This window comes from Lissotriton vulgaris, chromosome 1_2, assembly GCF_964263255.1.
Source record: "Lissotriton vulgaris chromosome 1_2, aLisVul1.2, whole genome shotgun sequence".
In the NCBI taxonomy this organism is placed as follows: Eukaryota; Metazoa; Chordata; class Amphibia; order Caudata; family Salamandridae; genus Lissotriton; species Lissotriton vulgaris.
In genome coordinates, this window is record NC_141686.1 from 199337870 (window position 1) to 199482048 (window position 144179).

The window sequence follows — 144179 nt, forward strand, 5'->3', positions numbered from 1 at the left end:
TAGTGGGAGTTTAAGGAACAAATTCTACGAGCACTATGGACTTCTATTACAGTCGACTATGACAGTACACCACTCTTATTCTTCTTCTTCTCTCTTGTTTAGGACAATTGGTACGTTATCTTATGCAAGCCGGCATAATGCCAGCGCAGTGAACTTGCACCCGAGAAAAACAGACGCACACCATGGTGAGTGAGACAGACTTGCGTTACTGTACCGGTCCAGTACATGCAGGTGGTGAAGCTCTTACTTTTCTATTACGGGTGGCACTGAGAATACTCTGTTAAAAGGGCTACTGCTTAATTAATTTAGCTTTCACCCTACAGTGCAAATGAGTATTAGAAAAGGAAAATGAAGAAGCTAAATTATCTGATTATCTATCACTTCACATGGGATGTATTTGATGACATATGGGATGACTTTAGGTGCTTTGCTTATTATTGAGTGAACAGTGATACCCCCACACATGAATGACGTACTACTACTAAACTAAAGTTATTAAGGGAGGTAGGGAGTGCCCACCGTAATAACTGGATATATGCTGTGCTTGCAGTTGCAATACAAACTACTGCTACTATTCATGGTAGTCTTTGGACAACGTTACAACTTCTTTTCCTTGCCTTTCCTACACTGGAACGGACGTGCGGGTGCGGTGTTACATGCTCTTCAAAGTAACACTTAGTTCATCCAGTGACCGTCTACTCTCTCTAGATTCACATATGCTATCTAAGAGTCAGATAGTACCATGAATGATCCAGGCATCCATCCATTCAAAGTATATTGCACACATACAGTTTCTGTCTCACCCACCCAGGCTGTTCTCCTTCCACCCATCCTTGCTTCATCATTCACCCAGCCATGCACCATACCATTTTCTTACCTTCCCAGCCACCTCGGGGACCAAGCAAACACATATCATTCTTCTTTGCCAGTCATCATTACATTTCTCGTGCTTCCACACTTACTTACACCCTTCTTTCGCTTTTCGTTCATCCCATCCATCAAGTTCACCTCAGATCTGATTGGGATTCTTCTCGCCAAAAACTTCACAGCTAAGTCGAAGTACATTTAGAGGAGGCTACTACCTGCTTTTTTTATAATACACCCGTGCAGAAAGCACACTCTGCAGTCTTCAATCTCAATGACTAAGGAATGTATAGCTTACCTCTGCCCGCCACCACCGTGTGAACCCTCACAGGCATGTCCTTTTCCGGCACTTGCACCGCCTCCTCCCCAGAGTTGTCCTCCTCGTCCAATGCCACCACCTCCGCGCTGGCCCCGTCTCCAGATGTTCCACCTACAAAGTACATTTAATAATGTTAGAATACACCACTCACTACTATATAATATTTGGTCTAGGAGGAAGAAAGAAATGTGAAAAAAGTGTACAATTTAATAATTTTTGACTGTCTACTCTAGAGTAAAAAGGTCCCTTTTTCCAGGGAAGGCTGTTGTCTTGCTGCACTTTTTGGCACAACTGATGAATGTTTGCTTTTTACTTTTTAACACGCACCACTTTTTCTCCTAACAGACAGAACCTTGACTTCTAAGAACACGAGCAGGATCAAGTTCAAACCAGGTGAGAGCTCGGCTCGACCACAAGAAATGTGTCCAATTAATCGTCAGCACTAAGCACTTTTCCATTTTCAGTTACACGTTCACTTTTATGACAAACTTGAATTTAATAAATGTGTTTACTTTTAATAAAGCTTTTAAACTTAAATAGAGTCTGTGGTTTTTGGTCATCCAGACTAGAGTGGATGAGCTAAAGGTTTTCGAATTTTTGCAAGCATGAGTCCGTGCCTCTGCCATCGGTGACTTTGGGAGCTAAATGACTCTGCCACACTATCTAGTCAGTAAGGAGATTGGGGCCGGGGTTCAACTACAAAGTCTGTTATCACTGAGGTATGTGGAAAGTCTAACAGTTACAGCACCTATTATAATTGATAAGCTAAGCGATGCATTATTTAGTGTCCATAGTTCTGTTTGTGCAGATTTGTCCCTGCAACAGTAGTAGAATGGATTGTCCTATCCAAACCAAAAGTAAAGTAGTATCTTATTATTTCTTGGTGGTGGTCATTCACCTTTTTATTGTTGGCAATGGTCAAAGCATAAACATTTAGAATACTTGAAAAGACAATATGGACAATCCCAGAGGACTACACTCAGTGCATAGAGCTATTGCTGACTAGAATGGGAGTCCAATGGAAATGCCAAATGTGCAATCTTAGTTAGCTACACAGACAGACTAATAAGAATAATCTAGTAATACCACACGGAGTCATAGGGATAAGAATTTAGATCCTGTCTACAAGAAGATCAAAGACGATTTAGAAAAAATCGAATGAGGAACGCTAGGAAAAAATAAGTACTCTATATTAAAATTAAAACTTACTGGGGCCAGCAAAGGAGCCCTCGACTGCCCGGTCCTGGCCTGCATCGACAACAGCACCCTCCTCCTCCTCCTCCTGTGTCCTCCTCTTGCCCCTGGGGGAAGCTGATGTACAACATGAAAGAAAGAAAAACAGAAAACATGGATGATATTTATTTCTCAACCAAATCAAACATTTAAAAAAGAACTAACAAAGTAACAAAATATTTTTGCGAAATAGCAAATAGGGAACGACTCCACGGGATATATTATTGACCAATCTCATGTGGTCGACTACGTCATTACTTTAGTATTGCTTGATTTGCGGACCGTCGAATTGGAAACTACCCTATGTAACTCACTAAACAAAGTACTAAAAAGGTTTGCCTAGGATTGGCAGGCAGCAGTCCGCAGCACGCAAAGTGACAGCCAAAGTCCATTGTGATTGAAGATCAGCGACAACACTAAAGTTTCCTACTACATTCACCAGTCATTAAAATACTCAAACTATTAATCCACCACCACTATTTCTTCTTATCGCCATGTGTACAAAGGAAGGACTGGACTTGAGTCTGTAGGGGCTGATTTATAAGGCCCTTGCGGCTCTTTTGCTCCATTGTTGCGTGACTTTTGTGACGCAGCGACAGCACATAAGAGGCGCAATGGTGCGGCGTATATTAACAACGTGACGCATCTGGGAGATGCATCACGTTGTAAAGCCCTGCGCCAATAGGGGTGTTCCGGCGCAAGGGAGGGCGTTCCTGCGCAGGAACGCATCCTAAAAGTGGCTGAGGGAAATCTACAAGATTTCAATCAGTCACTTTGAGGACAATGATGCGTGACTCAAACCCTGCGCCTGCTTGAAGCAGACGTACGGCTTGACGCAGCATTGGGGAGATAGGGCACCCCAGAGAATTGATGGAGCTGCACCATCGTTGCGACGCAACTCCAGCAATGCGCCACCTTTACGGCACAGATGCGTAACGCTTTGGTGACGTTTTGGGCCCATGGCGCGCCGCATTGTAATACGGCGCACCATGGGTGATGGTGGCGTGACGCACAATTACTGGCGCATCCCTGCAACTTTGCAGGGATGCGCCGGTAATTAAAAATCTGAACCTTAGTGTGTAGCATTGCGCAGTTCTTTCAACTACACTCATACATAATTTCACAGGCCAATGAAATGAACACAAAATCTAAAACAAATAAGCATAGTAGCAACACTACTGAGAAGGAGAGCAGTGTACCTGAAATGCACAGAAGATTTTGAAATAAAATGTACCTACAATGTAATGAGCAGCATTATTGCTCTTGTAAAAAAAACAAAAATTTGCAATATAATAACACAGCAGGAGAAAACATAGTAGTAAAGACATAGCTACTACTACTCACCAAGCCCGGGGATCTCAAGGCCAAGGAGGTCGAGCAGATCTCGCTCACGGGTCAGGACATCCGTCCAGCGGTGGGTGGCCTGGTTGTAGGTGCGCCAGACCCGAGAGTGGTGGTAAATGGCCTGGCACACCTTCTCCCACCGCTTCCGGCGCTCCCGGGCCCCGTACCCGGCACTGATCTTGCCGCCTCCCATGATGGTCCTGGGGAGGCGGCGCTGAACATAAAAAATGAGCTGGCCCACCTCCTCCGGGGTAAAGATCTCCCGTGGCATCACTAGCTCCCCCCTCAAACGCCCGCACGGGAGCCGGACACGGGGTGCGGGACCCTTCCCCTTCTCGGGATGCTTCCCGGCTCCCTTCACCATGGTCTGGGCGGAAAGGAATAAAGAAAATAGAATAGGGAAGAGAAGAAAAGAAAAGAGTTTACAAAAGTAGTTTAAAATTAACCAAAAGTAGCAGTAAACACAAAAATATAGGGCTAGAAAAATAGAGGGATAGATAATAAGTAAAATAGATAAAAAAAAACTTCAAACAAGCAAAGGATGGCAGAGATTGACAGAGGATACAAAGACCATGCCCAGAACCATAGCAATGAATGAGAAACAAGATGGCCGCGCCCGTTCACGACCGCGCGGGTAAGTTCGCGCGAGATTTTCCTTGCGAACACGCGCGAGACTGTACTGGCAAACCGCGGACTTTGCGAGATTACACTTCGCGCCCGGAAACGGAAATACGTCAGGCAAACAAGATGGCTGCGCCCTTGCACGACCGCGAGGGTAACTTCGCGTCTTGCGCTACGAGCGGCTCGCAAAAACGCACAAAACCTTGCCAACTAACACGCTGCAAAAAAAACAAATTGCATATTCGCACGAATTTGCGGCTTCCGAATCCGATCTTGCGCGTGTTCGCACCCCGCGAACCCCGCGAAATTGCAGAAAAACGAGTTTTTCAAAAGTGAAAGCACTCGGCAGGGGCAAGAGTTCAAACTCATCATTAGTAACAATTCCCGGTAGTGCTTCCTGACTGGGGCCCCTCCAGAATTCAGTTGCTAGTTGCAACAATTGTATGACCCTGCTCTGACCCTCACAGCAGGCTCATACAATAGCTACAAGTAGGCCACAAAGAAGGTCCTGGGGAAAAAAAATGCACTGCAACAGAAAGCAAAATTACAGATAAGGAAGCAGGTGCCAGACTGGAATTTTAAAACAGTGACACATTAATAAACTAACCCCAAATTAATTCATCTGAGTTGAAGCAGGGATGGTGTGCTTGCTTTTCCCCCCCATAATCTACAGTAATGATGAACCAGAGGGTGGCATTGATGTAACAGAGGGTTGCAGTGGTGAAACAGAGGGTGCTGGGAACCTGTGATGATGAACCAGACGTAGAAACAACATAATTCGCGACCGTTGCGCGACGAAATGTAAGTTCGCAATTGCGAACTGGTACGAAACCCTCGCGAACTGGCAGAAATCCTTGCGAACACAAAAAAAAAAAAAAATCCGCAAATTCGCAAGAATTCGCGGATTTTGCGGATTGCGAGTTCAAAAATCCGCAAATTCGCGAACGCGAGATCCGCAAAATTCGCTCATGCTTAATTCACCTGTGGACTGCCTCATTACTGCTAAGAACTCAAAGGCACTGTGTTCCACTATTATATTCCTATGTGGCATTCTTTAAGTGGTATACAACTGTTACAACGAAGTTTTTACCACGCACTACCATTACAACGCAGGCATTACCACGCATACCATTACAACGCATTGCGCTGGGGGGCGCTCTAGGATAGGGAATAAGTATAATTTTATATCCAACACCTTCCCTAGTGTCCACAGGGACTGGAGTTGGAATATAAAATTATACTTACCACTATCCAGCACCTCTAAGCGCTATGCGTTGTAACGGTATGCGTTGTAAATACCGCGTTGTAATGGTATGCGTGGTAAAAGTATGCGTTGTAACGTCATACATCCTCTTTAAGTGATTCCTAAGCAGGGCTCGCTTATTAAAAAATTACCATTACCTCTTTGTGAGCTATAGTGATCCAAATTTGTTTGCATCATGGGCAAAAGGAAGGCTATGAAGGGGTTGCTTGTAACTGGTGGCTTGCAGTCGGGGGTCGGATGTGGGAAGAAAGCAAAACAATCACATAAACGGGCTAAAAACAATTGCATAATGGACAGGATTGATTCTCTTGTACTTGAGTGTGAAGATATTCTAGCCACAGAGATCCCCACACCTACTAGTGATGCACAATCTTCACCTCCCAGCCCTGCCTTACGAGCTAAGTCCACCATTCCTTCGATGTTTTCCAATCATGATAAGGGCAAAGCACCCAAGCTTAGTAATGAAACACTGCATGCACCTAAGCAGGTACAGTTAACAGTACCCCAGCCCAATGATATACCATCCCCTCACACAAAATCTCCACCCATACTCAGCCCACCAGAAACCCTGGTGTATTGCACTCACAGGTTTGCAGACTTAGCACATTTTACCAACACCTTGGAAGTTGGTGACGCTGCAACCCTGGTTGGCTCTGCTGGTGCAGGTAATAAGGAGATGGATGCCTCATCCCAGGGACTGTACAAGCTAGTAGCTCTACTTAGGCAGGAAATAGGGGCTCTGAGAGCAAAGATTGATAAACTGTCTGCTGCAATCAAATTTTTGACTCCCAGTCAGACAGTTCATAATCAGCAGTTATGCTCTCTGATAGACAAGTGCATACGCTCGCAGCAACCTCCCTCTTATGCACAGGTTCAAAGTACCCAAACAAGTGGACTTCAAATTGCCCCCTTAGTCACAAAATACACATTGCGCAGAGTAGGTGCATAACTTTGCGTCCTCAGAATCCAGTGCCGCAGCAATCTCGAGCCCCCCCCGCATGGTAACCAACAATACATTTGGACCAATACGTGTAACAGTCCCCGAAAGCCCGGCTAGGAATTATCGCAAGCAAACACCACACATAGAAGGTAATAAAGTTTACATGATGAATGTTCCAAAACGAGGCATTGCAGCAGGGTATGAAAGTGACGAATCACTTATAAATAAGTCAATACACTGGATCACTTATTAGGGAGGACATTATCAGGGCAAGGTGGCACACAGCACGTTCACATTCACAAGATTATATCGAGCTGACTCTAATTAACGCCTTTTTGGCTGAGAATCTCGTCTCCCTTGAGTTTCGTACCTGCTCTCCCGATCCATCGCTGTTTCTGCTTAGGAGGCTTCCACTGACCTTCCCCGCAGGAAGAGCCAACGACCGATACCCGGTAGATTTGTCAAGTGCATCCTCGTCCCTGGATGCCAATGATTGACTACTGCTTGAGACTCTGCCGGGACAGCATCTACAGACACCGGTGCCACCAATGTCTTTAGCTCACCCAAACCATCCAGAAATGCAGCAGGCACCTACCACAGTCCAAACCCATGATATGCATACTAACTTCCAGCTAAAATTTATATCTCGGAAAATTGCCAGCCTTAGTAATAAGCTATCTTAACCTCATTGGAATGATCTGGTAGGGGGTTTTGATATTTGTGCCTTCCAAGAAACATGGAGTATGACTCCTTTGTACAAATCGGGTTATAGTTGTTTCTGCATTCCTGCTACTACCAAAGGGAGGGGTCGTCCTTCAGGAGGGTTGATTATTTGGGTTAGTATTGCCCTCAATTGCACCACACTTAAATGCAACCACTTGAGCCCCTACATTATGAAAATTACCATCAAGTGCAAGGAGGGGAGGGGTTGAGCTGGACCTTTTCAATGTCTATATAAGGGGTTGAGAGGGGGAAACACTTCAACAGCTCTTACGATACTGGAACAGGGCCTTTCAGATTCTTCACCGAATTCAAGACATTTAGTAGCTGGTGATTTTAACACTACATTTGAGCCCCTTAGTGATGAGGACGTTTTCGGGATGGAGGAGGAAGACAGAGCCTGGGGTGTACCGCCCTTGTCCATACCCCCTGTAAAACAATGGTCCCAGGTGGTCATTCAATTGTATGCACTGCCTATGGAACATGGGTTATGGACAGTAAATAGTAGGACTCGTTCTGACGCCTTAGGGGCACCTACTTTCAACAGGGCAACTAGCCCATCTAGAATTGACTACATACTACTGGATGATAGGCTTTGGTGCTGTGTCCTAGACATGATGATGGGCAATACAACCGACAGTGATCATAACCCTCTCTGTATGTCGCTGAAGTCCCCTTGGACACATCCTTTCATACTCCACTCAACCATACATATTCCTTAACTAAAGAGGTGATACCCTCTAATTCTAGAAGAGCGCTGAAATGGCCTAAGGTTGCCCTCGATGAAGCTAAGATGGTGGCCATAAAGCGAGCTCTTAGTGAAGGCACAAACAAGTTAAGAGAGGGATTAGTTCAAGGATTGGCTAACGCTTCTAGTATATATGCTCGCACTGGAGAGCACATTTCCAAGCCCCTAATAGGACTATTATACCTGCCACCCAAACTGTAAAAGGTAGAAAATGGTTCATAAAGGAGTGTAGACTCAAACGTACAGCTCTGATAAATGCGATTAGAGACAAGAAGAGCTCAGCAATCAAAGCTGCAAGGCAGAATTATAGAAAGGCGCAGCATCAAGCAAAGATAGATTGGGATAAAAACCGATGGGTTGAGCTTAAAAGTGCGAGTTTCGCAAAAGACACCACTCTCTTTTGGTCATTGGTTAGACAGGCAAATTTGGGGGACTCAGAACAAATACCCAATCATATAACATCACAGGCCTGGTTTGACCACTTCTTTAACTTATACTCCGAGCCTATTAACCCTGTCTTGGAGAACCGTCTTGTTCATCCCTTATTTCCTTCAGAAGATATCTGCAACCTATTTAAACTAACAGAAGTAGAGTGAGCCATTAGCAAGATATTACCTGCGAAAGCCCCAGGACCTGATGGTCTACCAGAGGACTTATTTCCTGCTGACCAGGCTAATTGGGCTGCGTATATTATTAATTCTATCGCTGGAGGCTGCCCGGCCCCAGACTCATGGAAGGGAGCTGAGGTAGTCCCAATTTTTAAAAAGTGGGCCAGAGACGACCCTTCCAATTATAGGCCAATCAGCCTTATAGATGCAATGCAGAAGCTAGTTGGCAGGGTAATATTGAAGAGAATTCAACTGTGGGCAGAAGAAGAAGATATTCTTTCACAATTTCAGGCAGGCTTTCGGTCCAAGATAAGGACGGTGGACCAGGTCTTTAGAATTACTGGAAAGTGGTGGTACTTGGTGGGGGCAGTCTTTATGTTGCTTTTATCGATCTGAAGATTGCCTTCGATCTGGTGCCTAGAGAGAAATTGTGGCTTGTATTGAAAGGCATGGGCATCCCTTCATTGATTCTCAATCTACTCATAAGGCTACATGAAGGAAATTCTGCTCAGATTAGGTGGGGCATGCAGGGACAGCTTCCCTGTAGTATTCCAGTACACAGGGGAGTTCGCCAGGGTTGTGTGATGGCACCCACCCTATTCTCATTATATGTGAATGGGGTGGTTAAATTCCTGCAAGAAACACCTGCAGATGCCCCGACCCTGGCAGGCAACAAGGTGCCTACTCTCCTGTTTGCTGACGACATGCTACTGATCTCAAAGACACCAGCAGGTCTTCGGAAGCTTTTGAACAGGTTCCACCTTTTTAGTAGTACTTGTTATAAATACTTCTAAAACCAAGTTCATGACCCTTAATCCTCACAAATCTTTTAAGAGTAACATCGCTCTCGATGGGATCTGTCTTGAGAGAGTCAAAACCTTTAACTATCTTGGGATGCGCCTCTCTGACAAAGCCCAATGGAAATTCCATCTGGCTAAAATTCTTCTGTCTCACAGGCATGCGGCTGGAGCGATAAGTAAAGAACATCACCTGTCATATAGCAGGCCCATTGCCCCAGCCCTCACTGTGTACCAAGCCAAGGCAGTCTCTTCGGCCGTCTATGGTGCCAAACTATGGGGCTTTAATAATCTTGACAACCTTGGTAGCCCGGAAAATAAGTTCTTTAGAGATCTCCCTAGGCTGTCCCAGGGGACACCTTTAACCCCCTTGTTATATGACTTGGGAAGGCGACACATCAAAGACCTGGCCAAACTTTGCCCTTTATTGTACTGGGCACGCCTTAGCTGCACTGAAGAACTTTCAAATTTTGTAAAGAATTTACTGAGGTAATGGCACTAGACACTAGCAAAAACATAAAATGGATTTCCAATGTCAAGGACTCGCTGGTAGCACTGGTGTTTAAAGAGTGATGAGACTCCCAAAACCCTCCGTCAAAAGCTGATCTCAAACGTGCTTATTGGGTTTGGGTAGATGCTAGAGATCACAGTAATCAAAACCTAGGTAGGCTCACAGAAGAGTTTTTTCATCATAAACCATCTAGAGCATTTGAACCATACCTAGATGTGATCCAGACCCCCAGAGACAGGACCTTATACATTCAATTCAGATTAGGCAAAATTCCAGTTGCCAAATTCACTATGAAGTGGCGCTCTGGTAATCAGACCACTAAAGAATGCCCGTCCTGTGGGAATACCAGTGAGAGCATTGCACACCTTATGTTTGCCTGCCCTGCTTACTCCCTTATCAGATCGAGTTGGCTAGTGCCGATTTACAAGCAGCTAGGCACTTCTAATCATTCTGATGCTCTCCGTATATTGAGAACAGATCCTAGAACCTTGTATGTCTGTGCTGTTGCTAAGTTTCTGGGACGAGCCTGGATAATTAGGCACAGGGCTACATGAAGGGCTCCCTAAAACTGACTTGGCGCCAAAATGCATGTACACTGTAAGATTAAGTTGATATGCTGCCTTTTGATTTAGATAATGAATTTCTTAATTTTATACTGACCCCTCCTGTTTTAAATTGTCTCTTTTAACCATATTTAGATAATCGTCACAAGCTTTAAATCTTGTTGATTCAGTGAGAATTGTGTTCCATGTTTTTATCTATTTGACATTTTTGTTTTAACATGCTCCAAATTTAACTGAGAAGAGAGATCCCTGTTATACCCTTTTATCTATTTATGTATCTCTGTGTCTACACTGAATCTGTTACTGCTTTTATGATATTTATATCGAAATAAAGCTTGATTGATTGATTGATTGATTTTGGGTGTTATTTACATGGCCCAGGATAGGTCTGGAAGACCTCCATTATTCTCAATCTCAATGGCGCAGGGCAGTCAGTATGGGAAATCTAGGAGTGGGAGCTTCCTTCACTTTTACCCAGCAACTCTTCCTAATAGGTGGAATTGGGCTGGAGGAGGAGTCCAGCAGCTTCCTTCAAGACTGAGCTATGTGTGGGTTCCCAGAGCGTGCCAGTTCAGTCACCAGGGAGAATTAATCTGTGAGTCTTATTGCAGTTCTTGGGTGTGTTTCCATTACGTATAGTTGGTGTTTCTAGAGTGTAGTTCCATATATTTATATATATCCCACAGAAGTGTGTCTTATCCTTGAGCGATGATTGGAATCATTCATACATAGATTACCAGCACATGAGGTGCACGCAACGCCTCTTCTGGCCTCTCAGTGCAACTAGACGCAGATTTATGAAGCCATTGTGCCACGCAAGGCTGCGCAAGGGCTTTAGTGAAATTTACTAAGCCATGCAAAGCTGCCTTGCGTGGCTCTGTGTGGCTTAGTAAATCTGGACTAATGCTAGGCAGTGCAGGTCGCTGGGTGTTCCCAGGCATCAACCCATGGAATTTGGCCCATTCCCGTATTTACTAAGACTAGTAAACTTTAGAATGAGTCAAAATGATGGAGAGATATATTTAGTTCTCATTCTGATCATCCTGCACGAAAACAATCCTGGCTAAAATGCAGGCACACTTGCATTTGTACAAGTGTGCCTATATTTGTGCTCGGCTGCGCTTCATACACCATCGCAGGAGGAGAGCTATAATGCACAATAAGTTAGTAGATATGGTGCATCCCTGCCCTCTCTTGTCACAAAAAAAGTTGTCTTGCTGATTGCACAGCATGACTTGTTGGTAAATATGCCCACTAGTATCTCCACTTTATTAAACTTTCCACCCACCCTACCTTCTGAACACTCACTGTCTCCCATTGTCTTCCTCCATATGCCACTTTATCTACTCTCTCGCTTGCCTATGCAAATGCTTTTTTGCAGTTTTGTTCCAATTGTAAATAGCGCGAACTTGACCCAAAGGTATTGTAGCACTTTATGTGAGAACGAGTTACATTTTCCTATTTCAGCGCTGGTGAGGCCAACTCCAGCACGTGCACTCACCGACAGAGCTTCAAACTAGTATTGCAGACTGAGCTTTTCCTGAGATTGGCCCCCATGCATGGCTCACTATGACTAGGCTCTCCCCCGCCTTGAAAGGGGGGCAGACGTGTCCACAACACAGAGAATATAAATCTTTATTATCTATACATTTCAGAGTAAATGCAAACTTTGATAGGTCTGCTTGTTTAACATTCTGCCAATGAACGCTGCGTCCTCAATATGGTGCCCTCTTTGCACCTTCAGCGTGAATCCTGGTGAGACAGTAGTGTGATGGACTCCCCAGATGGAGCCATTAAAGGATGCTGATATCCGGTTGATGGCAGGAAATGTATTCGGTCTGAAGCTTTGGGACACAGTGCCAGGTTCAGTGACTACAGTTTGCTACGGATACCTTTCACACAGTGATATTACAGAGTTTCTTATGTTCCCAGCCCATTATAAAGTCAGGATAATGCTGGTGTTAAATGCACCTGTTGGAGAGATATGAGTTGTGTGTATTGGCAGCTCTGGCTCATACTAAAGTGAGGGTTAATGTACTACATGCAAAGCACAACATGTGCCATACACATTGCTAAGTGGTATTTAATGTAGATAGCTCAGTCGGATACTGCTCCTGCCACAGCGATCCTTTTCATGCTTGCAGCTCATAAATTGTAATCCTAATATAGCACACTGAGCTATAAATTACCATCAACAAACTGCATGCAAACTGCAAGGCATAGGTTTAGAACATTATAGTTTTTTACGGCAACCTTTAGTTAGTCTGCGATTCCTAAAAAGAAGGGAGAGTTTTGGATAGTAATGAACTCCTGTTAGTAAAGACATTTTGAAAGGGCACTTTTGAAAGGCAATACAGCTTCTTAATCCTTTAGACAGGCAGTTAAAAGATGCAATTGAGAAATTCTGCCGAAGGGCCAGATTGGGCTTGAAGTCCTAAATGCCTAGTGTAACATTTGACTTTTTTAATGGAAACTGCACCTCTTCAGATAATGGAGTGTGGTTTAGCACCTTATGCGCATAAGGATGGACACTGGTTACAGCTTTGCGGTGGGTAAACCAGCTCCCACAACACTCTCGCACAGCTCTTGCTTTAAGCGTCACTGGTTAATATTTAGAGTACAACAAATACATATGTGCTCAATTATCTTTAGTTATCTGAAGTCACAAGATCATTCCCCTGCAAAGGCTTCCATTAATCAACAAAATGCCTGCACATCCCATTTCTACCAGACAGAAGGAACATTGGGCGGTTTATCTGGATCTTCATGGGTCTGCCTCACAGGCTTAAAACTGGAAGCTCATCAAAGAATTTTATATCCTACTTTCTTCAAAACGACTTTGTGGGAGCTCTTGCAAACAAAGAAAAATAAAGCTGAGTTAGAAACATTAAAAACTGTTGGCTTAAAGCAACATAAGGATTACAGAAGATATTCCATTAAGGCTTATGACAGATAATTCCAATATCATGGGATTAAGCCACTCAGTTGCCCCAGCAGTACCCTATACACAGCATCAGAAAACCTTTTAGCAGGAAAAACTATTAAAGGAACAGCCAGGAGACAAACCTCAGCAATTAAACACACGGAAGATACCAGAAGTCTGAATTAGTTGGAACCTATATAGTGTCCCAATCTGGATGATAAAACCAAAAAGGGTAATCCAAAAGACAAATATAATTATAGAAAAGGCCAGGAGAGAGGATACAGAATATAGAAATAGAAAATGTACCCATCAGCCCACTCATCAAACCTCAGCAGCCTTAGGAAAGCCCTCCAAACAGTATAGTGGGCAGTACACCACGGAATTATTGTCAGTAAAATTGCCCTCCTACCTACGCAGCTCAACCATCAAGTGAAGCCCTCCTGAGCCCATGCACTCTCGAGTGTTGGTGTTCGAGGCCCTCCTCCACCCGCAGGCTATACCTGCGCCTCATCCCGTGTTGTACAGTGGACCTCTCACTCTTTGTCTTGTTCCATTTTTCTGCTTGCTTTTTCCTTTCACCTTTGTTTTTCACCCTTTTACTCTCACTCTCTTCCTATCACTTTCCATCCTCCTTTTCACTTTTTTTCACTCTACTCTTTATTCTGTGCACTTCTCTCCTGTTTTGTTTTACTGCCGCTGCTGCCCCCGCGGCCCCTCCCACCAGTGCAACCAGTCCAAGCTAGTTTCCCCTCCCCGCCCCTGCCTCCCAGCTCTCCAGTCCTCCCCGACCCCTACTTAATGGGGGACCCTGCGCGAGCACCCCGTTGGTGCGCCAAATTAAAGGTCGTCTGTGGCCATCCGTGACCCAAACGAGACCAGCACTAGGAACCCTGGACTTCCGTACCACCAATGCTACAACCCAGCGGCACTCTACAGATTCAACCCATGTCTCAACAACAACTGCAAGCTAACATCATAAGCCGACACGCACGGATCCTTCAGGTCTCCCCACTGCTGCCACTCCTGCAGCACCACCAAGATCACTGATACAGCACACATTAGCACTAAACATCACAGCATGACATTTGCGTTGGCCATCACATTGGCATAAACCCATTAGGCAATCATCATATTAGGCCTTAACACATTATGCATAACCTCTTAGGCATATATCTTAACTTACTGATGCCCCTCGGCATAAAGCATTATGCAAATCATCCTAATTGGCAACCGGGCACCACAGGAATCATGACACATAGGGGTGCTCAGCACCATACATACGCCGTAGCAACAGGAACAGAGCACCACAGTAAACTCTGGTAAAAGGGGGCACACCTTCCTAGAGCCCCCTCAGGGTGCAAGCTGTTACACAGGGGTTGTCCAGGGCCCCATCCCAGGCTCTCCCCCAAAATGCTCCTTTCTCAACTAAGCCTTAAAACTGCCCCCCCTAGCTCCCTCTGTAAAGAAAACAACGTGAATAATGCACAGGAGCGGAGGGTGCATCTCACTCTTTTCACTTAACGGACCGGCAGTCCTGTAGGCAAGTGTGGGGGGAAAGGACTGTCCACAACAAAATGCAGCCCGTACCGACCCCTTAGGGTGGGATGCACGCACACTGTCCGCTCTGGCGGGGCGACCTCGCAGAGTCTCCCGCTTTTGACCCGGTAGGTTCTCTTGGTTAAGGCAGCTGCCCACTACCAGTTGGGGAGCTGATACTGCAGGGGAATGGGATCATAATACCATCCCCACTCTTGTGGTAGCCGGACTCACCATCACTCCGGTGGGTTGGATTTCTAAAATGCTGTTGTGTGGTTTCTCGCTGGCCAGGACACGGCGCTGGGCCTCACGTATCAGCTTCTGGGATGGCCCCGCCATCTGTCCGCACTCGGGGGCTACTCAGGGACCTTCCCTCCTTACAAGAGCCCCGCCTAACTAGGCAGCAGCCTCTTGGCTTCTGATGCCTGCAACATTCCCTTCCCACAGCCCCATCCACAATCAGGCTCAGGGTTGCCTGGCTTCTGGTGGCACCAGGCAACAATTGGCTTTCGTGTGAGGCCCGCCTCTGGTTTGGCAACACAGATGCCTGTCTTCTGATTCCTGTTGCCCTCTTCTCCGGGCACTCGAAAACTCAGGGTAGGCTACCGCTTTTGAATCAGCATCAATGCGGGGTGGGCTCCTGCTGGGCTCTTCCTCGGGGTCACAGGACTCTCTCCTCCACCTGGAGGCCCCGCCCGGATCGTTGGCAATTCAGGAGCGATGGCTACACGGCTCCTCTTCTCGGCCGATGCAGGGTGGGCACCCACAATTTAATGAACCTCAGATGCGGGGTGGGCACCCGCTTTTAAGATAAACACCAGTGCAGGGTGGGTACCTGCTCCTTTGGCAAAACACGGATTGGGCTCCCACTATCAATGGCAATGCGAGAGGGAATCCCCATGTCGGGATTCCCTCGGAGCACACGTTGCAGCGCTGCGGAGGATGCACACTCCTCCTCTACTGGCAAATGCGGGGTGGGCTCCTGCTCCTCCTCAGAGCATGGGGAAATCCTCCACATGTCTCTGCCTTGCACTGCAGGCCACCGGTACTCCTCTGGGAGTAACAAAATTGAGCGCTCCCAAGGCGCTTTGTCCAAAATCATCAGAGTCACAAGGTTGGGCCCAGCAGGCAGGCTCACAGGGCCCTCTAGCAGGGAGGCAGTCCCTTGTGGCGGTTCCTCCTGGGGCCCAGCAGCAGCAGTCCCCAGTCAAAACAAAGCAAATACTCATAGGGACACAGCCCCTATTTATATAGTACATTTTCCTTTGTCTGCAGTACAGGGCTTTGGGGGAACCTGATGCAACTGGTTCAGGGGGGAATTGGAGCATGTTGTTTACCAGGCTCCTCTTCCTCTTATTAGGTGGGGGCTCGGTGATCAAGCACACCACAGGGGGCAGGGCCAGCATTGTACAGGCTAGACACAGACCTACTCAGGGACCAGGGACTTCTCCTCCCACTACTCCAAATGCAGATGTCCCATTCAGCCTAGTGCTGACTCATCCTGTCCTTCCTGGAGCCACACACACCTCACCAGCCCCTGTCACTCAAAAGCCAGACTTGCAATTCACATCAGGCAGGCTGACACACAGCACACAGAAATGCCAACTTCTAAAAGTGGCATTTCTGAAATAGTTGTAATAAATCTGCGCACACCATTGCGTAGCATTTATTATCACTATTTCAAATATACCAAACTTGACCACGCTCCTCCTCTCATATCAGGAATTACCTTTGTAACACATATCAGGGAATCCCCAATGCATTCTGATTGGAGGGCAGCCACAAAGTAGTGAGAAATGAAAATGGCTGTTTGTCACTACTAGGACCAGTCACACACTTAAGGTACATGTCCTATCTTTTACCTACAATGCACCCTGCCCATAAAGCTATCTAGGGCCTACCTTAGGGGTGACTGACAAGTAGTAAAAGGGGGTCAAAGTGAAACTAACACTGCGCACACAGGCCCTGCAATGGCAGAGGCCTGGGATAGGTTTGAAAGGCTACTTTGGTGGGTGATGCAATCAGCGATGTAAACCCACTAGTAGCATTTAATTTACCAGCCCTGGGTATATGAGATACCACTTTACAAGGGACTGACAGGTAAATTAAATAGGCAAAACAAGTGTAGACCAATCTTACCATATGTAACACAGAGAGCACATGCACTTTACACTGAACAGCAGTGCTAAAGTGCCCAGAGTCCTAAAACCACCTACACCATGTCAGAAAAAATCTAAGAGAAAGGCAAAAAGTTTAACAACACCAAAGACACACTGAAGACAATGAAGTCAATCCACTCCAGAGCCCCCACAGACCCCTGCCCCCGCCACATCATCAACTAAACCGTCAACACCATTGTCCCCATGCTTCGCCACATCATCAACCGCTCCCTCGCATACACCTACTTCCACTATGATTGGAAGAATGCTGAGATCAACTCCTCCTGAAGAAACCCTCGACAGCCCCACTGACCTCAAAAACTACAGACCCATCTCCCTGCTCCCGTTCCTGTGAAAGTCATCAAAAAAGCCATCAACATCCAACTTGCCACCTTCATCGAAGAGCACAACATTCTTGACTCCTCCCAATGCAGCTTCAGAAAGAACCAGAGCAGGGAAACCGCCCTCCTCGCCGCAACAGACGACATCAGCTCCCTCCTGGATGGAGGAGAGACAGTAGCCTCATCCTCCTCGACCTTTCAGCAGCCTTCGTCATAGTCTCTCACCATGCCCTAACACACAGACTTCACAAATTAGGGATCCAGGATAAGGCTATGACAGGATATGCTCATTCCTGTCCGACAGAACATAGCGGGTCAGACTCCCTCCCTTCCTCTGGAACCCCACAATGACTACCTGCGAAGTCCCCCAAGGATCCTCTCTCAGCCCCATGTTGTTCAAAATCTACATGGCTCCTCTCACTCCCATCATCAGAACCCAGGGACTCAACATTGTTTCATACGCAGATGACACCCAACTCATCCTCGCCCTATCTAACGAATCCAATGCAGCCAAACACATCATCTTTCAAGAGGGCATGGAAGCAGTCGCCAGATGAATGAAGAGCAGCTGTCTACAACTCAACACGGACAAACCAGAAGCACTCATCATTGGCCCACACCCTGACGCCTGGAACGACAATTGGTGGTCCCCTGCCCTCGGATGTTCGCCCACCCCCACTGACCACACACACATCCTTAGAATCATCCTGGACTCCGAACTCAAAATGGACTGCCAGATCAACTCCATCTCATCCTCCTGCTTCCATACCCTCCACCTCCTACACAAGACCTTCAAATGGATCCCCTTCAAACACAGGTAGACGATCACACAGGCTCTTGTCACCAGCAGACTTGACTACGGCAATGCACTCTACACAGGAATCAACAAAAAAACCTCACCGGCAAACTTCAAAACATCCAGAATGCGCCAGACTAATTCTCAACAAGCCATGGCACTGCCACATCACCTAGCACCTGTGCATACTCCACTGGCTCCCCATCGAGGCAAGAATCACCTTCAAAATTCTCACCCATGCACACAAAGCCCTCCACAACACAAGCATACCTGAATAGCCAACTCACACTCCACGCACCCCATAGGACCCTACGATCAGCCCAGCTCTCCCACGCTGTGGTCCCTCGCACCAGAAAGTCCTGCTCGGGTGGCCACTCCTTCGCCTTCCTCGCGACAAGAGGCTGGAATGCCCTCCCGCTCCACCTCAGACAGACAACATCACTCCCCAACTTCACGAGGGACCTCAAAATATAGGTCTTCAATAGACCTCCTTCTTGGTGGACATGACCCTGTGCCTCCCCCCAACCCCTCAGCACCTTGAGACCCTTACGGATGAGTTATTTGTGAATAAACTGTACATGACAGCAGCCAACTTACCAGGAATGCACAATGTTCAAGCGGTTCCATAAGTAGGCTATTAAAAAGGAATCATGATAAGGCATTAAACAACAAAATCCTGCACAATATATTTTCTGGATGCGGTTGCCGATATTGCACAAATCAGGTGTTACCACCTGGGAACCATGGGGAATGCTCTTTTGAGCAATTGGTCAAAGAGGTTTAACACTTTTCCTTCAGTACTTTTGATCATCAAACTAGTGCAAGTCCACACACAGGAATGCCATGCAGGCTGGAATTCCAATTCAAGTTTGGTGGGCAAAGCATTCATTCCAATTTTACAACACTGAGCAGAGCAGCATGGCTCCTGAACTCTTGCAATATGCATTTCAAATCTGCAAGAAAATGTGATGAATATCTTGAAAGCTGCCAATCATCTTTCCAGTGGAACGTCATATTCATTCAAATGGAAAGGGTTTTGCAATTGGCCTCCATAAAAAAATCAGTCCTTCTGAATGCAAGAAAAAGGTGTACTCCCTTATCTTCTTCGGTTGACAAACTCAGGTTGCAGTGTTCATGCCCCCCTTTTGAACCTATTTAAATGTGTGTGTTCAGCATATCTCCTGCAAAACAGCTTTTCTGTTGGCGATAACGTCCACCCAGATAGTTAAAAAATCCATGTTTTAAGGAACTTTTCAATGTGTTTTAAAAAGACAAAGTGGTTGTTAGACCCACCTTAGTTTTCTTACTAAAGTTGTCTGTGAATTCCTTGTAATCATACAATCTCCCTTTCGACCATCTTTTAGAATCTTTCCTCTCTAACTGAAAGGGCTTTGCATTTCCTTGATTTAAAAAGTATTCTAAAGTTTTATCGTGATAAAATTAAATAGCCAATTTGGCCATCTATTTTTGATTGTTTCATGCGCTGCAGTAATGCCAACAAGACTTTGCCTGGAAGGCCCAAAGCTCATTCCTTTGTGGCTTTATTATGAAACATTACCATATTTGTCAAGAGACCACTTAGAGGTAACTACCTCCTTCCTCTAGAAACTGTTGTGTTGACACAGATTCCAGAGCAAATGCCCTGGGGGGTTACGTCTCGCATGAAAATAAGGTTGGATAATGCACTATGGCTTTTTTCTGTTTCCTCTTCTTTACCATCTTTGAAAAGGATGGCCTTCTTATTCTAGTTGGTAGTTGTGACTTATAATGAAGATTCGCTGAAGGAAAAGATATAGTTGCTTAACTATAAACCTAGGGGCATATTATCAAGAAACGGTGCTACAATTAAGGGTGGGCGTAAAATCCGTTTCGCGGGCGAATTTGCGGATTTTCCGCGATTTCGCGATCCGCGAATCTCGCGAAATTGCGGTAAAATCCGCGAATCAGCGGGGACGAATTTTCAGCCAAGCAAGGGTTACAGCTGCAGGTGCAAAAGTTGAACCTAATTTCTTTGTAACCTTTTTCCAAAGGGTTACAAACAAATTAACTTCAACTTGGACACCTGCTGCTAATTGCTTCCTGGCGCCTCGTTGCCTACTTGCAACTATTCTCTGACCCTGCTCTGACCCTTGAAGCAGGGTCAGAGAATAGTTACAAGTAGGCAATGAGGCACCTGTCCAAGGAATTAAACCTCATCAGGAAGCACTTACAGATATAAAAACAAGAAGAAGGGAGAGGATGGCAAATACACCCATTTTGAGTTGTCAGGAGGGGTTAAACTAAAAGAGACCTTTACAGCACAATTTTCATATGCATTTTGCTAAAAATAAAAAGCTGTATGTTCTGTAGGGGCAACTCAGGAATCTGGCCCTTCAGAGATCCGGCCTCTCTTTCTTTCTCTCATTCTCTCTCTCCCTCTCTCTTTCTCTCTATCTATCTATCTATCTATCTATCTAGCTATCTATCTATCTATCTCTCTCTCCCTCTCCCATAAACGACTGCATGGGTAACTTCGCTATGCAAGCGGCTCGCGAAGACGCAAAAATCCCCGCGAACACGCAAAAAACCCTGCAAACACGCAAAAAACCCTGCAAACACGCAAAAAACCAAAAATTCGCACAAATTCGCGAATTTTGCAGATCGCGAATTCGCAAATCTGCAAATTCGCGGATCGCAAATTCGCAAAATTCGCCCATGCTTAGTTACAATTATCGCCGCTTTAGCGGCAGAAAACTGTGCCTAAAGCGGTGATAATGGGCTTGATAATATGCTCTTGTGAATTCCCATACAACTCATGTTCTGGTGTGAACATGGGCTTCTATAGGACTTCTCAACAGCATATTATCAAGCTCATTATCGCCACTTTTAGGAAGCCACATCTTGATGCTACCATCTTAGCAAAAGCCAGACCATTCTCTCTACTGTCTTGTTCAAGGAATTGTTAGATAAATGAGCCACTTGAGCATCAAACTTTGTGGAAAGCAAAAATTCCCTTATCCCCTCCTAAATGGTTTCAGACAAGGCAGAAGCACAAAGCTCACAGATCTGTTTTCTTGTATGATCTCAGCAGAGGAGCTGAAAAGGGGGATGTAGGAATATGAATTCTCATGATCTCTCCTCTGCTTTTGATACCCTCAACCATTAGCTGTACTTGCACAGACTCGACAACATCGGCGACAGTAGCACAGGTCTAGATAGGTTGTCCCCCCTCCTGCAGATTATTCACAGAGATTTGTCCTGACACAATTCTCGTCCCCTGACTGCAAACTTAAATGAGGTGTCCTGATAGTAAATTCTCTCTACGCTTTGCTTTTCAACATATAGGGCCCGATTCACAGAACTAACTTAAGATATAATCCTAAATTTACTACTTTTGGTATTCACAGAAGGTAGGATTTTGTCTTAAGACAGACTTAAGACAGACTTAAGTTAGGACTCTGTCTTAAGTCTGTCTTAAGACAAAATCCTAACTTCTGTGAATAGCAAAAGTAGTAAGTTTAGGATTTTGTCTTAAGTTAGTTCTGTGAATCAGCCCCATACTCCTCACCCCTTGCCATCCTTAAGCACTCGTCCCCATTAAAACTGTTTGTAATTTTAGTTTTATCTTGGATAAGAAGTTAACATTAGAACTCCAGGACCATGCGGCAATTAACTCCCTTTGTTCATTTAAAAACTCTTCCACATGTGTTGCATTTGGTTTGTTGGAAGTAGAATGACTGCTTGGCTGTGAAAATAATTGTGATCTGATGTTCTATAACTGAATTAATGGGCACTAACTGTCATAATTAAAGGACACAGAAGCGATGCAATTTTAAAACCAGTTACACTCTGGGAAACGAAATTATATAAAGCCGTTTAGAAGTGACAATATAAAATGGAGTTTTTAATGATTTTTGTGTCATAAAATTATTTTGTACTTTTATATTATTAGAATCAAATACATGTATCGTTCGTGTACAATGTGGAATCCAGTAATTTTCACTCTCTGAAGTAAATCCCTTTCTTCTTGATTGAATCTTTAGAAGCATGTGAAATTTATTTCCGTGCATCTACAGTCATTACAATTAAGGTACAAGTGCCAGAAAATAAAGGAAAACATAACCTAAGAGACAGTGGTTCATAGAGCAATGATCAGTCCATGATAATTTTTTTTGCTATTTTAGTTGATCTACAGTGAAAAATCTGGTCATTTTTGGATTTGGCATTTAATCAGGGACACAGTTAAGTTGTGACAACAGTCAGCCACTCACATGTGACCCATGCTCTGTATGTCAACTATTGCTGAGCAACTGTGGACACACCAAAAGATGGAGCTTCGCCTTGGGGTCAGATTTACGAACCTGCCACACAATGCAGTTCAGCACTCAAAGTTGCTGCACTGCCTTGCGTGACAGAGAGAAATTGGTAAAGCACCTTATCTACAGAGATATAACACTCTCCTCCCATTTCCATAGTGCTGGTGCACAATCAGGCAGCCGAGCGCCACGCTATACCTTGTGCCATAGTGCAGCGTGTCTGTATGTGTCTAGCATAGGTTTTCTAATGAAAGGGTACCTTTCCAGTGGAAATACTACGCCTAGGCAAACTGTAAAACTTTTCCTACTTTGTATGTGTGTTGTACAGTGCAGCACACTTGCAAAGTCGGTAAAACAGTGAAAAATAAAAGTATTATTCCTTTTGACACCTACTTTAAAGTGGTGTTATTTTTTGGTGCAAAACCATGTCTACTATTGTTAGTAGAAGGGGCTTTGTATAAAAATGCATGGGTGTTTGCATGGGAACATCCATGTACTACCCATTTATTGCCCCTCAGATGTAGAGTAACACAAAGCAGTGCTTTGCACTGATTTGTGTTGATTCAAGGCAACTTTGCAGTGCAAAACCAGGTTTGTGCTGTAAAGTATTTTTTGAAAAGTCATTTTGAGCTGGGTTGCAGCGAACTCAGCACAAAATGTTTGTAAATTTAGGCGTTGGACTCAAAAGCATCAGCGAAACCTCAAACTCAGCAGAAACATAAGAGGATGCTTGACACGGTCTCTCCTTTGGTGATAGCCCACCCTATCAGGTTAGTGTTTTCTCCCAAGAGGCCGACAGATCCACTGAATGTATCCACAAGGTGCGTTCTGGAGACCCACTTTTCTTGCCACACTCTGGGCTTGCACATTGTGTTCACCAGTAATATAGTAAAATGGGAAATCATCCTGCTGTTGGCAGAGGGTGGCCATGAAAGACTTGAGGAGGCTGGTGGAAAAACCACGGCATCGATAATCTGGAACAGTATACGCCATTCTCATCTCTGCTTTCTGGTCCATGACATACCACGAGATGGGTTTTCCTTCCGAGTCCCTGTTGCAAATTGTTGGCAGTTCGGAGATGCATCGGCGGACAAATCTGAGACTGGCCTCATTTCCGCCATTGACCCACGCAGCATTCACCAGCTCAGCATCAGCAGTACTGACAGGGGAGCATTGAAACGCTGGCTGGTTATTCCTGCAGAAATTATACAAAGTCATATTTACACACTTCAACTCACAGTGTAATGAATAACAAATCACTTATATATATATATATATATATATATATACATATATGTATACTCCTACACTGGTTATTTTGCCTAAACGACAGACCCTAGCGACCTGCACATACATCTCTCGAACTGCCGTACGATTTATCTTAACGATCTAAATGGCACTTACCCGGGGTATTCGACAGGTTATACTCACACCACTGGCATCATCACTTTTTTGTATACACCAACCAGTTTGCAACATTCTTATAGACAGCAAGATTGTGAGCCTCCCCCTTTGCCCATAAAGCCTTTTTTTCAAAACTTTCATGCAGATTGCAGGCTGACGGGCGCTTGAATGTTTTCTTTATTTCTACACATGAGAGTCTGAAGATGCCACACATGGGCAGATACTAGCATCCAGTTGCTCACGTTGATTAACATTTATTTTATTTTTGTAAATGCTATGCCATCAATACGTTTACATTGTTCTTGTTATTTTACTATAATGTACCGACATTTCTGGCATCATATATACGTTTCTCTGTTATTTATGCACTGACATGCTCTTTATGTAACAGGAACCCTCTAGGTCTATGATGGTGCACGTGTGGTAACGTGCTTTGGGCTTCTCAAGTCGATCAGGAAGATTCTGCCTCTACTTCCTTCCACCTCTCAAAAACTGTTAATCCAAGGCCTTATCTTATCAAGGCTGGATTACAGCAACACCATCTACCTAGGCGCCCCTGAGGCAACCCTGAACAAACTACAAAGGATCCAGAATTCCGCAGCCCGGATCCTCACCAATACCCCTGCCAGAGCTTCGGCCAAACCAGCCTTGAAGATTCTCCACTGGCTCCCAGTGAGAGAGCGAGTGAAGTTCAAGGCCCTATGTCTGGCTCACAGACTTCTACAAAACAAAGGCCCCCCTATTATAAGAAAATTTATCAGACCATACAAAGCCCCAAGATCCTTACGATCCGATCAGGAATATCTTATCATCATCCCTAGAGCCAAGAAGGCACGCACGGGTGGAAGGCGCTTCTCTGTCCACACTGCACGCCTTTGGAACGCGTTACCCTGCGACCTTAGAACAGAACCAGACTATCTCCGATTCAGGAAGCGGTTGAAGACTCATCTCTTTCCCTAAATGCTGACTCCTCCCCCTTGTCCCCACTGACCCGCAGTTGTATGGATCTTAGCGCTGGGATACTCACGGGTGACTACGCGCTTTATAAAATTTAATAATAATAATAATGACAACCCTGACATGAGTGAAGTGTAAATATCTGTACAGTAGGGTGACCTAGACGTAGTGACCAAGGCAGAACGCCGCCGAAACGCGTCTAGCTTTTGTTGGATCATTAAAACCTTTGTGCCATTATTCACGGAGTCTGTGCCTGGCTGTTCGCTGCCACCAGGACTGGAAGTGAAGTGTGTTGGCCATATCCAATTTATTTCCATCGGTCTCCTCCAACCCCGCGTGTATGCCTATGACAAAGACATATCTTGTGCTGCTTAACGAACATTGACATTTGCGATACTTCCTGTTCTATCTTTCCGAGATCCGGGCTTACAGTCCTTTGTGTAACTTTCCTCCGGTTAATGACACTGCGAATTTCTGAATTACCTGCAATTTTGAGCTTTTGCAAAGGACATGTATTACTTCATTACGGACACGTAAAGCTGTTTTAAGGGGATTATGGGTCATGTAGTCCCGCTGGGAAGTGTAGCAACCACTCGGAGGCCGGCATTTTCGCCGTAATTATACACAGCATGTGATATTTGAGCCCCGTGGATCTGTTACATGCCCTGTATGCTTTTACCGTTTGTTTTTGTTTTTGTACACAGTTAATAATACAGCTCGATGCAATTCTGCTGTGATATCCTTTATTTAACCGGGTAATTTATACTCTGTTCAGTCACAAGGAAATGAGGGAAAAGCAAATAAGAATCGTTATTATTCGCAACACTTTCTGCATTCATAAGCAATTTTAATTCTTGCAGTTTTTTTCACTGTCAGGAAGGCAGCATGTTTTGAGAGCATTGATGCCATATTTTTAAATTATTAGAAGAGCACCTCGGCATGTCATTACGACTTGTTTAGATTTCAGGCTAATGAGACACATCTTTATATTCGCTGTGTATACATCAGGAATTGGATCAAGTTAAATAGTTGGCATTACTTGCACATTGCGCAGTATGCAGTTTCCATGTTCTTCAATCAATATTGCTTGCACTTTGCATATATGTATATGTTAAAACCTGTAAGTTTTTCCTGTGATATCTTCGAGCACACAGTCCACATTCTATGCCTATGTTATGCCTGATGGAGGGAGGAGGGCTATATATCCTAGAAACTCTATGGCACCAATTAGATTGACAAAGCCTGCTGGGCAGGCGAAACGCGTCTCTCTTTTTATGCGAGGTGTGGGAGACCTGAATAACAATAAAGAAGCCTTATCCATGCACACTTCGTGTACACACCTCTTCTTTCTGGGAGCAGGAGTGTTTTCTTTGATTTATATATATAAGCAAGTAAGTAAATTTTATTTTGTTGATTAATTCAAACGATTACAAACAGCAAAGAGCAAATTCAGTTTACAACCTGATTTGAGAAAAGCAATATAAACACAGAAACCAGATTAGCCAGCGCTCATATACATACTTAGTTCAGTTGTAGTAGGATGAACAATTTAGCAGCAAAAGTGAAATAAAGTGCAATGAGTTGACAATGAACGATTTAGCAGCAAAAGTTAAATAAAGTGCAACGTGCGCTCTAGTTCCAGATCAAATACTTTAGATGCTAATCAAATAATTCTGATAAAACCATTTTAAACTTAGATTAAAATTAATATACTATCTCCCCAACTGATTTGATGTATTTTAAGGCAACAAATTAGAAAATCGTATGCTAACAGCAAATATTATCTTTAAAATTAAGTAATACATTTATAACAATTTAATTTAAACATTTCTATAAAATTTCCTCGTGATCCCTAAAAGCATTTACTATTATAGTGTCATTGACATTTTGGATAGCATTCTTTACATGGATTTCATCGATTGCAGTGTCTTCCTTACTTAATTTTGTTTCCACTATAAGGATATACTTAACAAACTGATGAACTAATCTAGGTGTAATACCTCTTAGACATACAATGATTGCAGTTCTGCACGTTCTTACTCCCATTTCCTTAAAAAGCGGTTTTAGAAACATCTTTCTTTCAACAAGCAATTTTGGGCACAAAGTTACAATATGCTGTAGAGTTTCTTCGTTCTTACCACATAATCTACAGATATTAGAGAGCCAATTTTTTTTCCCATTTAGGGATTCCATCTTTGGTTGGGTATCTCCCAAAACGTAGCAGCATAAATTTATTTTAAATATAAGGTTTTAAATAAAATTTCAAGTAAGGCTGGGGATACAAATTGTAAAAAGAGTTTGCTATTGTCCAAAGATGTTTTTTCCCCTTAAATCGTCTTTATCCGTTTTACAAGACAAAAGTGCTGCTGATTGATTGATTGTTTTTTTAAAAACCTTTTCACACCTTGTTTCATCCTCTAAATTCGGGCAATCAAAGGGAAGCAAACATTTGTTTAAATAAGTTCGCCAGCTTCCCGAATAGACCCCTCTTTGAACCTCAAGCCAACAAAGGTTGGCCAGCGAGCCTTCCTCTGATCTGGATAATAACAATAAAGATTTTAAAAATGCAGATTGCCTAACGAGACACTGTTTCTTCAATCCAAATTCCAGTCTGACATTAGCTCGACTAATGTTTTTTGGGATTCTAAATTCCGATTTATATGATCTTATTTCAATATCATCTAAAAGTTTTGCATCTTTGCCCCGAAAAATAACAGAACAATAGTCCAATGAAGGAATTAACTTCACTTTCATGGCCTTCATCAAATGGTCATGATTTGGGCATAGTAACTTATCCCTCAATTGTCTAAAGGCAAATGTAAGAGATGAGCCTTTAGCTTCTAGGTTGTTAAAATGTTTCTTGAAAGATAAATTGTGATCAAATGTAATACCCAAATATTTATAGGTTTTTACACAGTCAACAACCATACCATTGATATTCTATTCTTTAACACCTTGTTTACCTTTTCCCATGGTCATTATATTTGTTTTTTTAATATTTATTTTTAGACCATTCCTTGCAACATAGACGTTAAACGAGTCTATTAATCTTTTAATGCCAATAACTGTCTGACTTAAGAAAATAGTGTTGTCAGCGTATTGTAAATATTTAATCTCTTGGCCCATCACAAAAGGGGAATGAGCATTAATATCTTTAAAATGGGCAGGAAGATCAGACATAAAAAGATTAAAAAGGCAAGGGGCCAAAACACAACCTTGTTTCAAGCCGATGTTTGTTTCCAGGCATCGGATTAAATGACTACCGTCGCTTACTTTAATCTGGACCCAAGTATCCGAATATAGCAGTTTAATCATTTTTTAAAGTGCGTCGGATATTCCCCAATCATCTAATTTTGACCATAATATGTCACGGGGCCCTGAGTCGAAGGCTGCTTTTAAATCAATAAAACATATTTAGATTTTGTTTCCTAATTTTAGCTCTTTCGCCTAATAGAGTTAATAAAACTAAATTTGAGTAGGTTGATTCTCCCTTTCTGAAGCCAGTTTGTAAAATTGGTATCAGTTTTTCTTTTGAGGCCCATAATTCCAATTCCTCTAACAAGCAGTTTGCGAATATTTTATCATCAACATCAGTTAGGGCTATTAATCTATATTTTGCTGGATTATCTTGGGGGCCGCTTTTGTAGATTGGTTGAACGATACTACCCTGCCAAGAGTCTGGAATTTTACTTGTTCTAAGGTATATATCCTAGAAACTCTATGGCACCAATTAGATTGACAAAGCCTGCTGCACAGGCGAAACGCGTCTCTCTTTTTATGCGAGGTGTGGGAGACCTGAATAACAATAAACAAGCCTTATCCATGCACACTTTGTGTACGCACCTCTTCTTTATGGGAGCAGGACTGTTTTCTTTGATTTATATATATAAGCGGACCCCACAGCTTCAGGCAAGGAAATGATTTTATTATTCCAACCTTTCTAGTTGACGCGTTTCGAGCTTTGTGTGTCACCTCCTTCTGTGAGTCAAATGACCCCACTCATGGACATAGAAAGAATACTGTTGGATTACCGCATTCTACTTTACAATGTTTAGCAGCCTTCAATATTGCTACTATAAACATAAAATTATATAAAGATATACGTTTGTGTGTGTATATATAAATATACATATCAACATATATATTTATATATATATATATATATATGTATATATATATAAAATCCAACCGGAAGGTTAGTGCAACGCCTTTTGCACCAAACCCAGTGCGCAGACACAGCTGAATAAATCCAAGCCAGACTTTCTTCTGATATTCTTCCTTTTATTTCATAAGGTGCAGAGGTGCAACACACTGCCAAACAGACGCGTTTCGGGCGTGAACGCCCTTGCTCACTGTCAGCGGGTTAACGGTACAACATCGTGTTAAATACATCACTTAATTACAGCAACGCGCCAAAAACGTTCCTCAAACAAGTCAGTGCAATCGAAATAGGACTATGATAGGGACCCATTCTCAAAACACACATATATTAGTTCCGCCATTTTGGAGTGGTGTGTAATTGAATTGAAACACGCCATGCTTTTGGATATTGACAACTATGCTATTTTCGTTGTCGAAAAATGGAATCAAGGGTTGATGACTATGACAATGGCACATTCTATGAAAGAATAGTAAAATGTAAAGTGCAAATGCATAAACCTCCTCAAAGTGCAAATCTTGGCATGTGCAAATACGCAAAGATTTATAACTGTGCAAATACGCAACATACTACCTGTACAAATACATTAATAGTCAAATGAAGATATTTCATATATATACACAAATTAAAATCTATTCTTTACACTTATTCTCTTGTGCCACAATTCGTAATTTGTCATATAAATAAAACCAAAATTCAATCAACAATTGTGCACAAAAATATAGATTCCATATCGTACTGTCTCATCCATGGTTGGCATATTGTAGGCTCTGTAAATGTTTTGCATTGACTGGGTTCCCACAAATTTAGACTTAGAGGATCAATGCATGTGCGCGATAGGTATAAGGCTGATTGATGTTAAAGTATTGCTGTACCGTAAAAAGTGCAAAAATAATGTGAAGGTGAGGGAGTGCTGTGATGTCCTGCTAAACTCAACAGAAAAGCATCAGGGTTATGTGAAACAAAACAATCAAAAAATCATTAGCTTCGCTGCTTCAGTTACATTTAAAATATGCTACTGCATAGAATTTCAACATTGCCCAATAGTTGCACAGGTGGATGTAAATGATAATGACCCATAATTAAAGCCTAAGGTCCCTGCCACAGACCCTAGCCATGCCTCTGATTAATTAGAATCATAGGATGAACAATGAAATGGCGTATACAGTGATAATTTCAGAAAGACAGCAAGAGAGCAACTATGTGTACATTCAAAAGAGGTAGCCGGACTGAAACTACACAATCGCCCAAAACATAATGACTGACCAAACCTAACAGAGATATTTACAGAAAGGTGCTAAGGTCTTCACCCATGTTCAAACCTCCTGGCATCTTAGTGTTGAGGCGAACTATGTACAGAGACTCCATCTGTCTTAATTTCTTTTCGTAGTCCCCACCTTTCTTGCTAGTTCTAACCGCATCAATAACAAAGTAGCTTAGATGGGATAGGTTTCTGTTGTGAAATTGGTCGAAATGGCGAGCCACAGGGTAGTTTTTGTCACAGTTCACTATTGCCCTCAGATGCTGTAGAATACGTTGGTGTACTGGCAATTTTGTACTTCCAGCGTACCTCAGATTACACGAGCAGGTGAGAACATATACAGCTAATTCAGTTTTACATGTGTAATGAGATCTTATATTGATTGGTTTATCACTGAATGGTGTCGTGTATGATTTGGTATTGGTGCCAAACTTGCACGCTCTACACGATATACATCGGAAGAAACCCTTCCGAGGGGACAACCAATCTTCTTTTTTAGCTGTTTCTGGTGAACTGGAGACTAGAGCATTTCTCATACTGTATGCTCGCCTGTAAGTCACTACTGGTTTGTTGGGCATCATTTCTTTAAGGATGGGGTCAGTAAGTATAACCGACCATTGGTTCCTAACTAACTTTGAAATTTGACTAGCCTGTCGACTGAAGCCAGTGATCAATCTTAGTGCATTTCGGCTGTCATCACGGTTGTCATGTGAGGGCATCACATCAGAAGGGGCCTGCAGGAGATTAGTTCTATCAATCTTGTTGGCCTTGCTTATTGCTATTTTCAGGGCACTACTTTTGTAACCCCTAGCTTCCAACCTCTTCATAGCTTCCATTTGATGGAAGTTCCTTTGTTCTAATGAACTACATGTTCTGTGTATCCTAAGGAACTCTCCATACGGGATAGATCGAATGGTGTGCCCCGGGTGAAAGCTGTGAGCGTGCAGAATGGTATTACCTGCTGTGCTCTTTCTATACAGGCTTGTTGTTATTGAATCATTCACTATGCTCACTTGAACATCCAAAAAGCTGACATCAGTCTTGCTAATGTCCGCACTAAAGATGAGGTTGGAGTTGTTAACATTGATAGCATTGACAAAACTCTCTGCCTCCTCCTTGCTCCCTCTCCAGATGACAAATATGTCATCAATATACCTCATATATTTAACTACATTTTCCTGCCAAATGGTGGAGAACTGTGCCATGAGGACATGCTCCTCCCACCAACCCACGTGGAGCCCCGCGTAGGTCGGGGAGAAACACGCCCCCATAGCTACACCTCGTAATTGTTTGTACATTTTATCATCAAACAGGAAAACATTATTGTTGAGGCACATTTCAACCATGGATAACAACATAGCACTGTGTTTGTATAATTCAACTGGTCTTTTGTCAAGATAAAATCTCAAAGCCTTCATATATATATATGTATGTATGTGTGTGCGTTTATATCTATATTTACAGATATAGATATATGTATTTTCACTAAAAGAAACAAAGGTAACAGGGAAGTTATAGTTAGGAAATGGAATTTGAAGAAACCTTAGAAATTCACTGAAAAAACAAAGGCTACAGAGATATTATAGTTAGGCTTACATTTCAGATTTGTACAAAATCTGAGAAATTCAGCAGTTATAGTTAGATGAGGTAACCATAACTTATGTCCCTGCAATATACTGCTTATTTCATCACACATTACATCACTCATGACATGGTCAGTGACATCATTGATGACATGACATCACTGATGACATAAGTGGACATCATCCAGTGATTGTGACTTATTTTTTTAAAGTTACTGATTGTTAAATATGTAAACTAAGGTAAGTGGCTGGGAGAGTGCCTGTATGGGTTAGTGAGTGGGTTTGTAAGTGGTATATAGAAGAGTGAGTAGGTATGTGACAGACTGTAAACATGAGTGAGCTGGTGTGTGAGATTTTCTATGGGAGAGCGAGTAGGTGTGTCAGTGCATGTATGAGTAAGTGAGTGGCTGTGGGACTATCTGTGTGGGTGAGTGAGTGGGTTTGTAATTGGCTGTGATGGTGAATGAGAGGGTGAATGAGTGGCTGTATGAGTGAGTGTGCAGAAATATAATTGTATGGGTGAGTGAGAGGGTACATGAGTGGCTGTATGTGTTCATGAATGGGTGTGTGAGTGGCTGTATGGGTGAGTACATGAGTGTGAGGGAGTTTGTATAAGAGATTATGTGCTTGTCTCAGTGACTGTATAGGTGAGTAAGTGCATGTGTTAGTATATGTTTGAGTAAGGGAGTAGGTATGTGAGTAACTGTTAAGGTGAGTGAGTGGCTGTGTGAGTGGCTGTGTAGGTATATAAGTGGGTGCATAGGTGATTGGATGTGTGAGTTGCTTTTTAGCTCAGTGAGTATGCATGAGAGGCGGTAAATGTGACTTAGTGGTTGCGTTAGTGGCTGAATGGGTGAGTTGATGTGTGAGTGGCTCTATGGATCAGTGAGGAGGTGTGTCAGTGTTTGTGTAGGGCTGTGAATGACATGTGCATGTGGAAGTGGGTGTATGAGAGGTATGGGGTATAAGTGGGTGTGTGAGTGCTTCTGGGGATGATGCCATTAGTGATGTCATTTGAGATGTCATCGGGGATGTCATTTGAGATGTCATCAGGGATGTCATTTGAGATGTCATCAGTGATGTCACTGACCATGTCATAAGTGATGTAATATGTGAGGTCATAAGCAGTGCATTGAAACTGGGACATTTTGAACAGCAAGACAAATTACCAAAACAACTGTATGCTTACAGAAAAAACAAGAACTTGAAAGATCTGGTAGTGAGGTCACGCATGCTCCCTAAAAAACAGCCAATACAGAGAAGTATTGTAGGACTCATACCAGTCATAGGAAACTTTAGGTGTGGCACATGCAAAGTTTGTCCTCTAGCACTTGAAATGGACACCATCGAACTAAATGGAAACATGATTAAAACCATAGGCATTTCCAACTGTAATACTTATATCTCTTAGTCGTTCCATGTGGGTTGGGCTATGTGGGTGAAACAGCACGCACCCTAAATACACGCCTAACTGAACATCGCTTGGCGATCCGTATGAAGAAACTAGCAGGCCCCTTGGTTGAACATTAAAGACATAAAATGGTTCATAATTGAATGAATGTCTCCTAAGCAAGGCTGCAGTAATGAAGCGATCAGAAAAAACGTGAGGTCTATTGGATTTTTACCCTAGATACTGTTAAGAGAGGGCTAAATCTAGAAATACCATGTGAAAAAGTAATACTGTTCAACCACTAGCAGACTAGTTACCCAAGCAACCTCGTGCCTATAATACCCAATGAAGATACCTCTGTAAACAAACATGCAACAGTACCATCAGAAGATCTCTAGGCAAAGGAATACTGAATTCTATAGGGTCATAACCATTAGTTTTACAGTCTTTCTAATAGGTATAACCTCGCCTATATCACACTAATCATAATGTCGATATTACACCATTTAATTTACCTTCGAATAACACACAAAGATATATGGAAGTTTTTTTTTATTTTGGGGTGCGTGTTAAAGCCACACTAGCCAGTAGGCCCAGGGGTAGTCAGTGGTGCATGGGCCAAGTCTTTCTGTGGGTTCTCTTGAATTTAAACATCATTGTAGAGAGGTGTGGCTCACTGGTTAGAGGCGGCAGACCCGGAGGCTGAGAACGGCCCGGGACCAGGGTTCGATTCCCGACGCGGCAGGGTCGAGGACCAGGGTCAGCGGACTGATAATTCTCGCCTCGGTGCCCACTTTGGGCAGTGATCACACTCGGTAACTCTGGGCATTAAGCTTGCCTCATCTCTACAACGGCCCCCCACAGACGCCGGGGATGCCTGGCTTCACCTTGGAGATACCCAGCAGGGGACCATCTCACAGGAAAAGCCAGGACGGGTTCCCCAGCGGTCATTCGCGACAGGATACTCCGGTAGTAATTGAGCGCGCTACAAAACACCTTACATTTACATTTACATTTACATTTAGGACATGGATGCCATTGGATTGGGGTGATTTTTTGCGTGTATTTCGATTTTTTGGGTGTTGTTGGGGCCTGGTCCAGGGCCTGGCCATGTGGGTGGGGGCCATTTTGAGGCCTGGTCCAGGGCTTGGCCATGTGGGTGGGGGTCTAGGGGCCATTTTGAAGCCAGGCAGTGTGCTTTGTGCTATAGGCCTGCACCCAGTCTGCCTTGCTTTCATCCATTATGCCCAGGGGTAGTCAGTGGTGCATGGGCCAAGTCTTTCTGCGTGTTCTCTTGATTTTAAACATAATTTAAGGCATGGATGCCATTGGTTTGGGGTGATTTGTTGTGTGTATTTTGATATTTTGGGTGTTGTTGGGGCCTGGTTCTGGGCCTGGCCATGTGGGTGGGGGCCATTTTAAGGCCTGGTCCAGGGTCTGGCCATTTTGAAGCCAGGCAGTGTAATTTGGGCCATAGGCCTGCACCCAGTCTGCCTTTCGTCCATTATGCCCAGGGGTACTCAGTGGTGCATGAAACAACTCTCTCTGTGTGGTCTCTCTTCTATTAATTTAAACATCCATTTGGGATTAGAATTGCAATTTTTATTTTGGGTCTTTCCGTTTTTGGGTGTGTTGTGTTAATAATAATAAATGCCTACTTGCAAATATTAATTGAAGCACAACATATGCAACACCTATTTAACTGATGTTCTTCTGGCTTCCTTTACTTTTAGGTGCACAAAGACTGAGAAGAACCAGGAATCATCCTCATTATCAGCACTTGTTGTAGTGCCAGGAAGAAGTCCTGCTGCGGTGTGTGCACAACGCCATGTCACATCTGGTCACAGACAATTCTGCAACTTGTGCAACTGCATACTGCTGTTCTTCTGACACCTGAAGAAGATGGCCCAAAGAAAGGTGGCCGTGGCTCCTCTACCAAGAAAGTTGACATAACATGGGGAAAACGCGTTGCGGGCTCCCCCATTTTTCTAGACAGATCACTCCGAAAGTTTCAACACAGCAGCTAAACAAAAAAAGGGGCGTTGTTTGCAACGTTTGTGAAGATTCGTTAAGCGGCGCCAAAGTTATTGTCAAAACAAAAAACGCTTTTTCTATGGAAGCTTTGGTTATAACTATCTACTGGCAGCGCCAGTAGGTTATATATATGTAAAAACACAATTTATTTAGAAACTTGGTAAGCATAGAGATCTTGCTGCATTCAAGTGAGGAATTATTAAATACCACTCTCAGTCAAGTGAGTCACTCTGTTCATATGCATTAGGTGGACTCATTTGCCTTTTCACTTAGATGGATCTACTACAGGTGACAGAGAAAGCGTGGGTTAGAATAATGCAAAATTAACCAGGTATACTTAATCTTGTTATAGATGAATTAGCCTGTTTAGGCTTCTCTTTGTCTTTTATTCTTTTATGCTGATCCATCAAGGAGGGCTCAAGAAAGGGGTAGGGTGACAGGATTCAAAAAAGTGTCCATTGGCTAATAAATATGTTTTCAGTGTTTATTTTTTGTGGCTTTCAGTAGTGGTTTTTAAGTGTTTTGCCAAGATTTTTATTCAGCTGCCTTACTCCAGAATTAGAAATAAAATGGTGTATTTGCAGTGTTTACAATTAAGCATTGGCATAGTCAGTAGGCCTCACAAATGCTATAGCTATTTGGCATAGCGCCCAAGCTATGACGCGGATCACTGAAATAATATCGACTACCAAAATATCGACTACCCAAAATATCGAGGAAAAAATATCTACAACCAAAATATCGAGTTTGTATGTACAAACAGGTAAGTACAAAAATATCGAGTACAAAATATCGTTGTAAAAAATATCGTTGTAAAAAATATCGACTTTACAAAAAACCATGTTTAATTACATTAATATAAAAAATTAATTACTAAAATATAATTAACAATACTTAAAATAACTTTTAATAATTAAATAATTAATGAAAGAAAAAAATAATATTTTTTTAATCATATTTCTTAAAACATATATATATATATAGTAACAAAATTTAATTAAATAATAGGCAATATTGTATATGTACTCCAAAAACCCAAAAATGACCCTGAACCCTAAAAATACCCCTTTACCCAAAAACTAAAAACTGACCCTGAACCCTAAAAATACCCCTTTACCCAAAAACTGAAAACTGACCCTGAACCCTAAAAATACCCCTTTACCCAAAAACTAAAAACTGACCCTGAACCCTAAAAATACCCCTTTACCCAAAAACTAAAAACTGACCCTGAACCCTAAAAATACCCCTTTACCCAAAAACTGAAAACTGACCCTGAACCCTAAAAATACCCCTTTACCCAAAAACTGAAAACTGACCCTGAACCCTAAAAATACCCCTTCACCCAAAAACTAAAAACTGACCCTGAACCCTAAAATTACCCCTTCACCCAAAAACTAAAAACTGACCCTGAACCCTAAAAATACCCCTTTAATTTAACATAATTAGCAATTAATCAATTAAATTAAATTAATTACCAATTACATTTTAATTAAATAACATATATTATTTAATTACCAATTAATTAATTATTACTACCAATTAATAAATTTACATATTTAATTAATTATAATTAAATTACTTCCCACCCTATTCCCCTATAAACCCACAACCCGCTACAGAAAATACATTATTTTAATCTACATAATTAGCAATCAATCAAAATAAAATAATTACCAATTAAATTTTAAATAATTAACATATATTATTTAATTACCAATTAATTAATTATTACTACCAATTAATAAATTTACATATTTAATTAATTATAATTAAATTACTTCCCACCCTATTCCCCTATAAACCCACAACCCGCTACAGAATAAAATTACACAATAATTAAAAAAATCATTAATTAAAAATAAAATGACACTTTTCACACATATTATAACATAAAAACACTATAAATAATTAAATAATATTTTAAAAACTATATTTTTTACTATCTAGATTATATACTTGGATATTTTCACTGTCTATATTATTTACAGTCGATATTACTTCACTTACCTTAAAAACGATATTTTGGCTGTCGATATTCTGTCTAGTCGATATTTTGTCCAAACGATATTTAAAACTCGATATTCTGTCCAAACGATATTTTGGAGTCGATATTATGTCTGTGCACCCTATGACGCACCATCAACGCCACCTTTGAATCCAGCATTTTCCCTGACTACTTGAAACACGCAGAAGTGAAGCCCCTCCTCAAGAAATCACCTGCAGACTCAATGGACCTGAAAAACTACTGACCCATCTCTCTCCTTCCCTTCGCAGTCAAGGTCAACGAAAAGATCATCAACGCCCAGCTGATCAACTTCATCGAAGAGAATACCATCCTCAACTCTTCCTCATCTGAATTCCGCATAACCACAGAACCGAGAACGCCCTCCTCACCACCACAGACGACATCGCACACTTCTCGACCAAGGCCTCACTGCGGCCCTCATACTGCTAGACCTCTATATAGCCTTCGACACCATCTCCCACCGCAATGTCGCAGCCAGACTCCACAATGCCGGCATACAGGGAACCGCTCTCCTCTGGTTCAGCTCCTTTCTCGTCGGCAGAACCCAAAGGATCAGACTCCCTCCTTTCCTCTCCGAACCCACTGAGATCAACTGCGGTGTACCCCAAGGATCATTGCTCAGCCCCACACTCTTCTACATCTACACGGCCCCCCTCGCCACCATTGTCAGACAGCATTGGCTCAGCATAGTATCCTCCGCCGACGACACCCAGCTCATTCTCTCCCTCACGAAGGACCCCGAAACCACCGGACTCGACTTCCAGGAGGGAATGAAAGACATTGCAGCCTGGATGAGCAGCAGCTGCCTAAAGCTCAACTCAGAGAAGACAGACGTCCTCATCCTTGGACCCACCCCCTCAGCTTGGGACAGCACCTGGTGGCCCACTGCCCTCGGCAACGCCCCCACGCCTAGAACCCCGGCTTCATACTCAACTCCTCCCTCACCATGACTCGCCAGGACACCCCATCACCTCCACCTGCTTTGACACCTTTCACATCCTCCGCAAGACCTTCAAGTGGATCCCCCCTGAAGCCAGAAATCCCATCACCCACACACTCATAACAAGCAGACAGGACTACAGAATCAACCTCTTTGCTGGAATCAACAAATCCCTGCTACGCAAACTCCAGACCATCCAAAGCATCACGGCCAGACTCGATATCGGCATATCACGACATGAGCACATCACTCAACACCTGAGAGACCTCCACTGGCTCCCAGTCAAGAAGAGAGTAAACTTCAATCAAGCTACTTAGCCATGCCTACACATCCCTCCACAACACAGGCCCAAAAACCTCAACTAAAGAGTCTCCTTCCATGTACCCAAAAAAAGCCTCTCCTCCGCCGACCTCACCCTAGCAGAAAACCTGTGCATCTGCAGAACCAGAGTGGGCGGGAGAGCCTTCTCCTACATCGTGGCCAAGGCCTGGAACAAGCTCCCAGTCAACATCAGACGTTCCCCTACTCTGTACACCTTGAGGAAGAGCCTCAAGACCTGGTTTATTTGGCTGACTCAGAGCTGCATCCCCTCTCCTCCCAGCGCCTTGAGACCCTCTCGGGTCAGTAGCGCACTTTAAAATTCCCTGTTTGATTGATGGAATGTATTTTAGCCATTATCTACACCACTGTGGGTGCTGTTCAGCATTGCTAAAGGTTAGTGACGTAGAGTGGGGTAGGGTAGATTGGAGTGGGGTAGATTGGAGTACAGTGGAGGGGGTAGACTGGTAATAAAATATAAAAAAAGATTAGGTAAATACTATTGCCTGACTTGGATACCATATCTCTTTTAAGGATTGGATGCTGGCCATCTACAGTGTGATGTGGAACAGGACAGCAAATTATTGAAAGCTGTCCCCTTAACATATGAGCTATGGTAAACATCTAAAACAAAACATGCACAAGAATTACAGAGAACATACAAGTTGATGTAATGTCACCTATAAGGAAATATAACCAGTATATGGGCCCAATTAAGAAACCATACATGCTATTGGCATTAATAATACTCTGCATATTGTCCCAGTATCAGCAGTTCCCTAAATAGGAAACATTTTCTCGTCTAACACACATTGAAAATCTGGACATTTAGCAGATAATACAAGGCCCAGAATTGTAACATGAGCTTCTAACTAACCTTTCCTCTAAAGGTGATGGGATCGTTTTCAAAATTGTTCTTATATACATGATAGCTAAACTAATAATTCACTCAATTTGCACATTACTGCATGAAGATCACTGATATGCCTGTAACAAGATATTTTTGATATGCTATGTGTCCCTTCTTTTGTACACCATTTGGGTGCAAGTTTCCCTTTGTGCAGATATACCACTAGGTGTGGTATTAAATCAGAGGATGTTATAAACTGACCATTTAGGAGTTTTTATATTACATTATAGAAACAAAGTCTTCCAGACACCCCCAGCTTTACCTGCCATTTCATGAGGTTATACATCTGGTGGTCCTAAAGCAGGTGTAGCTTCTACTCACTGTACCCCGAAAAGATCGTAGACCAAACTTTGTAAGATTCCGACCCACAACGCAACAACGGCAGAGAAAACAATCACTTCCCCGTAGCTGGAGAAAGTGCATAAACCTAGTGGTTGGAACAATCGTGAATGGCTAGGGGTGCACATATGTGTGTGTGAGTATGGGACATGAGTAGCTTTTCAAAACCAGTTTTATTAGAGGTTCAAGCAAGTGCAGGCACAGCCCTCCACAGTCAGGAGGGGACTGTCATCAATAATCATAACAAAAGCAAAAGTAGGGCATAGCATCAAACCTCTCCTATGAAGAATTTCATATCAAAAAAGAAAGGGAACATACAGCCACCCACCACCCCCCAGCACGACCCCCAACTCCCAGCTACAACCCACCCCTTATCCCTCCCTAGCCCTGTGCACGTGATCACTAAACATCCAGGTCAAAAGATGTACATAGATAGGGCCGGCCACCGGCCTAAGGCGTAGGGTCCCCGTCGTGAGGTAATGCATCATCCATGTCCACAGGGGGATCGAGGGGGAGGCCCCTGTAGTCCGCCCACCTTTTCCAAATTTTAAAATGTTTGCGGGGGCATCCCCGAGCCTCGAAAACAGGTTGCTCCAATCCCATGGCAAAGTCCAGGCCCGCCTTCCAGGCTCCCAGAGGAGGGGCGCGCTCACTTTTCCAGGCCTGCGCCAGGTCCCTCTTTGCCACTACCAGTCCCAGCAGCAGCAGGTGGCGCTTGTAGATGTTGCCCCCAATATTTTCAAGCACATGCAGCAGGCCCAGCCGAGGCGTACGAGGCAGGTCCCATCCCAGCACCTCAGACAAGCAATCCCACACTCCGGCCCAAAACCGAGTCAGCCGCCCACAGGACCACACAGTATGAAAAAGGGTGCCCCTCTCCGAACTACACCGCAGACATTCAGGGTTTGCAATAAGGCCCGCCCGCCACAGTCGCTCCCTCGTAAAGTACGCGCGATGCAGATATTTGAATTGAATAAAGCGGAGGCGTACGGCAATGGCAGTCCCCCTAGGGGATTCCAGGGCTTCGCGCCAATCATCTTCGTCCAAGGGGCCAACATCGGCCTCCCACTGGGCCTTCAGTGCCGAGAGCGAGGGGGAGCAGTGCGTGACTAGGGAGCGGTAGATCTGGGAGACTTTTTTGGCACCCAAGTCGCCCATAAACAACTTCGCTTCTATGGGACTGAAGTCCGGGAGCTGCTCCAGCCCCACCAGGCTAGGAGCAAGGGCATGGCGGAATTGGAGGTATCGGAAGAACTGGGACCTGGGCATGCTGAATTCGGTGCTAAGCTCCTGAAAGGATTTAAGAGTGGTGCCGGAGAGGACCTGCCCTAAGGATGAAACCCCGATGGCGTCCCACCCATCAAAGCCCTGTAGCGACGCCAGCGCCGGCAGCAGGCCATTGCGCCATAGCGGGGTCTCCGCCGTCAGTTTACCCCACCACCCCGTACGGTGAAGGGCCCTCCGCCAAACGGCGAACACTAGCTGGGTAACACGCGGGAGCGCCCGCCTCTTCCTGGCCGAGTAGAGCAGAGTGTGGACGGAGGCGTCACCCATCAAAAGGTGTTCCAGGGCGTAGGCCGGATCACCACGGTCCCCATACCACCACTCATTGAGCACCAGGAGATGGGAGGCCTGATAGTAGGATAGCAAGTCCGCGGTAGCCAGGCCGCCGCAGTAGGTAGAGAGGAAGCACGTCCGGAGCGCCACCCGAGAGGCACCTCCCGCCCACAGGAACCTTCCCAGCACCGAATCGACACTGCGGAACCACTGCGGGTCGATCGGATAGGGGTGATTCTGCAGCTGGTAGAGAAGACGGGGCAGAGCCACCATTTTGAAAATGGCCGATCGGCCATAGATGTTAAGGGGCATGCGAGTCCACGTTTTGACGTCCAACTGGACCCGGTCCCAGACCGGCTGGATATTCCGGCCCCATGCCTCCGTAGGTGAGGCGGAGAGGAAGACCCCCAAGTATTTCACACCTGTCACCGCCCTCCGAAGGGACGCTGCCCATGGAAGGTCCACTGCACCACCGCCCAACACCCAAAGAGTCGATTTGCGCGGGTTAAGATAGAGGCCCGACACCCGGCCGAAGCCCTGCATTAGCTCCAGGACCCGGGGGCCCGTGACCCGAAGGTCGGTCATAAAGAACAGCACGTCATCCGCGTATAGAGCAATGCGGTCAGTGTGGGTCGCACTCCAGATGAAGCCTTGATACAGCGCATCAGCGCGGACCCTGGCAGCCAGCGGTTCCATGGCCAGCGCAAACAAGTAGGGAGAAAGCGGACATCCCTGCCGCGTGCCCCGAGTAACCGGGAAGCGCGCCGAGATCGCCCCCGAGATCCGCACCGAGGCAGTGACCCCCGTGTATAACAGGCGGACGTAGGAGACAAAGACCGGGCCTAGGTTCAGCAGTGGTAGAAGCGTGAACAGGAAGGTCCAGCTGACTGAGTCGAAAGCGCTGTCAATGTCGGCCAGCAATAACGCAGCCTGGTCCTCCGACGCCCCGACAGTGTCAATCGCCGCCTGCGCCCGCCGTATGTTGTGCCGTGTCGCCCGGTGCGGCATAAAGCCGGCCTGATCAGGATGGACAAGGGCGGCGATGTGGGGAAGCAAGCGGTTAGCGAGTGCTTTGGCCAAGAGCTTGGCCTCAAAATTGATAAGAGAAATGGGGCGGTAGGAGTCGTGCCGGTCCGGAGGCCTCCCCGGCTTCTGGAACACAACGATCTCGGCATGTCGCCAATCCGGTGGGAGGCGGCCCTGCCCACGCGCCATCTCCAACGCACGCAAGTAATGTGGCCCGAGCTGTAGGTGGAACTTTCTATAGAACTCACTGGGGAAGCCGCTTGGTCCAGGGGCATGAGTAGCTTTTATAGTAGGTGTGGGGCTATAACACTGCATTGTAAGAATGTTTTTGTATAGAAAATGACTACATAAGAAGCCAGCTATTTGTGTCATAAAATTGAACATATACCTTTCTATATACCAAAAACAAATGAGTGGGCATTATAGCTGGATTTGTATTGTATAGTATTGTAAAGTATTGATTAGTACTGTACATATTGTCTGTTTATATTTCGTCTTTGACTAATTTTCTATTGACTCAATATATAAAAAAAATAAAAACATGCACAATAGATATATATAAGATTTATAAAAGAGATTACATGAAATTGATGAAAATAAACAATGAATACATTTCATGGTTTTTTGGCCAGTTGTAGGAGTCCATTTCGACCCCATAGGAAGTAATACACATCATGTGGGACAGTTGTTTGCATAGATTGGAGTGTAGTAGAGTAGATTAGGGTGGAGTGGGGTAGATTGGGTTGATGAGAGTAGGAATCAGCAGAGGTCGGTAGTAGGAGTTTCTGGAGGGCGGTGACGTGGGGTGGGGGAGGGGCAGAGTGGGGGGGTAGTAATGTACGGATTATGGAGTTTAACAGGTAAGTAAACATATAAATAAATAAAATGAATGTTGTTGTGCGCACTGCATCGCATTTGGTGATGCAGTGCACGCAACAAAATTTGTTTTATTTATTTATATGTTCACTTACCTGTTAAACTCCATAATCAGTACATTACTACCCCCCTCCCAGCCCCTCTCCCTCCCCACGTCACCGCTCTGCAGAAACTCCTACTACCGACCGCGGCTGGTAGGAATAATTGGATTTGATTGAGGTAGATTGAAGAGGGATGACTGGAGTGGGGTAGTTTGAGGTGGAGTGGGGTAGATGGAGTGAAGTGGACTGGGGCATAATTTGATAGCGTGGAGTGGGGTAGATTGGAGTGGGGTAGATTAGAGCATAGTGGAGTGGGGTAGATTGGATGGATTGGAGTTTGGTAGATTGGAGTGGAGTGGGGTAGATTGTTGTGGAGTAGATTGCTGTAGATTAGAATGGGGTAGATTGTGGTGAGTGGGGTAGATTGAAATGGAGTGGGGTAGATTAGAGTGAAGAGGAGTTGGATATATTGCAGTGGAGATTGGAGTGGGATAAATTGGAATGGAGTGGGGTAAAGTGGACTGGGGTGTATTGGAGTGGAGTAGAGTGGGATTGATTGGATTGGAGCGGAGTGGGTTGGGTTGAAAGAGATTATGGTAGATTGGAGTGGATTAGAGTGGAGGGGAGTGGTGTTGACTGAGGTAGATTGGAGCAGAGTTGGGTAGGTTTGAGTGGAGTGTGTTCGATTGGGATAGGGAACAGTGGGGTAGATTGGAGTGGAGTATCTTGGAGCAGAGTGGTGTGGAGTATATTTGGGTGGAGTAGATTGGATTGGAGTTGGGTAGATTGGATTGGAGTGGACTGGAGAAGGGTAGATTGGAGTGGATTGAGGTAGGTTGGAGTAGATTGGAGTAGAGTGGGGTTGGCTGGGTTGAAGTGGAATAGATTGGAGTGGAGCGACGTAGACTGGGCCAGTGAGTAAACTGGGGCGGGGTAGATTGGAGTTGGGTAGATTGGGAGATTGGGGTGGGGTAGATTGGAGTAGATTGTGGTGAGTGAGGTAGATTGCGGAAGAGTGGGGTAGATTAAAATGAAGTGGGTTAGATTGGGGTCGATTGGATTGGAGTGGAGTGGTGTAGATTGGGGTAGATTGGAGCAGAGGGGGTAGATTTGAGTAGACTGCAGTAGATTGGGGTAGAGTGCAGGGGAGTATATTACTGCAGAGTGAGGTGGGTAGATAGGGGTAGATTAGAGTGGAGTAGGGTAGATGGGATTGTAGTGGAGTGAATAAGGGTAGACTGAAATGGATTGGAGTAGAGAGGGGTAGACTGGGTTGAAGTGGAGCAAAGTAGATTGGGCCAAGTGAGTAAATGGAAGTACGGTTGATTTGAGTGTGGTAGATTGGGTGGATTTGGGGTAGATTGTAGTATATTGTGGTGAGTGAGGTAGATTTGAGTATTTGAGTAGAGTGAGGTAGATTAGAGTGGAGAGGAGTTAGATAGATTGCAGAGGAGTATGGAATGGGATACATTGACTGGGTTAGGTTAGAGTGAAGTGGAGTAGCGTGAAGTAGGGTAGATATGAGTAGAGTTGGGTAGATTGGAGTGGGTTGGATTGTGGTAAATAATTCCTATTTGTAAAGTACATTAGAGTAGAGTGCATTGGAGTAGATTATAGTGCAGTAGATTGAATTGAATTGGATTGGATTGGGATGGAGAGGGATAGATTAAAGCAGCATGAAGTTGATCTGAATGGAGTGCAGTTGATTATGATGGAGTAGGGTAGATTGGATGGAGTGGGGCAGATTTGAGTAGAATGAGGTTAGATTGGGTTAATGTTGAGTGGATTAAAATGGGGTGGGGTAGATTGAGGTGAGTAAATTGGGAGATTAAAGTGGGGTAGATTGGAGTGGATTGGGATAAATCGGAATGGAGTGGCTTAAACTGGAGTGGAGAAGATTGGGTAGATTAAGGCAAAGTGGAGTGAGGTGGGGTACATTGGTGTCTGATAAATTTGAGTGTAGTGTAGAGATTGCAGTGGGGTAGAGTGTAGTGGGGTAAGTGAGTGGTGGGACATGGAGTGGTGTGTTGTGTTGTGGCATGAGCGGCATAGATTGGAGCGGCATGGAGTCGAGTGGCATGTCGAAGAGTGTAGTGTCGTAAAATGGAGTGATGTGCCATGGATTGGAAGGGCATAGAGTGGTGTGGTGTGGAGTATACAGGGTGTGGCAGTGCTCTGCCATTACAGCCAACACATTTTCTACTAAAATGACCATTACATGTGCACCGAAATATACTATTACTGCACACAAATGGTGAGTCCAGGATATTCTGGGTATGTTACCGATGTTTCAACATAGATTCTGCTTTTCGGGGAGACTGACACTGAAGCAGTTGGGCCTCATAGCTTCCGGCATCCTGCTGGTAACATATGCCCATTGATATGTGCGGGCTCTGCAGTGGGACCTGAAGTCCCAGTGGAATATGACATGGTCCAGATATTGGAAGGACCTGCAGTGGTGGCAAACGAAACGCGATTGGGCAGAACTATCTCCCTTCCCCACGCAGAGATGACTGTAGTGATGCATGTATCACTCATGGGTTGTGGCGGCCATCTAGGAGAGATGAAAATGACAGCACTTTGACTGAGTCCTGCTCCACATCAACCTGCTGGAGCTGCGGGCAATCCAACTGCCATTATAAGCCTTTCCTGCTTCGATCAAGGGAAGGCTAGTTCAGGTGTTAACCGGCAGTACCACCGCCATGTGGTACTATAACAAATAGGGAGGGGTGTGGTTGTGGACCCTGTGTCAAGAGGCTCTGTGTCTCTGGACAGGGCTATACCAGTTTCCTGGAGGTTTAACATCTGGCGGGCTCTCTGAATGCCACAGCGGACAAACTCAGCCGTCGATGCCTAGCTGATCATGAATGGCATCCCCATCGGGAGGTGGTGCAAGGTCTTTTCTGAGACTGTGGAAGACCTTGGTTAGATCTATTCACTACTGCTGAGAAAGCACATTGTCAGCAGTTCAGGGAGCAAGAGTTTCCGAGGCGCCTCTCACTCGGACATACTTTTCATCTTGAGTGGAGCTCAGGCCTCCTGTACACCTTTCTGCAGATACCACTTCTACCCAGAGTTCTCTAGAAGATCGGGAACAACCAGCCCCAAGTCATTCTTGTGGCTCCAGATCAGGTAATGGAGAGTTTGGTATCCAGAACTCCTGAGCATCGGTCATCCAATCAGGATGGCCATTCGGGAGGAACGTTTATTTCAGCAGGGGGGCCTGGGTCTTGTACCTGAACCTATGCACTGTTTGCCTTATGTATGGAGCGTGAGCTGCAGCAGTTGACTACCTTTGACCTTCCTCCCAAAGTCTCCGATGTTATTCTGGCAGCCAGACGTCCCTCCATCAGTTAACGAAAATGCATGATAAAGAAGGAGATAGCAAAGGGGGGTCTAGGTCGAGGTGTGAAGTGGTAACCATATGAAAGCAGTAGGACATTTAATGGGGAAAGAGAATAAGTGGTGGTGGTGTATGTGAGACAGGGGGAGGATGTAAGGTGTCCACTTTCCAGAAAGGCTCTGCAAGGAGAATACTGCACAAAGAAGAGAGTTCAGAGAACTGAGCAGAGGTATACAAGAAGGAAATGTCTGCTATGGTGGATAAAGTATTTGGGCAGACCATAATAGCCAGTTCTTTTATGCAACATAGTGTATTAAGCATAATGAGACTAGTGATAGAGCGTCTTGATATCCTGAAAATTGTAGGGGTGCATTGTAATCCCTGATAGTCCGCACCCACATATATTCCTGTGTTGAACTAAGTATTAATCATTAAAAAATGTGGACGTAATAATGTATAATGTATGTGTAATGCTAGGAAATTAGTTTGTGTTAGTTAAAAGGGTAAAATGACATTCAAATGTAATATCTAATTGCAAATTCTTAACGAATTAGTTCATGTGTAATGTATTGCATTAGATTTAAACGTGCACCATAAATGTCTGTAGGTGTAGAGATGCCTAAAAAGTTTAAGATGTAGAAATGTAATGCTTATAAATGCAATGTTTAATACTTGTAATCCTTGCAGTGTAAAGGCCTAAATTGAATATTCATGTTTTTGCTATGAAAGGCCCATTTGTGATTTCTTATGTTAGCTGAATTGTGTAGGCCGAAATGTGCGTCCTTGGGAACGCTCTCAGTTGAAGGCAGTCAGTAGATTTTGTGCGTGCAAGGTTAATTCGTTCACATGCTTTCCATTGCAGGTGCAAGGACATCGTTCTTGTTAGTTAGACTGATGCTCTTTGTTTTAGGAGTTAGGTATGGAGGAGACTGAAACAGAGTATCGAGGAATGCTGATAATTAGAAAACCCATTGAAGAAGCCTGGGATCCAAGGACGCTCCAGCCGTTGCTGGACTGAGTGCAAGTTTCAGTGGAAAGATACCTTCAAGGGGTGCCCAGCCAGAAGAGGTGTTACAGGGGTGTGTTCTACTAAATGGACATTTTGTATTAGGGATAGTGCCCCGAGGCGGAGAAGAGCAGAGAGCCAATAGGAGGGCAAGAGAAGGGATCGATTCTTACAAGGAAGACTGAGCTTCAGCTACTGACCCTCTCGACATGAGTGCACTTCTTAGGAAGTCTTCACAAGCTCACACCTTTTCTTAATCTTGCCTGTGAGATGCTACGTAGGGATGTCACCTTAGTGCTAGTGTAGGGACAGAATTAACCAATAATTTTTTTCCTTATTTTTTCTGTAATTTATGAGGACTAATTTTGATATCGGAGCAGTTGTTGCTTGTTTTATCTTTTCAGAATTGCTTATTCTTTTCACCGAATTAGCTCGAATTAGCTCGATTCATAGGATGAACTTTATATTAGTGCCCATGCATTTGTCTGACCTCGTCGTGAGGTGTTTGTATGTTCAGTTATTTTTGGCTTTGTAATAAAACCACTAAACTGTAAGTCGGAGTCAGTGGTCCTTTCCGAGTCAGACTTGATTAGTATATACTAATGGCGGTGATGGCGGTGAATGTATTGGTTTTCTCCCCTTTACTCTTCTAAGCAGATAAAAAGATCCAGTCGACTAAGGAGTCTTATGAGTGGTAAGTTCAGATAAAATGAGATAAGTATCCGGCGCAATCACCAGTTAGAATATGTTGATGATGAACTTTTGTTGTCAAGAGCATTACTGACATTGTCTGATAAGTTGCAACCCTGCACACCTACAGTGTCGGTAACAGAGCAGAGGTTACAAAAAAGGGCCAAACATCATGCTTTATTTTATAAAGCTGCAGTGTGGTTGGCTTGTTTGGCTTTCTGCTGCTGATCTTTAGCCCCTTTGTGAGAGCAGCATAACTACAGACACATAATTACCCACAGCACAGTGCACCCAAACACCACCATCATGAATGTCCTTGCAAAAGTCTTTTGGACTGAGGCACCTCTTTTATTAATCTAAGTTCAAATCCCAGCAAAGCAATCTCAATATTTAATGCTTCGAAGACCAGTAAAAAGAGAAGACCGGTAAATTGGGAATCAATGAAAGTACCAAAATACTATGAAACTGTATTACCTTGTGCAATATAAACAAGAAAATTACTAATTGTGTATAGCCATAACAGCATTGTCGTAAGCTCTAAGGGCCCGATTCACAGAATGAACTTAAGACTCAATCCTAAATTTACTACTATTTTGGTATTCACAGAATGCACTTACTACTTTTGGCATTCACAGAATGAACTTACTACTTTTGGTATTCACAGACGTTAGGATTTTGTCTTAAGTTTGTCTTAAGGCAAACTTAAGACAGACTTAAGACAATCTTAAGGCAGACTTAAGACAGACTTAAGACAAAATCCTAACTTAGGTCTGTCTTAAGTCTGTCTTAAGTTTGTCTTAAGACAAACTTAAGACAAAATCCTAACTTCTGAGAATACTAAAAGTAGTAAGTTCATTCCGTGAATACCAAAAGTAGTAAGTCAATTCTGTGAATGCCAAAAGTAGTAAGTGAGTTCTGTGAATACCAAAATAGTAGTAAGTTTAGGATTGAATCTTAAGTTCATTATGTGAATCGGGCCCAAAGTTAAGAACCTGATATCATAGTCTGGCTCTTTATGAGTAGGTCCACCTATATCATGTAACTCAGAAGCAAGTCCCAGAAAAATAGATGTCACAACCTTAACGTGTCTGGTCTCAGCTCAATGCCAGCACTGGAGGTGATCTCTCAGAAGGATGAGACATTCTCTACCGAACATGTCTTGTCATGATACACTCACCTTGCTTTGGGTTGACTGCTGGTTTGGGCAGCTTCCTTTCCCATCGTGTTCATATTTGGGCTCTCCTGAACGACTCCCAGATGTATATCCCTGACAAACAGGAGTGCTTGCTCTCTTTCCACCTCCTGCCCTTTAGATTCAGCAATGCTTGTGATCACATTATCTATGTTCTTCTGCAGTCCTTGAGAGAAATAATAAGGATATTGAAACATAGTAATCATTCATAGCTATCAATAAAGTGCAAAATCGCCAAAAATTACACAAGGGCGCAATGCCAGAAATATATCCCACCAACATAAAATGACAGCATCGCCAGTACCGGAAGAATTTCTTAAAAGCAGCAAGCACAGCAAAAGTTGCCAGGTATCTGAACATTTGGAGCTACTTTCTTGTCCATACTGAAAAGTCAATTCAAGGACACCATTCTAAAACAGAATGTGCAAGAAAAACCTCCCAGGGTTGTCTCCTATTCCTATAGATATCACACATGAGCGCCTTGTTAGTGTTCAATCTGCATCAGCAATAAGTGAAGAAGTCCTTGTCCACCACCTGCATGTGAGCAAACCATCAATCTAGCTGGAAAGATGTTGAGTTTTTGTGTGAGTGGAAGGGCGGTCACAACATGGCCGCCTGTTCTGCCTACTTTAAACAGTACGTCGCATTACCTATTGAATCAATACTCAAGTACTGACTCTGCTGCAATCTTTCTTCCTTTGGGTGTTTCTTTATCATTTGGACCTGAGGATGACCTGTTGAATCATGTTAGGTCGAAACCACGTCAACTATACATGGGTTAAAAATATCTGGATTATTACAGATATAGATATTGAACCATTCTGAATTACTGAATATTTCATGAACATTGTTGAAACTGTCATTTCTTTTCACAAATTTTCAGATTTCTTTCTTTTTTCTTATGTAACATTTTGCACCACCTTCACTATTTTGAGCACGTTTATGCACTTTGACACTATTTTCAGTGCTGCTCGAAACTTAAACGCTATAAAATATGTAATATTGTTTTTTTACAACCCTGGGTCTTATTTTTCTTTTCTTTTTTTCAGTTTTTCTATTATATAATTTTTCTAATATCATATTAAGTATATTCTTGTTTGTTTGAATGATATCTTTAGGACATTGCTTTCTGTTGCTCAATTAGGTGGGCAGCAGCAGCAGGGACAGAGCACAAGCAAGGTGGTTACCCTGTAGCCACGGGGTGAAGGGCAGAGAGTCATAGGCAGTAGATTTTTGTTGGTCCCCATGGCCCTGCACCAATACTCCAAGAGTATACCCAGAGCATTTAAGACAACACAATAAAAAAAGGCTTACAAGTCCCAGTTCGGTGTAGAGGATATACACGACCATTACAAGGGTTCTGGGTGTCTATTTTGGCATACTTTTGGAGGTGTTGTACCATGACAGCACAACCCAAAATCCATCCATTTCAAAGAAAGTGTGAAAGAGAGAGACCGTCACAGGGCTTGGCTACTGATAGATGGCTTCAATTTAGTTGTTCTTGAGGTGAAGATCTGCGGCTGGAATTTCATAACATGGAGAGACAAAACTGTATTTTTCCCTTTGAAACCCTATACTCCATCTTAGTCAATTTGGCAGGTAAACAAATGGAGTCACTTTGAATTGTTCTAGGGTGGCAGAAGCTAGTATCAAGCCATCAACATATTGTACCAACGTCAGATTTCAGGGGAAGACCATGCTGTTCAAAGCTCTTTTCCATTTTAGAAAAATAAGTAGTATTTTCATATACATTTTGATACAAAGAACTTCGATAGCAATTAGGAAGTTAAAAAAATTAGATTTTAGCAGCTAGGTAACATGTTCACTTTAATGCGTCTTTACACACAATGCTTTCCTGTGGGGTTAAAGGCCTTTATAGCATACGGGTATTAGCATTCGGTTTCTGGGGGTGTCCTTCTAGACTTAGGGTTGTAGGAGGGGTATAGAGTCAAAATATCGAGTTTTTATTATCGACTAGACATAATATCGGGTAAAAAATATAGAATGGACATAATATCGACTAGACATAATATAGACCACCAAAATATCGACTAGAAAATTTTAATGTCGAATAGAATGGACATAATATCGAATCAAAAATATAGAATGGACATAATATCGAATCAAAAATATAGAATGGACATAATATCGACTAGACATAATATAGATGACAAAAATATCGAATTTAAGGTAAGTTAATATTAATTTTTACTTTTTGTTTAATATAATTCTATAGCGGGTTGTGGGTTTATAGGGGAATAGGGTGGGAAGTAATTTAATTATAATTAATTAAATATGTTATTTTATTTATTGGTATTTATTTCGAATTAATTGTTAATTAATTAATAATTGGTAATTAATTAAAATATAATTGGTAATTATTTTAATTGATTAATTGATAAATATGTTAATTTTAGTAACTTACTTTCTGTAGCGGGTCGTGGGTTTATAGAGGAATAGGGTGGGAAGTAAATTAATTATAATAATTAAATATGTTATTTTATTTAGTGGTGTTAATTTAGAATTAATTGGTAATTAATTAATTGGTAATTAATTAAAATATAATTGGTAATTATTTTAATTGATTAATTGGTAAATATGTAAATTTTAGTAATATATGTTCAGTAGCGGGTTGTGGGTTTATAGGGGAATAGGGTGGGAAGTAATTTAATTATAATTAATTAAATATGTTATGTTATTTATTGGTATTTATTTAGAATTGTTAATTAATTATTAATTGGTAATTAATTAAAATATAATTGGTAATTAATTTTAATTGAATAATTTAAAAATATGTTAATGTTAGTAATTTATTTTCTGTAATGGGTTGTGGGTTTATAGGGGAACAGGGTGGGAAGTAATTTAATTATAATTAATAAATATGTTATTTTATATATTGGTATTTATTTAGAATTAATTGTTAATTAATTATTAATTGGTAATTAATTAAAATATAATTTGTAATTTATTGTAATTGATTAATTGATAAATATGTTACTTTTATTACATTATTTTCTGTAGTGGGTTGTGTGTTTATAGGGGAATAGATTGGGAAGTAATTTAATTGTAAGTATTTATTTTTAAATAATTTTGTTGTGTCTAATTTTTATTTATTTTTATATTGTAAATTAATTTATTGGTAATTGGTAAATAATTAGTATTAGTAGGTAATTTTTATTATTAGTTAATTTTTATTTGTAATTTTACTTGATTAATAAATATATTTTATAAAATTGGAAAATATTTTAATTATTTTGTAATTGGTATTAATATTTATGTTATTTATATTTATATATGAAGTATTTACTTTCCCTACTATTGCACTCACTGAAGTAGGAATAGTAATTGTTACCCCTACGCTATCCAACGTTTTCCCTACTGTTGCACTCACTGGAGTGGGAATAGTAATTTTTACCCCTACGCTATCCAACGCTTTCCCTACTGTTGTACTCTCTGGAGTAGGAATAGTAATTTTTACCCCTACGCTATCCAACGCTTTCCCTACTGTTGCACTCTCTGGAGTAGGAATAGTAATTTTTATCTCTACGCTATTCAACGCCTTCCCTACTTTGCACTCACTGGAGTAGGAATAGTAGTTTTTATCCCTACGCTATCCAATGCTTTCCCTACTGTTGCACTCACTGGAGTGGGAATAGTCATTTTTACTCCTACGCTAGCCAACACTTTCCCTACTGTTGCACTCTCTGGAGTAGGAATAGTAATTTTTATTGCTACGCTATCCAACGCTTTCCCTACTGTTGCACTCACTGGAGTGGGAATAGTAATTTTTACTCCTACGCTATCCAACATTTTCCCTACTGTTGCACTCTCTGGAGTGGGAATACTTATTTTTACCTCTACGCTATCCAATGCTTTCCCTACTGTCGCGCTCTCTGGAGTGGGAATAGTAATTTTTACCATTACGCTATCCAACGCTTTCCCTACTGTTGCTCTCTCTGGAGTGGTAATAGTAATTTTTACCCTCCCACTATCCAATGCTTGCCCTACTGTTGCACTATTGCACTTGCACTGTTGCACTTTTCACCTAAACTGCATGCAGCGTCTGTAGGCATTGCACACAGGGGGTGTGCTATGTCATATCTTCACTTTTCTCTGCACCATGGGACACAGCCTGCAATAACAGTTTACATGTTGGTGCTGAGGGGTCTCTAAGGGTAGCACAATACATGCTGGAGCCCTTAGAAACCATCCTTAGTACTCAATGCTATTTCCTAGGGACTTACAGGTGTGCCAAATCGAGAATAAGTATACAGTGTTTAAGGGAAAAGATCTGGCACTGGCGACCTGATTAGCGTGAGCCCAGTGCACTTTCTGTCGAAATTGCATCAGATGCCAGGCAGAAAGAGAGGTGACCTTGTTCAAAAGGTGCACTTTCCTACTATGTTGGTTTTGGTGGTGGTTGTCTTGTCCATCAGAGAGAGGAGAAGTTGGATGTCTTTGACGTAGTAGATGATGGTAATGTCTGGGATCGGATGATGTTGGCGAGCAATATCATGTATATGTTGAAAAGGGTGGGGCTGAGGGGCAATCCCTGTGGGGCTATGTATATCAGTTTTTTGGTCTGTGATGTGAAGGGTGGCAGCTTGAGTGATGAAGGAACAGATCCATTTGTGAGCAGATTCTTGTATGCCAATCTTGTGGAGTCTTCTGATGAGAGAGTTGTAGAAGACAGTGTTGAAGACCACAAAGAGGTCAGGCAGGTTGAGGGCTGCCGCCTCTCACTGCTGTGGTTCTGTCTCAATTCTGATTGAGTGTCATCTAGAAGATGATGATGTTTGAGATGGGTTATGAGTTGCTTGTTGATCAGCTTCTATCAATCAATCAATCAATCAAGGGTTCGTAAAGTGCAACTACTCAGCCATGAGGGTCTGAAGGCACTTGGGAAGGAGGGTACAGTGCTGGTGTTATTTCAAGAGCCAGGTCTTGAGGTCTTTCCTGAACTGGCGTAGCATTGGAGATAGTCTGAGGTTGAGTAGGTAGGGTGTTTCAGGTCTTAGCAGTGAGGAAGGAGAAGAACTTTCCTCTGGTTCTGGTCTTGAGAAACCATGGGATGGTGGCCAGGACGAGCTGGGCCGAGCAGCGGCGTCTTTTGGGTGCGTGAAAGGCGAGGCGGTTGTTCAGGTATGCTGGTCCAGCGTTATGAAGGGCCTTGTAGGTGTTGGTGAGGAGTTTGAAGGTTATTATTCCATCTGTCTCAATCAGTTTGGCTTAATAGGGGAGAAGCAAGACAGGTCAGAAGTTGGTCGGTTGATTCGGGTCAGCTGTGGGCTTCTTGAGGATGACGTCGATTTCTGCAAGTAACCATTCATCCAGGAAAGTCCTAGACGTGATTGAGGTGTTACTGATATGGGTCCGGGTGGTGGTGATTGGTGAAGTGTCCAGCTGTTATTTCTAGTTAAATGTTTCCATTCAGTCAGGTGGCCATCTTAGTTGGTGGTGGGTAGGTTAGCGATGAGTTCTCTGGGGTTGGGTTGGTGTGCAAAATTACTGTAGATGTTTGCTATTTTGCTGTGGAAGACGTTGGATAGGTTGTTGCAGAGTGTTGGGAGGTAGCAATGTTGAAAGGTTCCTGAGGGCATGGTGAAATACTTGATTGGAACGATCTCTGTAGGAAAGTAGGATCTGCTTCTTATGGTTACCCCCACTTTTTGCTAAATGTGATACTGTTTTTGACTAGTCTCACTGGGATCCTGCTAATCAGGACCCTAGTATATCTGCCTTCTACCTATGCTCTTATAATATGTACTTAGGTGCGCTCCCAATTGGATACTGGGGCACCCTTAATGGTACCCATGGACCCAGAGCAATTTGGTTTCCATAATTGCCGCAGCATGGAGACTGCCCTTGTCTGGGCTACCGAGGAGATCAGGTAGGCACACAATCATGGAGATAGAGTGTTCACTATATCTCTCGGAGGACTTTGACACTGTCAGTCACTGGCTTTTCTTTCCAGCCGTGAGCAGTCGATTCAGATCAAGAGCTTGTCTCTCATTCTTATTCACTCCCCTGAGGGGTCCTTCAGGGGTTCTCGCTTAGTCTGACACGTTTCAACCTTTACATGAACCCTTTGGATGACCATATAAAATCTTTTGGCTCGTCCTTAGCCTCCTATGCAGATGACAATGATCAACTAGCCATGTGTATGATCAAAATTCGACAACTGCATGCACCACTTAACAGTTGGTTAGGCAAGACCTGCTCAAAACTGAATTCTGACAAAACAGAAGTGATTTTCTTTGGGGTTCAATCCTCCTTCTAGACCTCGTACTGCTGGCTAAAGAATATGGGCTCCTTACCTACACCTGTCAGAAAGGCATGCACTCTAGCATTCCTTTTTGATGAAAAACTGTGCTTCACCAACCAAGTCAATGTAGTGACATCCTCAGCCTTTCTCATGCTTAAAACGCTAAGAAAGATACTTCCATACATTTCAGTTCATCTCCAGAAAACTTAAATCTCTTTGTTAGTGATGGCAAAATGAGATCTCTAAAAGCCTTTTCTTTAATGTGCACCCACACATTCTAAATAGGTTGCAACTTTTGCAGAAGGCTGCAGCTAGGCTCCTCTTAAACATCCCAAAATACCACTCAATATCCAAGTCTATCAGGAAATTGGATTGGCTTCAAGTTAGCCAGAGGTTCACTTTCAAGTCACTTTGCATTGTTTATAAAGTTCTCAGGGCTCCAGCCCTGAATTTTTACAACACAGACTCAGATGGCACACCCCGCGCAGGACTTTACACTCTACGCATGCCAAACTCCTAGTTTTTCACAGATTCAAGCGGACAGGTTGATGTTCAGGTTGTGTGCCTTGAAATGCTGGAATACACTTCAGATGCACGTTAAAAATGCACCCAACAAACTGACCTTCCGGAAACTGCAGAAAGCCTGCTTTTTTCACTCTCCTTGTCCTTTTGGTTTCCTACCGTCTGTGTCATTCAATGCCTTGTTAGCTAGCACCAAGACACCTCATGGTATTTGTTGTGCTTTAGAATTCCAAATAACAGAACATATCCACATAAGCAGAAATGCCCAAGTCATGTCTAAGTCGATTTTCAGATATTACAAGTGAACAGGGAAGCCATTTTGAGTACACGTGCTGGACACTGGTGAATATGAGTTTCCCAGGTACATGATGGCTTCGCTGAAACCAGAGATGTTTGGTATCAAACATCTTGTATTAATAGACCCACATTGATTCCAGTGATGGATATATTAATATTAATACATGCATTAATACATGCACCCAGAGGGCACCTTAGTGGTACCCCATGAAAACCTACCAAATACTAGTGTACTGGCTGACTGGTGTAGCCAGCCTGCCACTGCTGATAGGTTTCTGACCCCCTGCAGGTGAAAGCCGCATTCTATGAGGGAATAAACAATGCCTGCTCCGGCAGGAGGTGTTGTAACCTCCTTCAAACAGAATGACTAAGAGATCAGCATTTCAAGGCAGTAGGCTTTAAAAGGCCTTTGCCACCTTTGATGTGCGACCCAAGCCTTCTTCAGACAGGGGAAATACTACCCCTGACCTTAGCCCCTCTGGCACCAGGACTGGTGGGTAAACTAGCTTGCTAAAGGTGTGCTACACTGCCAGCCTGGACACACTTCTAGTATGGGCAGCATAAAGTGAACACAAAGATAGTAATACCGCCATCTTGTGTGTGGTAAAATAAGGAACTCTTGGACAGGGTGATTCCAACTCCCCAAAGGAAGTGATCATCTAGGTGTGTAGTGAACCCATGAGGTGAGTAGCCCATTAGCTACTACCCCTCATGCCCATTAACGCCCACAAATTAAGTATTTAGGGGATCCCCAGATACCAGGGCTTCAGATTCAATGGACCAAAAGAAGAAGTAGACTGAGAAGTTTGCTGGCCCGAGGAACAGAGGGGCATGATTGACTTTGTGCCAGCACTGCCCGCCTGCTCGCTGCACCTGGCCATTGTGGAGAAACTGACTTATCCTGCCTCTGTGCAGACTCCAAGAAACCCAGAGGGATGCCAGCACTTTGCAAATTGTCAGAGAACTCCCTTAGAGTAGAGGAGCTTCTCCCCTGCAGCCGCTGGCACCAAAAGAAGCAAAGTTTTGTTTACCGCACTGCCACCTACCAAGACTACATACGCTGCAGCCTCCCACGAAGAGGTCACCATACTTACATATTTCAGATTCATCCTCCCTACAAGTGTGGGGATGCCAGGACTGACTAGAGCTACGCAGTACCAATACCTGGAGTTCCGGACCCCTTGCACCAGCCAAGGCTTATTGTGTCCAATCATGACACCGACACCTAGGAAAACCAACCTGCACATTGAGGGACTTCAGAGAATGTGAGAACTATACTGAGAGTGGGCCAGCTGCTTTGTTTTCCACCACCTCCAGATCCAAAGACAAAGAAGCGAGCCTCCGACCGCCATCCCCCAACACCTCAACGTGCCTCTACACTCGCGCCCCACAGCCCATGTCAGAGGGAGGTGAAGGTGACCACAAGGCCCTGAGACCCACAAGAGCTGAGCCCATCCTTATGTCTGGCCAAACTGGACTTCCAGTTGCAGTCTGTAGCCTCTGCCTGCAGGTCCCCTCCAACTGTGAGTGACTCCAGCACCGGACCAGATGCCAAAAGACACCACTGCACGTGTGTCCTACAGCCAGAGGAGGAGTGTGCCAACATGGTCCCTACATACCGAGCATCTCAAGGGTCAATTCCCCTTGAGAGATCCTCTGGGGTGGCCTTCCATTCCAAGCTTGCAGCCTCTCTCTGAGCGGTCCGTTTTCTCTTTGAAGTAAAAGAAATACCCAACACCTTAAAACACCTCAGCACTCGGACGGCCCAGAGCCACCCGAGGTGACCTGTTGGTATGGCCTTGGACTTTACCTCATACTTACCTTAAGTCCAGAAGACAAGTCCCATAAGCCAGTGTCTTGTGCCTGAACGTGGTACATGTTATTCCCCCATAGGATAAGATTATCACTGCTAAAAATTGCACTGTCAACTTTTGAAAACGAAAAATTCATAACTTGAGAAGTACCTGATACTGATAATCTTGATATCTAAATTCATGTAAAAGTATGCATTTAAAAAAAAATTGGGGTAGATTTTCTTTATTGAGTCTGTGTCTCATTTATTGTCTTTGTGTATACTATACATTTTTAGCACTACCCTCTGATATGTCTAACTGCTCCGCCACACTACCACAAAAGAGAGCATTTGAGGTATCATTTGTGTCTCTGAAACCATTTGGGGTTTGCTTGGACTTTTTACACAGTGTACCTCATTTTGGTCCACTATTTGAAGAGCCATCTTCCTACATTGGTGTTTTCACTGTATTACTGTTTAAAATGTTGCACAAATACTTTACACATTGCCTCTAAGTTAAGCCTGACTGCTCTGTGCCAAGCTACCAGAGGGCAGCTTTATTTAGGGTTGGCTTGTACTTCAACCTGACAAGGGTTTTGGTTTCTGCTTTACAACAGCTCATACCCCAGCCAACCAACAACCCAATTTCTTAAATTGGTAATCAATAGTAAGGATAGGACTTGTGATTATGCAGTGCCATACAGTTATTTTGTGTACACCACCATCACATAATTAAGACCAATTCAAGATTAACTTGTTCTTGATAAGCTTCTTTGTGTTTTTCCAAATTCTTGCTTTGACTGTTGTGTCTGAAACCACACCAGCAGAGTTGGAAGTTGAGCTGGCCAACATGGATGCTTACAGTGGAGCTCAAGAAGGCCCTAAGGGCCTAGGCAGAAGCTCATCAGTCAGTTGAAGCCACAGAAGGGTATGATGAGACGATGGACAATGAGAGGACCTCCCTGAGATGCAGCCTTCAGCTGAGGGGGATGACTTGAGTCCTGAGTTGGAATTCCCTGCCAGAGCAGGGAGCAGTGTGTCTTCCCACAACCTGTCCCCAGAGGAGCGGTCTGAAAGGAGGGCAGTGAGGGAGTTTAAACTGCAGATGGCACAGTTGAGAATGGGAGAGAAGAAACAAGCATGGTGGATAAGAACATGGATAAGAACGTGTTTGAAAGCATTTTAGGCACGACCCTCTTCATGTCCTTCCCAGTATGCCTTAATGTGTTGATTCTGTTGGTATTCATATTGTTTTGTTTGGAAAAGCTATGACACTCCTGAGGAGGTAGGACCACGCCTCCTCATAGAAGCGACTTAGAGGGTTCATATTTCAAAAGGTCTGGTGCCTGACTTTGTTGTGGGGGAGGACATCGACAAGTGGTTTGAAGCGTTTTAGGTGGATTTGCAGATGCCTAGGATCTCCGAGGGTTAGGCTCTGGAAGGGAGGGGAACGCTACTGGCCCTAGACAAGGGAGACAGGAGAAGGTACTCCTCCACCCCCATGATGGAAACCCTAGTCAGAAAGTATAGACTGGCCCCTGAAAAGCACAGGCAGAAGTTTACGGACAGTCAGAAGCTGCCCCAACATTCCTGGGTGAGTTCTGTGAACTCCTTTTGCAAGGTAAAAAATTATCAGTGCTCTACAACTGATTGGGAGAGATTACATGTTCATTCTTTGTTTACAGATCTGCACCAACGTCTGGTTGATAGTAGGCTTGCTCATCCCAGAAAGCTTGCTGAGGAGGTGGGCCAGTGGCTCAGCACCAAGTTCTATAAGAAGGTATCTGGGAGAACCCAAGAAGGATGGTTCTGGTTCCCCCAGCAGAGTGAAGTGGAAGTTAAAGGAGACAAAGACAGGTCCTTGAATAAGGGAGGAGGAAAGGGTTCCCATGCCCATTCTGAGAAACAGGGAGGTGGTTCTGTTGAGCAGTTGCCCAGGGTGCCCCATTTCCAACCTTGTTGCGGGAGGACTCTGTCTGTCCTAAGATGCCACTCACTGGTGCTCCAAAAGGGAGGGGGGTGGGGGATTTGGCTGCAAGGGTAATTAGATCCAAGGTGCATGTCACAGACCATGCCATGATCTTCCTCAGCTGGAGGATAGACTTAGAGGGTGAGTTTGTGATCCCGGAAGGTGGGAGTCGTGATTTCCACCAGGTGAAAGTCAATGGAATCCCTGTCACTGCTCTGAGGGGCACTGGGACTAGCCAGACCATGATAGTGGAAGGGCTAGTTTTGCGAGAGCAGTACACTAACCAGGTGTGTGAGGGAACTCAGACCCATTGACAGGATCATAGTCAGTCCAAAAATGCCCATAGACTACATCCTGGGTAAGGAGTTGCGCCTGGGTAAGGAGAAAGCCTGGCGCAGAGACCCAACACTGAACAACATGGCTGCCCTCAAGCTCGCCACCCGAAAACACCACCAACTGATCCACGCCACCAAGAAAACTGCATTCAAGGAACGACTGGACAACAACGCACACAACAGCAAGGAACTCTTCAACATCGTCAAAGAGCTCTCCAACCCCAACGCCCGAAACAACAACATCACCCCTTCACAAGACCTCTGCAACTCCCTGGCCTCCTACTTCCACAACAAGATCGCGGAAATACACAACAGCTTCAGCACTCAACCGACGCATGCCACAACTGAACCACCGCCCCCCACAACCACCCTCCGTGCCTGGACCCCGATCAGCACCGAAGACACCATCCGCACGATGAATTCGATCCACTCCGGATCTCCGACCGACCCCTGCCCTGAACACGTCTTCAACAAGGCCGACGCTGTCATCGCACCCCACCTGCGGGACATCATCAACACCTCCTTCGACACCGCTACCTTCACGGAGAACTGGAAGCACGCCGAACTCAGCGCCCTACTAAAGAAGCTTCCTGACTGCCCGCGCAGACTATATGAAAGCTATCCTGTCTGCCAAATCTAAGTTCTTCTGCAATTTAATTGAGCAATCAAACAATAGTCCTAAGGAGATCTTTTCCATTGTTAAAGAACTCTCGAACCCCGGCAGAACTGAGTGTAAACCCGCTGCCAGTCAAGAATTCTGTAACACCTTGAATCAATATTTCTTGGATAAAATTGCCTTAATCAAATCTAGCATTCCTGCCATTGTCCCGGACCTGCCAGTTTTGGACTGCTTTCCTCTTCTGGACACTACTACCCTCGCATCCCTTTTAAACAGGGTAAAATCAGGCTCCCCACATGACTGCTGCCCCCCTCACATACTAAAGACGGTTTTTACCGCTGCCCCCACTCCGGCTTTGAGTCTTCTCAACACCTCTCTGCTCCAAGGGACTGTACCGGCATCGTTTAAGGATGCAGTCCTACTGCCTCTCCTGAAAAAGCCAGGAGCTGATCCCAATACCCTTTCGAATTACAGACCTATTTCCCTGCTTCCGTATTTGGCCAAGGTACTGGAAGCGCACGTCACCTCCCACCTCTCACTATTCATTGAACAGTCAGGTGTGTTACATCCGTCACAGGCCGGCTTTCGACCAGCCCATTCAACCGAGTCAGTTATCGTAGCGGTCTTGGACTCCCTACGCCTCAGTGCTGACTTGGGAGTACCTCAAGCGCTGGTCTTATTGGATTTGTCGGCCGCGTTTGACACGGTCGACCATAACATCCTCCTCGACTGTGTCAGATCGGTGGGCATCTGCGGCCGTGCCCTAGACTGGCTCAGATCATTTCTTTGCGACCGCACCCAAGCGGTCGGACTCCCCCCTTTCTCCTCCCACAAACTCCACACTACCTGTGGAGTTCCCCAGGGCTCTTCCCTCTCACCGTTATTGTTCAACATTTACATGCTTCCTCTGCTTCAGTCCCTTCATTCATTTAAAGTCACTACCTTTAACTACGCAGATGATCTGCAGCTCACTTTCACAATTGATAACTCCCCTGATTCAATCCACCAATTCCAAAACACCATGCTCCACATCTGCCGGTGGATGGATGTGAATCAACTCAAGCTGAATCCGGGAAAAACGGAACTGGTCCTGTTCGGCGATAGTCACCGTTTCTGGGGCCCCCAATACTGGCCATCTAAGCTGGGGTCCCCGCCTGCGCCGTCTAGATCAGTCAAAAGCCTGGGGGTAGTTATCGATGACGAGCTTTCCTTAAAACCTCAGGTCAATTCCGTTGTGTCCACCTGCTTCTTTCAATTACGGAAAATAAAGAAGATCAGTCGGTTGCTCACTCGACCTGCTCTGACGCAGGTTGTAAGAGCATAGGTGTTGTCTCACTTAGACTACGCCAATGCCATTTATCTTGGTCTACCTGTCACCCTCAGCAAACGTCTACAGCTGGCACAAAACCAGGCAGCGAGACTGATTTATCACCACCCCCGATGGCAGTCCGCCAAACCGCTTCTGAGGCAGCTCCATTGGCTTCCGATTCAACACCGCGTTAGTTTCAAATCGGCCTGCATGATTTTCAAATCCCTTCACAACTCTGGCCCACAGTTCATCCAAAAACTTCTTCTTAGGTACACCCCCTCCCGCAACCTTCGCTCTGCCTCCCAAATCTTCCTGACTGTCCCTCGCTACAAGCTGTTGCGCAAAGGAGGCCGTAGGTTTGCCACCCTCGCTCCCAAGCTATGGAACTCTCTCCCCCAGGAGCTTCGCTCATGCACTGCCCTTCTTCCATTTAGGAAGCTCTTAAAAACATGGCTGTTCACCCAGGTTGCGGCCTAGTGCTAATGGCCTCTTGTAAGTTAGTTCCCCTGCTGGTCAGCGCCATGAAACCTTTGGGTGTGCGAGCGCTTTATAAAACTTTGATAAGATAAGATAAGATAAGAAGCCATCAGCCGAACCCACCGACCTCAAGAACTACCGCCCCATCTCGCTGCTCCCGTTTCCTGCAAAAGTCATCGAAAAGACCGTCAACAAGCAGCTGGCCGCCTTCCTCGAGACGAACGGATCCCTCGACCTCTCTCAGTCTGGCTTCCGGGCCAACCACAGCACCGAGACCGCCCTGATCGCAGCCACCGATGACATCCGAGCCCTGCTCGACAACGGAGAAACAGCGGCCCTCATCCTCCTAGACCTCTCCGCGGCCTTCGACACTGTCTGCCACCGCACCCTAGTGCAGCGCCTCAGCAACGTCGGAATCCAGGAGAAGGCACTAGAATGGATCATCTTGTTCCTTGCCGGAAGGACACAGAGAGTCCGCCTCCCCCCGTTCAGATCCGAGGCCACCGAAGTCATCTGCGGCGTTCCACAAGGATCTTCACTCAGCCCCACCCTCTTCAATGTGTACATGAGCCCCCTCACAGCCATCGTACGCCAACACAACCTCAACATCATCTCCTACGCCGATGACACCCAGCTGATCCTCTCCCTCACCAACGACCCCGCAACCGCCAGAGCCAACCTACACGAAGGGATGACAGAAGTAGCCAAGTGGATGATGAACAGCCGCCTGAAACTGAACTTGGACAAGACGGAAGTCCTCATCCTGGGATCCTCACCCTCCGCCTGGGAGCCCCCCGCCCTGGGCAGCGCACCCAAACCAACAGACCACGCAGGCAACCTGGGCTTCATCCTGGACTCCTCCCTCTCCATGACCAGACAAGTCAACTCCGTCTCCTCATCGTGCTTCAACATCCTGCGCATGCTACGTAAGATCTTCCGGTGGATCCCCACCGAGACCAGGAAGACGGTCACTCAGGCCCTCGTCACCAGCCGACTGGACTACGGCAACTTCCTCTCCGCCGGAACCACCACCAAACTCCAGAAGAGACTCCAGCGGATTCAGAACGCCTCAGCACGACTCATCCTGGACATCCCCCGTCGCAGCCACATCTCCTGACACCTGAGAGATCTGCACTAGCTCCCCGTCAACAAGAGAATCACCTTCCGTCTCCTCACCCACGCACACAAAGCCCTGCACAACCAAGGCCCAGCATACCTCAACAGCCGCCTCAACTTCTACGCTCCCACACGCCAGCTTCGATCGACCAGCCACGCCCTCGCCGCCGTCCCCCGTATCCGAAGAGCCACCACAGGAGGAAGTCCTTCTCCAACCTGGCCGCCAAGACTTGGAACTCCCTCCCGACCTACCTCCGCCTGACCCAGGACCACCTTGCCTTCAGGAAGCAGCTCAAGACCTGGCTGTTCGAGCAGTAGCGGACCCCCCCTCCCCTAGCGCCTTGACACCCTCCGGGTGAGTAGTGCGCTATATAAATGCCTTGATTGATTGATTGATTGATTGATTGTCATTAGAACTTATAGAGGCAGCCGCCCAGGGCTCCCTAACAGTTCTGATTTCTGAGAGTGCCACTCCTAAGTGGAGGGCAGGGGAGCCCAGATAGATGGGCAGGGTGAGCAAGGACTTACCCCTGTCCCCTGTTCAGCCTCAGGTTGCAGATCCTGGGTTGAGTGATCAGTCTCTGGATACCATCCTTTGACTGGTGGGAAATAGAGCTGAAGTTGGGTGCCTAACAGCCAGGGCTGTTGCCCCCCACTCTTAGAAACCTCAGAGGTCAGAGAACGCTGGATGGACTAGGATCTGGCTCTTCACACTGACAGCTGTCAGTGGCCTCTGTTGGTCACTGTCCTTATGAGCAGGGTTGCCCTTGGGTTTGGGACAGATTTCTGATCCAAGGGGCGGAATGGTCCACATCGCTTTGTTGGCCATGGTGGTACTGTTCTGTTAACTGGGATGCATCTGTGAGCAAGTTAAGGTTAGGTGCTTCACAGATGGGGTTCACAAGTGAGGAGAAGGGTTCCCCATGTGCCAGTCCACTAGCTCGGTCAGTAGAGACGAGGGACCCAACGGAGTTCAGGGAGGCGTAGAACTGACAAGTACCCCTGCATAACAGGGCCTTTATCCATGTTGTATGGCCTAAACTGAGAAGCCCATCATGGTATTGACTAGTTTACCCTGACTTTTGGCTGGAGGGGGGGTCATGTTGGGCTTTGCCCTTCTGCAGGATCATCTCCAAACATTTTTCCTTCCTCCTCCTATTTTTACTGAATTCATGCTTGCTATCTTAATGAATCTGCACACTTTACCACTGCTAACCAGTGCTAAGGTGCTTGTGCTTTTTGGTATTCACAAACACATTTACAAGTTTATGACTAAAGAGTCTCTGCACTCATAGCTGAGACCTTCAAACATAAAAAGATAGTCCTTTCAAGTGCAAGTTTACCTTGACCGGAATCAAGCATCCTAGGACCGGTTTCTGGCTATCAGCCGTCTTCAGCCAGGATAGCTTGACTCCAGTGGCTTACTAAGCACGGGACCCCCGTCTGGGCATACCCTTCCCACAGAGGGTGAACAGCAAAGCACACAAGATGATGGACGGAATGTTGCACAATGGGGAAACATTCACCCCCAGTCACAGATCTGGGTTTAATCCATCGTTATTTTGCTCACCAAGCCACCCCAGTTCAGACATGGCCATATGCAAATCAGTCTTGACCCTGTGCCTCATGGGAACAGTCCAGCTCGAACTGCCAAGCCATGTCTTTCCTGAACCGGAATCAAGCATCCTAGGACCGGTTTCTGGCTATCGCCATCTTCAGCCAGGATAGCTTGACTCCAGTGGCTTACTGAGCACGGGACCCACGTCTGGGTATACCCTTCAAACAGAGGGTGAACAGCAAAACACACAAGATGATGGACGTAATGTTGCACAATGGCAAAACATTCATCCTCAGTCAAAGATCTGCTGGGGTAAGCAGACCAGCATGTATGTGGTTGCTTTTAAATAAAGCATTTTTTTTAATGCAGCCAATTTTCCTTAAAGGAAAATGTGATGCGTTTCAAAGAGAAAATAAAAAGATTTCTTTGTTTTTTACGAGTATTCAGTGGTCTGTAAGACCACTGCCTGCTGTTAAAGACCACTGCCTGCTGTTAAAAAAAAATCATAAACATTCACCAATGGGAAGAGGGCCCTTGGGGACCCCTTCCTATTTGCGAATGGGTTACCACCTACTTTAAGTGGTTGATATATTGCAAATGTTTTGCAACTGCATTTCGCAAAACATTTACAATACACATGAAAGAAATATCCTGAGCTAATAGCAAGAGTCAATAAAGTTCTTCAAATAAATCACAAAGAAGATGGTCTTCGTATCTTCATTTATTACGGTGTTGTTCTACTTAGGACAATCAAGCCGCAAACATGTGTTTCGTCTTTGATGGTATAGACCACAGACTTCTTCAGGGATATTGCTAGACTAATGAATTATCGTTAATTGGAAAGTAATATCGGCGTATAATAAGGCGTATTGTCAGGACTAAAAGGTCTGGAGACTCTTCATTCAATCAATCGCGATTCGGACATAAAACTTCAAAGTCACAGTGGAGCCCCAAGTGACCTCGGACGTAGTGTGATCCGACACAGGAACCAGGAACCGGCGTCCGTACTGATACCTTAGATTTTGTCACAACCTAGCGCAATTATCACTCAGCCATCCCTCATCTATTGTACCATTTACAATACACTGCGATTCAGTATAAGGAAGGCATGCCCTCAACATGCCCCTTCCTAATACCGAATCACAAACCCAATTTGCGATTCGGTGATAGGTTACCAAATTGCAACTAGGGCTTTGTACATTAAAAAATGCTTTATTACAGTCGCAAGCAACCTGATTCTGCAAAGCAGGCTGTTTGAAACTTTGAACAAAAATCTGGTCCATAGTTTTGTGAATTGAAATGGTTCTTTTCTGTTACTTCTTGGGGATTATGCTTTCAGAATACTCTTGATATTCCCTGAATACTAATCTGTTGTTCTATTTTTATTTTGTTTTTTAATTGTGTTTAGGAAGGTTTATTCTGATTGGTTGTTTAACACTCAACACTATAGTAATTCGTTGTGCAGCCCATAGGCTTCGAACCATACACTGTGCCTTGAGTTTTTTGTTTCGGGTAAGCCAGTAGCCTTTGCCCAAATGACAAAGGGAACAGATCTGATGCTTGTTGCATTTCCTAACCGGATTTTTAATATTGTATCATTGAAGGACCTTCTCCAGAATCATACCTAAACCCTTTTCCCTTTCATTTTCATTGAGCAGCAGAGTTGTAGTCAGTTTATGAGATGGATTAGGTTGAGATCTTGGCTGATGTAGCTGCTGTGACAAGTATAGAGGAAATCAGAGTGACTTGGGTAACTGAGGTAATTCTTGAGCTAACACATTTTGATGGTGGCTGATGTCTAGAGATGGCTGCATTTAGAAACCCAAGACCAATGTTTGCTAATGAACCTGCAATAGTGAGTTTAGTTAACATTAGGGCAATTATCCACGCCCTGCACAGCAACAACCAAATCAAATGCTCCTCTTCCATATGATGATGGCACCTCATCAGGTATTACATAGAAATAGATCATGGATGTATATACACTTCAGCAGAGGTTTTACCTCCATGGATCCTAAACTTTCAAATTTGGTATTGCTCTGCAGAACATAAAAGTATGTCCTGCCAATTATCATTCTTCAGAGGATTGTTATCTATAACACTGTGTTTGGTCAAACTGATCAATTGTAAGTTCTAATGTTTTAATCTATGGCTATTTAGCTATTGAATTCATAGAGAGTAACCAAGAAAAACATGTATTTAAACGAACAAGACAAAACATATTAGTGTTGATCATAGCCAATACATTCACCAATATCCAGTTCACACCTTCGGCTGCCCCTACCTTCGATCCGGAGGCACTGATTCCAGTTGATGACGTTGCTGGTCTGCAGAATCGCCCTGAGGTTCTCCGAATCCATAGTGAAGATGAAGTAGATGTTTCTGTAGATGTCGGTATCATCCACCATTTCCTGAACAAACATTTAAATAACCATAAATAGCATTTTGAGATGTAAAGGTACAGTCGATTACCAAATCTTTGGTTTCCATGCCAACCACTTTCCTCATGACGCTCCCAGCTTTCAGATGTTGTCAGTCGCCAACACCCATGGGGATGTAGTTACCGACATTTTTTGCACAAACCCTACCTTGCAGGAACATACAAGGAACGAATGGTTTGAAATGTTGTGCTACAATAACTAATGCAAAAAGAACAAATGATGAACAGGATGTTGAACAATGCAAACATTCACCCCCAGTCCCAAAGACAGGTATGCCCAGACATGGGTCCTGTGCTCACTGTGCCACTGGAGTCAAGCTAGCCTGGCTGATGAGGGGTGATTGGGGTAATGAGGGGCCTTGTTTCCGGTGCGGGGAGGACCTGGCAGTTCGGACTGGACTGTTCCCTTGGGAAGAAGGGTCAAGACTGATTTGCCTATGACTGGGTCCAAACTGTAATAGCATGGGGAGCAAAAACAATGGATTTAGGCCCAGATCTCTGTACTAGGGGTGAATGTTTGATATTGTTCACCATTCCATCAATAGTTCTTTTTGCAACAGTTACTAAGGGCAGTGGTGTCAATTACGGCTCAACTATGGATGCAACTCTCACCGCTTGGCTCTTAGTTTTACCTCCATGCCTGTACATTACCAGCTATTTGCTTCAGTATTATTTTGACGCTGTTAATTCTGGATTTCCAAATCTGTACCTGTGCTAAAGCCATAAGATGTGTTCAATGCAAAGTGCGTCTGGAATTGTGACTGTTTTACAAATTGCACACAGCAAAATATGAGCGTCAGAGAAAAGTTTACTTAGCACAGGCAAAGTTTGCGAACCACTGCTGTCAAGTGAAAACATTTGGACACACCATCTGAGCCACATTAGCATACAGTGTTTAAACTATCACTCTTGAAAGCCATAATTAGCTATAAAATATTGTAACTTGATGTGTTGAACCTATGAATCGTTGCATCAGTAGTTGGCACCCTATACCAGAATTATCATAAAAAACAATGTGCATCACAGCTCCTGCAGTAAATAACCTTTATTGTTAAAGTTAACTAAAATCATTTACAATATAAGTAACATTTTTTGCAATTCATAGTTAAAACAATAAGTGTAAAATAGTGAAGCTTACAAGTTAATGAACAATATGGTGCTCCTATAAGCCGAGCATTTGAAAAAGAAAATCTGAACTTATTAGTTATGATATAGCAGCAAAGATAGTCGGTACATATAATGCTTATATGTGCAGCTGCTAAAGGGGTATATCTACACGAGGATTATGCCACTGGAACGTCACTTGTTATGACGTTCTGGTGGCGCAATGACCTGCACCATATTTACAAAGTGGCGTTAAGCCACTTTGCGTGGCTTAAATTTGCTTTGTAAATGTGGTACCCTTTCACGCAACACCCATTGCTTTTGGAAGCTGCCCCAGATTTGCAAGGATATGTACATTTTAGGCAGTAACAAAAACTAAAGCCATGCAAAAGTAGGTGCAACGAGGAGAACTCTTTTATTTCTACTAGTTTTTGCTGTTTCTATGTGTGCTACATTCTGCAGCACACACAGAAAGAGCAAAACGCTTTCAATGATTGTCTACCTGCAGGAAGGTGTCCCTTCCTGCAAATAAACTATCATTCCCTGCAACAAAGGCACCCTTGCACTATGATGCAAGGGTGTCTGTGTTGGCACTAGGCAGCTACTTTCAGCGTCAATGCAAGGGAACACAGGGATGTGCCGTAGAATTGTAAATACGGCGCATCCCTGCGTTTTTTAAATAACACAGCAGCACGGTGCGGCAAAATTTGCCGCAGTGGCTCGCTGCACCATTTCCTTGTAGATATGCCACATAGTTTACCCACATGGCAGTCAATCAAAATAGAAAAGGAGATGAAAGAAAACATAGCAATATTCGCCTAAGTATGAAACAGGCGATAATAAGTGCAGCACAATCCTTCCTGTAGAATAAAACCAAATCAAAAACTAATTAACAAGTGCTGCAACAGTCTGAAAAACTGTGGTGGTACAAATTGAAGAGTTTTGTGCCTATGTTTGATCACTGTTTGGTCAAAAGGAATTTCCATCTTAGAGCAGCATTGTAGGTTGTATTGAACAGTTTTAGCACCCTGTTCAATGAGAAAGTTCTCTAGTGGCACCTAATGCTGGTAAGAACAAGGAATGAAGTAAATAAAGGAAACAGAAAGAGGTATAATTCCCCAAATCCTACGCTCCCATCTATTAGCCTAAATTTGTTATACAAGCGCTAGCTCAAGCGAGACCTTTAGTAAGCGGGTTTTTAAAGTGCTACCAGAGAGGCTTTTGATGGCCTCAAGCTTGAGTGCATATGCGTGTGAACGTGCACAGGCCATCTGGCTTTTGTAATGGCTCATTTAGCCTTACAATGCTCCTCCACCCTCTCTGTCTCTCTGGTCTCACTATCCCCTCCCTTCCCCCCACAGCTCCAGGCATCCAAGGTGGGGCCCTGGCGTTGTGCCTCCTCCCTTACACAGTTGACGAAAGCCGGTTTATTATTGGTCTCCCAGGCAGCTGGTTTATTATTGGTCTTGTAATTGTGACAGATGTTACTGTGAATCAGCAGCGACTAACAGAAGCAGCGATTGGTCTTAGCTGGAGATTTCAAAGCTGACTTGTCCAAAACTGTTCTGAACTAACCCTTACTAACTTGCACCCCAAGGGAGGTGTCAATGGGCTGAAAATAACGCTTTAATTTGATCTTCAAGTAAATTAAGAGTTTGGCTTCTAGGGAGTGAAAGCCAGAATTGTGTAGAATATTAGAGCATGCCTGTGCCTTTCCGTGCTTTTCCTATCTTCTATCACACGAGCACTGATCTTTCACAGAACACTTCCTTTCTGATGATAACCATGCGGATATGACATTGTATGTGTCTTTTTGGATAAAATACCATATAAGATTGATTAAAACTGTGTTTTCAATCACTACTCTAGTGGCCTTGTAATTTAAATTCATGTTTTTTTTAAATACTGTACATGCCTTATTGGATATATACATATATATATTGTCAGCCATTTAATGCTACAACTTTAAATTTAAAATTCATGCTCCGTTAGTCTAGGACCATTTGTTTTTTGTACCGACCAATACCCAGGTCCTTTGGCTTTACTGGGTCACCCCATTTTCATAATGTGCCTTACACAAAAGCATCTTTAAGACCGGGTTCCCGACTTGCATGCCTGTTAAGCCACAGTTCCTCAAGGATGCTGCCACATCTCCAGTGTGCTTTTTCAGATGTCGAGGCATGTCCTGGACCAACAGATGGCCACATCAAACACGGCAGATGGGGACATCCGACTGCCTGAGCCAACTTGTGATGCTAGAACAAGCTGTGAAGACAGCTCAGACTTTTTAACAGATTTCCAATAACCCATCAGCTTCAGACATTAATTACACTTCCGGGCTGTGAAGCGCCATCCTTGAGGCTTCACTGAAACCCACCAACTTAAAACAGCGGGCGCCACTTAAAGGCGCCTACAGAATCGCACAACAAGCAAGCAGAGAAGTAAATACACTTGATGTGTGGTGAAAGAATTACACACCCACACAGCAGGTACAACTGCTGCAGAGAAAGGCAGTGGTGCAGTAAAGTTACCAACAAAAGAATGCAAGGAAGTATTACGTTTGGAAATGAAAAGGTATATGAAGACATGCTGCCTTCCTAATTGCATACAATGTGCATGTGAATGTTGAATTGCAGAAAAGGCTGCTGGCGGAGTTCTTATAAGCCTTTAGAGGAGTGGAAGTTGCATTTTTGTATGCCAAAGAAAATTGCAGATGTATGACGTTCATGCTGGCGACAATCGTCATGGGCTTTTTTTCCTTTCGCTTTTTTTCCATTACCGAGTTAACAAAGTCGAGGCATGTGGGAGCAGGACTCCTCATACATTATGCTAATGACCAAGAGACATGTTAATGATACTTTAGAGGCCCAGTTAGTGGAATATATAACAGTATGCAATTTGGTAATGGGCTGTGACAAGAAGTTGCTGCAACAAGGCTTGATGAATCCAGTTGTTTGTGGCTGGAGACAGACGAAGGCCGGAGCAGGCACAAGGCAGGGGTGCGAGCCAGTTTTCTGTACATTGTGTCCCCCATGTTGCCACCGACATGCCTGCATTTCTGACACTAAGATCAATCTTTTCATTATCCTGCACAGCGCGTCTTCATTTTTATAAGACAGGAAAAAAATAGATCAGAGTGGAAGCAGCAAATCGGTCTGTGGTGTTAGACTGCAACAGGTTTTAATTATAAACATGTTTTTAACGTAGAAATAGATTGAGAGGTTGTGGGAGTGCGTTGAGCGATCAATGTGTTAAAAGAGTATCGTTTTTGTTTGCAAGGTTGTCACTGCGTAGATGCCATGCATGAGGATAACAGATTATAGAAGGTGCAAGGACATGTAGGTTTGCAGATACACACAGTGTAATATGGTATTTATTACCATTGGTGAGTATAGGGAACTTTCATGGCATAAACAATTACACGTGCAAAAATGGCATAGAAAACACACAGATGCAGCTGAGCGGTGAACAATGTGTCATTTATTATCACTGCTGAGGGAAGGGAGGGACAGCATGGCCCACTTGAGATTTTCCCTCTGGTGAGACTTAACCCCTACCTAGATTCAGCAATAGTAAAAAATAGCGTATCACACTCGGTGTCCCTCTTTATATATAAGTGTTGGACTTGGCCCTTTCTGCAGGGTCACCCCTGAACTTTTTGCCTTCCTCCTATATTCTCTCTGACCTGTTTTTGTTGGTTTAATGACTCTGGGCACTTTACCACTGCTGATCAGTGCTAAAGTGCATATACTCTGTGTATAAAATGTATATCTTGATTGGATTCCATTATTGGCTTATTTGGTTTACTGTCAAACCCTAGTATGGTGCACCAGGAGTGCCCAGGGCTTGTGAATACAAATGCTGCTAGTGGGCTTGCAGCACTGGTTGTGATACCCACAGAAGCGGCCTGGTAAAATGTGTCTAAGGTCTGCCCTTGCAGAACCTGCGTGCAGTCTGGTACTGTCATGCTGACTGGTCATGTTCACTCACTTGTCAGTCCTGAAACCTTCCCTTAACTTCATATTAGTCACCCCTATGGTAGGCCCAAGGACAAGGTGCATTGTAAGCATAAGGTAGGACAAGCCCTGGTGTGTGTGGCATGTCCTAATAGTGAATTACAGCCATTTTCGTTTTTCACTATTGTAAGGCTACCTGTTCTCCATAGGCCAGAATGGGCTGCTGGAATTATTACACTCTATAATCCTAACAGACTCAGAGAACATGGTAGAAATTCAAGTTTAGTATGCATGAACTTAGAATAATAAAGTACATCTTTTAGTAAAGTTTATTTTAATGTTCTTTGTTTGCAAATACCACTTTTAGAAAGTTGGTATTTGCTTGCATAACCATTTCAGCCCGCCTCTGCTCTGATGTGTATCTGTTGTCTGGTTTCTGTGAGTGACAGGTCTGGGGAATTCCAGGAGACAGGCTGGGCAGCCAGGTGGTGAATAGGAAGATTACATCCAAGATGGGTGGGAGGAGTGCCCCTAGACTCTGAATAGGGCTGTGCTCTGCCACCACAATGCTGGTTCCACCTCCTGTGGAGCGTCTGACGTCTCTGCCCTGCACACTGAAAAGACAAGCCAGAGTTACCACAACAAAGTGCTCAAGAACTGGACTGAACAAGGCAAAGGCCCCCTGGCCTGAGAGAACAACAGATTTGTAGAATAAATATTGGAGCCCTGCTCCTAAGAAATTAGATCCTGCTTGAAACAAGAAGAACCTCTGCCCGACAAGAAGGAACTGGGAAAGCTGCCGGGAGCAGTACTGTCTCTGACCTGGGGGATTGGCCTGCAGTGGTTGCCTTGCTGTGAAAGGAGAGCAAAAGACTAAAGAAACTTTTGATCAACTTGTGCTCTGATGATCTCCAAGGGCTTGTAGGTGAGCTTGTCCCCTGAACGGAGTCCCAGGAATTTTGGACTCCCCTGGCCTTCAAGAGCCGCTGGACATTGCCAAGATTTGCCCTGGCGCTGGAGCCGCGATCTGAGTGCGACTCGTAAACCCTGTTCGCTCCGCAGCTGTGTCCGTGGGCGCCCCGCACCGTGTGACTCCGCTCTGCACGATCCACAGCTCGCACCGTCTATTAAAGGGTCGCCCGCACCCCGCTGCACCCACCCCCCTTGAGCCGCACTGCTCGCTGCCTCCCCTGCCACTGGCAGTCAAAGACCGGAGCGTCCCGCAAGGAGAATCAGGTCCATACGTTCAAAGCGTAATGGCCCCCATGGCGCTGCACTCCAAAAATCTAACCCGCACCCCCGCATTGAAGAAGTACGGCTCGTACGCTCGAAGCGTACCGGCCGTCCCGTACTGCGCTGCTGGGTTCTGAACGGCATCCCCGCTCAAAGGCACGACAAGCATCATGCCCCGCACTGTGATGCTCCACGACCGGGACCGTCCACTTCGCCCTGTGGCCCCCGCTCGAACGCCCCGAACCAAGGTGCCTACCCGAGCCGGGCTCGCACCGGAGAAGTGCCAACGCACGCTTCTGGGACGCCTTCACCTGCCACGCATCGTCCGCGTCGAGAACTACAAATTGAAAGGTACTGTGAGATTCGCACTCAACTGTGTGCGCCCCCCCGGACCAGAGAGTCCGCAACGTTTAGTTAACTCTTTTGTCGATATGATCTTCCCCAAAATAACCGTATAGTCGGCGCAAAGCGCTTGGACCATTTTTGAAGTAATCACTGCATTCCGGAAAATATTGTGGCCTATTTTAAACGTTATTGGATCTTGTGTGAAGCCTTAAATAAAATACTTATTTTTGATACAAACCCTAGTGTTGTATCCCTTTTGTGGTGTTATCATTGAGTTACTGTATGTGTTCACAAATGCTTAACCTGTAAAACGCTTCTGAGATAAGCCTTGTCTGCTTGCGCCACACTACCTAGAGGGTGAGCAGGGGTTATTTCAGAGGGTGACCCCCTTATCCCGACTAGAGGAGAGGGTCCCTGCTTGTCACAAGTATTTACCTGTGTTAAACAGAGACCCCCAAATCTAACAATAAGCATATGTATGTAAGTTTATGCCATGCGTTGTAAACAAGGATTGGCAAAGCCAATAGGTTTCTTCCATGCAAGACCTAACAGCATTTTCTATGCTTTTTTAAAGATGTATCACAGCAGCCCAAGCTGCTGTGCAACAGTCCTCAAAGTAAATAAAAACAAAGTACTATGGCACGGCCAGCTTTGACGGCGCCATACCACTTTGTTTTTATTTACTTTAAGCCATGTTGCACAGCAGTTTGCGTTGCTGTGCAACATCTTTAAAAAAACATTAACAAGTATCCAAAGCACCACAATAATTGATGTGCTTGTTCACAAGATCTGGAATCACCCAGATTATGGCTTTCCCGACAGGTTCAAGTATTTAGTGGGTTATGCAACAGACTACGCATCACCCTCTTTCGAGCGGTGCTGAAGCAAAACGTGCAGTTCTCACTATGTGGGCATGGGAGGAGTCTTGTTTTTTATGGTTTCCCTCCTTGTCAGTCCCTTCTCATCATTGCTTTCCCATGTGTTCCTTACTTGTGTGCCTTACTGCTTGCATTCCCTTCCCCCATTGCTCGTTTTTAGATCGAGCATGCAGGCAGCGTATGTTAACTGTTGCTTCCCGGTGACCTGTTGCGTCTTAAAAAAACACTCAAAACGTCCTTTCTTTTTTGTGTTGCCCCTTTGATAGAGAACTTAGACCAACTACTGAATTCATACATTTATTTATGTGTCCTTCGGCTGGTCGCAATTGGTTTGAACTACTTGTTTTTTCCCCATCCCACTGCCACATTGCTTGTTGCCCCCATCCTTCCTCCTCCCGCGGTGTTGCTTATTTTTTTTGTCTGCTCGTGCCCTTGTAATTTCAGAGGGGCGTTGACTTCACTTACTTCCAGTCAGAGGTGCCTATTTCATCTGAAAATCTTAATGAAGTGTTATTTCTGTCAACTCCAATATCAACACTAATAAAAAGAAACAAGCATTAGCATAGCCAATAGGTCTCGCCTTTGGGACCTTATAAGTGTTTAGCCATGCAACAGTTGATATTGTTGCACCAACGATATTGTACTGCATAACTAAATACTTATAAGGTCCCAAAAGCGAGACCTATTTGCTATGCCAAAGCTTGTTTTGTATATACGCACCCAAGACAGTATCTGGGCAAGGCACTCTATCAAAGTAATTAGCATAATGCATATATAGCTTGGAAAATCCAAATGTTAAAGAGAATAAATAATTCAAGTAATGTAGATTTTCATGCTATTAACAAAAAACCAAAGAATTATTTCTGGACCATGCGGATGTTCCAATGCCTGACTTTTGTTATTGTAGTTCAAGCTAATTATTTGCTTCCTTGCAAATAATAAGGAAATCGGCCATAGAATAACTATATGTTTGCACTAATAAGGAAAGATGTTTCCTATCTCTAACTTACACATTTTCTTTCGGTTTCGGGTATATGATTCCAATGGCCTGTGTTGCCTACTATTCAAGAACTTACTCACCGGTAATCTAAAGGTAAAGGTAAGTAATACTTTATTTGATTTGTGAAAATCATAAAAGGGTGGATCTTACCACCATGGGATAAAACTTTACATCTTTGAAACAGCATAAAAACAACATAAAAAGATAATACATCAAAGTAACGCAAAGCATTAGCAAATTGCTCGAATATGCGGTTACTGTGTAAAGTTGAGAAACACAGATGGAACTGGGCACGGGGATAACTGTCTCATTGCAGCTGCCAGTCAACAAATAGATATTCTAAATGGGGGTACAGTGCTTGGGGGTTAAGTGTAACTTGATGGGAGTAACACATTGTTAACTCAGAATGAAGTTTTTTTGTTTTATTTTATTTATTTTTTATGCCGGAAAAGTGGAATGAAGGGTATCCATTAAGAGATTGAGGGAGAGACTGGGCCCAGCCCTGGGCGGGCCAATTGGCACGGCTCGTCTTTAATTGTTTCCTTGTTTTCCAGCTCTTGGGCAGCGTGAGCCAAGAATTTTATAGTTTTGCAGGAAAGTTGTATCCAAGACCCGCTAAGGCATTTTATTACAGCCGCCCTGCAGGTTCTTACTTGTGCTTCTCTTAGGAGTGGTAACAAGAGCGTCTTCCTTAGATTTTGGAGAGCAGGGCATATGCATAATAAATGCAATAATGACTCTACGCCCTTGCCACAAAGGCGACAGTTTGAAGTTGGCCAGGTACGCAGCCAATTGGGGGTGAGATCTTTGCTCGAGAACCAACCCAGCCTCAGAAGACTTAATTTCCTCTTGTAGTGATCCCTAAAACAATCTTGCAAGTATGGCTGATGTTTCAGATGGTTATATGTTGGTAACACAATCCAGGCGTGGCTTTTTTCTAAATTACTCTGACTCTAGGTCTTCCCGTACCATTTCTCATACATGAGCAGTTCACCTGCTCCACAGGACCTATCCCGTTGCTGAGGTCAAAATGCTTCCTCTAATATGGAGCTCCCTACCCATCATGCATAAAGGGGGAAGCACGTCACCAAGAGAATACCAAAGAAAGACATAATAAAGAAAAAACTGTCACCATAAACAGAATCCAAGGAGGGTGGCATGGCTCAGGAATGGAAGGGGAAGACCTGGACTCAGAGTAATGAATATTACCGGTAAGTAACCAGGCATTACCTCCTCCACCGTCTTCCTGTCTCATTCCTTTCACATGAACCTATACCTAAGCACATGGTGATTATTCCACCCAGAAACCAAGGATGATGCAACACACTTAATATTTTTAATGCAACAGCAGAAATCACAGATTACGTACAGCTGATAAAACATGAGCACCAAAGTCTGAGGATTCAGCCATCCCCAACTGAAGCCGGTAATTGGAAACAAAGGTGTTGGGAGAGGCCAATGCTGCAGTGTTAGAAATGTCACTAAGGGATCCCCCTTAAATATTACCCATGACAAAGAAACACTCTAATTTGACTGCCCTGAAGAGAAGATGGAAGAGAAAGGCGAGCAGCCTCATATGACAAAGAAATATCACTATTCGGCCACAGAGTCAAAGTGGACAGAGAAGGCTTGAGACACTTTTCAGAGAGATCATTGGTGACAAACAATGAATTCATCTCCCTAAAAGTTCTGGTATGGTGTCAGGTAGTAGCCAATGGGTTTCCTACCTTTAGTGTGACAACACCCTCAATATGTCCACTTCCTGTGGGAAGTGGGCATACCCCGACCCAGGAGACCTAATTCCACCAAAAACCAGGAGAAGACATTCTCAATTTGCGAATCGCAATTAGCGAATCGCAAATTGAGAATGCGATTTCAAGGGCGCAGGGGTGTCCAAAGGACACCCTTTTGCACCCCTAAAATTGATCTGTGCACATATGTTGCGCACACACATGCCCTCGGGGCATGTGTGTGTGCTGCATGAAACTTTGACAAATGTACTTTTCAAAGTGTTTGCAAATTACCATGAAGTTCAACTTCATGGTAATTTGCGAGCCCTATTAGCGAAATCGCTATTTTTTAAACTTTAATGCATTGCATTTAATGAATCTCAATATGAGATTCCTTAAATGCAAGTAATCGTAATATTGCGATTTCTTAGTTTGCGATTTTTGCATTTGGGATGATGCATCCCAAATGCAAAAATACAGGTCGCAAAGGGGCAGGTTCTGAGAATCTGCCTCTTTGTGAGCGGATTTTACCTTGATGCATCAATGCCTTAGAATGGTTTCCTTGTTAGCACTCTGTCAATTATAGTACATGGATGTTGAGAGTAATTAATATGAGCCGTACACGGTTACAAACAGTGAATATCATAGGGATGTTTTTGGTTTAATGTCGTGTGATTGGTCTAAATAGAAGATACACCATTCTTATTGGCCGGTCACATACGAGGAAGTCTTTCCGGTTAGATTGCGAGGCCGAAAGTAAGAGTGAAATTTTAGATAAGAGCGCTTTTTGATTTGATAAACGGTTGGAAGATGGAGTTGATTCTTAAAGATTTGGCGATGTAGAATTGTTTTTTTCAGCCGCCTTCAGTAATTGTGGGTGCATTTTTTGGCTCAATGTCGCGAGATTGGTCTAAATAGAAGATACACCATTCTGATTGGCCGGTCGCATACAAGGGAGTCTTTCTGGTTAGACTTCGAGGCCGAAAGTATGAGTGAAATTTTAGACTAGAGCGCTTTTTGATGTGATAAACGGTTGGAAGATGGAGTTGAGTCTTAATAGTTTGGCGATGTAGAATTGGCTTTTTCAGGCGCTTCCAGTAATTTTGGGATTCAGAAAAGGGGGGTGGTGATGGACAGAGTATCTGAATTAAGCAGAACACTCCTACCCAGTCCAAAGCTCAGAACCTGGCTACATGCAAATTAGTCTGTCCCTGGGCCAATGCATCCTGGGAACAGGGCAGACCAAACTACTTTTGGCCACTATAGGTGTGGCAGGGTATACTCAGACATGAGTCCCTTGCTCACTGCACCATCAGGATTCAAGCAAGCCGGGCCGACGACGGCTGAAATTCCAGAAACCGGTCCCCGGAAGCTTGTCTCCTTTCTGGTGAAGAATTGGCTTGGTAGTTTGGTCTGCCCTGTTCCCATGATGCACTGGGCCAGGGACAGACTAATTTGCATATAGCCAGGTTCTGAGCTGGGATGGTGCAGTGAGCTAAATAACGGTGATGGATCAAGCCCTGATCTTTGGACTGGGTAAGAGTGGTCTGCTTAATTCAGACACTCTGTTCATCACCACCCCCTTTTCTGAATCGTTTTTGGCCACTATAGGTGTGGCAAGGTGTACTCAGACATGAGTCCCTTGCTCACTGCACCATCAGGATTCAAGCAAGCCGGGCCGACGGCGGCTGAAATACCAGAAACCGGTCCCCGGAAGCTTGTCTTCTTTCTGCTGAAGAATTGGCTTGGTAGTTTGGTCTGCCCTGTTCCCATGATGCACTGGGCCAGGGACAGACTAATTTGCATATAGCCAGGTTCTGAGCTGGGATGGTGCAGTGAGCTAAATAACGGTGATGGATCAAGCCCTGATCTTTGGACTGGGTAAGAGTGGTCTGCTTAATTCAGACACTCTGTTCATCACCACCCCTTTTCTGAATCGTTTTTGGCCACTATAGGTGTGGCAGGGTATACTCAGACATGAGTCCCTTGCTCACTGCACCATCAGGATTCAAGCAAGCCGGGCCGACGACGGCTGAAATGCCAGAAACCGGTCCCTGGAAGCTTCTCTCCTTTCTGGTGAAGAATTGGCTTGGTAGTTTGGTCAGCCCTGTTCCCATGATGCACTGGGCCAGGGACAGACTAATTTGCATATAGCCAGGTTCTGAGCTGGGATGGTGCAGTGAGCTAAATAACGGTGATGGATCAAGCCCTTATCTTTGGACTGGGTAAGAATGGTCTGCTTAATTCAGACACTCTGTTCATCACCACCCCCTATTCTGAATCGTTTTTGGCCACTATAGGTGTGGCAGGGTATACTCAGACATGAGTCCCTTGCTCACTGCACCATCAGGATTCAAGCAAACCGGGCCGACGACGGCTGAAATGCCAGAAACCGGTCCCCGGAAGCTTGTCTCCTTTCTGGTGAAGAATTGGCTTGGTAGTTTGGTCTGCCCTGTTTCCATGATGCACTGGGCCAGGGACAGACTAATTTGCATATAGCCAGGTTCTGAGCTGGATGGTGCAGTGAGCTAAATAACGGTGATGGATCAAGCCCTGATCTTTGGACTGGGTAAGAGTGGTCTGCTTAATTCAGACACTCTGTTCATCACCACCCCCTTTTCTGAATCGTTTTTGGCCACTATAGGTGTGGCAGGGTATACTCAGACATCAGTCCCTTGCTCACTGCACCATCAGGATTCAAGCAAGCCGGGCCGACGACGGCTGAAATGCCAGAAACCGGTCCCCGGAAGCTTGTCTCCTTTCTGGTGAAGAATTGGCTTGGTAGTTTGGTCTGCCCTGTTCCCATGATGCACTGGGCCAGGGACAGACTAATTTGCATATAGCCAGGTTCTGAGCTGGGATGGTGCAGTGAGCTAAATAACGGTGAGGGATCAAGCCCTGATCTTTGGACTGGGTAAGGGTGGTCTGCTTAATTCAGACACTCTGTTCATCACCACCCCCTTTTCTGAATCGTTTTTGGCCACTATAGGTGTGGCAGGGTATACTCAGACATGAGTCCCTTGCTCACTGCACCATCAGGATTCAAGCAAACCGGGCCGACGACGGCTGAAATGCCAGAGACCGGTCCCCGGAAGCTTGTCTCCTTTCTGGTGAAGAATTGGCTTGGTAGTTTGGTCTGCCCTGTTTCCATGATGCACTGGGCCAGGGACAGACTAATTTGCATATAGCCAGGTTCTGAGTTGGATGGTGCAGTGAGCTAAATAACGGTGATGGATCAAGCCCTGATCTTTGGACTGGGTAAGAGTGGTCTGCTTAATTCAGACACTCTGTTCATCACCACCCCCTTTTCTGAATCGTTTTTGGCCACTATAGGTGTGGCAGGGTATACTCAGACATGAGTCCCTTGCTCACTGCACCATCAGGATTCAAGCAAGACGGGCCGACGACGGCTGAAATGCCAGAAACCGGTCCCCGGAAGCTTGTCTCCTTTCTGGTGAAGAATTGACTTGGTAGTTTGGTCTGCCCTGTTCCCAGGATGCACTGGGCCAGGGACAGACTAATTTGCATATAGCCAGGTTCTGAGCTGGGATGGTGCAGTGAGCTAAATACCGGTGATGGATCAAGCCCTGATATTTGGAAGGGTAAGAGTGGTCTGCTTAATTCAGACACTCTGTTCCTCACCACCCCCTTTTCTGAATCATCCAGTAATTTTGGGTGCATTTTATGGAAATACTTTATGCGGACCAGAAAGGAGACACTTAGAGCAGAATTTCGGAAAGGAAGTCGTGCATTATGATTCATATAATCACCACAGCAGACGTGATGGAAAGCTAGCGGGGTTATAATTATAATTAGCGTGCTTTAATGATTGGTGGACGAAGGGCCTCGGAGAATGTGATTGTGGGTGGGAGGTGGGAACAAGACATGTCCATGCATTCCAGATTTATCGGACCGGAAGCCAGGAACACGTTTGGACTTTGACTATATCGGTAAGAAGGAGGAGGGGTTCTGGCTCAGGGACTGTGTGGTAGACTGAGTAGATTTTGGTGATTGGGCTTTTTTAAATAATTTTTATTAATTACTTTGCAGTTATATATTTTGTGTACTCAATGATTTGAAGTATTTTGAGTAGGGAAGAAGACTGTTGGTTTGCTTATTGGATTGGACTATGGATTGATGTGCAAGCGAGATTGAATAGGTGAGCAGAAGGGGGGACCTAAATGGGGTGATAGGAAGGCGCTTATTGATTTGATTTGTTTAACAAGGAGGACCAAGCAAAAATTTCTTTTAATTTTGTAGTTTGTAGATATAAAGGGTGAAGACGGGGCAGTTCTGTATCAGAATTGGTGATGTAGTAAGATCGCAGCGAACAGAAAGACCTTTTGGGGTGATTGGAAAGATATTGAACACTTTTGAAGGTAAGCAACAGTGGATTGTGGGGAGTAGTCTTGCACTATGAATCGGAGTATTTGTCTTTTGTAGTATGCTTGGTGTGGAATTATTGTCCTTAGTAGTAAGTGAAGCTCTTCGATGACTGGAAGAGGATGTATTAAGTAATTTTCAATATTTCCATATACAGATTGTTGTTTGAATCGGATCAAGTTGATCTATATCATTGGTCATCTTCAAGGATTTCGTGGACTTGAGAGACTGTTTTGGGATTTGAATAAGAGTAGTTATTTATGAAGGTGAGCAAAGGGTGTTTTTCTTTGGAATAGAAAGTGCCCCCTTGAATTTAGGTTATGCGAATTATATAGTTTCTCTCTTTTTTTCTTCTTTTTTCAAATTTTCTTTGTGGATAACAGGAAGTTTTGTAAATTGGGACTCTGGTGGTTACAACACACAAGACAAGATTTCTTCACTCATTACTCCTTTTTCTGATGTCAGGTGTATTATTACAGGAGGTGAGATCAATAGGCTTAATTTTTCTTAATAATGTTTTCAGGCTGGACGGCCATTATATGAGGTTGTGAGTTTGGGAAACTTGAATACCTTATAAGGGACAAACTGTATTAAGATTGTCATGTTTATAAGTGACATATGATTGATAAACAAGATTATAGTCCAGGACTCATTTCTCAGTTTAAATTAAAACATAGGTATTGGTTCATGCTCAGTTTCTCCATTTTGTGTCATGAAGTCAAGCGTAATGGTATAGGCTTGTGTTTTCAGATTGTTCAATAGGTAGAGAAACAACTGTTTGAAGTTTGATCAAAAGTGCTATGAGGAGTTTATTTCAATGTATCATTGTTCCATTCAAATGTAATCATGTGCAGAAGTAGTCAATGGAATTGTGATTATATATATATTTTTTTGCTTTACAGCCCTGATGAAGTCCCGGATGGGGACGAAACGCGTCAGCTGTAACTTGTCCCTGGCTTTAGCTGGCTGACATTGCTAAATAAAGAAAATGAACTACACATCTTTGGATTTGAAGATTTTTCTTTGGGACTGAATGCTTATAAAAACTTGATAGTTTGTCAATATTAAGTGATTTCAAATTTACACTCCTTCTGTATTTTGATGTTTCAGTGAAGCCATAATGTAGGCAGCAGACTCATTTTAATCAACGCCTAGAACATACCTTGAGATGGCTTCTCTGTTCACTTGTACTGTTAGTAATTGAACTGGCCAGCAACGGGGCATATCTGCACATGCAGATATGTTCTCATATATAATATAATGCACCCTGTATTATCGCTGTAAGACCTGCTGTAGAGGTGACTTAAAAATATTACATGCAGTGTTAGGGGACATGGCACACATGGTGAGTGCCATGTGGTATTTTCAGTTTTTAGAGCACCTTGTCAGGCAGCCTGCAATGGCAGTCGGCATTGGTTTGGTGCTGGGTCCCTTAGAGTGGCACAATATATGTTGAAGGTCCTAGGGATCCTCTTTAGTACCAATGCCCTAGGTACCAGGGGCACCACTTATTAGGGACTCAAAGGGGTGCTACCGGGCTAATCAATTGGAGATCAAGTGACCAGTGAACATGTTTTGGGAAAAGAACACTGACACTGGGGACCTGCTTAGCAGGAACCCTTTGCACTTCAGTCTAAGTTGCATCAAAAACCAGGCAAAAGTGGGGTAACTACTGCAACAAAAACCCAGTTTCCAACACATCACTCGATCCAACTCAAAACCAACCCTAAAAGTGTTTAATGGGCTGATGATGATCACAGCAAACTGGAGACACACCCTTCCCCTTACACCAAGAGTCAAAGTTCTTCTATGACTATAAGACTTCAGGGTGGAAGGCGTATGAGATAACTGCATGCTCGGAGCCACCAAAAGCGAACAACCCTAAGGCAACAAGGTCAAACTCTTAAGTGCATTACCCCCAGCTGGAGGCACAGGAGAGAGGACATGCTGTGAATAGGTTCTTGCAGTGGAGACGGCTGAATGGGACACCTCAAATGGGGACACACTGCTAAAACCTAAGGAAGGGGTAAACAAGGTCTCTAGGACCATTCTGGGATGACTAGAAGAACCTATGTCTAGTCCACCTGAATTTCTCTGAGAACCCTAGAAATCAAGGGAAATGGGGGTAAGGAAACAGGGGCTCCTGAGACCACAGGACGGAGAAAGCATCTACCGCCCAGGCTGACCTCGAGGGAGTCAGTCTGCAAACCTGAGGAAGAAGGACTGTCTCCTTCAAGGCAAAAAGATCCAGCCAGGGAAAGCAGAACCTAGAGAAAATCTGCTTAAACAGAAGGGGCGACAGACACATGGTCGATGACTAGGGTACCATCAAGCTCAAGGAATCTGAAAGCCCATTCTCCCTCCTCAGAAGATAGACTTCCAAGAGAGAGAAGAGATTCCTCTCGGCCCACAGGCCAATCTTCCAGAAAAGGAGAAACAGAGCCCTTTGCATCCCCTCTTGCTGGTTGACAAAGGCACAGTTGATCTGGTTGTCTGTCTGGACACAGGCAGTCTGGATTCAAATGAGAGAAGCGGACCAAAGAAGCACCTGCCCAACCACCATCAACTCCATCCAGTTTGAGGACTGGAGAGCCTCAAAGTAGGACCATCTTCCTCAGGCCTTGAAATCTACCAGAAACTCCGCCCACCCCTTGGGTTTTGCATCAGTCGTCAAGACCGCTGTTGGAGGAGGATTGAGAATGAAACCCTTGGAGAGATTGTGAGGTGGCAACTACCACTGGAGAGATCTCTGGAGAAACAGGAATGAGAGCCTTGTATTCTTGAGAAGCCAGATCCAAGTGGCGAAGAAGTTGATGCATGTGGTGATACAATTGGAGACGGACCCTGGGAGCACTTGCAGAGTGGAGACCATATCCCTCTGATTCCGCAGCCAGTGACAGGCAGACACATGAGGGTGGAACAGAAAACAAGAGAGATGTTGTAACAGAGTCGATTGATTATTGGGAGACAGGAACACCATCCCCAGATCCATTCGGAAGAGGGCATGATGCACTTTAGAGACTGAGAGGAACCCAGGGCGGATTTTCTGCAGTTGATGAGAAACCCAAACATTTCCAGAAAACAGCAGAACTGTAGCAACTCTTCCATTGTCTTAGAAAAAGTAGGAGAGACAATTAGCCAATCATCCAAGTAAGGGTAGACTTGAATACCTTGAGAATGGAGTATTCCTACCAGGGAACCCAGGAGTTTTTTAAAAACCCTTGGCACCGATGAAAGGCTGAAAGGAAGCACCTTGAATTGGTAGTACCTCATGCCCACTGGAAAGTGAAGAAACTTCTGATCCGCTAGATGGATGGGAACATACAGGTATACGTCCATTAGGTCTAGGGATGCGAGGATACCTTCCAGTAATGGATCTCGCTTCATGGGGTTCTGGGCAGAGGAGCCTCCTTGAAAACCAAAACTGGATGAGATGAAAATTTGATCCGGTAACCAGAAGGTACTGTCTGAACATCCCAGGCATATGATATTCTCTGCCACTGGTGATACAAGAAGTGAAGGGATTATGACAGACGTCGATGAGGGAAAATTTACTATTTATTTAATTTTCTCTCATCGTCATCTGTGGAAAATCCCGGCCCCACCCGACTCCACTGCCCCACCGCTCTTACCTGCATGGCCCGCAGCTGGCGGGAAACACGACATCCAGTGTACCATAAAACACCACACACCAAAGTGCGGTTATCTCGAGGCAAAGGGTGTTATCCAGTAAATTCCCAGGAGAGAAACAATGTGCCAAGCAGGACACTCGCCGTCACTGAGGAGCCGCATTGTAAATGCGGGAAGCCTGGGGCAAAAGCACCTCACATACACCGAAGGGCGGTCCATTATGCGGGGGGGAAAACAATGGATTAGAGGATGCTCTGCGACACAGACCACAAATGAACCAACGTCCGCTGTGCTGGACAGTGCGGTCCCCAATATATGGAGACTGCTCTTACAAGTCCAGTAAGGGAACAACAGTATAAAACATATAATGCTAAAAAAAAACTTATTTCTGACCTCTCTAGGCACTATTCTGCAGGGCAGAATGAAAACAACAGACTGTTCAGGTGGCATGCTGGGTAGTTTGCGCCATATTGGGGGAAGTATTTTTGCCCTTAGCTAGGTGATAGATTCTGTGGAGAGGGAGACATGCTCATGTTTGAGGAATGGTCCCTTTCCACCACTAGCATGGAGACTCCTACCTGACCACTGAATACTGATGAGGCAGTAAGATGACTCCACATTGGAACCCTTGCCGCCACCTCCGCACCCCCTAACCCAGCTGCCCTTTAGATTTATTTAACAATCCACTGTCTCTCACAATAACTTCATATACTTGAACATTGTGCATGCGCCCTAACTATCCTCTTCCAACAGAAATTAGTAGTTGCAGAGTGTGCTCCAGTCTGATGTCCACCAATGTACAAATGATAAATTCTACCCTCATCTGGAATACATTTCCATTGACCTGCAAACTGCCTTTGCGTCCTACTTCTGAAGCATTCATCTCCAAACTGATCCCCGGTAATCACTTTTTAATATCCACAACAACAATGCTCAAATGTCAACGATGGTGCCTCGGATTCCGTTATTTCAGTCAGTATTAGTAGTATATTGTGACAGCCGGCGCGTGTTTTGCGCCAGCAGATCTATAATACAGCACCTGGTATATGATAAATAGGGTATTACAGGATTACTTCCTGACTCATGCAACAGGTAGACTCCATTCCCCTTTGGAATACTGTGCTTGGCGCTGCCTTCCATATAAACCGAGGTGGAGGAGGTTGTTAGGGCGAATACAGATACCTGTGGCTTCAATAAGTACTGTGGAAAGTTACTGAATTAGAAGAACGCCTTGTATGCTTGTGGATTTTCATTAGAGGATTAACATTTTTGTCTACATTTGAAAAAAGGTAACATCATGATTCTTTGTGAGCGCTACAGCTGCAGAGGGTTCCCCTAATAATATTGGGCTGTATTTAAACACTTTAGGCACCATCTCTCCTCCACTTTTGAGTGGACAGAGAGAGCTCCTGTGTGGAATGCGTACCCTACTCAGCCTCTCATATATCATTTAATTCTGACTTCAGCTTATTATAAAAATTATTTCCATATAACCATACAAATTATGTACCATGGCGCAAGCCTCCCTTTGACACAAAATGAACAGTTAAAGAATACTAAATCTGGCCTTTGCTTCTTCCTACCAGAACAACCAGCAGAGGGCAGTGGAGTTTAATGTAAGTGACTGGGGTTATTAGTATACATGCATGGTGGCACTGGAAATGAAATGAAACAAATTTGTAGAGCGCCCTAAACCCAAAAGTGTCAAAGCGCTGAGCCAAAAAGCAAGCCTCCCAGCATGAAACAGAGTTGGACTGAGGACAGAACCTACATAGAGAAAACCTATGTTTTGAGGTGTTTTTTAAAAACAGAAAAGGAATCTGTTCCGAAACGTGAGCAGGCAGAGCCTTCCAAAGTTTAACAGCGGCAACTGAGAGAGAGTGTCCTCCGCACCTGGCTTTCCAATACTGGGAACGACCCCCCTTCCTACAGAAGGAGGATCTGGGAGGTCTGTGTGGAGCGTACCATTAGAAAGGAGAATTAAGATGCCTGAGTCCTTATGGTACAATGCTGAGAAAACCATGCAGAGAGCCTTAAAGGTTATCCACTTTCCGCTTAGACCCATCACCCCCGCACATTCTGGAGCAAGAGGGGAAAAGTATTCTTACCCAACTCTCCCACCTCATCTCATTATCCCTCGTAAGTGGCACAGTGCCCAAAGAGTGGAAACATGCCATTGTGAAACCCCTTCTTAAAAAAACTCAACTTGACCCCGCCTCGCTAGCAAACTACCGACCGATCTCACTGCTACCCATCTTGGGCAAAATTGCGGAAAAACATGTGAATAAGACAGTTTCACAATTCCTGGAGGACAATATAATCATACACCAAACACAGATCGGATTCCGACCAAGACACAGCACAGAATAAGCCCTGCTTGTAGTCACCGAAAAACTAAAAGCCACCCTATATCAGGGAAGAGCTGCAGCACTCGTGCTCCTGGATCTCAGCGCCGCATTCGATACAGTTGACCACGCGGTACTGATAAACAGACTCACTGACATTGGAATCAAAGGCACAGCCAACAAAAGACTAGCCTCCTTCTTGAACGGGAGAACATTCCAATGCATGGAGGCTGGAATCTTCTCAGATGCCCTCTCAGCTCCATGGGGGGTTCCTCAGGGAACCTCCCTGAGCCCAACCCTGTTTAATATTTACTTGAGCCCACTGGCCCACATAGTACAGGAGTTCGGCCTCTCCATCGTGTCATACGCCGATGACACACAACTAGTGTCATCAATCTCAGAATCCATCAACTCGGACCACAGGCATCTTGCCTGGAAAAAATCAGGTCCTGGATGGTGGAGTGCTGCCTTAAACTAAATGGGGATAAAACAGAACTCATGATCCTATGCAATAACTTCAGCCCACGCTCAGAGATCCCCTGGCCAGCAAAATGCCCCCCCCCCCACCCAAAACCTGTATAACAAAGCTGAGGAATGTGGCTTGACCAGAATCTAGCGATGGAGACCCAAGCAAAAAAGCTGACAAACATCTGCTTTGGGATGCTTCGAATGGTTAGAAAAATATTGGGCCTGCTCCCAGAAAAATCAAGGAAAACAGTGGTTCAAGCCTTAGTGGTGTCAAGGCTTGTGTACGGGAACTCATTATATCTTGGTTCTCCCAAATATGTCACAGACAGGCTGCAAACAGGTCAGAACGCGGCAGCCCGACTACTCCTTAAAATACCCAAACACCAGTCAGTACAGGCCTCCCTCAGTGAGCTACACTGGCTTCCCTTCACTGCAAGGATTAAATTCAAATCCTCCTGTCGGGCGCACAGAGCTATGCATGGGAAAGGCCCCGCGGTAGTACAGGACCTGATCTCCCAGTACGCTCCAAGTCGGCATCTCAGGTCAGTATCTAAGTTTCTGATGAATAACTCAAGAATCAAGAGATCCAGATGGGATGGAAGGTCATTCGAACACTTAGGGGCCCATAAGGATGGTGGGCGCATCGCCCCCGCCAGGCCGGCGGTAGCCAGTGCCGGCCAGGCAGGGATGATCCGCCCACCATCCTTGCCGGAATGACCCCCCACCATATAAGTATGGCTAGGGGGTCCGCAGCGAACGGAAAGACTGTCCGCCCCTTTTCCACCCCAGGGTTTATATGGTGGCGGTGTCTATCAGAGACCGCCAGCTATATTACCATAGGCATTTTTCAATGCCTTTCCTTCGCGGCAATGCCGCCACGGAAAGGCATGCAGAGTCTACTTTGGGGGGCCAATGCGGGCCCCCAAGGACTGCGGGGGTGGGAGTGCACATGGGGGGTACCTATGGTAACCCCCTGTATTTCAAAGGACAACATGGCAGGCAACGCGCGGTGTTTGTCACGTTGTGCTTTGAAATGCACAACATGTATTTTTAACATTGCAGCGGGCGGTGCATTCAGCACCGCCCACCGCAATGTTAAAAAAACAGGATGCACCTGCCACTGTGGCGGGTGCATCCTAATGTCCCCCACGGGACCCCCACCCTTATGGAGGGCGGTCCCGTTATCTGATAGGATGGCGGGAGGACAAAGTCCGCCCGTCATCCTAATGACCCCCTTGGTTCCCAAGCTATGGAACAATATGGACTCAGAGCTGCGGACGATCGAGAACGAAACAACCATCAAAAAGACTAAAAACATGGCTGTTCCCCTAAAATAACTGCTGAAACCCCTTACCTTGCTTCATACTTAGCACTGGGATGCCTAAGGGTAGCCCTGCGCTCTATAAATTCCTAAACCTAAACCTAAAACCTAACTGGGAGCCATTGGAGGGATAGAACCCATCTCCGTCAGAGAAAAGCTTGAGAATGTTCAGAATGAGGCGGCCAGCTGCATCCTGAACCACTTGAAGTTTATTCAAAGAGGAGCTATTGATGTTTAAATAGAAAGCATTACAATAGTCCAAACGCGAGCTGATGATTACTGATTCAGTCAATCAATCAATCAGGGATTTGTAAGCGCGCTACTCACCCGTGGGGGTCTTAAAGCACTTGATTGACACATTTTCAAAGGAACAAAAGGAAAGATCTTTCTCACAGTCCTAATTATGAAGAAGCATGTACTAGGAATGTGGCTAACTTGTGAGTCTAATTCAAGAGCGTTATCAAAGATAACACCAAGAAGTTTTGCTTACTTCACAGGAATTGGTAGCGGGCCACAAGCCTCCAGCCACCAGATGTCAGACAAGATGGACTCCTGAGTTCCAAACTACAACACCTTTGTTTTGTCTGCATTTTGTTTTTTAAAGTTGGCTCTCACCCAGATACTAATGCAGGACAAAACCTGAGTGAATTTCTCTGCAATGAAAGGTAGGGTGTCGGAGATACTCACAATGATTTGTGTGTCATCTGCATAAGATAAAACCCGAAAACGAAATATTTCTCTAGTTCAGCAAGAGGGGGAAAATAAAGATTAAAAGTAGTTGGACTAAGAGATGAGCCCTGGGGCAACCCACATGGGAGGCTGAATGCCTTAGCCTTGAAACCTCCACAGAGACAATTTGCACCCTATTGGTAGTAAAAGACTGGAGAAGATTAGGGGCAGTCCTACTGACTCCAGCTCCACTTAAAAGCAGATGTCTTAACAAAAAAAAATGAGGGCACTTAAATGTACTACTGATTGCTAGTACTTTATACTTGACAGCTGCCAGACTGATGTTTTCCCCAAAAATGTATTATGAAAATATTGAAGAATTGTTAAACAATAAACAAACGTAAATCATTAAAATAGCAAACAGGTGTATACAGATTTGTATGTTAAAGGCACCCACCCATTCAGCTTGCTGAAGATCATTTGAAGTCATTGCATCTAGTTTGACAGGACCTCTAATAACAATTTATTTTGTACTTTCAGCTTCATGAAAGAATGTCAGTGTGTTTGCATCTGACTCCAGAGGGACCTAAAGTTAAGTATTCATGGACTGCGGTTTTGTGAATTTGTTCTGAAGATTTTAAATGAGACTTGAGAGGGACCTCCATTAACAACTTGAGGAACTGCAGCTCTATGAAAGAACATTGATCTGACTGGAGGGGGAGAGAGAGAGTGTGTGTGTGTGCGTGTGTGTGTGTGTGTGTGTATGTGTGTGTGTCCTGCATTGTGTACCAAGGAGATATAATAATCCTTCTGCCTTCCTTATATCTGGCGTTTCCTCTTTATGATGAATTGATCGTTCGCGGGTCCATGAAAGGTTTGTGTTCTGTATACACTATCATGAGAGGGTTGTTCATGTATCTTCAAAACTTCCTCTGATTTTACGCATCTCTCAACCCAACCTATCACAAGTGGAATGTTTTGATTTCCATCCAGACCTATGATGCCTTGCACTATGGGTTCTTTGTTTAATCTTGCTATGTTCTAATCTGTTGCTTATTTGCAATGTTTTGAAAAATTTGGTATGATATGAGCTTTTCTTTTGCAAATGCTCTTATATGGAAAATGTACAAGCGTGCTCTATTTATATACAACCTTGCAGTCTCAGAATCATCATAGAATACTGGATATGCTACCACTTACTCTATAGCCAGGAGTTGTGACAACTGGGTGCACTTTGTTGGAGAAGATGATCAAATTGACAAAAATGTTGCATCATTGGATCATGATCTTCACAGAAAGAAATCTATAAAATATATCCTGTAAGCATAGGCCTGAGGGAAAGGATGAAGGCAAACAGGCTAGAGTTCTTGGACACAGAAACGAGATTTTCAACAGTATGGGACATATACACTGTAGGATTTTATTAAAATGTTTTCTTTTGCAAGTAAGAGTCATAAAAACATGCCACATTATCTACCAAAGAGCTGCCATATGCTAATGTGTTTTATTCCCTACCAGTCACACACTGCGACTACCCATGAGAGCATCTCCCGCTTTGAGAGCGCTCCTGGCCATCCAGTATCTTTGACTAGAGATATCAAACCAGTGTTTAAAACACAAATAGGTACAGTTTGGCCTCAGTCATACAGAGTCCTCGCTTTTACTCACCTCTGGCCGTGGCTTGCATATCACAGTTTTAAAGTCAGGCCAGGAATCCACCAGAACCTCCATATTTAAAGGGTTCCCACGGTTTATGTAGAAAACCGAGCCATAGACCTGGAAGAGAGAAAAAAGGGAAGTCAAGCCGCACCTTGACTTTTAGTCCTAGATACCTGAGGCATGGAAAAGCAAAAAAATATGGTAAGTATGAGATATGGAAATCATATTCTTGAAAATGATTTCACCAGACAGAGGAAAATTAATGTGGGCATGCACACCTGGGATTTATTTCACCAACAGAATGGTGTAACAGAATGGGGTATTTGTATTTATAGCTTTAGCATAAATTAAATTGGGTGCAATAAATGTGTGTGCAAAGTTTATCTAACATTAGAGTGCCGCGATACGAAAAAGGATGCATTGAGTGCCTGACTCATACGATGTCAGCACAGATGGGATAACAATCTGGGCATAATTTGAATGTCACAGGATTGTGGTGTTGTAGGGCCCGATTCACAGAATGAATTTAAGACTCAATCCTAAACTCACTACTATTTTTGTATTCACAGGATGCACTTGCTACTTTTGGCATTCACAGAATGAACTTACTACTTTTGGTATTCACAGACGTTAGGATTTTGTCTTAAGTCTGTCTTAAGTTTGTCTTAAGACAAACTTAAGACAAAATCCTAACTTCTGTGAATACCAAAAGTAGTAGGTTCATTCGGTGAATGCCAAAAGTAGCAAGTGCATCCTGTGAATACAAAAATAGTAGTGAGTTTAGGATTGAGTCTTAAATTCATTCTGTGAATCGGGCCCGTAGTGTTTCAGCATGCTTGCAAATGGAATACAAGATAGTTTTCTTTCTTCAAGTTTCTAACTCTGCCTGCTCTTTTCTCTGTGTCTCACTTATTTATTCTCCTTTCTATATCAAACAGCATATCTCTGTTCTCCCATTGAAATTAACTAGGAGTGGCCGGGTTTAGAAGCTGCTAACGAATACATCCACGTCCTTTGGCACTGCCCTGGCTACCCCAGGTCTCAATGACAAGCAGCAGCTGCAAGAGAAAGTAAACAGGGCTCCATTCACTTTCTTTATTTTCCACTGCTTGCCATTTTTAAATTTTAGACCATCAGCAGCTAAAACAAAGTGCTTTCGAAGGCTAAAGAAGGGATAAGCGATCAACCTTGTCGCTGCTTCTGGGGTCAAAAGTTTGTTGATGACACATCTAACCCTGTGCAGTTCATTCTCTCCCTCACCTCCTCCCTTGCCAGTGTGACTTTATCCAGCCCTGCCACTTCTTCCTGCCCTCCTGCTCATCTATGGCCGCCGCGCTTCCAGCTGCCTGCCTTACTCTTTGTCACAACATCTTCTTTCATCTATTAACTTTGCCATCTTTTCACCAGTTTTGCCTGTATTGTTTCAATTTAAGGCTATGTTCTTTGTGGTCTGTTGGCAACCTGTTAGCTTGGAACTGGTTGTTTTCTTGACTGGTCTGTGCAGGTTAAATGGGTAAGGAGACTTACCGTCAGTGACTCCGGGACACCCTGGACGAGGAACTCCTCTATTTTCTTTAGATCCTCAGAGCTCTCTAAAACTAGCATCATGAATCAAGAATCAGTGTAGCAGACTGAAGATTTCTAGAAAAAGATTAGACAGATCACAGAAAATTAAGGTACATATGTGAGATTTAAAGTCTGTTTGTCCCCTGCTCAATATTATGGACTTCCATTGCATTTTTCTCAAATTTGGCAAGCTTCCTCTTGACCACAGTAAGGGGCTTAATACGATTGCGGTTTTTCCGCATCCTCCGGGCCGGGGGAAGCCCCCGCCGGCTCAGAGGATGCGGAAAAACCGCAGCGGACCCACCAAAGACCCACCGCCACATTAGGATGGCTGGTGGGTCCTGGTTTCCGTCCGCAGCTTTTCCGCCGCGGTTGGCTTACAACCTTGGCGGAAAAGCTCTAATATGATGAAGGTGTCTCTCAGACACCGTCAGCCATATTAGGATGGGCTGTTTAAAATGCTTTTCCGCTGCGGGTTTTCTGCCGTGGAAAAGCATGTGTAACTTCACTGCGGGGGCCCGTTGTGGGGCCCCTGGGTGAAAGGTGCACATGGGGGGTACCTATGGTACCCCCTGCATTTGTATGCAGAAATCGGCAGGCACCGCACGCATTTTTACCATTGCAGCGGATGCAGCTGGAAGCCGCACCCGCCGCAATGGTAAAAATAGAGGATGTGACCGAAAAGGGTGGCGGTCACATCCTAATTGCGCAGGAGGGAACTCCACAGGCCATGCGGAGGTTCCCTCCTACTCTATGGTGGCGGACGGACTCAGGTCCGTCCGCCATCATAATCGGCCCACTAATGAGGAGAAGAAAGAAAGAAAGAAAGAAACAAACAAAGAAACAAACAAAGAAACAAAGAAAGAAAAACAAAAGAAAGATTAAAGCAAGAAAAAGAAAGAAAAACGAAAGGAGCTAGATAAATAAAAGGTCACTTCATAAGAAATGTACAACAGAATTCTCAGGAGACAGGAACTGATAAAGAAGGAATGTTCCCGTACTCTCATCTGTTAGAAACCGTCCTGCTATCACATCAGGCTCTACAAAGAACGGTAACATTAAAGTAGTAATAAAGTAAAAATAAATATTCAGGCATTGAAGGGAACTACTTTGTGTGCAGTTGTGCTCTGTGTGAAAAAGGTAAATGCAGTCCTTCAAAATGAAGTTAGCTAGTAGGTGAAGTAGGCTGAGCCATTGCCCTATGCTCTATGCATTATTGGAAGGAATGAAAATGGGAATGACACAAGAACAAACCAATGGATGAAGAGAGATTACTGAAGGCCCCTCCCCCTGATGGACTGGAGCCTGCTAAACCCCCTCCCCGCGCCTAGACACCCTTACGGGTGAGTAGTCGCGCATAACAAACGCCTGATTGATATGTAAGTAAAGCCTGATGCAGCAGCTCCCCCAGGATGAGTACCCTGTGTTCTTGAAGGTCATAGCTGTCTCTTCACAAAGTGAGAGAACACCAGGACCAACCGGAACGACACAGGACCAACCCCTGATTGATTAATTGATTGGTAGATTGTCATCAGAAAGATACAGAAAGATGCCGAGAGAGATGATGAGGGGCAAAAAAAGGTGAGGGGGGGCAACAGAAATAGATGAGGGGGGTTGGAAGGCAAAAAGGGTGGAAAAGAGGAGCCAGATAAAAAAACAATAGAACACATGCACGGAGAGTGAGGGAGGTAGGAGTAGACCGGATGCTGCAGCCCCTGCAGGGAAGGGGGACCCACCCCAAACGACCAGCGGTCTCCAAACATTCCAAGGGGCCCCGTTGAACCAAGGCCAGTGAATGTCTGAAATATGAGAGACTGAAGGGCCCCAATCACATGAGTCGAGGGGAGGGGTGGCGACATTTTGCGTTATGCCACTGACTGCATAGACAGGCAGAGGAAAGGGGAGAAGGAGAAAGTTTAGGAGCACCAGGCAAAGGCAGAGAGAGAGAGATACAAAGAAACAGAAACACAAGGCTAAGAAAGGACGGCAGTAAAGGAAAGAGAGAAAGGAAAAGAGAAGGGAAGGAGGAAAAGAGACATCGAATGAGACACGGAGGTGTAGAAAGAAATGTCTTGGTGTAACTGGAGTGCACTTTTGTACGATTCTTGGTATCTAGTCTGTTAACATGTCGTAAAATTACTGCAGCGCAGGCATTTGCCAAACAAAAACCTTCGCTTCAAAGAAAGAGCAACGAAGTTAGAGTAGAGAGAAAGAACGGGAGAGATGGGGATGGCGGGAAAAGGAAAGCGAGATAGGACATGAAAGGTGGGAAGAGGGCAAGGCAGAAACGCAGGCGTAGAGGCGACAGAGCAATAATGGGGGAAGCATATTGCAGAGTAGGAAGCGAGCAAGAGAAGAGAGCTGGAGAGAGAGGTTAGGGGCAAAACGGTTCCTTTATTTTCTACACACGCCTGACCTCTAACCTTGGATATCTGGAGTCGTCTGAGCACCGCTGGACTCTCCGACCCCCTTGTTTACAAGCAGCCAGTTCCTTCCCCGGCCTCGACGTGAACTCGGCCAAACCGTTTCCTCTCCTCTTTGCTGTGCTGAGAACTGTGACCTCGAAGAAGTGAGTGAGGACACGAGAGGCACTAAACACATTATTCGTTCAGTACAGAGTCCTCCCTGACTCAGCAAACAGCCGGCGCCGCGAGGGGTTATCAGCGGTTGGAGACATGCCCTGCGTTCTTGGCTCTTTTAGACCTTAAGTGCGAACTGCAGGCAGAGATGGCGTTCTGTGTGATGGGGCCACTATATCCCTCCTATGGTTTGAGAGCCATTGTTACTGGGTTTCTTCGTGGATTACATTGTTGCATTAAATGTATCGATTTTATATCAGGGAACTAACCCTTACAGTCCTATTGTTTGTTTTATAACTAAGTTTACTTCCAAATGTCTCTCACTTTCACTTCCTTGGTATATCTCCTTGACTACACTTAGGAAAACCGTATAGCCGCCAACTCTGTTTCTTATGGGAACAAGTCCCCACTGTAAGTCAGATGTAAATAATAGGCAATGCAATGCAACTCTCAAGTGACTGTCCACTATCTCTTCTTTCACCCCTTGCTTTCCTATCCTATTCTGTACTCTTTCTCCTTTCTACAATGTTAACGACATGTAGGGGTTGGCTAAAAGTCACAATGTGAAAAAAAAGCGATTGGAACAACCTATCCCACAATGTCTGTCGTTATTTTAAAAGCAGGTTGAACTTACAAATCACCTCCTTTGGCTGAGCTTTCAAAGCTGTTCATGTCCTGTCCACACCCTGTCGTTGAACACGGATTCAGCCTCCTTCCTCTAAACCACTCAGTCCGGCCCACCGCTCAAAAGCCTCCACCCCTTCACTGTTCTATGGTAACCTTGCACCAAATTCTTTCCTTCTTGTTTTGTTCAGAATATAATCTATTTTTATAAACCTGCATGGAGTCTTTTTGAGGCGTATTCCTTGTTTCACTGTGTGAGTTTGTTGCACAAATACTTTACACATTGCCCATTTAAATAAGCCTGCCTGCTCGGTACCAAGCTACCAGAGGGTGAGCACAGGTTATCTTTAGTGTGTATCTAGCTTAGCCTTACTAGAGTGGTGGCTCCTTCCTGGCTTGCTTGCATACCTCGCCAAACGGGACATTTCTAACACACTCTCTGCTCACGGAAGACCGCTGAAGGAGACCCCACGTAGCAATCATTTTTTTCTAGGGCTCTATATTGCATCACTGAGCAGGGGAGTCCATGAAAAGCTATGGGTGTTTTTAAGGCACAACCTTCCTCACAATATTCTAAGTGAAAAAAAATTAAGCCACACTTAAGAAAATCAACTCTGTATGCAGTCCTTTCAGGACTACGAATATTCTCACTATGAGGATTTTGAGGGTGAAGAGAAGAAATAGCCCCCAGCGGGGCAGCATCTATCTAATGACCTGGGCATACCAATTTATCCGCACGGACCCTCTCCCTTAAAAAAAGGGGCTTACCACAGGGTTGGGGTCCCCTGGGCCAACAGCCACCCCATTAAAAAAAACACATTTAAAAAAAGGGGCAGGCCCCGGGGAATGGCGTCCCCGGGGCTGAAAATAGCCTTAGAGTGGTGGCCGTCTTGGCCCCCTTCCTTTCAAATATAAAAAAATTTAAACTCCCGGGTCCCGGGGGATAAGGTCCCTGTGGCCAAATTCGGCCTGGGAGGGGGGCCACGTGCCCACCCTTCCTACAAAATAGATGTCTTTTTTTTTAAAGTTGGCAACTCGCTGGAGGCCTCTCTCCCTTTCTCCACCACTCTGCAAATGTGCCCCCTGGTGCACTGCTGGTTGGGGGATTAAGTTCCCTTGGCTGCTGAGGGTTGTTAGGGACCAACAAGACCTCCTGTTACCTCTAGTAAGCCTCACACAGTGGGATTGCTAAGAGGAAGGTGGCTCAGGTATTCAGGGATCTTGGAGGAAGGTGGCTCTGGATAGAATGTGAGTTCTGTTAAGGTTTCATTTTCACTTTGATAACATCTAAATAGATTCTCCATCATATGTTATGAGTGAAAATCTAGTTTGAAGGGGCTTGGTGAAACAAATAAGCGAGTCAAAGTGAAAGGTAAAAAGTGAAGCACAATACTACATTCACTTTTTAAAACATTAAAAGACAATCCCAAACTGCATATTCTATGTGTTCTTTGAGCATCCATTATGCATAAGCTAAACCTACTGGCTTTGTCAAAGCTTGTTTGAAGTTTGAAGAAGTGGTGCAAATTCTGATACATAACTGCGCCATCACTGTAGTATGAAGGAAATGAAAAAGAGAAAAGACCAGGAGAAATCTATAATCAGAAAAGATAAACATGGAACGATGAGATAACTAGAAAGAAGAGCTATTCTAGGGAAGGCGATATAAGTAGGAAACAGCTAGAAACAGAGAGGCAGGATGAGAACCAAAAATGTGAGGATGTGGTTTGAGAGACAAAAAGGTTAGGGGCTGCGGGAGAAATTCAAGAGGGGGTTTGGAAGGCAAAAAAAGTGGAAAGAGGAGCCAAACAAAAACACAATAGGAAATATGGACAGAGAGTGAGGAAGACAGGAGTAGATTTAAGCACCTGCAGGGCAGGGGGACCCCATGGCAGCTCCTCCACTAAGGCACAGGAGCAGCACCCCACTGCTTTTAAGCAGTAACTAAAGAAAAAATACAATTATAATAACTCAATGTTAGGAGGGACTGCTCTTCTCTCAGAGCAGGACAGGGGAGGAGTGGTTTCTATTGCCCACTTCAAGTGTGCATGATGCTTTGGCCAGCCCCCTCGGGCCAGCCACCCAGTCTTGCGCACTTTGTATGTTCTCCACACAGGCTGCATAACAGCCTTGGTGGAGAACAGGCCTAGGCCTCTAGTCCCTGTGTGAATGCCGAACCACGGAGCTCAGATCAATTGCAACGCTGCATTGTAGCGTTGTGATTGGTCAGGGAGGCCTGGGTGCTTCAATCAATCAATCAATCAGTGACACTTATATAGCGCGCTACATACCCGTAGGGTCTCAAGGCGCTGGGGGGGAGGAGGGGGCGCTACTGCTCGAACAGCCAGGTCTTCAGCTTCTTCCTGAAGGAGAGGTGGTCTTGGGTCAGGCGCAGGTCGGTCGAGAGGGAGTTCCAGGTCTTGGCGGCCAGGTAGGAGAAGGACCTTCCTCCCGTAGTCGCTCTTCGGATGCGGGGGACGGCGGCGAGGGCGTGGTTGGCTGATCGGAGGTGGCGTTTGGGAGCGTAGAAGTTGATTCGGCTGTTGAGGTAGCTCGGGCCTTGGTCGTGTAGGGCTTTGTGTGCGTGGGTGAGGAGGCGGAAGGTGATTCTTTTGTTGACGGGGAGCCAGTGAAGGTCTCTCAGATGTCCGGTGATGTGGCTGGTTCGTGGGATGTCGAGGATGAGTCTGGCTTCCTGCTTCTTGTTTGCTGAGGCGATGATTTTTTTTATTTTTTACATTCATGCCACCCCCAATCCATGCTGGTTGCCACCGGGGGGACCCCCAACAATTCAATCAGTCAAACAGGGGGTTTGTAAAGTGCACTACTCACCTGTAAGGGTCTCAAGGCGCTGTGATGGGGGTGCTGCACAAGGTCAGTTGTAGAGCCAGGTCTTGAGTCTCTACCTGAAGGTGTTCAGTGTGGGGAAGCGTCTGATGTTGACTGGGAGCTCGATCCAGGTCTTTGCTGCGACATAGGAGAAGGCTCTACCGCCTGCTCTGGGTCTTCAGATGCATAGGGTCTCTGCTAGGGCGTGGTTGGGGAAACAAAGGTTCTTCTTGGGTACGTGGAAGGAGATTCTTTCGCTGAGGTATTTGGGTCAGATGCAGTAGAGGGATTTGTAGGTGTGGGTGAGTAGCTTGAAGGTTACCCTCTTCTTGATGGTGTGGGGTCTGAGGTGTGGGGTCTCCAATCAATCCAGGGGGGCCGTCTTTGAACCCAACTCCAATGAATATATGTGAGATATGAGAAACTATGGGGCCACACATTCTACATCGGGTGGCATCATTTTGCGTTATGCAACTGACTACAAGGCAAAGAAATTACAATCATAAAAGAAAGAGAGAAGGGAAAAGAGAAGGGAACGGAGAAAAAGAGATAATGATTGAGGCCCAGACATGTTCAAATATCTTTTTGTAACTGAAAAGTAATGCTGTAAGATTCTTGGCTTTTAAGTTCATATTTATGAGAGGCTTGCATTACGTTTAGACCACACAAAGTGCTACATGCGTGACGCAGACCATTAAGCAAGATTTATGAAGCCATTCAGACCCACTCTGAGTAGTTTTGAGTGGCCTAAAAAATCTGGAGTTAGGTAACGCAGCGCAAATCGCGGTGTTGCCTTACTCTGCACAAGAAAGGCATTCCCTGTGTTTTTGGGTGGGTGTTCCCACGCAACTCGCATGGTTTTTAATGCATTCTGAGATTTACAAGGACTTGTAAACCTAGTAATGCACCAAAATGTTATGCCTCCCCCAGGGAAGGCATGACGAGGAGAAATATCTTTATTTCGCCTCGCTTTTTCTCTTTCTATGTGTGCTTTATTCTGCAGCACACAGAGAAAGAGGAAAAAGCCTATCATGATGGTTTTTGTGCAGGAAGGTACCCTGGTAATCCTGAATGCAATGGAAGCACCCTTTCACCATGGTGCAAGGGTGCCTGCATTAGTGCTAGGCTGCCAAAATGGCTCCAGTGCAAGGGGAAAGGACAAGAATGCTCCATATTAGGTAAATATGGCGCATTTCTGCCCTGACCCAGTGACGCAGCGCAGCATAGCAAGGTAATTTCCTGTGCTGACCGGCACCAGTAATTTCATAAATATGGCCCTTAGTCTGTTAATATGACGTAAAAATACTGCAGCCCTGGCATTTGCCAAACAAAAACATTTACTGCAAAGAAAAAGTGATGACAGGGGGAGATGGCGACTGGGAAAAATAGAGTAAGATAGAAAATGAAAGGTGGGAAGACAATAAGGAAGAAAATCGGGTGAAGAGGCGATCAAGTGTGGAAAGAGGGAAGCAAAGTAGAAATATGAAACAGAAGAGAGACGGAGAGAAAGGTTTAGGGCAACATTGATTCCTTTAGTTTCTACACATGCTAGACTACCGACCTTTGATATCTTGAGTCATCTGTGCATCACTGTACTCTTCATTCAGCTCACTTGTTTGTAACTATAACATCGGAGGAGTGAGTGTTGCACCTCAGGAGTGCACAAGAGGTGCGTAGCACATTACTTGATTTCTTTGTGGATTAAATGATTGTGCTAAATGCATCATGTATATATTATACATAGCTTTATATTGCTAAACTTAGAAAATGTGTTTACACAATTTTATACTGGAACCACTGTCAGCAGCGCAGTCTGAGCTTACAACATTTGCTTAGAATGTTCACCCTAATAATAATGGGTTTGCATTAGTGAACCATGAATACAAGTTTGAAAAGCATTAACAAATGGACACAAATATTACCTTAATTGCAGACAATGCCCTTCTCTGATCCATAATGTGTTATTGTAAACTGGCAACCTAAGGGTTTGTGCTGTAGGGTGGTGGGCCTACTTGTCTCAACGACAAAATACACATGAAAACCTGTTGCCCTTCACCCCAAACAATCTGTCCTGGGCATTGGGCAATAGGAATTCCACACCCCTGATCATAGAACAAACTGTGCAGGGTCTTAGGGCCTCATTTATCGGGTGTTGGCATAGGACAGTGCAACTAGTCAACTGGCAGGGCATTTCCTATTTCAAAGTGGAAGGGCAGGAATGCACTGTGTTCATCCAATACGTTGCATCCCTATTCTTTACCCCTGTACTGGCACTGTTTTCGCAGTCTAATGCTATTGCAGGATGTCTGTGTTGTCAGCGGGATTCTTTATGTGCAGGAAGGGGCACCTGCTTGCACAGAAACAATCCATAGAGGCATGGTCCTCTTTCTATGTGTGCTGCAGAATGCAGCACACATAGAAAGAGGAATAAACTAGGAGAAATAAATTCATTTCTCCTAATTACGCCTCACCTCGAGAGGCGTACGGTTTTGGAGCATCCCCAGGTTTACATGGTCATATTGACCTGGGGAAGCATTAAAATCAATGGGTATTGTTTGGGAACACCCACTGCAATGCTCATGGTGCGCATACCTAGAGCAGGGTAAGCAACACAGAGATTTGTAATGCCTTGCTCCATATCTATGAGATCATTCAAAACCACGCAAAGTGGCTTTGCGTGGCCTCAGATATGATGTCAAGGTTTGCCCCACCGTTGCGTCACAAAAAGTGAATCCACGGCTGCGCTGTGGCCTAATAAATGTGCCCCTTAGTTTTTTTGCTCTATAGCTGTTAGACTTGGCATCTTTTGGTGTGTTTCCCCTGAGTTTTCGCTTTCTGCCCTCCCGTTTTTGACTGTGGTAAAGTATGTTATGGATTGGCGTTTCCATGATTGGCTGTTTGGTTTTCTTGTCAGCCCCTAGTAAAGTGCACTGAGTGTGCCAGGGCCTGGGAACAAAATGCTATGCGTGGGTCTGCAGCACAGATTGTGCCACCCACGTGAGTAGCCCGGAAAAGGTACCTCAGACTTGCCATTGCAGAGTCTGCACGCAGTTTATAACTGTCATGTCAACTGGGCATGTGCACACTCTGGCCAGTCCCTAACCTTCCCTTTTCTTACATGTCAGGCACCCCTAAGGTAGGCCCAAAGTACCAAGTTCAAGTTCAGGAATTTGTATAGCGTACTACTCACCCAGAGGGTCTCAAGGCGCTTTTGGCAGGGGGAGCGTTACTTATCGAATAGCCAGGTTTTAAGTTCTTTTCTGAAAGAAAAGTGGTTCTGTGTGAGGTGGAGGTGAGTGGGGAGAGAATTCCAGGTCTTGGCCGCCAGGTAGGAGAAAGATCTTCCTCCCATGGTGGGTCTGTGGATACGCGGAACTGTGGCGAGCGCTTGGTTGGAAGATCTTAGTTGGCGGGTGGGTGTGTAGAAGGACAGTCGTGTGTTTAGGCATTCTGGTCCTAGTTTGTAGAGGGCCTTGTGTGCGTGGGTGAGGAGACAGAACGTTATTCTCTTGTTGACGGGAAGCCAGTGGAGGTCTTTCAGGTGGCCGGTAATATGAGCTTAGCGAGGGATGTCCAGTATGAGTCTGGCTGATGCATTTTGGATGCGTTGGAGTTTTTTCTGTAATTTGGCTGTGGTTCCGGCGTAGAGGGTGTTTCCATAGTCCAGTCGGCTAGTGACCAGTGCGTGGGTGACCGTCTTTCACATTACTTGTGACTTGAATTTCCTTCCATAGGATAACATTGCTAATTTTATACTGAAAAGTTTCTGTCTCAACTTTTAAAATACCTTTATATTCTTTAAAAATCATTGCAATAACCAAAACATTTTTACTAAACCGTTTTCAGCTTAGACCCCAGGACTGAATCTAGGATCCAGTCCTGGGGTTACAAAAATAATCTATAAAGTAATCAACTGCATTCATGTAGAAAAACCCATTGAGCAATGTTACATTGTGTTTATAATTGTGTTGACTACTGCAACCCCTGTACCTATTGTGTTTTACAAAGTTTATTACATTTCTGCAAAGCAGTTATCTGAGAACACGCATATTGAGAAAAGTATATTTCGATACCTGTTGGTTCTAAAAATAAAACAACTATATCATTTGATATAAAAACAATTGGCCTGCAGTTCAGTCCTTGAGTGTGTAAAACCTTTTGCTGACTGAGTGTGTACAACAAATGCTTTACACTGTCCTCTGGTACTGCCTTACTGCTCGACCAAGCTACCACTTTGGAGAGTAAGGTCACCCCTGACTTTAACCTCTATCATACCTCTGGGGGTTGTGGTCTCTATACACACTGGGGCCGATTCACAGAACTAACTTAAGACAAAATCCTAAACTTACTACTTTTGGTATTAAGACAAACTTAAGACAGACTTAAGACAAAATCTTAACTTAAGTCTGTCCTAAGTTTGTCTTAAGACAAACTTAAGACAAAATCCCAACTTCTGTGAATCCCAAAAGTAGTAAGTTTAGGATTTTGTCTTAAGTTAGTTCTGTGAATCGGGCCCTATGTACCTTACTTCGGACCAGTATATATGAAGCCACTTTCTCTCAAGGGTGGCTCCACGATAGTTTAGGTAGGTCAGGAAAGGGCTGAATAGACCTGGGCTGCGATGAGGGAAGAGGGAGGAGATTTCCTTGCACCTCAAAGGGCCTAGTCTGCCTCTGACAATGCTATCTCCACCCCGTGCCAGGAAATCACACCAGAGAAGGCAGAACTGGTTCTGGCTGGACACAGACACTAGGGTCCCGATTCACAGAACTAACTTAAGACAAAATCCTAAACTTACTACTTTTGGTATTCACAGAAGTTAGGATTTTGTCTTAAGTTTGTCTTAAGTTTGTCTTAAGATAGACTTAAGACAGACTTAAGACAGAATCCTAATTTAAGTCTATCTTAAGTCTGTCTTAAGTCTGTCTTAAGGCAAAATCCTAACTTCTGTGAATACCAAAAGTAGTACGTTTAGGATTTTGTCTTAAGTTAGTTCTGTGAACCGGGCCCTAGAGGATCAAAGGATTTTTAGATACAAATACTGGGGCCAAGACCCCTCAACTTTAGAACTCTTTTGGATCAAGAAGACTGCCAAGAAGAAGAGCTGTAGAAGCTGTGCTGTGTGCTTTACTGTGTTGGCCTACAGTGGCTGCTTCTATCTTGGGCAGTGAAAGGACTGCACTGAACTTTCTGCAATCTACTTTTGTGAGTTTCTCCAAGGGCTTGAGGTAGAGTTTGCCCCCTGTTCAAGAAGTCTCAGAACAGCAAAGACTTTAAGCTCTTTTGCCTTCAGCACTGGGAACTGTGTGTTTTTGCTGCGACAGAAGAAAAGCAACTCAACGACATCTATGATGCCGTAGCCGACTCCATGTCCTAAAGGCACCACAGAGGGCACCGCCGCAATGCCGCACTGCGACCCTGGTCTCACCGACAACGCCTGCTGATGCCACCGCTGAGCCGTTGCTCGCACCGTGACCTGTGGGCACTGCACTCCGCCCGCCTCACTTCACGGCGATGCCTTGGCCTCCCCGCCGCTCCACGCTGAAATCGATGCCGCTGCTTAGACCATGGTTCATGGGCACCACTCATAAAGTTACATGATGCACCGCCCTCATCCCGCACCGCAACCATGGCCTAATGATGCCAGCACCTTTGACTCCAGTTCGTCAGCCGATGACAGCGCTTCAGCAACGACAACAACACTGCTTGCACCGTGACCCACTAGCACCGTGACGAGCACCGCCTTCACCTTGCACTGCGACCCTGGTCTCACCGACAACATCTAATGCCGCCACCGAGCCGCTGCTCACAACACGACCTGAGGGCACCCCACGCCGCACTGCTGCACTTCGCACCGCAGCACCCGATGCCTGCTGATTCCAACAGAAAGGAGTTCGACCTCCAACATGAGTGACTTCAATGGCCTCGGTGCCCTGCATCTCTAACAGGTACTGTTTGCGGGTCTTCCCGACACCGTAGCTGGTCCGCGATGCGGCGACCACCCTGAACTGTTTGGATTTATTTGCTCACAATGCAGTGATCGCCCCGGACGGAGCTATCGACATCAAGGAACTATTTTTTTATATAACTTTTTATTAACAAACATTGGCATATAAGCATTCAGCAATCAGTTTAGTATCAGTAAATGCATGACAATTAGAGGTAGTACAACTATACATTACACATAGTAAGGACCTTTCAAGGAGGAAGCAAATCATCATGTACAATACTTTGTGGGGGAACGCAAAGGTCTCCACGATAGGAGTTCCACGGTGTCCATATGCAGGACAACTTTTTAGGACAGCCTTGGGCAGTATAAACCGTCTTTTCTCTATACATACTCCAGTCCATACTAGACTCCAATGCCTCCAGAGTGGGGGGAGCTGATGCTCCCCAGGCGTGAGCAATGTTTCTTTTTGCAAGCATGAAGCCCAAGGTGGCTCATTGTGTTTGATGGGTGTTTAGGTCGGTTGGCTCCCATATATTTAATAAGCACCTGCGCGCTTCAGGGTGAATGGCAACAGAAATAACTGCCCACATTACTGCGTGTATCTCCCTCCAATACTTTTGAATGAGTGTGCATTCCCATATAATATGCATAAAGGTACCGACTTGGCCGCATCTTCTGTGACAGTCCCATTTCTGCCCTCCCCACCCGCACCAGCCGGGGGCCGGTCATATATAGCCTGTGCAGGATTTTAAGCTGAACTAGCTGTAATTGAGCTGGGATGGCCACACTCGAGGAAAAGATATCGCCTCTTGCCACTCCTCATCATCCTTTTCTACGCCATCTGCCTCCCATTTCTGTATCAACACTAAAGGAGGGTCTTCCAGGTTATGTATTAAATTTATTATAAATTAGTGAGATGGTCTTATCCGGAATGTGGCCACCCAGTATTCTGTCCTCTAGCGGGGATGATTCAGGAAGGGACGTGCCACTTGGGATGATGGAATGTAGTGCATGGCTAACCTGTCTAAATCAGAAAAACTCAGTGTCAGCTAGCTCATGTTGGCAGAGTGGCAAAGGGTGTCACCCCTCCCTTCTCCCATATATCTTTGATTTGTAAGATGCCAATCAAGTCCCATTTATCAAACCCCTTCGATGTCCACAGATTACCCAGTTGGGCAGAGTCCCAAGGAACTGTTTTTAAAGTGTATTTTAATAACTGTAGATTTTTAAGTACTGAAGTATGGATTCCTCTCTTTTTTTGTCTTGTGTATAAAAATATTGGCTTTTTTTCTAAACTGATGTGGTGTCCTTTTGTAGTGCCTACACTGTATTACTGTCAGTTATGTGCAAATGCTTTACACACTGCCTCTAAGATAAGCCTGACTGCTCGTGCCAAGCTATCAAGAGGGTGAGCAGGGGTTATTTCAGTAGTGTAGCCCCCTTACCTTGTCTAGAAGGACGCCATTTGCTAGTGTCAGGAACTGCTGAGGCAGACTTTATAAGCTTGCAAAAAAACAATACAAAAAGCTATCTAGAACAGAGTTAAAAAAGGAATCGAACCTTGACCCCATCAGGTAAGTCGCTTCCCCTCCGCACAGCACTGCCTGTGTGCCCCTGCCCCAGCTGCCGCGGAAGTTCGAGGCATTACACCACCCGCAGGCTACCACCTGCGCCTCATCTCTGGTGGCCAGCGGTAGGCCGTAGGTAGGTTTGTTCATCCTCCGCTTTATTGCTATTATTGTATTGCTTGTATTTTCATTGTTGTGTCTGTGATTGCTTTTCTCTGTCTTCCCCGCTGCCTGTATGTGGTCTGTGCCCCTTTTTCTTCCCTCTGTTCCCCTCACTGTCCCCGTGCTCTCTCTGCCCGGTCTTTCCTTCTGTACCCCTCGCTGCCCCCGTGTCTCTGCCTGGTTTTCCCTTCTGTTCCCCTCGCTGCCCCATTGTCTCTGCCCGGTTTTCCTTTTCCCTTCTGTTCCCCTCGCTGCCCCAGTGCCTCTGTGCCCGTTCTGCCTTCTGTTCTTAGCTGCCCCTGTATTTCTGTGTTCTGTATTTTGCCTCTGCGTCACTTGTTTTTCCGGTATTTCTGTGCCCTTTTGCCTTCTATGCCACTCGATTTTCCCTAATTTTTGTGCCCCTTTTGCCTTCTGTTCCACTCGGTTTTTGTGCCCGTCTGCCTTCTGTGCCATTCGTTTTTCCCTTGTTTTTGTGCCCCTTTTGCCTTCTGTTCCACTCGTTTGTTGTGCCCTTCTGCCCTCTGTTCCACTCGTTTTTTGTGCCCTTCTGCCCTCTGTGCCACTTGTTTTTCCCTCATTTCTGTGACTCTTTTGCCTTCTGTTCCACTTGTTTTTGTGCCCTTTTGCCTTCTGTGCCACCCGTTTTCCCCTCAATTTTGTGCCCCTTTTTCCTTCTGTTACCTTCGTTGTCCCTCACCGCCCTCGCCGCTGCTTCCCCTGTGGCCCGCCCCCCTGAGGGCCCACTGTCCATTCGCTGCCCCCGTCTCCTGCCTCCCAGCTGCTTCTCCCTCCCACCTACACATATATGCTGGCCAAAGGCCACCTTTTTCCACCGCAACATAGCAGACATCCACGACAGCTTCAACACCCAGACAGCCCCAACAGACAGCAACACAACAGACCCTCTGCACACCATCGACCAAGAGCCCCTGCCAGCCTGGGTCAGCGTGAGCATCGAAGACACCATAAAGACCATGCGCACAATCCACTCCGGCTCTCCGTCAGACCCATTCCCGCACTACAGCTTCAACAGAGCAAGCAGCTCAATCGCACCCCACCTGCTCAACGTCATCAATCTCTCCCTTGAGACCGCGACCTTCCCAGAGATCTGGAAACATGCTGAGATCAACACCCTACTCGAAAAGGCAAACCCAAGAGACCTCAAGAACTTCCGGCCCATCTCTCTGCCCCCCTTCCCGGCCAAGGTCATTGAGAAAACCTTCAACAGACAACTAACCCAATACCTCGAAGAAAACAGAACCCTGGACCCTTCCCAGTCAGGGTTCCGCAGCAGCCATAGCACCGAGACTGCTCTCATCATCGATGACATCAGGACCTTGCTGGACAACGGCGAGACCGCAGCACTCATCCTCTTAGACGTCTCTGCCGCCTTCGACACCGACTGCCACCGCACACTACGCGCTCGCCTCAATGTGCAGGGATCCGAGACAAGGCTCTGGATTGGACCATCTTCTTCCTCTCCGGCAGAACGCAGAGCATCCACCTCCCCCCATTCCAGCAGGAGCCCCGACCAAGCTCATCAAACGACTACAACACATCCAAAACGCCTCAGCATGAGTTTGAGTTTGAGTTTAAAAATACTTGTAAAGCGCGCATACACCTGCGGTTTCTTGGCGCTACAGCTAACAAGATCCGGGGCTAAACGACGGGGGGAAGCTGTGGGGATTTAGTCAAAAGACTTTGTGAACAGGTGGGCCTTGAGGAGTTTACGAAATTGTGGGTACAGAGTGATGGTTCGGAGTTCCAGAGGATCGGGGCAAGGGTGGCAAATTTCGAGCCTCCCCACTTCTTTGTCCGGTAGCGTGGGATGGTGAGGAGGGACTGGGAGGACGAGCGAAGTTCCCTGGTGGGAACGTAGGGGGTGATCTCTGAAGAGATGAATGCTGGTGCCAGGCCCAGTCGGGCCAAGAAGGTGATGGAGGCGAGCTTGAATTGGACTCGGGCTCGCACAGGGAGCCAGTGTAGGGATTTCAGGAGGGGGGAGGAGCGGTGGAATTTTGGAAGATTGAAGACCAGGCGGGCCGCCTGGTTTTGTATCTGCTGCAAACGCCGCAGGCTGTATGCAGGGATACCTGCATACAGGGCGTTGCCGTAGTCCAGGCGGGACACCACCATGGCTAAGATGATGAGTTTAAGAGCAGAGAAAGTGAAGAAACGGGACACCCTGCGTATAGTGCGCAGTGAGAGAAAAGAAGAAGATACCACAGAGCTAACCTGGGAGTGAAGGGTGAGTTGAGAATTGAGTTTTATGCCGAGGGTTTTAACAGAGGTAGAGGGTGCAGGAGAGGGGCCAAGAGAAGGGGGCCAGAAGAGAGAGGACCAGGGGCTGGATGAACCACCCGTCAACACCAGCTCGGTCTTATCGGGGTTGAGTTTAAGGTGATTGTGGTTCATCCAGTCCCGGATGTGGAGCATAACAGATTGGAAGTTAAGGACAGAAGAGGGGGAAGAGGACAGGTTAAAGACAAGCTGGAGGTCATCCGCATAATTAAATACGGCGACCTCCATTTGTTGAAGAGAAAAGATGAGGGGCGACAGAGATTAAACAAGAGGGGGGAAAGGGAGGAGCCTTGGGGGACCCCGCACTGGACTTTCCAGGCGTCCGCTGTAAAGTCACCCAGGCGGACGGCCTGGGTGCGGTCGCTCAGGAAGGAGGATAGCCAGACCAAAGCAGTCCCCCCGATCCCCGCCGCCCTGACACGGGAAAGCAAGATGGTATGATCCACCGTGTCAAAGGCGGCAGAGAGATCGAGGAGCACTAGGGCCTGGCGCTGGTTGGTATCCATACCCTCCCTGAGGTTGTCCAAGACCGAGATGACAACGGACTCCGTAGAGTGTGCAGGGCGGAAGCCGGCCTGGCGGGGAGCGAGATCTCCATGAGTCTCTACAAAGGAGCTCAGAGCGCAGGTGACATGGCGCTCGAGCACCTTTGCCAGAAAAGGTAGGAGGGAGATGGGGCGGAAATTGGCAGGGACAGAAGGGTCTGCCCCGGGTTTTTTGAGAATCGGCACAATAACCGCGGACTTCAAGGGGGACGGTACCACACCTTGAGCCAGAGAGCTGTTGAGGAGATGAAGGGGGGGGGTCCGGGCAGGTAACAAAGATATGGCGGAGAATGTGAGCAGGACAGGGGTCAAGTGGAGAGCCAGATTTAACCAAGGGTACTAAGGAAGTCAGGGCTTCCTTAGATATGGGGGGGAGGGCGGTGAGTTGTCCCTTGGGAGGGGGACATTGGGTGTCACCAAAGGAGGGAGAAGGGGGCGGGATGTTGGCTTTAATGGTAGCAATTTTGTGGATAAAGTAGTTATTGAGGGAGTGGCAGAGTTCCTCGAACGGGGCGGGCTTAAGAGTTGTTCTGTCTGAGAAAGCCAGGTTTTGGACAATCGTGAAAATCTCCTTAGGCTGGTTTTCTGCAGCAAGGATTTTGGAGGAGAAGTAGGCGGTTTTGGCCTCCAAGATGTCTTTTTAATACTGGGTAAGGATGTTGGTATACTCCAGTCTTAAAGTGGGACAATAATTTCTCCTCCAAGCCCGCTCCGCACGACGTACAGTAAGTTTGGTGGCCTTAAGCTCTGCGTTGAACCACCGGTTGGCATCCTTATCACGCTTGGAGGTAATGCGTTTGAGCGGGGCAACAGAGTCACTGCCAGCGGAGAGCCACTGGTCTATGGCCTCAACCTGGGAAAGGGTGGAGAGGCCCTGCAGGGAAGGGAGGGAGGTGATAAGAAGGGAAGAGAGGTCTTCCGGGTTGACTCGGCCCCATGCTCGGACCCAGATGTTTATGGGGCGAGGGGGCTTGGCTGGGGGGTGAATGGGTAGGGAAAAAGAAATCAGGTGGTGGTCGGACCATGTGCAAGGCGAAATAGAGAGGGATTCCACGGGACAGTTCAGGGACCAGATCTGGTCTAGCTTGTGACCTTTGGTGTGGGTGGGGGAGTGGACATGGGGAGTGAAGTTGAGGGACTGATCCTTGACGTACCACGCCATGGCCACATCACCCGCACCTGAGAAACCTACACTGGCTCCCCGTCAACAAGAATATAGCCTTCAAGCTCCTCATCCACGCACAAAAGGCACTCAACAAGACCGTCCCAGCCTACCTCAAAAGATGGCTCTCCTTCTACATCCCCAACCGCCAGCTACGCTCCGCCGGCCTCTCACTCACCACCGTCCCGCGCATCTGAAGAACAACCGCCGGTGGGAGATCCTTCGCCCACCTCGCCGCCAAGACATGAAACACCCTCCCACTGAGCCTACGACAGACCCAAAACCTGCTGACCTTTAGGAGGATACTCAAGACCTTGAATTTCGATCAGTAGCGCCCCTCCCCCCAGTGCATTGAGACCCTCGCGGTATGTAGTGCGATTTACAAATGATTGATTGATTGATTGATTGATTGAAGTGACATGAAACTCTCTCTGACTTGATAGTGTCAAGCTGGAATTGGAGCAGAGGTTTCAAGTGATGGCCATGTCACTCCACAATTTATAACACAGCCACTGCGTTATAGCCAGTGTGATATAATTCAGGTAAAAAAGTAAAAAAGGAGAGAGATCCATGATGTCCCCTAAAAAAGTGTTCTTGAAGATTTGGTCCTTATATGCACTTTCGGCTCCTGCAGCGCCCTCTCCTTGGGCACTTCTCCTGTGGGAACAGTGCAGAAATGGGTAAACATTCCTCAGCTTTTCCAAATATACCAAACATTAACTGGTTACCTGTTTCCATTTGCAAGTTACAGTTTATTAAATGTAATAAGGTTAATTAAATGTTATTCTATGAGAGATGTAGGCCTTGCAGTAGTGAAAATGAATTTAAGAGTTTTTAACTACCAGGACATGTAAAACGTAAAAGTACATGTACAACTTTTAAAATGCACTGCACCTTGCCTTCTGGGTCATATGCGACCTACAGTAGGGGGACTTATATTTATTTAAAAAGGAGGTTTGGGCCTGGCAAAAGGTTTATGTTGCCAAGTCAAAATTGATGATTAAAACTACACACACAGGCTGCAAATGCAGACATGAGACATGCTTAAAGGGCTACTTACATGGGTAATTCAATCAGTGCTTTAGGCCCACTAGTAGCATTTAATTTACAAGCCCTGGGCACAGGTCGTGCCAATTTACTAGGGTCTTAGAAGTAAATTTAATATCGACATTGGGTGAAAGTCAGTTCTACCGTGTTTAGAGGAGAGAGCACAAGCAAGCACTTTAATAGTGTAAAGAGTTTGAAGGCCAACAAAAAACAATTCCACAAAAAATGAAGGGTCAAGGCAAAACATTTGGGGTGGCCCTGCGGAGTGCCAGGGCCCACACCCATCATATCATGGGATTCACAGGGCTTTCTGAAAAAAAAGTGTTCTTTTTTTACACTAACTAGCATTTGGGAGCCAAACATATACAGAAATGCAATAGTTAAAAATTATGTGTGGGTGGTCCTGTCACCTACAACATAAAGGGCTCCAAATAGCAACATGGGGACATTAAGATTTATCCTTTAAATTTCAATTTTTGAAGTATGTTGGTAGAAGCTGTAATAGGTTTCAGGGTCAGTAATCACTCAGGGAAACAATCAATTTCAAACATTTCTAAAAATTAGATACTTGGGGCAAACTGGGTGGTGGAAATTACATAGATCCTACCACTTTATTTGTCCAGAATGCCCTGGAAACAGAAAACTCTGCCTAAAATAACACATTTCCCATATTTCTGAGCAGAAAAGGTATAGAATCGGTAGGGATCAACCAAAGTTTAGCAGCCAGCATTCCCACCTTTGCCCTGATAGAAATGTTATCATACTTGTGTCAGTGGTCCTATCAACTGCGACAGGAAAGGCCTCAAAATATAACATTGAGACACAAAAATATTTCCTTGAAATTTCAATACTTTTGAAATGTGGGTAGCTGTGGTATTTGGGTCTAGATTTGGCCTGCACCCAGGAAAACCTACAAATCCCACACATTTCAGAAAATTAGACACTTTGGGTAATCCACAGTGGCTTCACTTTCACATTGAGCATTTTCAACCTTGGGCTAAAATAGCAAATTTTTATCACATTTCTCAGAGAGAAAGTTACAGAATATGTGGGGATTGGCCAAAGTCCCATCACCAAGCTCTCCCACACTTGTCTAGATAAAAACAGCACCCCACATGTCCGGGTGGGCATATCGTACCAGACACTAACTGGTCAGCACGCGGACCATGTGAAGTAAATGTACTATAAATGCGATCTTCACATGGTTGCAGCTATAGTCCATTATATACCCACAAATGTGGGGTATTGTTTTTCTTGGGACACATGTAGGAATGCAGGGTAGTAAGACTGTTGCTATTGGCTCAACCTGCATTTTTTGACTCATACCTTGACATTTGCAGAACATTCCAGGCAAGAGAACATGCTGAGATCCATTCATAACTCTGGATTCCCCTGGGTCTCAGCAAAACCCAGAGTTGGGTAGGGTTGCCTGGATACCGGCTGACTCAAAGTACATGTACTTTAGCAATCCTCCAAGGCAAGTGATAGGGCATTGTAATTTGTGGGCCTAGTTTTGACATATGGGATGTCATAGGTAAACTCTCCCATTCTTTTTACCTCTGTGGTTGAAATACTCCCTGGTGTTCGGGCGATGACAAGACAGTCTTCTGTCCAACACCATTACTTTTCTCACTTTTTCACCTGGTTGTCTTGTGGGTAGATTAGTAGTTAATACTCCAATCTGCCCTCAGAGAGGGAACAAAACTGTCTGGGGGCCAGAAATTGGAGGGCCACCCAATTTCAGGAAGTGTATCCACCTCACCAAATATCTTTTTTATATGTGTTTGTCCTGCTGGTTTTATGAGCGTTTTGACAGGCTTGGTGGGCAATTTAGAGCATTTGATTCCATGGAGGGCAGACATCCCATCAGATCACAAGAGAAGAAAGATAAGTAACAGAGTAGAGGCAGCAATGGGCTACATCCCCCTCAGTGGGCTTCAGTCCTTTAGCCTCCTTGGGGAGAGCAGAATGGAGGGATCATCTCCAATTCTTGTTCTTGAAAGGAGAGAGAATGATCAGATACATTGGCCTATTGTGACATTATGTCCTAAATCCCTGAAACCATCCATAATGAAAAGTGAATCCCTAGAGTGTTTTCCTATCCTAACCAGGAGGATGTGATACTCACATACGCTACAATGTGGAGGTAGTCCGGAGGATGTGAACATCACCTCTTCTGCAGAAGAGGTTCATTAAAACAAAAAGCATGGGGATTGGCGAGGTGTTTCTTTCATAAACCCTTAATCCCTGCTCTTAATTTTTGTTATCTCTTCTAATATTTGAGACAACTACTTTACTTACTTACTGTCTGTTCTGCTGACTGGCATGTAGAGCAACAACAAAGGATCTCCACTGCTGTTGCTCAGTGCCATCAGGTGTTCTTTGGCCTGCCTCTCTTCCATTTGCTTTCTGGGGTCCAGTGGAGAGCTGTTCTTGTGATTGAGCGGTCCTACCCATTTTCTTCTTTATGATAATGATGGTGACAATGCTATCTTGCTTGCATCTTGTGAGCAATTCCTGCTTGGAGATGGTTAGCAGCCATAAAATGCACAACATTCTTATCAGGCTACTGATGTGGAAGGCTGAAAGTTTGGTGATGTTGTTTTTTGTAATCCACCTGCACTCTTATCCATGCAAGAGGGCAGAACACAGCTCTAGTAAAGCCTCAGCTTGATGTTGCTGCTGTACTGAGATTAGCTCCATGCATTATTCATCATCATCATCATCATCATCATCATCAAGGCATTTCTGACCTTGTTCAGTCTGCTCTTCATGCTACTGCCTGAACCTCCATCAGGCTTGATAATACTGACTAGGTAGGTGAACCCTTCAGTCCTGGACAGGTCCTCTCAACCCACCTTGTTTGGTGAAGAGTTTGGGAAGTTGATTGGCATGGCTTCTGTCTGTAATCTTTATTTTGATCTTCAGGCCCACTTGCTGTACATAGATGCTCCTGTATTGCATATGCTGGCGTATGTAAGATAGCAAGGCTATTTCACCCTCATAGTCAAGGTCCTCCAGTGTAGAGAATACTGTCCCTCTGATGCCTCTGCCTTGATAATGCCAGCATGTAGTTTGTTCACCTTGGTATTGAACGTATGTCAGACTGTTTTGAGCATATAAAGGCTGTCCATTGACTTTCACCTGAACTCACATCTCATTACTTTCTCTCATATCTCATTACCTCTCACACATACTCTGGCAGGACTCTGTCTGATTTACAGAACTATTATTGGATTAAAAAATTAAGAGTTCCTGGATGTAGTTAGGGGGCATACACCTAGTCTTCACTAAATATTATGACATTTCAGGAATGGGCAACCCTGCCAACAGCATATCACCTTGTGAAACCTATAACAGTTTGTATTACACCAGATTACTTTTTAGCCCTGCATACTCAGGCACCTGAAACTTGATGCTTTAAACATGCTTGCCATGTCTTCTCTGCGCTCTTTGCCTCACTACATTAAAGTGGTGCTTGGTCACCGAGAGCTGCTAAGTGTCCCATCGCAAATTTCTTCATTTAAGTCAGTACTGACATCACATTGTATTCTGGGTCTTGAAATGTAATTGTCAACATTGTCACTATAGGATCCAATATCCCATCAATTAAGGGTAGTTTGGAAAAAAAGGAAGGATTAGCTGAAGGTATTGCACATAACAATCGGACATCTTGAGGCTGTGAATTTATTTGGTATGAGGAAAGTCTTGTGTCCTGTTTTCACCACTATCCCATCCCTTTTCACAGGTATTTATCGCTACACTTTCATTGAATCATTAAAGTCTGGATTGTTTGATAATTGCCCTGCTATGAATACTGACTAGTTAAAATGGGTTTCCATGAGTTTTACCCAATCTGTGCTTGCAAAGATTCATGTGAGCCAGCAATTTCACCAATCTGCTGAAAAACTAAACAAGATAGTAATATTCCCTGATTCTCTACAGTGTATAAAAGGTTTATATTGAAATCCAAACACACAGCACTGGAGGAAACAAAAGAAAGAAGAAACAATATTTTACTGGCATCCCTAAACAACAAAACTCAAACATAACACTCTTGGACCAGTCTTTCTTGCTGCTACCTTGTATAACAAATTTTCACTGTGTTGTCCCCTTCAGAAAGCAATTCAAAGAAATACCAATGGCTCACTCTCTCACTTTCCTTTTTCTTGAATGGAATTTAAATTGTGGCTCTGCAGGTGTTTCTTAGTGTTTATGTGTTTACACTGATGAGATCTGTTTCTTTTTCAGTAGGGTGTTTTCAGTTACTATAAGTTAACAACTAGAACAGTTTAAATCACTCTGTATTTGGTTTAAGGCTTTGCAAGGTACGGGGCCCAAACCATTGCAGAACAAATTTGGTTCGTATGCTCCCATTCGTAATCTCCGTTCGTCCTCGGCCTATTGGGTGAAAGTACCCAGGACTAGAAGAGCAAAACTGGGGTGTCAAGCTTTTAGTGTTGCAGCAGCACGGCTTTGGAATAGTCTCCCCACAGATCTGCAACAGATGGAAGACCTACTGCAGTTCAGAAAGAAAATAAAGACCTGGATCTATCCTAGAGTTTAACACCAGTCTTTCTCCTGCTCCCAGTGCACCACGGTTTTCCTTTTGTATTTTATGTTGACAGGTCTCAAGTCTCTCAGCGCCTGGAATCGCGGTAGAAAGACATTCCCTTTCGCTCACTTACTCATACTTGTCCACAATAAGGATTGTCAGAGTCACTGTATAGTTCAAAATGTTTATTTGAACTATTGTGCTCGATAATGCAGTATATGAGCCACTACCAGCAGCAAAATGCACAAACCTAACAAAATTAGCATTGTTACAACACCATAGAATATAAAGGGGGTTGTCATCATATACAGACAGTGGAAAAAGGACCATAAGGCCTAACCACCGTCCCCATGGTAAGTTGACGTTTATTATATAAAGGCAGATCTCTGGGCTTTGTCAGCAGACCCCATACCTTGGAGCCTAGATGGAAGATTTACATTATAGGAACAGCATCACTCTTTTTAAGTTTAGAAAGAATTTTATTTCAGGGAAGAAGAAGGGACAAGGTGCCAAAACAGAGTACAATAAAAAGTAGAAAGTACAAGCTAATCATAAATCAATGGGCATAATACAGTTAGAAACATATTGAAAGCTAATCACAAGTATCAGGGCTGAAGAAAATGAAAACCACAGTTGTAGAGATAAAATCGTATAAAGGGAAGTACATACAGTTGATGATGGAAAAGAAACGGAATGCGGGGGCAATCAAGGAGGCTTGAGAACCTCTTGCTGCAAGGGCTGTGGAGGAAACGAGCGCTTAGCACATACATCAAGATAAAGCGTAACAGGAAGCCATAAATCTGTACGTTTTGCTGCCATGTGGGCAGGAAAAACAAAAGCAGTATCCAATCTGTGATTATGGCATACCTTATACCACCATGCTTTAAAAGAAATGTTAGAAAAATTCTTCCAGTTGACTGTAACGTGCTGAAATGCAACAGCTAATAACAAATCAATAATCCGGGTGTTAAGATCAACATCATCCCAGAAAGGAGAGATGCTTCCTAAATAAACATTAATATAAGAGAAAGGAATGCGAGTCTGAAATATTACATTCATTTGGTCCCAAACCTGCAACCAGAAGTCATGAACAGATTTACATGAGAACAACATATGAAACAAAGTCGCTTGCGGTGAAGAACAAGACCAACAAATGTGTGGAGCACCCACCTCAAGTGCATCCTGCTCAACACCCGCTCCGTCCACAGACACGCCATCGAACTCTGGAACCTCCTAGACGCCACAGCCCCTGACGTTGCCTTCCTCACGGAGACCTGGATGAACGCCTCTTCAGCTCCCGACATCGCCATCGCTATCCCAGAGGGCTACAAGATCGTCCGGAGGGACCGAAACGCCAACCAGATGGGAGGAGGCATCGCCATCATCCACAGGAACACCATCCGTCTCACGACCAGCACCGACAACACCCTGACCAGCGCCGAACACCTGCATTTCCAGATCCACACCAACCCGAACACCACCCTCAGAGGCACCCTGATCTACCGACCCCCTGGACCATGCACGCTATTCAGCGAGGACATCGCCGACTTCATCAGCCCGCATGCCCTCCCCTCCGCTGACTACATCCTCCTGGGAGACCTCAACTTCCATCTGGAGAACAACAACGACCACAACACCAGCACCCTGCTCGACAACCTCGCCAACCTGGGACTCAAGCAACTGGTGTCCACCCCCCACCCACCTCGCCGGACACACACTCGACGCCGTCTTCTCATCCAGCACAGACATCGACTTCAGCCACGCCACAGAGCTTCAATGGACGGACCACAGCTGCGTCCACTTCACCTTCAAGAGAACGACGACCCACCAACACCAGCAACAGACCGCCCGCAGAAGCTGGAACAAGATCACAGCAGACCAGCTCGCCACCTCCCTGAGCCAACACCCTCCTGCCAGCTCAGCGAACCCCAGCCAGGCCGCCGACAACCTCACGAAGTAGATCAGCAACTGCGCGGACGAACTCGCCCCGCTGAGGACCCCGCCTAGCAGACCCGGCAGCAAGAAGGCCCCATGGTTCACCGACGAACTCAAGAGCTCCAAGAAGAACTGCCGAGCCCTCGAGAAAGTCTGGAAAAGGGAACCGACACCGGACAACAGGACCTCCTACAAACTTGCCACCCGGAAACACCACCAGCTGATCCGCGCTGCCAAGAAAACAGCATTCAAGGACCGGTTGGACAACAACGCACACAACTGCAAGGAACTCTTCAACATCATGAAAGAGCTTTCCAACCCCAACGCAGGAAACAACGACATCACCCCATCGCAAGACCTCTGCAACTCCCTCGCCTCATACTTCCACAACAAGATCACGGACATACACAGCAGTTTCAACAACCGACCAGCCACCCCCCCCCACCACCACCCTTCACGCCTGGACCTCGATCAGCACCGAAGACACCATCCGCACGATGAACTCCATCCACTCCGGATCACCGACCGACCCCTGCCCTCACCACGTCTTCAACAAGGCCGACGCTGTCATCGCACCCCACCTGCGAGACATCATCAACACCTCCTTCGACACCGCCATTTTCCCTGAAAGCTGGAAACACGCCGAACTCAGCGCTCTACTCAAGAAACCAACAGCGGACCCCACCGACCTCAAGAATTACCGCCCCATCTCGCTTCTCCCGTTTCCAGCCAAAGTCATCGAGAAGACCGTCAACAAGCAGATGGCCGCCTTCCTCGAGACGAACGGATCCCTCGACCCCTCACAGTCCGGCTTCCGAGCCAAACACAGCACCGAGACCGCCCTCATCGCCGCCACCGATGACATCCGAGCCCTGATGGACAATGGAGAAACAGCGGCCCTCATCCTCCTAGACCTCTCCGCGGCATTCGACACGGTCTGCCACCGCACCCTAGTACGGCGCCTCAGCAACATCGGAATCCAGGACAAGGCGCTGGAATGGATCATCTCCTTCCTCGACGGAAGAACACAGAGAGTCCGCCTACCACCGTACAAGTCAGAGGCCTCCGAAGTCATCTGCGGCGTCCCCCAAGGATCATCCCTGAGCCCCACCCTCTTCAACGTCTACATGAGCCCCCTCGCGGCCATCGTACGCAAACACCACCTCAGCATAATCTCCTACGCCGACGACACCCAGCTGATCCTCTCCCTGACCAACGACCCCGCCGCCGCCAGAGCCAACCTGCACGAAGGGATGAAAGAGGTAGCCGAGTGGATGACGACCAGCCGCCTGAAACTGAACTCGGACAAGACGGAGGTCCTCATCCTGGGCTCCTCACCCTCCGCCTGGGACGACTCCTGGTGGCCTCCCGCCCTGGGCACCGCACCCAAACCGACAGACCAAGCACGAAACCTGGGCTTCATCCTGGACTCCTCCCTCTCCATGACCAGGCAAGTCAACAGCGTCTCCTCGGCGTGCTTCAACATCCTACGCATGCTACGGAAGATCTTCTGGTGGATCCCCACAGAGACCAGGAAGACCGTCACCCAGGCCCTCGTCACCAGCCGACTGGACTACGGCAACGCCCTCTACGCCGGGACCACCGCCAAGCTCCAGAAGAGACTCCAGCAGATCCAAAACGCCTCAGCCAGACTCATCCTCGACATCCCACGATCCAGCCACATCTCCGGACATCTGAGAGACCTTCACTGGCTCCCCGTCAACAAGAGAATCACCTTCCGCCTCCTCACCCACGCACACAAAGCCCTACACGACCAAGGCCCGAGCTACCTCAACAGCCGAGTCAACTTCTACGCTCCCAAACGCCACCTCCGATCAGCCAACCACGCCCTCGCCGCCGTCCCCCGCATCCGAAGAGCGACTACAGGAGGAAGGTCCTTCTCCTACCTGGCCGCCAAGACCTGGAACTCCCTCCCGTCCGACCTGCGCCTGACCCAAGACCACCTCTCCTTCAGGAAGAAGCTGAAGACCTGGCTGTTCGAGCAGTAGCGGCACCCCCCCCCCCCCAGCGCCTTGAGACCCTACGGGTATGTAGCGCGCTCTATAAGTGTCACTGATTGATTGATTGATTGAGTGGCAGAAAAGCGCTTATGGAGATCAAATGGCGTGAAGAGAAGCCTATTGTAAATGAAGAACAGAGTCTGCGTCAATGTTGCTGCTCTAGAGGACTTGCGAATTTTATTCCAAATCTTATCCCAAAAAGGGATGGGCCAAGATATACCAAAATTTTGTTCCCAGCTTTCCTCCACCTTAGATTTGGGTCTAATAGGATCTGTGATGTGAAGGTATTTGTAAATGAAGGAGGCTTTGGGAGAGGTGCGTAAGAAAGAGTGAAGTAATGAGGCGTGGGTAGGAGAAGAAATATGGGAGGGTGCATGCACGAGGCGGGTGTAAGTCATCATTGCAGCTTCTTTAAGAAGAAGGTATTTGTGGATAAAAGAAGCAGGCAAGCCATAGGTGGTGCAGAGAGTAGGAAAGGGTATGAAAGATGAATGTGAGAACAGTTGGGAAACCCAGACTAGTCCTCTATGCCGCCAGGACTTCCAGTAAAAGGGTTTACCGCGTATCAAAAGGGAAGTGTTGTGCCAAATAGTGGAAGCAAGAAACTCATCAACAGTCACGGGAGGATCAGGAGAGGAGTGAAGCAATTTATGAATAGGAGTGGGAATAGAGGAAGGCTTGTGTAAGAAAGAAAGATACTCAGCAAGAGAAAAAGGGGAAAGGAAAAGACGCTCAAGTTAAGCCCATAAAGGGCAAGGGGAAGTCGGGTCCTGCAGCCAGAGGGAAGCCTGTCGTAGCAGAAATGCCTTACGATAAACTGGGAAATCTGGAAAGTTGACTCCGCCTTCTGACTTGGGACAAATAAGTCGGGCAAGGGACATTCTAGGTTTTTTTTTTTGCTCCAGAGAAAGGATGTCATAAGTGAGTTGATTTTTTTGAAAAATTTAGAGGGAATAGAGACGGGAATATTGGTGATAGTGTAGAGAACTATGGGAGAAAGCATCATTTTAAATTGTATCAAGGCGGCCCCACCATGATAAGTAAAGGGGATGCCACCTGGAAGTTAAGTCTGACAATTTTTGAATACATTTGTTCAGACAGAGGGAGACCGTGTCTGAAATAGAAGGGGTAATATAAAGGCCAAGATATTTAATGTGTGAGGAGCTCCATGTAAAGTTGGAGGCACTAAAATCAGGCTTAAACGTGAACTTAGTCAAGGGCAGAATCTCAAACTTGTCATTATTAAGCTTGTAACCAGAGATCTGAGAGTAATCTTGTACTTCAGCAAGAAAGGCAGGAATGGATTCAGTTGGGTTAGACATAAAAAGTAAAATATCATCTGCATATGCAGCAAGCTTAATCTGAGAGTCTGAAGCATGAAAACCAGAAATGTTAGGGTTTTGGCGAAGTTTAGATAGAAAAGGTTCCAAGGCCAAATTGAAAAGAAAGGGGGATAAGGGACAACCTTGACGTACACCTCTCCCTAGATCAAAAAAGGAAGAGACTAGGCCATTGGCGCAAACCGCCGCACGGGGATTGGAGTATGATAGAGAGATCAAGGAGATAAATTTGGGGCCAAAACCAAACCACTTAAGGGTATGAAACAAATAGATCCATTCAACCCTATCAAAGGCTTTCTCAGCATCTAGGGCAATTGCTGCAAGGGCATCAGGCGATTTATGAGATTTCGATAAAACATTAAACAAAAGCCTAGTATTATCCGTGATAAATCGGCCCTTGACGAAGCCAGATTGTTCTTCGCCTAAGAGATCTGGAAGTAAGAGGTCAAGACGGGCTGCGAGTGATTTAGCAAATATTTTGTAGTCAATATTGACCAAGGAAATAGGCCTATAGTTTTTACAGTATTGTGCATCTTTCCCTTCCTTTGGTATGAGGCAGATATGGGCGTCAGAGAAAGAGCCTGAGGAGGCACCTAAGGTAAGAAAGGAATCTAATAAAGAGTGGAGTTTGGGGATGAGGAGTTTGGAAACATGTATGAAAAACTCAACAGTGAAACCATCTGGACCAGGGGCCTTGTCTTTCCGTAAAGTCTGAAGTGCTAGAAGTAATTCATGCTGGGAAATATCTAATTCTAAGGAGGAAAGGTCGAGAGGGAAATTGTCCGGCTTATGTATGGTAGAGAAGAAGTGATCTAGCGACTGAATAGAGGGTTGAGTTTCAGAAGAATACAAAGTGTTGTAAAAAGAGGAAAATTCGGTGAGTATGTCTGCGTCTTTAGTATGAAGATTGGATTGAGCGTCATAGATGGATTCAATATTTAATTTGTTGTGTTTAATTTTCAAATAGTTAGCTAAAATTTTCCCGGCCTTATTTCTGCCACCATAGAATTTTGCACTAGATTTGAATAAATAAAGGGAAGCATCCGCTGTGGATTTTTTGTTAAACTTCATTTTAGCATTAACAAGGGCTGTTAAACTGTCTTGTGAGTGAGAAGTGAAATAGGCATGCTCCAATTTCTTGATATCACGGAGAATATCCCCTGTAAATTTACGGGCGATTCTTCGTTTCTTTGCAACATATCCAATTATAAAATCTCTGGCTGAAGCCTTAAAGGTATCCCAAATGGTAGATTTGGGGATGGAGGGAGAATCATTAAACAAAAAAAATTCATCAGAGAATTCGATGAAGGAAGCAGTAAATTGGGGATCCAACAAAAGAGCGTTATTGAAGCGCCATCTTCTAGGTCCCACGAGTTTAGGAAGGATATCAATGTAAACTATGGTAGGAGCATGGTCTGAAAGCAAAATTGGACCAATTTCAGCATTGGTAAGAGTTTGGGCAATATTATGAGTAACAAAAATATAATCAATTCGGGACTGGGAATGATGGCATGGGGAATAAAAAGTAAATTCTCGTAATGTTGGATTACACAAGCGCCAAGCGTCGATAAGTTTATGTTGAGAGATAGCTTGGGTAAAAAGCTTGTGAGGCTTATTTGGAACATAGGTAGACTTAGAGTTTCGATCAATAAAGGGACCAAGGGGTTGATTGCAATCACCTGCCAAAATAAAGTTATCGTCAACAAATCTAGTGATATGCTGGGAAAAGGTGTGCCAAAAAACAGGATCACCACTGGTGGGAGCATAGACATTGAGAAGGGAAATTGGAACACCCTTTAGAGACAGTTTAACATGTAGCCATCTACCTTCAGAATCCGATTCCTGAGCAATTAGAGAGTGAGATAACGTTTTACGACATAACACAGCTACTCCATTCCATTTACCATCTCCTTGGGAGTAGTAAACCTCACCCACCCAACCTCTTTTAAGCTTGGCTGATTCTATATCAGGTAAATGAGTTTCTTGCAGAAACGCAATGTCTACATTCAAACGAGCTAAGTGTGATAACATTTGTTGTCTCTTAATTGGAGAATTAATGCCCTTAACATTCCACGTAATTATTTTCAGAGACATAATACATACAATAGAAGAAAAAGGAATTCAATAGCAATATAAGAAGAGGAGCCCATGAAAAAGGTAAGTAAAAGAAAGGAATGTGATCATAAGTGCTAGAAAAAAGGAAGAGAAGAAAGAAGGAAAATGAGAGGAATATCAAAGAAGGGAAAAAAAGGAAGATAGAAACAGAGGGGAAGATAAAAACCATAATCGAAAAGCTGATGTTAAGTAATAAAGCAGTAAAGTCCCTAAGCACATGAGCCAAGAATCTGTAAAAAAGGGAGAGGATAGAACAAAAACCTGAAAGATTCATCCAATTAGATAAAGAAAGGAAGAAGATGCAGTGAGTGTCAAAAGAGAAGGCACAGAGAAAGAGAGAGCAGAAAGATTGGTGAAGGGAAGGGAGAAAGGACACCTTGAGACACCGTTGAAAATAAGAAAAAAGGAAGATTAAGAGGAAAAAGGAGAAGGCATACATTGAAAGAAGGAATGAGAACATACTTACGAGGGATGAATCCAGGGAAGGGTAATCAAAAAGGAGAACAAACGAGAAACGAGAAACTGGGGGGGGGGGGGGTGTAGAGCCAACTGGAGAGGGCAAGACATCCAGTGAGAGCGAACCGTCAAACCGGGGGGGAACATCACACAGCGAAGTGTAGATTCTGCAAAACATGAGGAAAGAAAAACATCAAAAGACCGAACAACGAAGAAGTAGTATCAAACAACAAAGAACTTATGAATGACTTATATAAATATAAGGGGACAATAAACAAAAGAACTCTGTGGAAGGAAGAAAGAAAAAACTAGTATAACATGCATGACTAAATCAACATGAACTGAATGAGCCAAGTGGTGAGCAGTAACAACTCAATAAAGTCATGGAGGAAAAGCAGATGAGGAGCTGGATGAGTCCATGTCAGCTGTTTGACAAGAATTAAGAAAGCTCCGGAGGCGAACAGGATCCTCATAAGTCGTCGTCTTATTGTTATGAGTGACTCTGAAGAGGCAAGGATGAAAAAGGCCATATCTGGCGCCGATGGAACGAAGTTCTGGCCTCATGTCCAAAAAAGCTTTGCGTCGGTTAGCTGTGGCTCTTGCATAGTCCTGCTCAAAGAACAGCGTGGATCCTGACCAAGTCAGACGAGGTGAAGCTCTAGCTGCTGAAAGAACTTTAAGAAGATCGGTATACTCCAGGAAATACATGATAACGCCCCTTGGTCTCGAAGAGGCAGAAGCAGGTGAGGAGGCGCGGCCAAGCCTATGTGCGCGCTGGATGTTGAGCATGGTGCCTTCTGGTAAGTGGAGGAGCTTGGGAAGGAAGGATTTGAAGAAAGCAACAGGATCGCTCCCCTCACAATTCTCCGCCAGGCCGTAAATGTGCAGATTATTGCGCCGATTGCGATTTTCAAGCTCCTCAACCTGCTTCTGAAGAGAAGAAATCTGCGACTGCATATGCATAACCTTGGAGGATGACTCCTGGAGAGAAGAAACACTGTGCTCTACAGTCGTGACTCTTGCATCTAGCTGCAACCAATTATCAGTTAAAACTTGTAGCTTGGTATTAGTTTCTTCCATAAAGGGACGAAGGGCCCGTATCTCCTCCAACAAAAACTCCATGGATACAACTGAGGAAGAACCTGACGGCGATGGAGGGTCTTTTTTAAGCCTTCTCGTTGTGGCTTTCCCTGAAGGTTGCACAGGATGATCCGGACTGGATTGCGACATATGGTCAACAGACGCCCGAGAGGCTTCCAGACGAGCCAGCGCAGAAAACACTTTAGAGTTCTTAATGAGGATACGTCGTGGGTTCCTAGGAGCACGACCTGTTGTGCCGCTAACCACGAAGAAAGAAGTCAGCAGTTGGGACGGTCCGTCCGTGGAACACTAATAGGTGAGTAGAGGGACAATGAAATCTTGAAGAGCACACAGGAGCAGGTGTGAAATGATCAGGGAAAAAACACCTCAAAATGACATAGGAGTGTCAATAGCCATGCAAGAGCACAAGGAAATGTTTATCTAGTTAAGCTGTGAATCCCCCCTGTAGGGATAAATACCACAAAATGGCCGCTGATATGGGGAATATGAGAGCAGCATACCTCATAAATAAAGTCATCCAACGGAGAAAGTCACAACAGTGTGGGCAACGCAGACATCATGAAAGGAAAAATCAGCCAACCTTAGAGGAGCAGGAGGGGAGCATGCCTTTCGGCCGGTGCGTGGTGAGAAAGAGCGTCGCTCAGGAAACGCGCTGAGAGTCAAACAAAATGGCGGCCGCGGCCGTCATGACGCCGTGAAGAAGAACGGCAGAAACTCCGAAAACAGTCGATCATGGCAAGAAAACAGATCCTCACAGCATTCCTGGACCCTTCCGATATCTGATAATGGTGTTGCCGCCGAGAAATGGGTCAGTTTACCGCTGGTTCGTCCCGGCGGTCACGGAGCTCTCACATAGACGTTTCCGACTCCGCCGGGCGCTAAGCCACGCCCCCCAACAGCATCACTCTTCTCCAAGGAAAGATCTATCTACATGTGTGTGTGTGTGAACAACATGCATCCCCGTAATATCAAAGCACGAGTCTCCAGCAGTGCAGCGGTGTTTATCATGTTTTCTAGGTGCAACAGACTTACCAGAACAGAATAACAAGGGGCATGTTTATCAGCCTTGCACATCGTGGTCAGACTAAACTCCAGGAACAGGCAGAGAACGTAGAACGCAGACAGTTCTCATGTGAAAGCCACAGAGTCTTGCAAAATAAAGTTATGCAGTAACATGCGCCATAGCAACATCATGGCAGCAAAGCTCATGCTAACTTAGCAATGTCGACAATGACCCCGACGGCCATATAACACTTGCTTGGGCAAGCCTGTCAGGATATTAAGCCCCTGCTGACATAGCTCTCCAGTCACTGAGATATGCAAGTCCCTTAACCACTTCAAGGTGGTGATCCTTTGAGGGGCAACACCCAACATCAAAGGCCAACAAACCTTCAGCACACACCAACACAACCATCACCATATGTTGCCATAAGCAATATCACACACCATCTTGGGCAGGGTACTGGGCTGGCTGGTGGCTCCCCTCACATCCCAAAATGGCTCTTTTGCATTGTAATGTGTACCTGGAAAGTAAAATATACAAAATAGATTTGCTGTGGGTGGATTTGTTGTCGCAAAGAAGGACATTGCTAAATTCTGGAGGGACACAGGCCCCTCTGTCGGAGGGCTGGAGGAAGGGAAACAATCACTGAATTTTTGTTAAGAGCCTATTTCTTTGGCCAGAGGTCAGATTAAAAATCTAGACAGACTGGTGTCAACATAGGGGGGTTCTTGTGGAGCCGGGTAGTGAAATATTCGCCTTTGATAAAGGTAAGCAACTCCGGATGTCTTCTCATCGGAGGGAGGTGGGGACTGCCGATTATGGCTGTGAAGTTGTTAACTGAACAGGAATGCTGTTTTTCATGCAATGTTTGACTTTTTTTCCATGATTATTGTAAACATCAAGAAAATGTGTTACAAGCTAACCTTCTCATCATTCGACAACACACCTTATATTGTACGCCCACAAAATCAACATCATGCACCAAAACAACCACCATCTAATGAAGGACGGTAGAACATCAAACCTGGCTGTCAAACCCACCAGCACATCAAGAGAACATAGGCATTTACAAAGACAACAGGAACAGCTCTGGATTTTTCGTATCAATTATTCAAACACAGACATACACAAATGCTGTTGAGGTGTTAATAGTATTAATAGTGGTATGATGGTAATGGAGGTGCTTGTGGTACTGGTGGTGGTAATAGTCATGATCATGGTATTTCTAATGGTAGTGGAAGTAATGGTGGTGTGAATGGTCATGCGGTAATAGTGGTGGTGGCCATAATGGTGGTCTTTTATTGATATTTATGGTAATGGTGGTCATTACAAGGTGATGGTAATTTGCTAATGGTAATGTTGGTTGTAATTTGAATAATTAGTGGTAATGGCTATAATGGTGGTAATGATGACTGTGAAAGTTGTAATTGTCATGGAATGGTGATGCTGGTAATGGTTGTGGTGGTAAGGGTGTTTGGTGTGATATTGACGGTGGTTGTAATGGCGGTGGTGTTAGTGATGTTAATGGTGGTGGTATTAGCGTTATCAATGGCATCAATGGTGGTGGTGGTATTGATGGTGCTAATGGTGATAAAAGTAGAGATGGTACTGGTGGGTAAAGAAAAGAAGAGAATGAAGGGTGAGAATCAGCAGAAGAAAGCTGTGTCTACTGCAGAGCTGAGCAAAGGCTTAGCGCCGGAGGGAAAACAGACCACCAGGTATGAGGAGAGAAAGAGCCCCCAGAGTTATCTTATCAGTATTGTGGCACATTTTTCGCCAGAAAGTTTACAAAAATAATGAAACAGAGAAGGCACAAGAGAGCCCTCCTGTTTACTCAGCATTTGCTCCAGTGCCCGCAAATACGCAGGACTGTGGAATCATTCATCCTTGGTGGGGGAGGCTTTAGGGGTACTTTAATATGTTATTCAGCTCAAAGTCTTTGCAGAGTCAGCAAACAGCACGCTCGAGGAGAGATGACTAATCTTCTTTTGCCATGTACTTTAACAGCAGTTGGACAAAACACAACTTCTGCAGTTATTCATCACTGTCTGACTGGGATTATTACAGTAGTATCTTTACCAATGGGGAGTCTCTGCACTTGGGGGAACCTCCACACATAAAAAGATAGGACTGCCCTATCCTTTTATGGGCGGGGTCTCCGCCATGAGTGCGGAGACTCCACAGTCATAAAGACACTGGGGCATATTAACAACCGCTAGCGATAATTATCGCTAGTCGTGCTTAGCGATAATTATATTATCGCAGGCTCTCTCTGGTATTTGTCGCCCAGGGCAATAAAAATTCTAGAGATAGCGAGGTTATCGCCCTTTTGCAGGGAACATCGCTGGTTTTCCAGTGATGCTCCCTGCAAAAGGGCGATAACCTTGCTGACCTACAGGGTCTTATCAGCCTAATCCACCCCCTATGTTAGGGATGGCTAAGTCAGGATTTTAGCAGATGTTAGGTTTTGGCGAAAACTGACGTTTTGCCCAAAAACCAATGTGTGCTAAAATCATGTGGGCTGCCTTGTAAATATCGCAATGTAAACATCAGCAATATTTGCAAGGTAGTCCATCTTAGGTACGTCCAGTAACGCCCATTTTGCATCTCATTGGGGATGCAAAGTGAGGCGTTGCGATTATGCATGTTAGCACCCTCTTGTAAATAGGGCGCTGGTATTATCTCTACTTTTTTGGCTTTGTAAACCTAAAAAAGCGGAGATAAAGCCCTTACAAATATGCCCCATTATTAGTAAACTACATTTGGGGCATATTAACAACGGCGAGCGATAATTATCGCTGGCAGTGCTTAACGATTATTATATTATCGCAGGTTATCTCTGGTATTTATCGCCCTGGTAGTGCGTTATTAACAACGCGTTACTCCACGGCTGCAAAAATTCCTGAGATAGCGAGGTTATCGCCCTTTTGTAGGGAACATCGCTGGTTTTCCAGCGATGTTCCCTGAAAATGGGAGATAACCCTGCTGATACAACCCACAGGGTCGTATCAGCATAATAAACCCTCTATGTTAGGGATGGCAAATTCAGGATTTTAATAATAACAATACGGTTAGAGGGGACCCAAGGGGATTTAGAAACCAAGCAAAGACACGTTCCCTATCATGAATATCTAACACAAGAGTGTCAATGGGTCTAAAGAAAAGGTGTCTACCGTGATGTGGAACCTGACAAAACACAAAGGTGTCTAACCTAAAAAGAGAAATCCAGCCCTGATATAGATCAGAAAAGGATACCCATCAGTCACCACAAGGACCCGCCCTTCATCATTTGGGAGTCCTTATCGACCATACAACTGACAGCCTGCCGCTGATGTGAGAGGACCAGATGGAACATCCTCCATCTACCAAGTAAGGTGCCTGTACGGTCTTAGTACTGATGGTCAGTATTTCTGAATGGAAAAAGAGACAGATGACTGATTTGCAGTGCAGGTAAAGAATGTAAATGGGAGTGTAATAAAATTGGGTGAGGGAGCAGCATGAAATTTTATTCTGGTTCTCCTCACTCCAACATTAAAAAAGCAAAGGCAGTTTGTTACAAATAGCTGCCTAGATGTAATAAAAGGTCGACATGTTTCAGCAAATGTATTGGACAACTTAGTCCTTGCTTTCTTCAGGACCTAGAAATTGCTTGTGCTACTGCAATGTGAAAATAAAAGTACAAGTGACTGCACATAACTCATGATATGACAAGGAATGAGATCACCTGACATCCTAGGTGTCTTCTTATCATCCTGTCTGTGGATCATGCATGCCACTAATGAAAGGAAAAGGCACATAGTGAGTGTGCAGGTAAGCGACAAATCATTAACTTGAGACACAGAAAGAAATGTGGAATGTAGCCATGCATTCTGTATCAAATTAGTATATCGATTTCAACATCAAAGGTTGAGTTCCAGGTTAATTGCAAGCTGGTGATAAACTTTCATTCCAAAGTGCAGGAAAAACTCAGTCTTACCCAAGTTGCAGGAGTTATGGACCTCACCCCACCTTGCAGCGGCTAAGGCAATGAGGGAAGTACCGCTCTAGTTAAAAAAGGGAGCAAAAGAACAGATTTGTGTAGAGTTGCTACCTTTGATTAAACAGTATACACTTATGGGATCAAAGAGTTTGCCCAATATTGAATAAAATCATACTATTAGTTAAGCGCCGTGTTCCTTACTGGGAAATGCTCGTGTTTAATGACAAGCCCCAGGTGGAACATTGATGTAAGCACAATGCCGTGCCGAGTGACTAGCGAGCAAAGGTATGGCTCCTAGAACCCACAGCACTTAGAGAACAGCCAGTATCTTTAAAGAAAGTGGGCTAATGTCTCCAATTCAAAGAGTATCATTTGCATACTGGAGCAAAACCCAAAGGGAATCGGGGAGTGGAAATTCTATGTCAGTCCACGGAGGCTCAGATTATGCTTCTCTTCACTTTACTGACATAAACAGCAGCCAATAAGAAACTTTAAACTGGCATGACCCCGGAAGGACAACCCCCTCCAACAGTATGCACCAATCACTATCAAGTCCACTGTATATCTGTCCATGTTTATCAATACGACCTCCTCTTTCTTTGCTGCTGCAGCAGCGAGTTAAGTGCCCTTCTATATTACTTCTTTTCTTGGGGGTAATGTGTGTCGGGGCGGTGATTGCTGACGGCGCGCGCGCGCGCCTGTGATTTATTGATACGGAGCGGACCCTCGCTCGTGATTTGTTTTGTATGGTGTATTTTGTAATTGCGACTTATTTTACAGGGCTTGACCCGTTGCATTGTTTGTGCCCGTGCGGGTGTTTTCGGTCTTCCGCGCGCGATCCGAGGCATGCTGTGCGCTCGGTAGGGGGCGGTGGAGCAGGAGGAGGCAGACGCGAGACGCTCGCGCTCAGGAGGCAGTCGAGCCCGGCCCCACACGCAACGCGCATGCGCGAAGAGCCGGCTTTCGTTTTCCTCACATTACCGACTCCTCACGCAGCGCGCGTTTGTAGACTGCATAAGTCCTGGCCTCATCAGAACGCTAAACGGAGCGTATCCGTATTAGAGCTCTGCTCTAGGGGAGCTTGGTGTGCATAAAGGGGGTCTCCTTCCACCTCGATCTTAGCCTCACAGAGTGGTGTTTATTTCGGACTACAGTGTGTGTGTGTGTATTTGAGGCACCCCTGGGCTGCTCCCCCCCTGTTGAAGTTCCTCCACACCTCCCTGCTTTAGCGCTATGGCGTACTACGCCGAGGAGGATACCCAATGGGCAGATTATAATGAATACGATGAGTATGAGCCACAGGAAGAGCAATTGGAGGAAAATTTGGTTGAGGCTCTGGATACCCATGTCCAGGGGTCGGTGAATAAGGCATTGATCAAGGCTCTCAAGCCTTTTACTCACACCCTTCAGAAGTATGGCAAGAGGAAGTTTAAGTCAGCCCGGCAGAGTGATACCTCTCCTCAAGCCTCGGCCCAGGTGTTAGCACAGATGGCCAGGAATGTGATGAAGGATCATGGCTCAATGGTTATGGATACGTCTGGGGATTCGTCCCCGTCCCCACCTGTCACTTCTGATTCTGAGGTGGACTCGGTGATGTCCAGAAAGAGATCGAAGAAGGTGAAACACACCGCCTATAAGGCTGATGATAGTCAGGCGCCGAAGAATCTTCTGTTTGATCCAAACAACATTGTACACCCTAGATCCACGGAATGGGTGCCGTGCCCGGAGGTGGCGCATTATGTGAGTAATAACCTGCGACAGAGTTTCGACAATAGTGTCAGGGCCACGCTCAGATCTGAATGTCCCAGGCCATCCTTGACAGGGAAGGTGGCTGATACGCCGGACTTGGACCCCACAATGGCGGCCTTTATGAGAAAGTTTGCGAAAGATCCGAAAAAAGGATTAGATAGGGCCTGGAGAGGGTGTCAGGACAAAATGTTGGACGTAGCTGGACCCCTCACAAAGATTCTGGACGCAGCTGTCAAGGCAAAGGATAGGAAGGTGCCACTGGATGTGTCAGAGATCCTTGAATGGGCACAACGTGCCATGTGCTTTTTAGGGAACGCAAATGTGGCCCTGGCTACGGAGCGGAGACGCTCCTTTCTTATGAGAATCGACTCCCAGCTGGCGGAAATGGCCCCTACCGAACCTGGTTCCCTCGCCAATGGTATGCTCTTTGGAGACAAATTTGTTAGAGAAATGGGCAAGTACGTTGCCACCTTCTCCGCGCTGGACCGGGCGCAATCAAATATCAAGAAGGTTTTCCACACTGGTGTTTTTGATAGGGCCGGACGCCCACGAGGTCGAGGGTCCGGCCGAGGTTATGCACAGACCTCACGTGGAGCAGATCAGAGAGGCAGAGGCAACAGACGCTCCAACTTCTACCCCTCCCGCGATAGAGGAGGCAGGGGCAAAGGACAGAGAGGATCCTATCGTGGCCAGCAGAATGGTTCTGGAGACAACTCCTACTCAGGTACGACTTTTGTGTCCGTCGGAACATATGGTGGGAGGCAGACTGTCTCTTTTTCTCCACAGGTGGCGCGCGCTCACGAGCGACCCTTGGGTGTTGCAGACAGTACAGGGGTTTCACATAGAGTTCTATGCCTCCCCGAGCCAACGGCGGAGACCAAATGCCCTGCATTTTTCCCAGACAGAGCAGAGTTTCATCGACGCAGAGATATGCTCCTTACTCCAGAAGGGCGCGATTGTGGAAGCCATTCCACACGACCTGGGCTTCGTGAGCACTGTCTTCGTGGTCCCCAAAAAGGACCAGGGGTATCGGCTAGTGTTGAACCTCAGGGAATTCAACGGCTGGGTGGTGTATCGACACTTCAAAATGGAAGGTATACACCTGCTACGCGACATCCTCCTAGAGCAAGATTGGATGGTACGCCTGGACTTAAAAGACGCCTACCTGGCGGTGTCCATTTATCCCCCTCACCGGCGTTTTCTACAGTTTCAGTGGCGCGACCAGTGGTTCGAGTTTTCGGCCATGCCCTTTGGGCTGTCGTCCGCCCCATGGTGTTTCACCAAGTTGATGAGACCCGTGGTACAGAACTTGAGGGAACGGGGCGTTCGCCTCATCATTTACCTCGACGACATACTGATTTTAGGTCGGTCGCCGGAGATGGTATCTCTCCATCTGTCCTGGACGATTCAACTTCTTCAGGACTTGGGTTTCCTTCTGAATTTGCAGAAGTCCATCTTGCAACCTTCTCAGGTGATGGAATTCCTGGGTTTCCAGGTCGACTCTGTGAAAGCTCAACTACTCTTGCCCCTCAAGAAGAGGGTGGCTATCAGGAAGGAGTTGAGGAGAGCGCTTGCCTCTCCGACAATCTCCTTGAGGATTTTGGCGCGTCTGGTCGGACTTCTAGCGTCATCTATCCAGGCGATATTTCCGGGCCCTTTACATTACAGGGCCTTGCAGCGTTTGAAGGCATTGCACTTGCGCAAGGGTCTGACTTACGCTCAACACGTTTCCCTTTCGCCAGAGGCTCGTACGGAGATGAACTGGTGGTTAGAGCATATGGATGCGTGGAATGGCAGAGCCATTTTCGCGGCCACCCCGGAAGTGGTGATAGAGTCGGATGCCAGCCGCTGGGGCTGGGGAGCCCGTTGCGGCTCGGTGGAGACGGGGGGCCGATGGTCCAGCGACGAGCTGAGTCTCCACATCAATTGCCTGGAACTTCTGGCGGGTTCCTTTGCGATTCGCACCCTGTCCCCTCAGAAAGTGTCATGCTGCATTCTCCTACGCATGGACAATGTGTCCGCGGTGCGATACATAAATCGCCTGGGAGGGACCAGGTCTCGCCTCCTGGCGGAGATAGCGAAGGATTTCTGGCACTATTGCCTGGCCCATCAAATTTCGGTGACGGCGGAATATATTCCGGGGTCTGCCAACGTAGCGGCGGATTGGAACTCTCGATACTTGAGAGATGCGAGCGATTGGAGACTGCACCCTCGAATCTTCGGGGCATTGAACCACAAATGGGGTCCGTGTGTGGTAGACCTTTTTGCCTCCCGGCTCAACAGGCAACTTCCCCAGTTTTACAGCTGGCGCCCGGATCCCTTGGCGATCAGCTCGGACGCCTTCCTTCAATCGTGGACGACGGGCATTCTGTATGCGTTTCCTCCTTTTATCATGATCCCGAGAGTTCTAGCTCAGGTTCGGAGGCAGAAAGCGGAATTGGTCTTGGTCTCACCGTGCTGGAAAGCACAAGCGTGGTTCCCGGTGGCAATGAGTCTCACCTGTGCAGCGCCGGTGCAAATTTCGACGTTCCCGGATCTTCTCACGGACCCGGTGGGTCTTCCCCACCCGCTGGTCCTTCAGAATCAGTTGTCCCTCATGGCGTGGAGACTTTCCGGCGACGTTGGCAAATGCCGGGAGTTTCAGAGGACACTCTCTTTTTCCTATCTCAGGCATGGGCACCTTCCACCCACAAGCGATATGAGTCAGCTTGGAGACGATGGGTTGGTTGGTGTAACGAACGGCAGGGGGATCCGATGGGATCCGATATTACTGTCATAGCGAATTTTTTATCGGAACTGGCGCGGTCTGGTCTGGCTTATCGCACAGTGAATAACTTCCGATCGGCGATCTCCGCGGGGCACCCGCATGTTGACGGTAAGCCCGTTGGGGAACATCCTTTGGTGTGCAGGGTGGTCAGGGGGGTCCGCTTAGTGAAGCCCCCTCAACCCAGGTATACTGAACTCTGGGACGTGTCAGTGGTCCTACGTTTTTTGACGGCCTGGCCGGCTAATGAGGGTCTGTCTCGCAAACAGCTCTCGGCTAAGCTTACACTTCTCCTCTGCCTGGTTTCGTGCAGGCGAGTGTCGGATATTCGGGCCTTGGATTTATCAGGTAGAGTATTCACTCCCACGGGAGTTTCTTTTACGATCTCTAGGCGTACTAAAACGCATACAAAATGTATTGCATATCCTGCATTTCCTCATCACAGTAAATTATGTGTGGTCAAATGTTTGAAGGTATATGAGGATTGTACTAGGGAATTTAGAACTGGTTTTGGTCAACTGTTGATTTCATTACAGAAACCTTTCCGCCCAGTCACCAGTGCAACTCTGGCCAGGTGGGTCACCTGGTTGTTGGGCCTGGCGGGTATTGATACCTCTATATTTGGGGCTCATTCTGTGAGAGGGGCTATGGCCTCAAAATCCTTTGGTGCCGGCTCCCGGCTTCAAGATATCATGACTGCGGCAGATTGGTCTTCTGATTCCACCTTTAAAGTGTTTTATCATAAGCCTATTGTGGATGTGGCCTCGGTGGTGGTGGATAAACTTTAAACTAGCATAATCTGAGCCTCCGTGGACTGACATAGAATGAAAAATTGTCTAGCAGACGCGACAAAGAATTTTCAATTCTATTAAGGACACGGAGGCGAGGATTATCCCACCCGGGCTTGCAGGATTGTATTTCATGCAATGTTATATGGTTGATGAATTCTTGTACCCACCCGAATGATTGTTATTGGCTTGTTGTGTTTCCAAGTTTGGGAATGGCCATTACGACTTATGTTCTTGTTTCAGGAGATCAGCACAAGCAGACATGAGGTGAACAGTCTATGCTCTGGAAATCTGTGACGTGGTGCAGGAGGTGCCTTCCTCGACGATGGATGCGATGGTTGCCACGTTGGCCTCCGGTCTTGTTGGACTGATGATGTGTCGCAAAGAAAGAGGAGGTCGTATTGATAAACATGGACAGATATACAGTGGACTTGATAGTGATTGGTGCATACTGTTGGAGGGGGTTGTCCTTCCGGGGTCATGCCAGTTTAAAGTTTCTTATTGGCTGCTGTTTATGTCAGTAAAGTGAAGAGAAGCATAATCCTCGCCTCCGTGTCCTTAATAGAATTGAAAATTCTTTGTCGCGTCTGCTAGACAATTTTTCATTGTGCAATGGGAAGTCCAAAGCTCACCTGTCCGTCTGTACTTCTCTGCCGGTATCCGAGCCAACTGTAGAGGTACATGGTCGGGAAGTGAGCCTCGTTTAATTGCAGTACCGTGATTGGTGGTTAAAATCACGTGGTCGTCCTGAGTGTCCGCCCTGTTTGTTCAGTCTCGCAATTTTAGGAGCCTCGTCTGAGTGCTGGGACATGATTGGTGGCGGAAGTCACTCGGCAGTATGCGGACTCCGCCTACTTGTTTACATTGCTTTGTAATGTCAGATATACAGCCTCGTTTTTCTGGCATATATAGATCGATCCTGTATGCACTCGAGCATGATTGCTGTAGACAGTCATGAAATTGCGCAATACCTGTGACTTTAACATATTTGCAACGAATTACGGGTAATAAATGTTGTGTGGTCTGAAAAGATTATTAATTGAGCATCAGGTTGGTTCGTATTAACAGAGCTACAAGAGTAAACAACGAATGAAACAAATACATGAAAAGGATACGCGCAGCCTTAAAAAATGCTGATAGTGCTGTATATATCACAGATTAAGCCATACGCTACAAGAGTGGCCATGTAGACTTAGCAAGACGTGATAATTTTAGCCATAAATATACCCCTTACAGAAAATGTCATATTAATAGTAAAATCTCTGTACAGTGAAAAGAAACAAGTTGACTATATCGCTGTTACATTATTATTATTACTATTATTATTATTATTTATTTTTATAGAGCGCGATAGTCACCCGAGGGTATCCCAGCGCTAAAGAAACCCAAAATTAGCCAGATCTGAGGAGCACGAGGGACAGAAACAGGAAAGACTAAAGGAGAGGAGATCAAAGAAAAAAAAAAAAAAAATGTTTATGGGAAGAGGTGTGTTTTTAGCCGCTTTCTGAAGCGCAGGTATTGTGGCTCAAGTCGCAGGTCATGAGGGAGAGAATTCCAAAGACGAGCGGCTTGTACCGAGAACCGTCTTCCTCCTGATCGGGTTTTCCTAAATCTGGGGGTATTGACAAGGTTTTCCGCGTTGGACCGAAGGGATCTAGAGGATATGTAGGGGGTAATGAGTTTGCTGAGGACTGGGGGGCCTTGGTTGTGCAGTGTTTTGTGAACAAGACACAAGGCCTTAAATTTGACTCTCTCTCTAATGGGGAGCCAATGAAGGAGTTTGAGGGCTGGTTTAGCGGACGATCTGGCCGGGGTGTTTGTGATGATCCGGGCGGCGGTGTTCTGGATTCTCTGCAATGTAGTAAGAGTCGACTCGGGAGCACCCAGATACATCACATTACTATAATCCAGTCTCGATATTATGAGACCTTGAATTAATAGTTTCTGGGATTTGGGGGGAACAAGGGGCAGGACTTTCCTCAGAGATTTTAAGAGACCAAAGCAGGTCCCTGCCACCTTTTTTGCCTGCGAAGCGAAAGTAAGATCAGAGTCAATCCAGACACCCAGACTTTTCACTTCTGGTTTAGGGTCAGGGGGAGGACCCAGACAGTTTGGCCAGCTGTCCATGGGGAGTGAGGTTCCTTTTGGGCCAAGTATAAGGACCTCTGTTTTTGTCCCATTAAGTTTTAGGGCAGATCTATTCATCCAACCATGGACCTGCGTAAGGCAGTTGAAGAGATCGGCTTTCTGTTGCTTAGGGTGGGACAAGGATACCACTAACTGGGTGTCGTCAGCATAGCTGACGACGCTCACTCCGAATGGGATGATGACCTCCTCCAATGTGGACATGTAGATATTAAATAAGGTAGGGCTCAAGGAGGAGCCCTGAGGCACGCCACATTGGAGGGGTATTTCGGAGGAGCGAGCGTTCTTCTCCCAGATCTGGTAGGACCGTTGGGCCAAGAAGGATGAAAGCCATGATAAGGCTGTACCTTCCACTCCAACTCTAGCCAGTCTGTCGATAAGGAGTTGGTGGTCTACGGTGTCGAACGCCGCACTAAGGTCGAGGAGGATCACAGCCACTGATCCTCCCCCATCCAATAGTGCTCTGGCATCCTCGACCGCAGCCAGGAGGGCGATGTCCGTGCCCTGTCCTGGTCGGAAGCCCGTCTGGGAACTTTTTAATTTGTCATTGGCCTCTAGAAACTGCGAAAGTTTCCTATTGACTAACTTTTCTGCGATTTTACTAACTCCTGGGAGTAATGAGATGGGCCTGTAGTTTGCTAAGTTCTCAGGATCGAGCGCCGGTTTCTTCAGAAGGGCTTTTACCACAGCCTTCTTCCAGCTCGTGGGGACAATTCCCTGTTGCAGTGAGGTGTTAATCAGCTGGGTAAGGGGGGGAGTGATGGTTGGGGCTACCTCCTTGAGGATCCGCAGAGGAGCAGGGTCCCTAGGGGAGCCGCTCTTTATAGAGTTAAACGTGTTTCTCACCTCGTCTATCGTAACCTGGCCCCAAGTGGACAGATAGGTGGAAGGGTGTGGGCGATCGATTTCTTCCTCCGGGCTAGAGGGGGGAATTGATTCCATGATTACTTGAATTTTGTCATGGAAGAAATTAGCCAGTTGTTGGCACTTCTCCTGGTCCAGTTTCGGATCAGAGGGGGATCCTAGTCCTTGTTCTGGGGGTTTTGAGAGCTCTTTGAGGATGGAATATGCTTCCTTACTGGAGCCTCCCGCCTTTTCTATTCTCTCCTGAAAGAACAAGCTTTTGGTTTTAACAATGGCGGTTTTGTAGGTCAGAAGAGAAATAGAGTAGATGTTTTTTTTGGTATCTGTTTTGTCACGTCTCCAGGAGCGTTCGGTTTTTTTACACTCTTGGCGCAGAGCTTTGAGTTCTGGGGTGTACCATCCAGCCGGGGGTATTCTTTTGGTTTGTTTGAAGGTGGTAATTTTCGGGAGCATCGTGTCAAGGGATGAGGTAATCCAATTGTTGAATTGTTTATCAGCTGTATTGGAGTCAGAGGAGAGCTCGGGGATGGAATCTGCAAGAGAGGCAGCCCATTTCTCAGGAGATAGTTTGCGCCATTGTCGGTCGGTGATCTGGGTTTTAGGAATTGAGTGCATGGGTAGAGGGATTTCCCAGGAGAAAGGGACCAAAAAGTGATCCGTCCATGGAAGGGTCACGGGTAGGTTAGTTGTTACTGTTGTTATATCGGTAAGGATAGGGTCCAGAAGGTGGCCCTTGTCATGGGTAGGCTCATTATTCATTAAATGAATCTTTAAAGAGTTTAGATCACGTTTAATGTCTGAGGCTGCTCGGTCCATAGGGTCCAAGAAGTGGACGTTGAGGTCACCTAATATGAGAAAATTGGAGGTAGAGGAAGCTAGTTGGGACACAGATTCAAATACAGCGTTGATAAAGTTACCTAGGGCCCCTGGGGGGCGATAGATCAGAAGCCCTGCCAGGGTAAGAGCAGAGGAAATTTGGATGGCGAATTGTCCGCTCTCACAATCCTCAATGCCGGCGTTAGTCATCCGACAGGGGTATTGTTCCCTGTGAATTATAGCTATCCCGCCTCCTCTCCCTTTAGGTCTATTTAATGCTTGACAGATATATCCAGTGGGAAGGGCCGTGACAACGTCAGAGTCGGTGTTGTCTGAGAGCCATGTTTCCGTAATGAACAGTAGATCGAGCTCCTGATTCTGGATCAGGAGATTCATTTCGGTAGCATGTTTGGGGAGGGAGCGGCAATTAAGAAGTCCCAACTTCAGTGCAAATGTAGTCGGTTTCAGACTGGGGATCGGATTACACCGAGGACAGATTGTGAACGCCTTCCCTGCAGTGAGGGTGTGGTGACAGGCAAGTGCGTTTTTAGGTCGTAGGGCACGTAATGCCTCCGGTGTATAAGTTACTCGTTCCTGAGGGTTGACCAACAGAGTAACGGGGCCTAGGGCCGTCTGGGCCTGGACGGGCGCAGACGGGCTTGCCTTAGGCGCGCCTTCGGCGCGCAAACGGCGCTCCCGCTGCGCTCGTCCGCTGCGCGTCCTGTACAGGCACATTTATGGGCGACTTCGGGGCGTGGCCTCGAAAAGGGGCGGAGTCAGCGTGCACGCCGTTGTTGATGGCGGCGGCAGGCTGGAAGCGCTAAGAAGGGCGCTGAGTCAGGTAGGACGCTATCGCTTTTAAAAGTACAACTGATCAAATTCGTGACACCACACAGAGAGTAACAATTTTTAAAAACAGAGCAAAGTACCTCCAGTGTCCCGGCTTCCGCCTCAGGACCTGGGTCAGGGTTTCTGGTAGCCGCTCGTAAATCAGCGGTATATATCCAGGGATCAAGGGGGCGTGGCCTCGAAAAGGGGCGGAGTCAGCGTGCACGCCGTTGTTGATGGCGGCGGCAGGCTGGAAGCGCTAGGAAGGGCGCTGAGTCAGGTAGGACGCTATCGCTTTTAAAAGTACAACTGATCAAATTCGTGACACCACACAGAGAGTAACAATTTTTAAAAACAGAGCAATGTACCTCCAGTGTCCCGGCTTCCGCCTCAGGACCTGGGTCAGGGTTTCTGGTACATGGTCATCAAAGAGACCGTACATAGAGGACTTAGTATGGACAGGATCCAGTAATGGGCAGAACAAGGGGGCATATTACCAAGGGCCTTATCGCCGCTTTAGCGGGAATTTTTCCCGCTAAAGCGGCGATAATTTCATCGCCCTATTACCTAGCTGTCGCTAACACCAGTTAGCGACAGCTAGTAGGAGATAGCGGGCATTTAGGTGCCCACTTTGCATCTCAGCGATAATTATCGCTAATGACATGCAAAGTGGGCGTGCCAAGATGTTAGCGACTGGAAACAGTCGCTAACATCTCTATCTCCTATTACCAACTTTTGGAATTAATCGCGCTAAGCGCGATTATCTCCAAAAGCTAACGCCTGCCCAGAGCTGTTCGTAGCCATGTAATCCAATGGTAGGTGGATTACATGGCTAAGAGCATTTGCTCGGTAATGCATGAATATCGCTGACTTTACAGCAATATGCATGCATTTCGGCCGATTTTTATCGCTTAGGAGATAAACCTTGATAATATCAAGGCTCCTAAGCGATAAAAATCGGCTATGCTTGGCGATATAATTTTGGCCGCTAACCAAGCTGTGCGATATTTTTCGCTCATGCTTGGTAATATGCCCCAAGGTACCACAGAGTGTGAACCAGGGAATCTCATCATTCAGTCCCACTCTGTTGGTGCCCAGCTTGAAAACCCATTTTTGTTCTCTCAATAAGACAAATCTCGTGAGATCTGTAATATGGGCTGGAATATAAGGCTGTTGCAATACTGTCCATTGAAATGCAGTAGGGGCATGTTGTGCTTCTAAAAAGTGATTGGTAAGTTTGGTTGCTTGTCTTTTACATATTATAGTACTCTTATGTTCTGATATCCTGATTTAAATTTTTCGAGTAGTCATCCCAACATACTTGAGCCCACAGGGGCAAATAATGAGATAAATCAGCTTGTCGCTGTTGCAGTTGGTGAATTTGGTCTGTGAACAAGGTCTCTTAGTACCTATATTGATCTCTACAGATTTTTTAGTTTGTGGACAGGCTTGGTCAAGCCACATGGGTGATGGCCTACCACAGGAGGAAGATCCCAAATGGTGCCTAGAGCCCTAGGCATCCTATTGCGAGGTCTGGTGTGAACAATCTGATCTCTAAGATTTGGACCTCTTTTGAAAGAGAAGAGTGGGGCCTGGATTGACTCATGTCCCGAGTTCAAAATAGGCCAATTTCTCCTCACCGCCTTTTGTATCTTATTGGATATTGTACCAAAGGTGTTCATAAATGTCAATCTCTCTAGTTTGGGTTTGGGGATTGAAGGTTCTAAAAGTCCCTTTTTGATTGTTGTGCTTGGCGCGTTTTAGAGAACGACGTACCAGTCTAGGGGAGTACTTTCTTAGACAGAGTTGATTGTGTAGTGCTGAAGAGTCTTCCTTAAACCCTGCCTCAGTGGAGCAATTTCTTTGCACTCTCAAAAACTGTCCGTAAGGCAGGTTATCCCTGAGGGATTTGGGGTGATGGCTATCAAAACAAAGTAAGGAATTCCTCGCCATGGGCTTCCTATAAAGTTCGGACTGAAGGCCCTCTGGAGTGACAAAGATCAAAAGATCTAGAAAGGCAAGTTTGTTTTGTGAGCTTCTACTGTGAACCGAAGAAATTGTTAAGCCAACCCAGAAAGTCCATTAACTTATCCTGTGTGCCCTGCCAGATCACCAAGATGTCATAAATATATCTTTTCAATAACATGATGGAGCTATGGACAGGATTTGAAGTAGTGAGGACATATTTTTGTTCGAAGTGGTGTACATAAAGGTTAGCTAGACTGGGAGCATAAATGCTTCCCATGCTTGTACCTGATGTTTGAAGGTACACTGTATCTTCGTACTTAAAGAAGTTTTGTTTCATGGCCAGAGTAGCACAGGCCATGATG

General features: G+C 45.3%; 1 protein-coding gene across 2 annotated transcripts; it reads right to left on the reverse strand.

Moving 5' to 3' along the window:
• Positions 1-22141: 22141 nt before the first annotated feature.
• Positions 22142-97426, reverse strand: LOC147734918 (putative glycine N-acyltransferase-like protein 1B). 2 transcript variants are annotated; one of them, XM_086953102.1, is made up of 6 exons: positions 97037-97426; positions 94582-94695; positions 93064-93171; positions 68178-68304; positions 49620-49800; positions 22142-23777 (listed from the first exon to the last, which is right to left on the reverse strand). In XM_086953102.1, the coding sequence occupies exons 2-6, from the start codon at positions 94660-94662 to the stop codon at positions 23354-23356; spliced, it is 921 nt and encodes a 306-aa protein (XP_086809228.1). In that variant the 5' UTR covers positions 94663-94695; positions 97037-97426; the 3' UTR covers positions 22142-23353. The 2 variants fall into 2 exon arrangements, with proteins under 2 accessions (XP_086809228.1, XP_086809229.1); XM_086953103.1 differs by having other exon boundaries at positions 97044-97292.
• Between the last annotated feature and the right edge of the window lie 46753 nt (positions 97427-144179).

What these genes read in the sequence shown, in the direction of transcription:
- LOC147734918 (XM_086953102.1), bottom strand. Translation starts at nt 94,662, where the DNA reads ATGATGCTAGTTTTAGAGAGCTCTGAGGATCTAAAGAAAATAGAGGAG. An exon ending in TCAGTGCCTCCGGATCGAAG is followed by an intron (nt 49,801 to 68,177) that starts GTAGGGGCAGCC and finishes ATTTCTCTCAAG; the next exon opens with GACTGCAGAAGAACATAGAT. An exon ending in AGCAGTCAACCCAAAGCAAG is followed by an intron (nt 23,778 to 49,619) that starts GTGAGTGTATCA and finishes TAATTTCTGCAG; the next exon opens with GAATAACCAGCCAGCGTTTC.